Below are 126,804 nucleotides of genomic sequence, written 5' to 3'. Positions count from 1 at the left end.
GATCTGAGAGTAGAGCTTGATGCCGACCTGAGAGCAGAGCTTGATGAGTTGGCTTTTCACCGAGCTGTAGGCTGGGCCGAACTCTTTAGTCATGCCGGACTGATACTCTTTGGTTGTGCCGACTGATACTCTTCTTGGGCTTTACTGCTGTTTGGGCTTGTTTAGTTCGTACTCCATCACTACCCCCCCGAAAAAGCGAAGTGAATCACTTCGGCGAAGCGAGTCACTTCGGCTTCTGGATAAAGGTACGGGGTAAGTGAGGTCTGTCCTCGGTCTTATGAAGTAAACTTCTTTGACCGGACTTAGTCCTTGGTCTTATGAAGTAAACTTCTGACATGAGTTGTCTTTGGTCTGATGAAATAAACATCTTTGACCGGACTCGTCTTTGGTCTGATGAATATAACATCTTTGACCGGACTCCTCGTACTTTGGTCTGATGAAATAAACATCTTTGACCTGGACTCCGTCTTTGGTCTGATGAAATAACATCTTTGACCGGACTCGTCTTTGGTCTGATGAAATAAACATCTTTGACCGGACTCGTCTTTGGTCTGATGAAATAAACATCTTTGACCGGACTCGTCTTTGGTCTGATGAAATAACATCTTTGACCGGACTCGTCTTTGGTCTGATGAAATAAACATCTTTGACCGGACTCGTCTTTGTGTTCTAATTTGGCGATTTTCGTCGCCAGGGAATCGAACTTTCCCTTGTCCTAATTCGGCGAGTTTTATCGCGTGGATCGGACTTTCCCAGTTAACCGAAGTGGTCTTATGCAGTAAACCTTTTTGACTAGACATGGTCGTCCTCGGTCTTATGAGGTAAACTGCTTTGACCGAACTTGGTCGTCCTAATTCGGCGAGTTTTATCGCGTGGATTGGACTTTCCCTTGTCCTAATTCAGGCAAGTTTTATCGCGAGAATCGGACTTTTGTTGCAGTTCGTTTCAGACGAAGTGCTTGATTCTTAAGCAGAATTGTGGTCTTGTATCCTCTTTAGAAGCTTTGACACACAATCGTGGGCTTGTTGCAGCTCGTTTCAGACGAACTGCTTGTTTAAGCTGAATTGTGGTCTTGTATCCTCTTTAGAAGCTTTGACACACAATCGTTGGCTTGTATGTTCTAAAAAGGGGATCAGCCTTTGAAGAACGAGATACCTCAGTTTTATTTGTAAGAGACGACACTCACATAGACAGACACAACGCACGTAGAGACAAGAACAAGTAAAAAACAAAGAAAACACATAAGACTGACTGACCGGACTGTCTCTTACAAATGGAACTTTTTGAGGTTGGAAACGTACCATGTTCGGGGTACTTGTGCTCCTGACGCGTGAGTCAATTTGTAAGACCCTTTGCCGAGGACTTCTGACACCCGATATGGACCTTCCTATGTGGGTTCGAGTTCGCCCAGCTTTTCTGCTCGGCTTACTTCGTTGTTTCTCAAGACGAGATCTCCCACTTGAAATTGCAGCTTCTTCACCCTTTGGTTGTAATACCGGGCTACTTGCTCCTTGTACTTGGCTGCTTTTAGGCAGGCCAATTCTCTTCTTTCTTCGGCAAGATCTAGTTCGGCTCTCAGTCCGTCACCATTCATTTCTGAGGAGAAATTGAGTTCGGGGACTGGATATGCCGATCTCAACCGAATCACGGCTTCAGTGCCGTACACCATCGAGTTCGGCTCCGGTGTGACTTCGGTCATTTCGCCGGCCTCTGATTCCGGCTGCTGTGATTGCTATGCTCGATGGTGCCGAACTGATTGCTCGGCACTTTTAAGCGCAATCTGCGAACACACTTGCTCTTTTTCGATCACCTCGGATGACCGCTATCTCTCCTTTAGTGGAGAAGGTGTTCGGCGAGGATGCCTCTGATCGCTATGACCGGGCTTCTTTTTGTCTTCTCTAGATGAGCTGTCTAAAGACCGTTTTCGACGGTCTGCCTCATCGGCACGAGAAAACTTGTCCGCAATGTCCCACATCTCTTGAGCTGTTTGCGGACCGCACTCCACGAGCTTTCTGTAGAGAGCTCCGGGCAGGATTCCATTTTGGAATGCCGAAATGACAAGTAGATCATTGAGATTATCTACTTGTAGGCATTCCTTGTGGAATCTCGTCATAAAATCGCTGATCTTTTCGTCGCGACCTTGACGTATAGAAAGCAGCTGAGCCGAAGTGCTTCTGGCTTCCGCTTTCTGAAAGAACCTCCTGTGGAAAGCATCCATTAGATCTCGGTAGGATCTAATGCTGCCTTGAGGGAGGCTGTCGAACCACCTTCTGGCGTTCCCGATGAGCAGCTCGGGGAACAGCTTGCACATATGGACCTCATTGAGACCCTGGTTCGCCATGTTATACTGATAGCGTCCCAGGAAGTCATGAGGATTCACCAACCCGTCATAAGTCATCGACGGAGTTCGGTAGTTCTGTGGAAGGGGAGTTCGGGTAATATCGTCCGAGAACGGAGTCCTCAATGCTCCGTACATGGCGAACCCGACATTTCTTCGGTATGGAGGAGATGGAGTTCTCCTGTGATTCCGGTACCGAGGATTCTTTCTTCTGGAAGACATGATACTACTGCGGTAGTGACTGTCTCGTATGGAGGGAGAGGGAGAATCCGCCGTTTTCGCCTCCGGCTGCTTTTGGCTTCTCTGCAGGAAGGTTAAGAATTCCTCCTGCTTTTCAGCCAAAAACAGCTTGACAGCCTCGTTCAAATCGGGCTGCTGGGAAGACTCGGTGTGACGGCTTTTGGAGCGGCTTGTTCCTCCGCCATGAGAACTGGTGGTGGATTTATCCCTAGGCTGTTTTCCAGACCTATGGGATGGATTGGCTTCCTCCTGGTTCTCACGGGCAGGAATACGGGTACTCTGCGATCTGGTATGCATTTTTTGGGTTGAAAAAATGGTCAAAAATTCGCTTTATCACAAATTTGGTTCTCTGTTTCCCACAGACGGCGCCAGTGATGATTCCGCGAATTTTTGATAATGATAAATGCTCGTAAAAATAAATTACGACACAGAGAATTTTACGTGGTTCGATTTACTGAGGTAAATCTACGTCCACGGGGAGAAATGGGGGCAGGTTTGTATTGCTTGATCTGCGAATTACAGCTTACAACACAGACTTGCTATATGATTATTTCTCTAGAGAGATTCTAACCCCTCTCTATCAGATCTAAGTCCTATTTATATATTGAACTAAGATCGTGGCTTGCATCACCACCCTAAGTCGTGGATGTCGTGTAGGTCATGGCCTAAGATCGTGGCCTGAGTTGACGCCACGTGGTAGTGGGTGTGTTGGAAGTTGTGGAAATCCTGCCTGGGTCCACTAACTCCTTGTTCGGTCGAATACTGAGACCGAACTGCTTTGGTTGCCGATCTGAGAGTAGAGCTTGATGCCGACCTGAGAGCAGAGCTTGATTGGTTGGCTTTTACCGAGCTGTAGGCTGAGGCCGAACTCTTTGGTAATGCCGAACTCCTCCGAACTCTTTGGTAATGCCGAACTCATACTCTTCCTTGGGCTTTGGGCTGATGGGCCGTCACTGCTGTTGGGCTTGTTTAGTTCGTACCCCATCAATAATCAAAATACATATTGCCCCTCTTTGAAGGAAAAATTATAGTTTCATTAATGCCGATGGCAACTGGCCATGCAAGTTTCTCCATCATGAAATGTTGCTATAGGATGACAAGTCACAGGGACCATATTGTAATTTTATACGTATAGATTTAAGTGGTTAAATATACGATTGAAGAAGATTATTATAAGTAGTACTCGCTCCGTCGTATTTTCCTTTTCAGTTTGTCTCATAAAAGATGTCACATTTTCTCTTTTGGAAAAAAGTTTCCTCTCATATTAATTATAAAATTATATTTTCTCTTATCACTTAACATACAAAATAACATCTCCTAAAATCTCGTGTCATCTTCCAAGTGTGACATCTACTATGAGACGGATGGAGTAGTATTTATTAAAATGTTGGTGTATGTAGTATGTATTTATGTTTGGTGTGGTGTGGTGTATTAGATATTAGCCACTACTCGACGGTTGGGATTCTGCCATTATTCAATTATTTGGAGCACCTACACCAACTTACGCCCTCACACCTGCTCAATTAAGTAGAGTATTTAAGGAAAACATGTTTACGCTAACTTTTTCCAGTAAAATTCCAAATAAAGGTTCTTATTCATCTACCAACTAAATCATAAATATATACAACTCTAGAATAATTTCTTATTTCTCGCGACAACTCTTAACTCATTCCGCACGACACTTGTCAAATGAAAAAAAAATATAGTAGTAGTAATAGAGATCTCCATACTCAATTATTTATCCTTTTTACTATTATATGAAAAATTATACTACTAGCATCAAATGATGATTACCAACTTCTACGCGCAACAAAACATTATCTTTGTTGTATTTCACACAATACACACACTCCTTATGCACATTTGACATTTACACCCGTATTAATATAGAGTAAAATCAATCGAATTCATATCCTAGCTCAATTAAAAAAGAAACAAAAAACTTGTATAGTAAGAAAATCGATTTTTTCCTTATTCTGTCCTTACGCAATTAATAATTATTAAAATTCCACGGCATTCGGTAGTTGGAGCTGGAGACTTAGTAGTCAAAACAAAGAATCAAACTTTAATTATAAAAACTCGATTTCTTGTTTGTTTCAATTCAATGTGTTCTGTGAAGTGGAAAAACACCTTTGACTTTGACTCCTCCATCATTAAAACTGTCAGGGTGTCAGTGGACCGAATTTTAGTCGATAATTACATAATAAATCATTAATTAAGCAAGCATTTCATCTATTAGAAAATTGAACTAATTATGTGCTTAGTATGCTCTTGATTCGATTTACTACCAATAAATATAAAATAAATTATCTTCGTATAGTGAAATATTTCAAACACGTTAGACAGCTTGACGGATTTTAAAAATTGGGCAAACAATGCTCAGAATTCAGATAGTTGTTAAAGTAATGATATGAATTAATGCGTATGACATGTAATTTTGGGAGAGTTTGGTGCGTGAAGAAATTGTATCTCACATACACAAAACCAAGAGTCTCAATTAAGCCAAGTTAGTATATTCGTTATGAATTATCCCAACCAAAAAGAGTTTGGCATGACTATTAATGCCACCGACTAATAATTTGTTTTTTTTTCAATTAATTTCATCGATCAACAAAAAAACAATTCACCTTTCAATTCTTGGAACATGCTCACAACCGCATCATAAACAACAATTTATTGCATATGTTGCATTGATTGATATCCACCCTTTTCCTACTTTACGATGCATATTAATTTGGATCAATTAATTCCAACTCCAAATTATGAATGTATGTTAGGTAGAACTTACTTACAAGATAGCAATATGATAAGTTCACACAATTTGATTAAGGATAATACTACTATGATATGTTCCAATTACACAAAAGTGTTTTTTATCAACAGTTAATAAATGTAAAGCGAATGGGAAACGAGATTAGAAAACGCAATGCGCCAAAGGCCAAAAACAAAACAATAAAATTCTTAAACATTAGAGCATCCACAATTAGGGATGTCAATTTAGCCCTCACCCAGTGGGCTGGCTCGAATAGCCCGTCAAATTTATAGGGTTAACGCTGAAAATTTTCAGCCCGATATGCCCGCACCCGATTAACCCGCAACCCTTTAGGGCCAGACCCGAAAACACGATGGACTGGCCCGGAAACCCGATAAAATTTATATTGTTTTATTTGTTTGACTCTAATTCAACCATTCATTGATTATTTTATAATATAGATTATTGAAAAAACAACTTTCCATTTTATATATTAAATATATAAATTATATATTAAGTTTTTATTAATATAATAATAGATAAATTAATTAGAAACTTCAAATTCACTAAAATATATATTTAAATTTCTAAACATGCTTTAAAATTTCTTGATATTTATATTTTATTTTGCATTAATCTCTAATATTAGTATTTGATCATATTTATGTTTGAGTTTAAGCATATATCTCAAATTTATCATAATTAAATATTTTATATTTTATAAATATAACTAATTGTCACCATTATTTATTGGATTGATCGCATGTTAATTTATCGGTAGCAACCCGATGGGCTCACTCGAAACCCGAGCTTTTAGGGTTAGGGTTGAACCATTTTAACTCGGAAAAACCACAACCCGATTAGCCTGCACCCGATTGACCCGCAACCCGAATAGGGTTGGCCCGAAACCCGGTGGGCTGACCCGATTGATATCCTTATCCACAATAGCAAGGACTTCCCCACAGACTAGCACTAGGACTTCCCAAAAACACATTCTGCCACGTCATAAGGACTTCCCATCTCACTGTCACATCACTAGGACTTCTCACTGCACAATAGTGGACTAGCACTAGGACATCTCAACAACACAATTTCACATTTTATACGAAATTTAAATACAAAATTAAAATTTCGACACGAATACGGAGTAAATGCGAACATTTTATATAAATAAAAAAACATACATAATTAAAAAAAATACATAGTTCAAAGAGAAAATAAAAAAAAACCATCCCCAAGCTTTGACACACGCGACCCCCCCTCTCGCTCCTCTTCGTCCCCTACGCCAGTCGCGGCGGCGTCGGAGTCCCCAGATGCTCCCCCACCGCTGATGGGTGGAAGCCCAGCATCACGCCTCATCAAGTCGATGACCCCCTGCAACATCTCCTTGTGTATGGGGTCATCGGTCGCTCTCCACTCCTTGATGGTTTCTATCATGTTCGTATGATGTTGAATATGGGCAATATGGGAGAACTCGAGGGTCGGCTGAAATGCTGCAGGGGCTGCCGATTGGACCTCCTGGGACCCGCTGCTGGCGCCTCCCCTAGACGCCCGCATCGCCGTCCTTTGCCCAATCAGGCGACGACGGCGACGGTTAAACGAGGGAGGACTCGGGATATCTTCGGCATCATCGGGGAGGTCGGTGGAGCCGGCGCTGTTGCTGTAGTTGCAGCTGGAGTTGATCTTCTGTTGCTTCGGCCAGCCAACGGCGACACCCGCCCTAAACTTTGCCGACTCCATCAGCACCACATAGGAGTCCCAGTGGTTAAACGTGTCGTGCTTGCCGCGCTCGGGGAACTCCGCCATCGCCATCGCCATCCGCTTCATATCCTCCATGGTCTGGCCGCTGGTAAGCATGCGACCGTTGTTCTCGTATAGGCCGGCAAATCTGGAGATAGCGGTCTTCGGTCGGTCCCATGTCTTCCGGCACTCTTTAGCCGTGTGATACCTTCCATCCGCCGGTTTAAACGAACAGTAGGCTTGGGAGATGCGTTCCCACATGTTGTCGATCCTCTGGTTACTCGAGCAAATGAGATCATCGCAGACATTGATCCAGTCTTTTGACAAAGCCACACACTCCTCCTCACTCCACACGGTCCGCCGTGTCTCATCGTAGTCGTCATCCGCCTCAGCCCCCGCCTCCTCCGCCTCAGCCCTCGACTGCGAGGACTCACCCGCGACCCCCTTGCCCTTTCCTCTACCCTTGCCTTTCTTCGAACCACCCCGACGGCCTGCCGCCGGTGGACTCTCAGTGGGAGGCACCCTAACCGGAGATAGACCCAACTCCTTCAGTGAGAAAGTCTCAGCAGAAGTGTACTGAGACTCCAGTGGAGTACAGGTCTGGGATGCCCCTGTAAAGAAATCAATAGTGGGGCGATATACATTGTCCCCGGGCGACCCAGCAGTGGCCGGCTGCCCCTGCATCATCCCGCTCATCTGGGTCGTGCCGGCACTCATGCCCGCCATTTAGGGCATCATCCCTGCCATCTGGGGCCAAGCGTACATGTTATAGTACTCTGAGCGGGACGCTGGTCTCAATAGTGGATGAGCGCGATGGACGAGCGGCTCGTTGGTCGCTCTTCTGCTGGCTCATCCAATATTGTTGATGCTCTTATAAAAACTCCTTTTTTAAACACCAACACTTTTCCACCAAAATTACATTCTTCTTCTTCTTCCACGGCACCACCACCACCACTACTGACGGCGGCGCTGCAAATTCTCATTACTTCAGAACTCTTCGACCTCAAAACTCTCCTCCATGGGGAATTGCAACGCGTGCATCCGACCTCCCGAAACGGAGCCCCCAAATTCAAAACCCCGCAAAAACCACCGCGGCGAGCACTTCCCCAATCCCTACTCCCGATCCCCGGCTCCGATCCGCGTGCTGAAGGACTTCATGCCGCGCACGCGGATCTCCGACAAGTACGTCCTCGGCCGCGAGCTCGGCCGTGGCGAGTTCGGCGTCACCTACCTCTGCACCGACCGCGAGACGCGCGAGGCGCTCGCGTGCAAGTCGATCTCGAAGAAGAAGCTCCGCACCGCCGTCGACGTCGAGGACGTCCGCCGCGAGGTGGCGATCATGTCCAGCCTGCCGGAGCACGCCAACGTCGTGAAGATGCGCGCCGCCTACGAGGACAGCGAGGCTGTGCACCTCGTGATGGAGCTCTGCGAGGGCGGCGAGCTCTTCGACAGGATCGTGGCGCGGGGCCACTACAGCGAGAGGGCGGCCGCCACAGTCGCCAAGACCGTAGTTCAGGTCGTCCAGATGTGCCACCAGAACGGCGTTATGCATAGGGATTTGAAACCGGAGAATTTCCTCTTCGCTAACAAGAAGGAGAATTCGGCTCTCAAAGTCATCGATTTCGGCTTGTCGGTCTTCTTCAAGCCTGGTGGGTTTGCTATCAAATCCTAATTGTGATGAATAAACTCCAATCGAGGATTGATAAAACTTAACTGAAAATTGGTGATACGTAATGGAGGGGATTCAAATTTTATGTTTGAACTTAAATTTTGCTAAATCACTATTTCTGTAATCAGGTGAAAGGTTTTCTGAAATCGTGGGAAGTCCGTATTATATGGCGCCGGAGGTATTGAAGCGAAACTATGGACCTGAAATTGATATATGGAGTGCTGGAGTGATTCTGTATATTCTATTGTGTGGTGTTCCTCCGTTTTGGGCAGGTATACTCTTCATTTCATTGTCTTTTCTCGTTTTGATTCGAATCTTAGAGCCAATAAGCAGGACACCACATGAGATATTGCTCTGTTTGTTGCTCAATGCAGAAAGCGAGCAAGGTGTAGCGCTTGCGATTTTGAGAGGTGTGATTGATTTCAAGAGGGAGCCATGGCCACAGGTTTCTGAAAGTGCAAAAAACCTTGTTAGGCAAATGCTGGAGCCAGACACCGAAAAGCGTTTGACAGCCGAGCAGGTTCTTGGTGAGTTTGTCTAATATTTTCAAACCACACTTTTGTAGAAAAGTGAGAGAGGTAGTGTTTGTGTTATTCATGGATACTTTGATTGCAAATAATTGTGAGCTTGCATGCTGAGGAGGAAAGATGTGACAGTGAGAAAAGTTATCTGATTCTTTTAAATTCTATTCCATAAAACATCAAAATCAATAAATAGTACTCTCTCATTTTCATTTAGCGAAGCATTTCTTTTACGACACATTGTCTTATGTAGTGTTATTTAGTTCGTTAAGTGGAGAGAGAATGAAGTAGGAGATAGAATAAAGTAGAGAGTATGGTGGCTTCATTTCAGAAATGTGTCACTTTGAGTGGAACAAAAGGAGTAACTCTAAAAAATCTGAAAGTTTTGAGCTAAGGAAGTCATTTTTTGCGCATCTACTTCTTGCACTTCCTAACCGGAACCACTATCCATTCTCCTAAACTGTTTGTTCTAGTGAACATATACTGGAGTCACCCTAAATTTCTACCAAATCCTGGAAAGGTTTACTTGTTCATATCTCACTTGTTTATAGCAGTTTTTTTATAAATGTAGGAACCACAAAAGCCTATGAAAGTATGGATTATTAATTGGTTGAAATCTTGTTATATGAGAATAAAATTTAATGCAAATATGTATGTTGGAGTAAAAAATGAGTATCAGAGCATATCATAGTTTGTTAATCTTGCAAAACAAGAGATGAAATTTATGCAACATCTTGTTTTTGTGCAACAGTTCTAACATGTACTATGTGGTTTTGAGCAGAGCATCCATGGATACAAAATGCGAAAAAGGCTCCAAATGTACCTTTGGGGGATATTGTAAGAGCAAGACTCAAACAATTTTCTGGAATGAACAGATTCAAGAAGAAAGCACTGAGGGTAAGCATCTAGCCTTATGTATTGGTAGACTTAGATATTGCAAACACAAAGTTCTTCCTCAGCACAGTCTACTAAATTTAGGAAAATGATAATTGGTTATCTACAGCCATATATAAACGTAAAACTGAGACTTGATGTTGCTTAGTGACGGATGCATGAGTTACACTCTGCCATGTTTTTTAATCTTTAGTTACTTCACTCTGGTAATGATCATCTGATCGTAACACAACCGTGTAGGTAATCGCGGAACATTTGTCTGTTGAAGAGGTAGAAATAATTAGAGATATGTTTGCATTGATGGATACTGATGATGATGGGAAGGTGACATTTGAGGAACTAAAAGCTGGTTTGAGGAAAGTGGGTTCCCAGCTTGCAGATCCTGAGATAAGGCTGCTAATGGATGTGGTTAGTATCCAAATCTCAGTCTTGAAAGCATCAAATACCCCTCACTGTTAAAAACTAGAAATATTTGTCAATGTTGAACTTTTTCTTTTAGAATCAGATGTGAGTTCAAGATTACCCAGTTCACTCTTATCTAGTGGTATAGAAAGTATTACTCCCTAAAACCCAGATTTTTGCAATATCTTTATCTTTATTCCTAAAACCCAGATTTTTGCAAGTGTCCTAACTCAAGAACTTGTCTCTAAATTTAATAGGCTGATGTTGATGGGAACGGTGTGTTGGACTATGGAGAATTTGTGGCTGTTACAATCCACCTACAGAGGATGGAGAACGATGAGCATTTCCGCAAAGCATTTACGTTCTTCGACAAAGATGGGAGTGGGTACATAGAACTAGAGGAGCTACGAGAAGCTTTAGTGGACGATTCAGGTGAACCCGAACTTGATGTACTTAACAACATCATGAGCGAAGTCGATACTGACAAGGTTGAAGACCCTAAATTCTTGCCATCTTCTTTTATATCGGTAATTAGTAACTGAGTGCTCATTATCACAATTGGGGCTCTTGCAGGACGGGAAAATTAGCTACGATGAGTTTGTGGCAATGATGAAAACAGGGACAGACTGGAGAAAGGCCTCGCGACAGTATTCAAGAGAAAGGTTCAAGAGCTTGAGCTTAAACTTGATGAAAGATAGCTCTCTACAGCTGCAAGATGGTTTTACAGGTCAAACTGTCGTATTTTAACATTTTCAGTTCGTTGTATGTTTTCGATTGCTGCCAACCCCACCCGTCGCTGCAAAGCTGGAAAAAAACCGGTTATTTCTTGAAGACCCGAGGCTTATGAAAGCGGAGGAGCTTTGAGGACGAGAGTTGTTGCGATTCTCAATTATTGGTTCGCGATGCTTCGTTGTTGGGAAATGGGTTCGGTGAGCAGAGGATTTTTCAGGGATGATGCGAGTCTAGTGCTAATCAATTCTTTTGTTCATAAGATTAAGGACGCGTGATAGGTAAAGAGGTTGTGCCCATGTTTGTGCTGTATATTTTAGCAATCTGTATACTCTCTCACATGTGTGTGTATATGTGATTTGAAATGTTAAACGTTGATTCATTTATTCAATGATTTATTGTAATAATCCCAGATCAGAATCTTCGGATGCGCTTTTCCCCTCCGTTTTTTTTCTAAATATTCATATTTAATTATTTAATTTTTAGATTTTAAAAAAGTGTGGGATATTCCAGAATTTGAGTCGTGATTTATTTTATAATTTGCCCTACTTTTTTTAATCATATTATCAGTGTAGGAGAGTAGAAATAAATCAAAATTAAAAGAGGTAAGTGATTTTTATGACTTCCATATATATTCCATTAATAAAAGATTTTAATCTGCATATATCATATATGTATGATGAAAATTCATAGTTTCGTGGGAATCCAGAGCAGATATGGATGATGGCAATTGGCACGTCATACTCCTGTGGGAATTCTGGAGGATATATGTATAAAATATATTTATCTCCATATTTATGTTTATTAAAATTCGGGTGGAGTAAAAAAAAGATATACTTTAGTTTTCCAGATTATGTTCATCTTTTTAAAAGTTTTAATTATAAATATGTGATCTGCATTACATATTTTCGTGCTCTGCAGAGTAAAAGTCTTTTTCTTTTGCAAGGAGGAAAAACCAAACTCGACCAAGTCATCAATCATTGGAGATCATAATTTTATTTTAAAGGTATTTACCACTATTGTTAGCAAAATTGATTTTAGGATTTATCCTTGACTAATTAGCTTTGCAATTTGCGTTAAATTGAATGCATGTAGTAATTGTTTCTGTAATATATTACACCGTATTGATTATTTGTTCTTGGTATTTGGGAGTATTGATTTTTTCTTTCAGAATATCATAACCAAACATAATAAAGTACATACTATTTAACTATGAGATACAAACCGAACAGCCCTAAGTGGGGATGGGATCCCCTGCTGTGCTCTCCACCACAGCAGGGGCTGCTGCCTCACCCATCTTAATTTTTTAATAATATATTTGAATTATAAAAAAAAATAAATTTAATATATAAAATTGGGATGGGAGAGGCAGCAGCCCCTGCTGTGGTGGAGAGCACAGCAGGGGATCCCATCCCCCCTAAGTGAGGAAGAGTCCTTTGGTAAACTCGAATTACTATATGAAATAAAATTTGAAAGTATGACAGGTTGTACGGATGCAGTACATGTTAATGATGTGGACAAATGTCATCTAAATTTATTTTTGTATGCCCTTCCTCTCTCTCTCTCTCTATTTATTTTGCATAAAGTAAACATGTTCATTTAAATTTGTGATAATAATAATATTAGATTTTGATGTTTGTTATTCAAACTCTCTCTAAGTATGATATAGGTGTAACTTCTTTTGGGTTTGAGTTGAATTTATTTCGCTCACCTGATTGAATTAATTCTGTCAAACAGTTAAACATACCAAACTTGAGGAATTACCAAAGCAAAGGCATAATTGAAGGAGGAAGATTTGTAATTGATATGAATTTAATTTGTAGTACATTGCCTTAGAATAGGCTGATTCTTTTCCTAAAATACAGTGTACTCTTCCCTACTAAAGGGAGAGAAATCGATGTAATTCATACACAAGAAATAATACAAACTCTTCACTCCAGATTCTGCACTTTCAATATGCATAGCCATTCCGATTCTCTCGATTACCATCGATAAGATGGTATCAGAGCGGGACGATTCGGGCTTGAGACTCAGAGCAATATCATCACCGTCTCAAGTACCTTTCCCGACCATTTGAACCTGCAAACACCAACCAAAAAAAGAACCATGTCAGAATCCAATAACCCACCAATTACACTCTCAGCCGAACAATTCGCTGAGTTTATGAGATTGAGCATGTCTCAAAAAACCCAAAATCCACAGCCTTCATCAAACGAATCACTAGGCGAAGTACGTCTAGCCGAGAAGCTCAACGGAGATAATTATCCGTTATGGGCTAAACTGATGAGTCGGGGGATCCGAGGGAAGGGTCTGGCATCTCACATTACTGGAGTTACAGACCCTCCCTCTCCGACAGATCCAGACTACAACCGATGGCAGCAGAGAGACGATTGTTGCTTCAATTGGATCATAAGCAATATCGACGCCAGCCTCGTGAATGAGGTTTCCCAATACGAGACGGCTTACGACTTGTGGGATAGTCTAGCCACAACGTATGGAAGCGGCGCCGATCAATTCCAGATATCAGACCTGCACAGACAGGCATACAGTATCAAACAAGGGGACTTAACCCTAGAACAACTATGGCAGAAACTCCAGGATCTCTGGATATCAATCGATACCAGAGACCCAAACCCGATGGATACTCCGGCGAGCATAGAGAAGTACAATCAACACACTCAAAGACACCGATTGTACCAGTTTATGTGGGCACTGGATGATCACAAATACAGCAAAATCAAGAGGGAAATCCTTAACATGGATCCCATTCCAACCGCAAGGAAGGCATACGGATTGGTCAGGAGGGAATCCGTCAATGAAAAACTACTCAATCCAGATACACAGGAGCCTGGAATAGGAGCGGGTCTTGCGGTATTCGATCGGAACAGAGCACAAACATCACAACAATATCAATCACCGAGGAACCCTAGCTACCACAAGGAGGATGATAAAAGTAAACTAACATGCAGCCATTGTGGAGGAAGAAAACACACCAGAGATACGTGTTTCCACATCCACGGGTTCCCCGAGTGGTGGGAAGAAATGAAAAGGGCGAGGCAGGCCCGAAATGGAGGACGAACCGGAGGAGGCAGAGGAGGCGGCAGGGCATCAGCCGCCGTCGCTCATAACCGCGCCACCAACGTCGAGGGCCCGACGGGCGGCAGCGGAGGCACCAGCACCAGCAGTAGCGGTGGCGAGGTCAAAACCGAGGAGAAACCACCCAAAATCGGCTCCGTGTCCGTCGCAAGGACTTGGTTCGAAGGTAAATCGGCAACCAATGGTGACTTCGCCGGGGTTACCGGCGGAGAAAGAGGAGGAGAAGGAGCTAGGGTTCCCACAGGCGACGAAGGGGGAGCGGCTAGGGTTTCCGAAATAAGCCATTTATCTACCCAATTTCCCCAAATCTCAAACCAGCCCCAAAACCCTTCCTTATCCCGGGAAAAACCCCACCCGGAAATTACCTCTCACAACCCACCCCTAAAATCTCCTATATTCCGTAATCTACCCCACCAAAATAATTCACTTCAATTTCAGCCCCACAGAAAACCACAATTCAGAATTAACCACCACAAAACACGAAAATTACACACAGACCCCTCCTTTGCAAAAACTTTGCAGATTACACCCCAGCCTTTGAAACACCTCGAAAACAACCCCACAATACCCTGCCAGAACTCTTTTGATGCCTTAGCCTGTTCCTCCACATCCACTTCCGACCAAAAAGACCCTCACTGGATTTTTGACTGCGGGGCAACCGATACAATTTCATTCGAAGCCTCAGATTTTGTATCCATTGCCAAATCAAAAAAATCGTATGTACAAACCGCCAGTGGGGACCTAGCAAAAGTCATGGGGGCTGGCACCATCAATATTTCGCCGACTCTGTGCCTCTCAAATTGCCTTTTTGTCCCATCTCTGTCACATAAACTGTTATCAATTAGTCACGTGACTAAAGAACTGAACTGCAAGTTACTAATGCAACCTCGCTTTTGCATGTTACAGGATATCAAGACGGGGACGATAGTTGGGCGTGGCACTGAGCGAAACGGACTGTATTATGTGGACGAGATAGCCCAACAGAGTGCTGCATTGATGTTGACTCCCGGACCAACTGACAGACAGGCTTGGCTGTGGCATCGTCGGTTAGGACACCCATCTTTAGGATATTTTCGTCTTCTTTTTCCTAATTTAGCTAGATCTTTAAACTCTTTTCATTGTGATACTTGTGTGCTAGCTAAAAACCATAGACATTCATTCAAGCTAAACAATACAAGAATGAAATCACCTTTTGCTTTAATCCATTCTGATGTTTGGGGTCCGGCACCCATTGCTGGGGGCCAAGGTTTCCGTTATTTTGTTCTCTTTATTGATGACTACTCCCGCATGACCTGGATTTATTTTCTAAAAAATAAACATGACGTGTTTGATAAGTTCGTAGATTTCTATACCCTTATTCAAACTCAATATAAACACACTATCCAGATCCTTAGGTCCGATAATGGGGGGGAATTCATAAATCAGAAAATGCAAGAATTTTTTAGGAGTAAAGGCCTAGTTCACCAAACCTCATGCACCTATAATCCGGAACAGAATGGGGTAGCTGAACGAAAAAACCGTTATATCCTCGAAATTACACGCGCCCTTTTGATTGAGTCCAAAATACCAAAATCCTTCTGGCCCGAAGCTGTCGCCACTGCCGTATACCTCATAAACCGTCTCCCAACTGGCATACTCCAGTTTAAAACTCCCCTAGATATTTTTTCCCAACATTTTGAAATCCCTTCATCCCTCTCTCTCGAACCTAGAGTCTTCGGCTGCTCGGTCTTTGTTCATATTCCTAAACAAGATCGCTCCAAATTCGACCCATGTGCCCTCAAATGTGTATTCCTAGGCTACGGAAAAAATCAGAAAGGTTATCGATGCTATGACCCAAAAACCCGTAGGATACACACCACCATGAATTGCGATTTTGTGGAGGGGGAATATTTTTACACCCAATCTAGTAGTCAGGGGGAGACACAAACCTCGGACAATAGCCCTCACAGTGACTTCCTAGATTGGCTGCCTAGTATTCAAAACCATCACTTAGGGGGAGAGCCTCAGACTGGGGATCCACAGACAGGGGGAGATCCACAGACAAGCCATGTCATAGACGTTGGTCCACCTGAGGCAGCTAGCAACACCGCCGGGCCGTCAAGTCCTGTAATACAAGACGAAGAACAAAGTGACATTGCCCGGCCGTCAACCCCGCCTTCGAATCCCGAGGTAATTAGTTCAGATATTGAGACTAACCTTGATAGGAACAATGAGGACGGTGGAACTAGTGGAGATACACGAGATCCATACGAGCTGCCCCCAAGAAGAACCAGAGGAATACCTCCCAGACGCTACTCACCAGACTGGAAAGGGAGAAAGGCAAAATACGCAGTATCCAATATTGCGCAAGGCCACCTATCAGAGATGGCTCGAGCCTTTGAAGCTGCGTTATATGAAGAAGAAGATATCCCACAGACATTTGAGGAGGCAAATAAACATAAGCACTGGAGAGAAGCCATGAAAAAAGAGATAGATGCCCTTGTGAAGAATGGCACTTGGGAGAAATGCACATTACCAACAGGAAAGAAACCAGTTGGATGCCGATGGATATTCACAATAAAAAGAAGAGCAGATGGTTCAATCGAGAGATACAAAGCAAGACTCGTGGCAAAAGGATACACACAGGTATATGGAGTGGACTATGAAGAGACATTCTCCCCAGTAGCTAAGATGGAGACTGTGCGGGCACTGTTATCTGTGGCAGCTTGCAAAGACTGGACGCTACACCAGTTTGATGTAACTAACGCCTTCCTTCATGGGGAACTAGAAGAAAACAAGGAAGTGTACATGGAAGTTCCACCGGGTTTTTCCGAGGAATTTAGCAAAGGAGAGGGATGCCGACTACGGAGAACTTTGTACGGGTTGAAGCAGTCACCTCGGATCTGGTTCGGAAGATTCTGCCAAGCCATGCTCAAACACGGGTTCCACCAAAGTCACTCCGATCACACACTCTTCACAAAAAGGAGGGATAACAAGGTGACGTGTCTGATTATATACGTTGATGATATGATTATCACCGGAGATGACGTAGAGGAAATCCAGAGATTAAAGGATAACCTATTCAAAGAATTTGAGATGAAAGACCTAGGGGCATTGAAATACTTCTTAGGAATAGAAGTGTTGAGATCCAAACACGGAATATTCCTAAGGCAGAAAAAGTACGTCTTAGACCTATTGACAGAGACCGGACTCCTCGAGTGCAAGCCGGCTAACACTCCAATGATTCCCAACCATGGTTTAAAGATCGAGGAAGGAGCAGAACTCGCAGACAGAGAAAGATACCAACGACTTGTCGGGAAACTCATATACCTTTCACATACGAGACCTGACATTGCATACGCCGTAGGTATTGTGAGTCAGTTCATGCACCAACCCCAAACAACTCATATGGAGGCAGCATTGAGGATCGTGCGGTACTTGAAAGGCACTATAGGATACGGAGTGTTCCTAGCAAAGAGAGAAGACTTGGAGATTGATGGGTACACCGATGCCGACTGGGCAAGCAATCCCGTAGACAGAAAATCTACGGGAGGTTACTTTACCTTCATCGGAGGAAATTTGGTTACGTGGAGGAGCAAGAAACAAAAGGTGGTAGCTCTATCTAGCGCCGAGGCAGAGTTCCGAGGAATGAAAAGTGGACTCATGGAAATCCTTTGGCTAAGAAGGCTACTCACGGAGATTGGTTTCCCACCTACTCGGAAGAGTCAGTTGTTTTGCGACAACAAGGCTGCCATCAGCATCTCGGAAAACCCAGTACAACACGACAGAACCAAGCATGTAGAAGTGGATCGGCACTTTATCAAAGAAAAACTGGAAGGAGGTATTGTTGAATTTCCATTTGTCCGGTCTGAAGAACAACTTGCAGATATACTAACCAAAGCAGTCCATCCGAAGGTCTTCAAGGAAGTCTTGGACAAGTTAAGCATTGGGGATACCATGGCTCAACTTGAGGGGGAGTGTCAAACAGTTAAACATACCAAACTTGAGGAATTACCAAAGCAAAGGCATAATTGAAGGAGGAAGATTTGTAATTGATATGAATTTAATTTGTAGTACATTGCCTTAGAATAGGCTGATTCTTTTCCTAAAATACAGTGTACTCTTCCCTACTAAAGGGAGAGAAATCGATGTAATTCATACACAAGAAATAATACAAACTCTTCACTCCAGATTCTGCACTTTCAATATGCATAGCCATTCCGATTCTCTCGATTACCATCGATAAGAAATTCAATTTGCATTCCTCAGTTAATTGATTATTAAATAAAATATTTATTAGTAATATGAAAGACCTGAAAATCGATATTAATGGGCGAAATAGATATTCTACCCAAAATAATCGTAGTTCCGTTGAAACGAATTGTAACGATTTGGAGAGAGAGATGGCGGTTATTTTTGGTGGCAATCTGGTAGTCAGTTTGCAGCTATTTAGCAGCAACACATGCATATCTTTTCAAATCGCGTAATACAAAACCAAGAAAATCCATTTCATGTTTGGTTATTAGTTGGTAGAGTGGAGTGTGTTTTTAATCACTCACATTTGCGTATTCATAAACAATTATAACGGGATTTGGAGCTGGTGGGCTCCTCTCATTTTTAAACTGTGCTGCGTTTGATTTTGTTGTAAACTGCAGAATTTCTTGTCCATGGCGTTTCTTGAACTAGCTTCTTGATCCACGAAACATTTCGTGTTTGTGAAAAGGAGTTTTTACTGGCTTTTGTGAAGATGGAAGCTCTCGTGAACGAGACAGTGGATTTGGTGATTCGGACTTTTCTTATTATTTTTATTTTATTTTATTTTTTAAGTTGGTTGCTAATGCCTAATGGTATCGTCCGTGTGTGTGTGTGTGCAGGAACACTGCGCCATTGATGATGTGTTTCCACATCTGAAATGTACCAAAGAGGGCCTCACTACTGTGGATGCTGAAGAGAGGTTGACAAAGGTTGGATACAACAGGCTTGAAGAGAAGAAGGTGATCATATTTTAAGTGAAACTTGCATCAGAATTCTTGTTTACTTTTATTAGCTTGTTTAGCATAATGGGATTTTGCTTGCTGTAGGAGAGTAAATTCCTCAAGTTTTTGGGGTTTATGTGGAATCCTCTTTCATGGGTTATGGAAGTCGCGGCTATCATGGCTATCGCCCTTGCTAATGGAGGAGTAAGACATTCTTTCTACGACAAATTCTTTTAATGGTGCTTTGCTTGCTTTCTGATCCTTGATTTTAACATGCCAGGGAAAGGCTCCGGATTGGCAGGACTTTGTGGGTATCATCACCTTGCTTTTCATCAACTCGACTATTAGTTTCATCGAGGAGAATAACGCAGGCAATGCAGCAGCTGCTCTCATGGCTCGCCTTGCTCCAAAAGCAAAAGTTCGATCTCTTGGAAACTCTCGGTTAATAGGAGTAGTTACTAGCACACATTTTTGGTTTTTGTTTGATGCTCTAGTTATTTTGTGAAGGCTCTTAGAAATGGGAGTTGGAGCGAGATAGAGGCTTGCGAATTGGTGCCTGGAGACATTGTTAGCATAAAGCTTGGAGATATAGTTCCTGCTGATGCTCGTCTCTTGGAGGGCGATGCCCTTAAAATTGATCAGGTGTGTGTCGACTGCAGGCACATTTTGTTTGATTGTAGTGACTCATCTCGTGCTTGCAGTCTGCTTTGACAGGGGAGTCCCTTCCTGTGACCAAGGGTCCAGGAGAAGCAGTCTACTCTGGTTCTACGTGCAAACAGGGAGAGCTCGAAGCTGTTGTTTATGCAACGGGTGTTCACACCTTCTTTGGAAAGGCTGCCCACCTTGTCGACAACACTAATCAAGTCGGCCACTTCCAAAAGGCATGTTGCATTATTGAATTTATAGCACTTATGTTATGGAACAAAAGTTCTTGCTAAACTCTTTTTCATACTAATTTTACTGCTTATGCTCAGGTTTTAACTGCGATTGGGAACTTCTGCATATGCTCCATTGCTGTGGGGATGCTTATAGAGTCAATAGTGATGTACACTATTCAACACAGGAAATACCGGGCTGGCATCGACAATCTTCTTGTTCTCCTCATTGGAGGAATTCCAATAGCCATGCCAACTGTCCTCTCTGTTACAATGGCGATTGGCTCTCATCGTTTGGCTCACCAGGTTTTCTTGATTCTTTGGATTTATATATTGGTTTAGTGTTTACTCGACATACACCATAACGCAATGATATGAGTAAATTTCTGCAGGGAGCTATCACAAAGAGAATGACTGCTATAGAAGAGATGGCCGGGATGGATGTGCTTTGCAGCGACAAGACAGGGACCCTCACTCTGAACAAGCTTACCGTTGATAAGAATCTCATCGAGGTAGGCTTGTGCTCCTCTCCTAATGATTTGGATGCGTTTTGTGTTTCTATACTGATTGAACTTCTTTTCCTTAGGTGTTTTCGAAAGATGTTGATGCTGATATTGTTCTTCTGATGGCGGCTAGAGCCTCTCGAACAGAAAACCAGGACGCTATAGATGCTGCTATTGTAGGAATGCTGGCTGATCCGAAAGAGGTAGCTCTGCCTAAAAACTAGAAAGTTTTGCAATTTTTGACTTTAATAAGACTGTGAATAGGCACGTGCTGGAGTTCGAGAAGTGCACTTCCTTCCTTTCAACCCCACTGACAAGCGAACAGCATTGACTTACATAGACAACGAAGGAAAGTGGCACAGGGCTAGCAAAGGTGCACCAGAGCAGGTATTGTTTGTATTTGTATGCCTCTTTTCCTTGTTTCATTAACGGAACTCTTGACATATGGTGCATTCGCAGATTCTAAACCTTGCACACAATAAGTCTCACATAGAGCGAAGAGTTCATGCTGTGATTAATGATTTTGCAGAAAGAGGTCTGAGATCACTTGGTGTGGCATACCAGGTATTATACATTATGCACTACAGTGCTTTTATCTCCCGATACGATGTATTGAACGAACTATCGCACATTATTTGCAGGAACTTCCAGAAGGAACGAAAGATAGTACTGGAGGACCATGGCAATTCATTGGTTTAGTGCCTCTCTTTGATCCACCTAGACACGACAGTGCAGAAACTATAAGAAAGGCTTTAGATCTTGGAGTCAATGTCAAAATGATAACCGGTAACAAGAAATGACAATGTGATATTACAAGCTTGATTGATGATTGTTAACTTGGATGAGAAATCTGTCTGGTGCAACAGGGGATCAGCTTGCAATAGGAAAGGAAACAGGCCGAAGACTAGGAATGGGGACTAACATGTATCCGTCATCAACTTTACTGGGCCAAGATAAGGATGAATCGATTGCTACTCTGCCGATTGATGAGCTCATTGAGAAAGCTGATGGCTTTGCTGGTGTCTTCCCAGGTAGCGACTCTTTCTCTCTCGAATTTCAAGTGGCATCCTAATGAATGCATTCTCGAGTTCAAATTCTTATGTTATATGCTCATCTTGGTCAGAGCATAAATATGAGATTGTAAAGCGCCTGCAAGCTAGAAAACACATATGTGGAATGACCGGCGATGGAGTGAACGATGCTCCTGCTCTGAAGAAGGCTGATATTGGCATTGCTGTAGCCGATGCAACTGATGCAGCACGAAGTGCTTCTGACATCGTCCTCACTGAGCCTGGACTCAGTGTTATCATCAGCGCTGTTCTGAGCAGTCGAGCTATCTTCCAGAGGATGAAGAACTACACGGTACGACACAACTCTTGTTTGATAGTTCAACCATCCACATATACTTATATAGTTCAACCATCTCACCAATGGAAATTTCCATATTTTTGACAGATTTATGCCGTTTCTATTACAATTCGTGTCGTGGTAAGTTACTGTTGATGTTAGTTTTCCTGCATCATGAAAATTCCTTGAGTTATTATTATTTTCACAATGCTGTAGTTTGATGATTTTCCCTTTCCATGTACCAGCTTGGTTTCATGCTTTTAGCGCTGATATGGGAATTCGACTTTCCGCCTTTTATGGTTCTTATCATTGCAATACTCAATGATGGTTAGCTCTTTAACATCTTGGACTATTCAGGCGTGAAGTCTCTTTCACTTTACATGTTGTAACTTATATAATCAAGGTACCATCATGACTATATCAAAAGATAGAGTTAAAGCATCACCTCTGCCAGACAGCTGGAAGCTCTGCGAAATCTTTGCAACTGGTATCGTTCTTGGTAGTTACTTGGCATTGATGACTGTCATCTTCTTTTGGACAGCGTATAAAACAGATTTCTTTCCCGTAAGTTCGTTGTCAAGTTATACATAATGTGATCTATAGTAGTTGCTAATATTCTTTCTCTGGCAGCGCGTGTTTGGGGTGGAAACACTGCAGAGAACTCCCAACGGCGACTTCAGGATGCTTGCTTCAGCAATATATCTGCAAGTGAGCACCATCAGCCAGGCTCTGATATTCGTGACAAGATCAAGAAGCTGGTCGTTTGTTGAACGCCCTGGTCTGTTGCTCGTGGCTGCATTTGCCGTTGCCCAACTGGTTAGCAATTATTTGATCATCATGCAAATCCACTATTACATAAACTTGATCATCTTGTATCGCCCACCCTTTCAGGTTGCTACTCTAATCGCGGTGTATGCAAGCTGGAGCTTTGCAGCAATTGAAGGAATCGGTTGGGGCTGGGCAGGCGTGATCTGGCTATACAACATCATCACGTACATCCCTCTCGACATCATCAAATTCTTCACGAGTTATGCTCTTAGTGGGAAAGCTTGGGATCATGTTCTTGAAAGAAGGGTAACTTTCAATCCATCTCAGCTCTCTTTATAGTTTGTACACATATTTGTTTATGTTAAGAAGATGGTTCGTTTCTCGGGTTGCAGATTGCTTTCACCAGACAAAAGGATTTCGGGAAGGAGCACCGTGAGCTTCAATGGGCCCGCGCGCAGAGAACCCTTCACGGGCTGCAAGTGCCGGACACCCAACTTTTCAACGAGATAAACAATTTCTCCGAGCTCAACCAGCTTGCAGAGGAAGCCAAACGAAGAGCTGAGATAGCAAGGTAACGATACGATTACTACTTAATTTTTCGTCTACTCCAGACATTCTGTTATCTCACATTGTGTCGTTGGGCGTAGGATGCGGGAGCTGTGCACGTTGAAAGGACACGTTGAATCGGTTGTTAGGCTCAAGGGTCTGGATATAGATCAGATTAAGCAAGCATACACTCTATGAGAAGATGAGCCAGTGGATCTGCCTTTTTCTTATATTTGGACAAGTTTATTCTTTTGGATTATGAACATCTAGTCTAGATAGGAGTTTGAGACACATTGGTTATCATGTTACAAGTTGCCTTTTTCAGACTTACTTTTCTCTACTTGCTTCTGTTTTCCGAGCTTGTTTAGATTTTTTTCTTCCAATTTTTTTTCTACTTGCTTCTGTGTTCCAAGTTTATTTAGATTATTTGTTCAAATTTAAAATCATTAGTATTTTATTTTATTTTCTAAATAAACCTATGCTTTAAAATATACTCCTAACTCCATTCCATGACTTAGTTTAAAAGCAAACAGACACTCCAATCACAAAAAATAGAAATAAAATTATACTCCCTCCTAGTCTTGACATATTATTGTACATATTATCGTTGACATATTATTGTTGAAATAGAAATATAATACTAATATAATTCAGTAGTCTTGACATATTATTGTACATATTATTGTTGGGTGTTAAGAGCTTCTTTATATGAATTTAAATTCTGTCTACTTCAATAATTCGAAATGTAACTAAAAAGAGGCGTGTTTAATTGGAACAAGGTATTCCCTGATCCATGAAATAATAGATGGGGGCTACTTCCAAAAAAAAATTAAAGTGGTCTCCCCCACATTCTTTTATCTCAATTATGCCAAATCTTGATACAAAAAACGCCATACAATTTGTTAGATCAATTTTAATCAAAACACAAGTTCTTTCACACCATGTGCCATAATAAATAAATAAATTGGGATGTGGAGCTAAATGGTTCCAGCAATTAATTGGATCATGTTGTATTTCTTTTTTGTAGACATTTGTCGTGGTCACATTTTAAATGTACATGGTTATAATTAGTTAAGTTGAAACTTTTATGATTATATATATCGTTCATCTCATTATCTCTATCACAATTTTAGTGCTATATATTTAAGCCACTGTACTCAAATCTAGTACTACCTACGAACTTGATTTTAGAATACCAAGGAAGGTTTAAATTTTCATGTTAAAGTAAATGCTTGAATACACAAAAAAGAAAATTATGAAAAAAAACATGGATGATTATGAATGCAGTACCAATTCTTATTCAATGCGTATAATATGAAAGATTCATGTCGAAAAATATAAATGTTTGAATGAATAAGAGCATGAATAACGCTCGGGGCCTGGCCGCAAAAAGCAAGTCCCGGCCCGAGCGTGGCATTGGAGGCGAGAGATTTCCAGCCCAGGCCGGTCCCGGGGCCTGGGGACGCTCCCGGGGTCCGGCCTGGCCGGCGTTAACTGTGCCCGAGCCGCATCGTTGGCGTCCCAGCCCGGCGTTGCATGCTCTCCGGGCCGCAAGTCCCCAAATTTTATTTTATTTTTTTTCGATTTTTTATCTATAAATACGGAACATTTGTGCACCATTCTTACACACATTACCCATTTCAATCCTCTTGTATTCCCATATTTTCATTTAAAGTACTTGGGATTTCCATTCGATTCTATTGTCTCAATCAATCTCTCATTGTGATTTTAGTATTCATAAAAGCAAGACTAGTAGTACTATATTTCAAAGAAGAATTAACCACCTTAAATTATACTATTTGAACTCAACTATTGTATTTCCACCATCAAGGAAATTTAATAAACTTGTGAGACCAACACTAATATATTCAAGAACCTGAATCTAACTAAACCGATTTTTGAGCATCAATCTTCTCCATAGGCACCTCCATTTTACCATCACTTGTATCATCACTAGTCTTATACCTATACCACTTAGCACAAACCAAAAAATACACCAAATTCAAGAACTCCAACCCCGCAACAAGGTAGTAAAAATAGTCCAACCTCCCTTTATTCAAATCCTCCGCAAGCCAATTCCCGGACGCGCCAACACGGGTCGTGTTGTGCACGACCGACACGAGAAAGCTCGTGAAGTAGCTTGATATAGCAAACCCGCAGAACAAAAAGGAGCCCGCGAAGCTCCTCATGTTCTCTGGGAACTGCTTGTAGAACAGTTCAATCTGGCCGATCACCGCGAACGCCTCCGACACCCCTGTCAGCGCCAGCTGCGGCGTCAGCCAGTACCCTGACATGGCCGACACCGCGCCGCGCCGGGCCTCCGCGCCCAGTGTGGGGCGCGTGAGGGCCACAGTCCTCCTGTGGGCCTCCACCGCTCCCGACAGCAGCATGGCGAGGCATGCGAGGAATATTCCGAACCCGATCCTCTGCAGCATCGTGATGCCCTCTTGCTTCCCGGTCAGGCGGCGGAGGAGGGGGACGATGAGGCGGTCGTAGACCGCGATCCAGATGGTGAGGCTGATCATGGTGAAGATGTTGTAGGTGGCGGCCGGGATTTTGAAGCCGCCGCGGCCTAGCCGGCGGTCGGTTTGGAGGGCTTGGAAGACTAGATATGTCTGAGTTTGGACTAAAACGACGTAGTATAGCACGCCGGAGACCCAAATGGGGACCACTCTTATCACGCATTTGATCTCCTCCACTTGCTGTACACTGCAAAGATTCCACGGATCTGCTGCTGATCCATCTTCATTGATTTCGTCATTTTCTGTTATTATTGCTGCTTTATTCAACCACCTATAATTTGTGTAATTTCAAAATTTTGGGTTACCAATATTAAACTATTGTTCAGTCGACAGATCCAAACACAGATAAAATAAATACCTGAATTGTTCGGTATAAGGGAGTCTGGAGTTGATGGAATCGGGATTGTGGTAAACGAAGAGAGAATTAAGTGGTTGCGGCGGCAGGTGCAGCTTCCTCTTCTTAAACGCTACGACCAGCGTCTGAACGACGCTGGTGATGGGGCTCCCCAGCGGGAGGATCATGACGTAGATCCTCGTGCCGACGAAGAAGAAGGCGCACGAGAGGAACATGAGGAAGGCGGGGATGGCGAGGCCGATGGCCCAGCTGATGCTGGCCTGCACGTACACGATGACGGTGAGCGACACCATCATCGCAAACGTGAAGGTGAAGTAGTACCAGTTGAAGAAGCTGTTGATGCCCTGCTTGCCCGACTCCGTGTTCGGGTTGAACTGGTCCGCCCCGAACGCCAGGTTGCACGGCCGGATCCCGCTCGCCCCGATCACCAGGAACACAAACGCCGTGAAAAGGAACGCCAGCTGTCCCATCGAAGCCTCCACGCACGCGCCGCTCCCGCATTTTGGCGGGTGCAGGCTCGGGAACGTCGCTGTCATTGTCAGGACCAGCATGCCCTGTCAATGGTAAATCACGGTAAATCTCAGTCTGTTCATATTTTAAGTAGAAAGTGAAATAAATATATGTACCAAGAAGGAGGAGATGGAGGCGAGGCCGAGGGTTTTGTAGCGGCCGAGGTAGGTGTCGGAGAGGAAGGCGCCGAGCAATGTGCCGAAGTTGCAGGTGCCGTTGAAGATGTTGATGACGTTGGTGGCGGTGATGGACTTCATGTTGAAGACGGTGGTGAGGTATACTAGAAGATTTGTAGATGTCCCAATTGTTCCAAGCTTCTCAAATGTCTCGTTACCTACCAATAAATTAAACAACCATGAATTTATTTTCCAAATTCTTGATTTATAGTAATACTGTCTATATTTTGCAAGAGATTTTGTACCTATAACAAAAGGCATGGCTCTCACTCCTCTGTAGTTTGGTTCTTTTTTGGTTTTGGGGGCCTCAACTTTCTCAGGATTCTCCATTGTTGTGGTGATAAAAGCTCAAATTTTGGATCTCTTTTGCAATTTGAGATGGAGATTTTAAGTGTGAGGATGTATGTATATAAAGAGATTGGAAGATTTGTGTCACGTAAGATATGTTCAAACTTTCTATGTATTCTTCTTTGATTGGAGGTCGTTTTTGGTATATTCTTCTAACATGTAGTGTGGAAACTATGTATAGTAAGGTTTAAGATAGAGATTGGTTGGCTATACATCATGTGTATGTAACTCATATTCACATAATACTACATGCATAAGCTGCAAGTTGTGGAGGATGACAAATTTAGTAGAGCACAGAGTTTGAACACATTTCATTTGACTCGTTTTTGTTGTTTTATGGAATAAATAGTGCTAATGATAATGGTTTGGTGTTCTAAGTGCTTACTTAAATAGTATCGCGGTTATGTTAAAAAGAGGAAAAATCATTATTTTTTAATTAGTCGCTCATCTGTAACCATAAAAATGCAACTCAGTTAGTAAAATGCTTACCTTCCGACTAATACATCGGGGTCTACTCAAATGCGTAAAGATTAAGAAATATAAAAGCCTTTCAATAAAATAACCTTATATTAGTGTAAAAAAGTCTATTAAATAAATATAAACGGGGTTTAGTTTTAATGGAAGTGCAATTTCTTAATCAATCTGCGAGCTTATTGCTCAAGATCTTTAAAGAGTTCCAAAAAAATCACACAAATTTAATGTGACCGTCAATTAAAAATAAGTGGTGGTTTACTTTTAATTGAAGTACAATTTCTTAATTAATCCACGAGCTGGTGTGCGCCGGATCCTAACGAGTCTTCCATAAAAGTCACCCAAAATTAATGTGAAAAATCAAATAAAAATATACTATTTATACGCAAGTAATAAAATAATTGAAAAATGATGAGAAAATTTACATAAATAAAAATAAGATTAATTTTTGGTGCATTACTCAAGAGCTGCCACGTGTCACTGTAAGGAGCTTTGTTTTTTACTTGGGATAAAATGATGAATCTCACACTACTTTGAACCATGCAAATCCATAAAGATAAGTGATAAATCTAATGTATACCAATATAAAGAGATAGACATTATAATCATTAATTAAACGCTTTGACTATCACAGTATTATCTCTCTAGAAATGTGTGCTGTGAGCCAGATTTGCATATATCCAATTTAACATGAAGATGTACACGACTACTCAAATTTACAACACCTCATTCTAACTGGGGCGACCAAATGCAATTTAGACTCTGATACCATTAGTCAGCGTCGTCGATTGCTTATTAATGTCATATTATTTACTTTGAATCAAGCTCGCACTAATTTATTTTGTGCTCACAGAGATCTCACATTTTCATTTTTCAAAAAAATTCTCTCTCATATCAATATAAAAATTATATTTTCTCTTTATTTAACAAACAAAATAAAACATTCTAAAATCCTGTGTCGTCCCACAAGTGTGACATCTTTTGTAGGACGGAGGGAGTATAATTAAACAAATTATCACATTAATGCCATGCCCTCCCATATCGTCACATTCAAATTATTGGAGGTAAAATTAAAGATGCAACCCATTAATTTTATTTTTCTAAAAAGACAAGGAAATAACCAACTCAGCTCCTCTATTTACGAATATAAGTCGAATGTTCACTCCTCTATTTTTAAATTATAGGGCTGATTCATTTTATTTTTAGTATAGCTTCACGTGATAATGACTGAAGTCACAATTTTGAGTTCACATTACAGAACTCTATTGGCCAACCACGTTAAAAACGTAAATGTTTTTCTACTAGTGGAATTTTCGTATATTTTACGTATCATTCGTATGTATTATTTTTTTGAAAAATATTCTATTTTGGTTACTCTGTTGAAATTAAATGGGGATGATTGATATTTTGAACTACGGCGGGCCACAAATTAAGGCTCTGTTTATTATTTTGGCAACTTCGATCACAACGACGTTGACCAGAAAATCATAAATTGAGATAAAAAAAAGTAAAGAAATACTCCACAATCCACATAAAATATTATCCATTACTATTATTTTATTGAGTGTTCTATTTTTTATGTCCACAAAAAAAAGAGAAAATAGTGATAAAAAGGTTCCTGCGGGATCGAGATATCAATTCAGACTCATATTTCTATTAGTGAATACATAAAAATAAGAGTAAAATCTTTTATAGTAGGAGTATATTTTATTCAAACGAAGAACATAAAATTAAAAGGCTATTTATTTTGAGTTGAAAACTTTTTAATTTATTTTCGGAATTGGCTTGTATTTAACGAGATAACTTGAGCTTAAAAGAGTAATACAAAAAAAAGAAAAAAAAAGAATGAGTACATCGAACTCAAACCCATTTAATATGAATTCAATTTGTCATTTGTACGCTTTGTAGTCCTGATAATAATTATTAACCACTATTTTAATGATTAAGTAAGGATATAGCTAGGATATCAATTAATTAAGTATTGTTTTTTTTTTCCATTAAATATCCCATGGTCCAAGTCCCCGCACCAGCTGTCTATCGGACTCTGTGTGATCATAGACAACGTCATATATATGATAGTATCACGTTTACTAAATTCACTAATTAAATCAATTAATTATTGGTTTTATTCTATCTAATAATTTTGTCGCAACGGTCGATAAAATATTTAGTGTTATTACTTCATTGTTTAAATTTTTCCTATTATATACGCACTTTATATAATGAAAATAGCAATATCTAATACTATAACTAAAAAGGAATACTATCAAACTTGAATAATAAGACAATACTATGAGTATTTTAAGAGCAATTTGCACGTCACGAGTCGCGAGGGTGGCCGCATTGGCGGACACACAGCCAAGGGAGGAAGGGCTTAAGCCCTCCCCCAATTAATTTTTTTAATATTTTATACTTTAAAAACTTTTGAAATTTTTTAAAAATGTCTTCAGCCCTCACTAAATTACTGTACGTGAAGTCTAAAATGTGAAAAACTAAATAAGGAGGGGCTGAAATTTGAAATTACAGAAGAAAGTTTAGAAAAAAATGGTTGTCGTTGATATTTAAGGAAGAAGATGAGATAACAATAAATAATTAAATTAATATAGTAATAATTAAATTGGCGAATGTCAAGTCCTCTGCCTTATAGGCTACGCCTATATCACGTGTTCTACTTATGTTAGTAATTTTAGTGTATTAAACATAGTTTAATTATTTTACTTCAATTTAAGTTCAAATGTTTATAGCTTTACGATGCCCTTATTAATTCAGCTTTATTAGTAGTATTTACTTCTTGGTATATTTTAAAAGAGTTGATCACAAAATTATAGTAATATTATTATTGGGTAGAGATTTTTCTATAAAGCAGTACTCCTTTAGTCCACAATTAATTGGCGTAAATTTTCTTTTTCATTCCTCCAGTCTCCACAATTAATTAGCGTAAATTTTCTTTTTCACACTTCCGCAATTAATTGTCTCATTTACTCCGCTCGTCCCATAAAAATATACATTACTTTTCTTTTTAGTCCATAACACAAGAATATGCACTTTCTAATTTTGGAAACTTTTTCTCTCTAATGAGGTGTGACTCATTCTCTTATAACAATACTTTAATTAATTTTCTTTATCTCTCTATCTTATTTTACCAATTGTACATTAAAACTCGTGCCCAACTAAAAATACATATTTTTGTAGGACGAAAGAAGTACTTTTTATTACTGTTGATAATGATTTTCATGTTCCACTAGCTCATTCCATTAAAATTTTATTATAATAGGACTTACATTTCACTAACTGTATCCACCTATTTTTTACTATATTTCTTAAAATTTGAGTAGAGTAAAATATGCCAATTAGTCGTGTACGGAGGGAGTTCTATACTTAAATTTTACATGTCACGCTATACCAATTTCACTTTAAAACTCGTGCCGCTGCAGAAATCTCTATTTTAAAAGACGAAGGGGGTGTATGTTAACTACAAAAAATTTACTGTACAGCCCCTACCACGAAATATTCCTGCGTCCGCCACTGGGTGGCCGCATAGCATTATTCTATTATAAAATTCATAGGCTCATATATTATCCTAAGGGTCCTACCTCATAGATATTTACAAAACTTCACCGAATTACATGTTTTATTTTAGTAAACATATCATTTGTAATTAAGAGTCACGGGTTCAATATATATTTATATAGTCTCACGTGTACTAATGATTGAGCACTCAAATTCAATCTTGTATTCAATGCATATATTTACATGATAGTATGAATTTAATATATATGATTTTGATCAAAACAAGAATGAGTTTAAAGAAAGAAATAGAAGCTAAAGTTGGTTCTTAGGATTACTCGAGATCATTTAAGATTAAAATATCTAATGACTATATTAATTTCTGAAATATTATTATTTTAATTATTATTAATCCTATAAGGTTACTTATGTCATATCATGTAATCAGTCTGTTATGGAAAATCCTATAATATTACCTCTCACTAACAAATCATCTGCATGAGTGATGGATTAACATTCCATAACTTCAACTCCTTCATATCTTCCATATTCATCAGACGATCTTCCATTATACTTATTTCCATGGAGATTTATTATTCTTGAGCAATTAGTTTCCAGATTTCATTGTTGCATCAATCTGTTCCATTTGCGTTTCATTTTCAATCCTATACCATCGTTCATCATATACTTTTGTATCAATCTGTTCCATCGTCGTCGTTGCCAGATCCATCCCATATATATAGTTTGATATGAACATTTCGATCAGATTTGTATGACGCATTCTGGTACTCCGTAGTTTTATATAATGACTCAATTATTTGATTATTATGACCCAATTTACCCAGAAGATGACATGACCCAAATATTCATTTAGTATGACCCAAACGACTGGAAGATGTTTAGGTTATCTTTTATTTTACTTCCGTTTGTTTGATACGAACATTTCGATCAGATTTGTATGATGCATTCTGGTACTCCGTAGTGTTATATAATGACTTGAATATTGGATTATTATGACACAAATTACTCATACTTTGTCATGACCCAAATATTCATTTATTATGACCCAATGTATGAAGTAATTATCATCATATGGTATTTCGACTACAAGAAACAAGAGGATTGTAGTACCCTTAACTGATTCTATTTTTACTCAAATGACTAATGTATTATTCAATATAACAACTTTAGGTCATTGTAAGTGCAGTTTTCAGTCATATTAATATTGTTGGATGAAAAAAATAGGTGTTGTTTGGGTCATTTTTATTGTATTTTTCGGTCATATTAATATGACCTATTTTTAAATTTGTCAATACCAACAGAATAATTTGACAGACGAAGAGCTTTGATTGCTCTGTATTTTTACTAATTGGTAAATTAAAATGGATTACTAGTGCATAGAGACTCCAAAATAAATACAGATGAAATAATATATATAGTGAAGTAACAATAACATCCAGCTGACATTTATAAAACATGGTTCAAAAATCGAGAAGTACAAGGTCTAAACATCGTTTACTTAAAATAGTGGTAAACTATAAAGAAATGAACAAAAGTATCAGTAGTTTTAGGTATGACATAACCATTGATTAAGATCCATAGTTTGCCATCATCTTTTCTACGTTGATCTTTGTTTTCTTGCTCTCTTTTGCATAATGTTTGGATGTCGCCGCTTTATTCAATAATGCGCTATGATTATTTCTTGCAACCATCAACACACGATTGTATTTAGCTCTTAAATACTCAAATTCCCCTATCAATGCATTTGTGCATAAGAACGAGGTTAATACAGAGACATAAGCGTCATAAAACAACAATTGTGTAATAGTGATATTATCACAATCATATCAAGTTATGATTTCTGTTTAATGTAAGGACCTTTTCTAGAAATGGGAACATCTTCAGCAGTTCCTTTCCCTCTTTCACCTTCTGCACTAATATATTTATGTGGTGCTGTATCTGAACGATCATTAAATTAGTGTATAACATTAACACAAACAAATCATAAAAAATATGAGTTTTTTCCATTGCATGTTTCCCATATGTCTCCTATTATAAAAACATATCTCATCTCAATTCATGAGCACTTCAAAAGCAGAGGTTCAGAAGGTAAATACATATAACTTTAACCTTGTTTTGGGTCATCGATACCATGTCTCAGTTCAGTCGAGTTTTGAGTGGAACTTTGACCTATTGCTGATGAAAAAACCACAATTAAATACCAGAGTGCCTAAAAAGAACCAAAACTACAATCCTTCAAATAATAACCTAGAAAATGTAGTCGACATACCTTTCTGTGCTTTGGGTTTTGGCGGTACCTTCTTCTTCACAATCATTCTTTGATAGACTAGGTTACATCCAACCAATTGAAGTGAAAATTGGGTCAAATTTGAGTTAAGTTTCAGACAATCGGTATACAAAATCTTACTAACCTTTTCCGTCATGCGTCGCGGTTCCAGAAGATCGTGTGTCGACCATTGCTGAAGAAGGCGCTAGCTTTATCATTCTCGTTGATTTCAGAAGCGTCAACTGTGATTTGTTCTTTGTTGATTTGATAGATTAGGGTTTTTGTCAAAGCCGATTTTGAGGTTTTTTGATGAAAAATTAGATGAATTTTTGGTAAAATAGAGTTAAATTGAACGGCGTCAGAACCCAAGCACCAACTTGGCTGTGGAGTAATGACTCCCATTTAATCCGATCTTAAAAAACGGAACGACGGTTCATGAATTTTTCTATTCCTAATTTACCCTTCACATGACATAAATCGTTCTTATTATGCCCCAAAAGATTCAGTTTGCAATCCAAATTATGGCCATTCATCTACATATCTAACGGCCCATATATGGCCTGCATTTCTATACTTAAAGACTTGTTTTGATAGATTAAAACCCTCGGCATATATCACCAAAACTACGAAACAAATTTAAGTACTCAATGACGCGCGTAATTAGTAAATAAAATACTAGTACTGTATTAAGTAGTAGTACTTATTATATTACTCCATATTGCAAAGATTCTGAGTGCTGAGTTTTTCTTGCGCATTTTCTAAAATCCCGATTCTTTGTAAAATCATGTTGATGTATCAAAAGTCATGAGATGAGATAACATTGTTTAGGTGTAGCAATTATTTTTCGAATCACACTAATTAAAAATCATGTCGGTGTATCAAATATTACAGTATCACGTTTTTCCTTATCTTATTATGATACTAGTTCTTTCTGGGCAGTAGTACTGTTCTTTTCCATTTTTATCGTATTTTGAGTTTTGCTGTTTTATTAGTATGTTAATATAAATTACATGTATAAAGTTAATATTAACGTAGTTAAAAACTTAATTAATTTGAATTGGTGATAAAAGATGAAGGCGAATCTAGACACCTACCTGATTAGAATTTATAATACGACAGATACACGGTGAAGATAACTATAATTGGCAATTTTTACTTAAACATAAGTTACTACTTAACATTAACATTAACATTAACATTAAGATTTCACTAATCTAATTTGTCGTCCTACAATATTCCAATTCAGAAGTAATAAATGGCTTTACCGAATTCCCTAGCTATACATTCAGTCAAATGCGGTAGTGTTTAATCATTTCACTTAAAATCTTATGGTGGTCCAATATCTTGTCGATTAAGCATGAGGTCAAGGACTGGATCTTTGTTTATGTGAATGGAGCAAACTATTAAGCCAATGTTGCTTTATGCGCACTGTCAACAGGGAATATTTTAGTAAATGAAAATCTTATGATCAATATAGGTGAGCCGAGAGCAAGTTGATTATTCTAGACGTAGTTAAAATTATAGTGTCACTAGTTCAAATCGTATCGTATTTCTCTTTTATAATTTGCTTTTATTTGGATCAGTCATTCTCCTCCACTAGTCGGTATATATGGTGATTCATTCTATGATAGTAACATTGAAACGAAATTAAAGAAGGTTGTTTTCAAATTTGTTACTTCTTTGAGAGATAATTCTTACTAATTATAGCACCAACTGGTTTTTAAAAGTCCAACCCTATAAGCTAGATTCCATGTAATTAAGATATCATATCCAAATAATAATGAGGACGCCCACTCAATTAGCGAAATTAAAACATCATGAGACTGTCCTTTAGTTAATGATTTTGGATTCAAATAACATATTTTTCATGTTAGTATTTGTTTTAAATGACCGATGATTCTCCATTTATCTTTTATTTTTCACATTAGAGTTTATCATCAAATAAAATACAACTAAATAATACCCCAGGAGTATTTAAATAGAAAAAGGTACTATCACCGTCCCATAATATATAGACGTCACACGGGGGAAAATAAATGATTTTAGGAGATGTGTTGTGTATTAAGTGGAGAAAAGAAATATATTTGTATATATTTATGTGAGAGACAACTTTTTAAAAATACATGTAAATGTGAATCTTTTGTGTAACAAACTAAAAATAAAAGTGTGACATCTATTATGGAATATAGAGAGTACAAATCAAGATTTGAAGAAAAATAACCTAAAAGGCACCAACCTTTCAATATGTAAAGCTTATAGTAAAGGTTGGGAAATGAGAATTTGACCTTAAAAAACATAAATTTTGAATGAATTATGAAATTTTTTATGAACTTTTGCAAGTGATTTTAAAAATCACTGAACTTTAGACTGATATTAATATTCCATGAAAAGTCATTCTTCAAATCCGATTAATCTAGAAAATATATTTTATGCTATTAAGAACATATTCAATATCGAATTCAATTCAAGAATTAAGACATCAAAATGACTTCATTTCATATACTCGCAACTCAGACTAAATCATATAGATTTTTATTTGAAACGAGTTGGAAAAATTACGCACTTGAAAATTTTTATTTTAAAACTAATTTCTAGTTCATGCGAAATATTAAAATTGACTCAAACTTATGACTGATATTATTAAAAGTTCAACAAATTTTGGCATAGTAAAATATTTGGGTTCAACTGATTTATGTGTTGGTTCGAATAGTTCATTTACTTTTAATGTGAGAGTTAGAAAACAAAATGGGCTCAATCTTATTGAGCCTTTAGTTAATTTGCTTCCAGCCCATTTATAATCCAAATTCTAGACAGGCCGGCCCAGTACAAAGTCCTAATTTTTTACTGAATTCAACTACACAGTAATAGCTTTAACTGCACTGCTGCTGCAGAACCCACAAAACAAAACATTATACTCCTATTTGGTGCAATTCTCTTATTCATAAATATATATGCTCGTCCAAAAAGTAGTTCAATTTTGAATCATATGAGAGACTTTTTTTTCTTAGGGAAATTTATAAAGTTTGATACACTTAACTACCATTTACTTTATGCTTTTAATTAGTTCACCAATTACAGATTAGTGTATTATCTAATTTTTTTAAAAAAATCATACAAACTCGACAAGAAGTGTAGTCGCCGGATGTTGATTAGAAGATTGATTTAGTTAATTCAGCATTACATTTCGAGTACTCATATTAAGTCAGTAAATTTTTATTGTGTATGCAAATTGATGTAATGATAGAGTGGTATTCGAATCCATTTTGAGCGAAGTCTTTAAATTTATATTCTTAAAAAATAAATTTTCTATTATTATATGAAGAAATTATTGATTTGTCATGTATTCGATTCAGCAGTTGACTCAACTTGGCCATCAAGTTGAATTTTGTTCAGCTATTAAAGCAAGTCTACATAGGATATAATAAAACAAAGGCGATAAAGTTGGAATTACTTAAAAAATTAAGTAGTGCTGTGACCTCGCCTATATGTTATGCAGCCAGGCTAATCACATAAAATAGACCTAATCCTCCTAACTTTTCATTTTTGGTGATCTATAATTAATTCACATCTTTATTTTTTTACACTCCACTACTTTAACTCATCAAATTCAGTATTTTATTATAAAATAAATATATAAAAATAGAACTAATAAGTCGATTAATTGCAAAAACCCGATGAGACGATAGTAGAGACTAATAAGTCGATTAATTGTAAATATTAATAAAACAATTGCATGAATAGAATAGGATAAAATAAAATAAATGGAAAAACCCAAAAAATGAAAGAGCCGTCGCACTCGCACAGCGCTATCTATGATTGATTACCCTTTGGACATCTCCAAGAGACCTCCATCACCCACATGCCTTTCAACCTCTCTCAACGGTCTCTCACACTAGTTATTTATTTGGGATTTTTAAAAATAATCTGTCCGGAATCAAGATCAAGATCAACCAATGATGGCTGCTGCGCAGGTCTTTAATCAGGTTTTAGCGCCGCAAACGCAGCTTCCATCTCTCCATTTATTTCCTCTCCGCACCCAAAAATGTGATTTCCACAACCACAAAAGAGCTTTTACATCTCTCACACCCCAAAATTCCACAAAAAGGAGGTTTTACATCGCTTCATCGAGTAATGCGGGCGCTGCTCCACTCTGGGAGAATTGGGCTCCCGAAAAGACCTCCAAAGCTCCTTCCCTCAGTGACATTATTTGGCCTTCTGCTGGTTAGTCCCCTCTCTCTCTCTCTCTACCAGATTGCAGACATGCAGATTTTGAAGCATAATTCGGTTGAGTGGCGATTTTGTTTAGGGGCTTTTGCTGCAATGGCGTTGTTGGGAAAGATTGATCAGATTTTGGCACCAAAAGGGGTTTCCATTACAATTGCGCCGCTCGGAGCCGTCTGCGCCGTTCTCTTCGCCACGCCGGCTTCTCCCGGCGCTAGGGTATATTCTCTTTCTTCAAAGTATATTCTTTTTCTTCAACCAAAATGATGCTTTGATTGTATCATACTTCTATCTTTGCTCACCTAAGATATGGCTTTTTGGTGCTTACAATTTATTCCAATCTTATTTTACTACTCCATTTCATATCCAAAATAAAATAAAGAGAAGTTGCCTTTCGTAGTTATTATCATGATCATGTTTTGAAGCCTCAATTTTGGGGTTACTTGACAAATAAAGCATGAAGCAATTGTATATTTGCAGGTAATATATGTTTTAAATTGCCAAGTTGTGGAATCTGCTGAGTTGGATGCAATAATGCAGCAAGACTTCCAAAAATAGTTATTTGGACACATTATACTCTACTTGATCACACACAGTGGATTTTCCTTGTTTTATACTTTATAGTGTTTGAGAAATATGCAAAGCACAAACTCTTGTTGCTAGAGGGGAAAAGGGGTGGCCTAATGTAATACAGTAATTCCAATCTATTTGTCACTTTGTTTCCGTTTATTTGCTTCGTTGAGATCGATATCCATATGTTTCATCAGTAGGGTTTTGGTCATTTGTCATTACATATGAGCAAGCTCATTACCAAAATAAAGAAGGTGGACTCAAGAGCATAGATTAAGCATCACCATATCAGCCCTCTATATTAACTTCCAATTATATTTTGCATCAAATTTCACTTGGCAAGTATCAAAAAACTAGCAATTGAAGTGTGACATTTGCTTGGACTGCAGAAGTACAATATGTTTGTGGCGCAGATCGGGTGTGCAGCAATAGGCGCCTTGGCCTTTTCAATATTAGGCCCGGGCTGGCTAGCTAGGAGCACCGCCCTCGCTGCTGCCATGGCCTTCATGATCTTCACCCGCTCCGTCCATCCACCAGGCAATTACTTTTTCTTCTTCACATAAGTCTTATCTACAATTACAAACCAGCCTTGGCTCTTTGATGTACTAATAGTTATTTTGACATAAAAATGCAGCTGCAAGCTTGCCATTGCTCTTCATCGATGGAGTTAAGCTGCACCATTTGAATTTTTGGTACGCCTTGTTCCCTGGCGCTGCTGGATGTATTGTCCTATGTTTGATCGTAAGTCTCTCTTTCTTCTGCGACAACTCATTTTAATTCTTGATCATATTTGTTGATATGTGTAATGTTTGATGCAGCAAGAGGTGGTGTGTTACTTGAAAGAAAACTTGAAATTTTGAGTGGATTTTGCTCTCTCTCTCTCTCTCTCTACTCTTATTTATGTACGTTGTTCCCATACGAAAGAGGCGGAGAAGAAGGTGATCAAACCAGTGGTAGGTGTACCATAAGACGAAGTTTGTGTAATTGATCTCTCTAGCTGTAAATACTGTCATCACTCCAAAACCTATTTTTTTCCTTATCGCAAATGCGATCAGAGTGTATAACAAAAGTGCATTTGGGGGTGGTTAGAACATCTCCAATAGCAATAGGTCAGTCATAGCCTAGCCACAAACTCCTTCTGCCACATCATCAGGACAAGCAACTGGACAAGCAATAGGCTAGTCATAATAAACAAAATTATAAAAAATAAATAATTAACACTCACACAAAATACGGAATTAAATTTACGACACAAATACGGGCAAATTCAATAATAATATTTAATTTTAAAAAAAGTACATTAATTAAAAAAAATTACATAATTAAAAAAAGGTAGATTAAAAAAAATACATAATTAAAAAAAAAAAAACTAACGCAGTGCAGTCCTCCGCCCCACAACTCTTCAATTAAATCCTTTTGGAGTCGAATATGAGCATCCACTCGGCGCATGTCGGCATGTGCTTGGAGGCGGCCGGCTTCATCGTGAGGTACCCCGCTTCGTACATTGGAGGTGGCCACACCGTGGCTTGGACCGACTTCATTATCGTCGTTGGCCCAACTAGTCAGTTGTATACCTTCATCTTCGACAATCATTTTGTGCATGATAATACAGGCGTACATTATATCAGCATTGCAGTCGACATGCCACAAACGCGTTGGACCCCTAATTGCCGCTCATCGAGACTGGAGCACACCAAATGCGCGTTCCACGTCCTTGCGCGCCGACTCCTGCCGTTCCGCAAAGTAGGCCTTCCTCTCATCTGATGCGCATCTGATCGTCTTCACAAAGACGGGCCACCTAGGGTATATCCCATCCGCCAAATAGTAGCCCATATCATGTCGGTTGTCGTTGGCGACAAAACTGATGGCCGGACCGACGCCCTGACACTGCTCGTTGAAAAGGGGCGACGAGTTGAGGACGTTGAGGTCGTTGTTCGACCCGGCTATCCCAAAATACGCATGCCAAATCCACTGCCGGTAATCAGCTACGGCCTTGAGGATCATCGTGGGATTCTTTCCCTTGTAGCCGGTCGTGTAGAACCCCTTCCAGGCAGCGGGACAGTTCTTCCACTCCCAATGCATACAATCTATGCTGCCTAACATACCCGGGAACCCATGCTTCTCCCCGTGCATCTGCATCAGCTCCTGGCAGTCTTCGGGGGTAGGGCTTCGAAGGTACTGATCACGGAATATTTCAACCACGCCCTGACAGAAATACTTCATACATTCAAGGGCAATCGTCTCACCGATGTGGAGGTACTCGTCCCACATGTCTGCCGCGCCTCCGTAGGCCAACTGCCTGATTGCCGCAGTGCACTTTTGAATAGGTGTGTGGCCGAGTCTGCCAGCCGCATCGTGCCTGAAGCGGAAACACATATATCGATGCTCCAAAGCTTCAACAATACACATAAACATGGTCTTGCTCACCCTAAAACGCCGCATGAAAAGGTTGGCGTTAAACCGCGGCTCTTGTGCGAAGTAGTCTTCATATAGCCGCTGATGTGCAGCTGCGTGATCCCGTTCAATCACAGCTCGGCGGTGGACAACGGGTCGAGGTCGAGGTACCGCCGGCTGCAAGGCCCTTTGTATCAGCCGGTTTATCTCACTGGACGTATAGGCCTCCAACTCTTCGTTCATTTGCCGTTCGTACTCCTCAGCATTCCCACCACTACCACCACTACTACCACCCGCGTTACTCATTTCGCGTTGTTGATTTTGTACAGAAATTAAGATAGAGAGAAAACTCGTTAAAACAAGTGGTGCGAATGAAAATGACGTGCAAATCGCGTATATATAGTGTTTCGAAAATTAAATAAATAAATAAAAAATGGGTTGGCCGATCGCTCGCCGATCGGGAGCCCGCAATGGCGGCCAGCCGACCGGCGAGCGGATCGGTCAGCGCCCGAAAATCAGCGTGCGCTGCCGATTTTCTCGCCGAATTGCCCCTCGCCACTTGCAATGGTTCGGCGAGCGAACCGGCCAGCGTCGGGAATCGGCTAGCCGATCCGCTCGCCGCCATTGTGGATGCTTTATGGCGGGAAATAAATTCAAAAGTTGTATTGAATCTATAGATTGGGGAAGGAAGTGTTGTTTTGCTCTTAATATTTTATTTGAAAATTGTTAATTAAGAGTAATTTATTATTCTATCAACATATTTAGAAAAACAACTTCCTCACACTGTCACAACTACATCAGAAGATAAATCCATAAGCCTTTGTTGCAAAATAATGTTTGAGCTTGGAAATTTGCTCATGCAGGTAAACGTTTGAGGTTCTTCTTGATATGATGAAATGAAATGTGCTTCTTATTTTTATTCTGTTAATATTATGCTTGGTACGATAGAATGAATGAGTGAATAAAATGAAAATGTAAAGGAAATGCATCCATGCACATCTTCTATTTACTTTATTATCTGAGTTTTTAGAATAAATACTTGTAACAGTAAGGATTCCACATCTTCTATTTACTTTATTGCCAGAGTTTTTAGAATAAATAAATACTTGTAGCTGTAATTTCAACAATTACTACTACTACTACAAAGGTCTGATGTGGTAGTTGTTTGGCTTCATCGTTCAAACAATATTTTAGCATATATTCTGAAACAAATCGCTACATACTTTTAATCAATCCACCGTTATTCCTTAAATAAAAAAAGATAAAAACTATTCAAATAAAATACCACTATTAGTACTATATTGTTTGTTTAAAACAGAGAAAATGCGATGACCATAATGGTCTAATCACGACTAATAACTAGTTTCACTGATTTGGCCCAATACAAACAGGCCCAAATTTTATTTTCTGTCGGCAAACCCTAGTTACATATCCCCGGACTACTCTCAAACTCTTCCTCTCCTCTCTAGTTCTCGCGCCTCTCGAGTCTCGCCCAGTTTCAGCAAATATGGTAAATTTTCACGTTCCTTGCTAATTCCTCTATCGGATTTCGATTGAATTTTCGCTTATTTGATATAATTTCTGCTTATCGTATCGATAGGTTCTATCTAATGATGTCGATTTGCTAAACCCTCCGGCTGAGCTTGAGAAAAGGAAGCACAAGCTTAAGCGTCTCGTGCAATCCCCCAACTCTTTCTTCATGGTATGCGTTTTCGCTGATATGAGTTTTAATTTTCTTTTAAATGTTGTTTTATGTCATTATTTTTGATTGGATGTTTGTAATTGTTGTAGGATGTCAAGTGCCAGGGTTGCTTCAATATGTAAGTTGCTTTTCTGACCACAATATACATTGATTTTTCAAAATTGTGAATCAATTGTTGCTTGATTTGAATTGAATTGTTGATGCCTGTGTGAATTTATTTGCTTGTGAGAGTGTGATTGATTGCTGCCTTTTGTTGATCTCTGTGTGTATGTTCAGAACAACCGTGTTCAGCCACTCCCAGACAGTTGTAGTGTGCGGCAATTGCCAGACCGTGCTGTGCCAACCGACTGGTGGTCGTGCCAGGCTTACCGAGGGCTGCTCCTTCCGGAAAAAGGGCGAATGAAGAACATATACTCTCTTCTTGATAGAATGTGAGACCAAGGGATTTTTGTTTTTGGTGTTTTCATTTTGACGTATTGTGCTTTTCCGAGGCATGCTATTTTTCTCTATGTAGTAACCTTTTAAGTTAATTCAATCTAGATTTGGATTATGTTTTATTATCATTGACCAATATTAAAGATTTGGTACTCTTTATTTAGTTGATTGAATCAAGTTTTGAACTTGAACTTTGATACAAATATTTTATTGTGTCTGCCTAAATCTTGATGCATATTGTCATTATGTATCTTTGTGCACTCTTGTATCGTTGTTGTCAATGCTTTATTGCTACATTTGGTATGTTTTTAGAAGGGTTTGTATTTTTCTGTCTACGTCAAATTTCATTGCATTTTTTGTCATACTGGAAATCTTATGCTTCCAATTATGTGCGTTCTCATTAGGTCCTATGTGATTTTTATTTCCAATATAAACCAAAGATATTTATTCTCATTTGGTCCGGTTATATTTGTACTTTTTCTGTGTCCTTGTCTCACAACTCTCTATTAGGATAAAAAGTACGGAGTAGTATTTGATTGGATTAAGGTTATCAATTTCAGTACTCGGTAGAAGTAAAAATTTGTTGAATGTCTTTATTCTAATCCATATAATTGTTTTACAAATCATTCGGTTTCCGGTTATACGTTTTTGGTAATTATTCTTAGAGCTTTATAAAGTCTTGTATGTTGAGTGGATAATGTGACTGCTTAAAACAGTATTCATAAAAGACAACACCCTAATCGCTTGACGTTTTGTTTAAAATTTTTGTTTACTCATCAATTAAAAAAAGACTAACACACTAATCCTTAAGCATAAGTTTGCCATAATATTAAAAAACTAGGATGAATACATAAACGATCATTTTATTAGTCTTCTGTCTCGTAGTTTGTCTTAAGAGCAATCATCGCATCAACAATCAATAATTAACTGACACAGTAAAATTCCGACCAATATATGTAAAACATGAATAATAGCAACAAAGATGTTTCAACCGTGCAACTGTCTAATTTACAATACATCTCCTTATCTTATTGCTTTCTAAATTAAGACTTTCAGATAACAAAGATCAAAACAGTTGAGCAAACATAGTTTTGCAATAATAGTAAAACGATTAAAACGAAAAACAAGTAATTGTAGTGAAAAATGTGGCCCGCGAAGATCAATATTCACCAGAAGTTGAAGGCACGATCTTCAACTGGAAATTCATAGTAAAAGGAATTCAGAGGAAAGACATAATCGGGCTCTTCATGTAGGTTGTCTTCTCCAATCTGTGATGAATCTGAGTAGTCGCGATCAAAGGCATGAGACGAAACACCAGATTCTAACAGAGGAGAGTTAATCCCATCAGTCAACCTCGGACTGCCCGCATTACTCACTTCACCCTTCGATGAGCTCTGTTGTTCATTCTTGAAATCCAAGGCTGACACATTGGACTCTTCATCGTCAGAAATCATGCGCACATTGGCTTCTGTAGGCATCACTTCAGGGAGCCCTTTGCAGTCGAGCAATTGTAAGTCTACTTTCTTCGGATCTCCACCAAGATCGTTTTGTTTGAGACGAAGGACCTGGTACAAGATAGTAAGATGCCGGTGAGAAAATTCCAGAGTTTAAGAAAATTTAAACCAAATTCAAGATTTTGCTTTAGCACCTCTGCCTTTAACTTATGGTTCTCCTTCAAAAGATTATTATAGTTGGTTTTCAGGGTCTCATATCTCGCATGAAATGTTTCATAATCTGTTTCTAGCTGCTTTGTGTTCCATCGCGCCCTGCGATTTTGGAACCACACAGCAATCTGCCGAGGCTGCAACCTGAGCTCTTTAGCAAGCTGAATCTTCCTGTCTGGCTCTAGTTTATTGTCTGCCTCAAAACTCCTTTCGAGAAACTGGACTTGGTCGACAGTAAGGCGCCTCTTCTTTTCTTGCTGATTAAAATACTCATCCAAGTATTCCTCTCCAAACTCTTCTTGATCAAAAGACGAGTAAACCATGTTTCTGGATCTTTTGGCACTGCCAACAGCTTCGAAGTTGAGCATTGTGTTCAAGCCTGAAGAGATACAAGACCATTATAACAGATGGGTTCTTTTCATTCCTGTCTAAAGAGTAAAACATACCAAACCAAACGATCATAATAAACATCAAACAAGCACAAATCCTTTTACATGGGATGAAATCAAAAAGCTCGGCTCTTCCTCAATAAGATAAAATGAAAAAAAAGTATCCAAGCTAGAGCTACCAAGCTCTACTTATGCTATGTTTAGTAAAAGCTCATTCAAGCTTGAGTCACTTGATAATCAAACAGCAGACTTTAAAAAGAAAGGCATAACCTAGAAGACTTGATAATCAAACAACAGACTTTAAAAAGAAAGGCATAACCTAGAAGACTTGATCATCAAACAAGAATTACAGATAAGAATGTACACAAAATTCACACAGTTGATCCATAATCTTACAAACCTAAGATGAATGAATTCCACTGACAGAAAAGCCAACTTCAATTCAATGAATACAGAATTTAAATGAAGAGGACATATTATGACTAAAAGTCAACGCAACAGAAATCTATATTTGGGGATTCTCATACCAAGACCAGATTCTGCAGCGATTGAATCAAGAGAGCGATCAAAGTTGGATCAGCAGTGTAAAGAGAGCTAACTAAATGAGTAAAATATAAAGTTTATGGCGGAAGAAGCTGGTTATGATGATCTCGGTGATGAGTGAAGTGTGGGAGCATCGGCTGCTGATCACGACTATCATCTCTCTAGAATTTTATCAGATGACCGAGAAATGAGTATGGGAGGGTTTCAGTGCGTGTTTTCTGGGAAGAAATTGGGGTAGAGAGAGGAAATTCAACGATGGTAGAATGGAAAGAGGGGGTGGGGTGATTCTGTTAATTGGAAACAGAGGAAATTTGCAGGGTTGAGAATTGAGATTCGAATACGGGATGGAGACGTATCAAATGCCAATCTTTTAATTCTATTGTTATAAAATTTGTCACTGTTTTTTTTTCTTTTTTTTTGGGGGGAGTAATGTCCAATCGAGCATGGAGCACATACGAATGCATGGCGCAATCAAAACCTGAAAATAGCCTCTCTCAAACACCCGAATTCAAAATATTTCGAGTATTCAATTATCCGATTGAATGTTCGGTCCCAGTAAATTGGATACTCAAAGTCAAAACACCTGATTCCATGAAAGACCAAGAGGCAAGTTCATTGGATTGATCACATGAACATATATTTACCTTATTTTGCATTTGATATGGCGTACTCTCTCAGTCCCTAAAATTTTGTTTTAGAAAAATGATAATTAATAGCTAAAGTGGAGAAACAGAAAGAGATAGAGTAAAGTAAGAGAGATTAACTAAAATGAGAGTCTTCTCAACTTTATTATCTCTCTTACTTTATATTTTCTCTATTTTAACTATTTATTATCATTTTTCTAAAACGAGTGCAGAAAATGAAATGTGACAAATTTTCAGGAACGGATGGAGTATTATACATCTGATATATCATATATGCAGTGAAAATCATCCAATCCTAAGGTAACAAACCTAAAATGGTAAATTATAAAAATGTAACTACTCTGTGTAGTAACATGATTATACGAATACAAATATGTTGGATATTACTGTGTCATCGATCTATCATATACGTGTCAAATAAATGGAGCATATACTCTCTCCGTCCCGCACTACTTGCACCTTTCCTTTTGGGCACGGAGATTAAGGAATGAGTGATAGACAAAGTCAACAATTACGGCTGTAGGTATAAATTGTTACTAAAAATGGAAAGAGTGCAAATAACTTGGGACGCCCAGAAAGAAAATAAGTGCAAGTAGTGCGGGACGGAGGGAGTATTATTTTATTGGTTTATGAGGAGCATTAGGGAGGGGCTGCATTCGCCGTGGATAATGATGAATTTGGATTTGGATAACAAATCATTTAGCAAAATGATAATGTGTACATTAGTATTATCTTGGGTAAGGGTAAGGGTAAGGGTAAGGGTAAGGGTAAGGGTAAGGGTAAGGGTAAGGGGTAGTCACTAGTGTAGACCTAACCTCTATTACATAGGGAATGTTCATTTTTTGTTATCCAAAATAGAAATTTTATTCATTCAAAGAAAAAAGAAGAGCCTCTCAGAAAAAAAGAATAAAGAATAAAAAATTAAAAATAGGAGATATTCAGTTATCTGGGCTCAGGCCAGGCCAGGCCGTAATGATAAGGTTAATGGGCTAGTATATCGCTCACATGACAAGTTGGCCCATTAGGAAACTTATCAAATGATGTTTATAGTAGTTGTTATACCATTGCAGTTTGCAGAATAGTTCTCACTGGTTTTGGACTTTGAATAAAAAATGAAAATAAATTAAATAATTTGGGTGGATAAATATTCTCCTACAAATCACTTTCATTCCCGTAAATAATGTACAAACGATACCCCAACAATGATACCCATATTTTATTCCCTTTCTTTTAATTTTAATAATATAAAGATATTTTACAATCGTTGTTCAAGATCGACTGAGTAAATTTTGAGTTCTTATAAAATAGCATACAACCTATATAGAAAAGATAAATCACACTTCAAAATCAAAATTACAGATTCAATCAAAATAAAGCCAGTGGAATTCGAGAAGAATCGGAGGAGTAGGATGGGTTGAAGGGAAGTCATCAATATTTTTACTAAGTTAAGCACTTGATCACCAATATATGAAACTTATGTGGGATCTTGGTATTATGTTAAATGGTAGCAATCATATAGTAACTTTTAATTTTTTTTCAATTGAATATAGTTGTATATTATTTTTATACCCTTAGGTGGCGTTCGGTTGTAAAGATAAAATAATAATGAGATTCCATATAGAATAAGATAAGATGGGCTTTGTCTTGGACTAAATTAGTATTACTAAATTTTATATTGATATTTGGTTGACAATATTAATAACAACACTAATATTCCCACACCAACGCCCCCAACGGCCCAACCAACCCATCTCCTCCTCATTCCCAATTTTTGTTCATGAACTCATCATATTAATTCTTCGAATCTGCTCCTCCAAATTTTGTATTCATGAACAAAATTCTCCCCAAATTGATCACTAATCTAAATTTAACAAAAAAGCGATATCATAACAATTACCATATCCAAAAAACCTGCATCAATCAATCTCTCCAACAAAATTGCAGAAAATCAACTAACTTCGGTAAATCATGAAGAGTGATGGAGAGGGTGAAAGTCACGAGGGGTGGAAGTGGAGGCTGTGGAGCAAAGGATGGGAGAGGAAGTGAGACATAGAAGAGAGAGGCGTAAGATAGAAATAATCGTAGGGTATGTGGTGCGATTAAATAATCGGACCTGAACACTACAATGTGAGATTATCTATGTCAGCTGCGACGGGCTTGAAGCGGGCCTTACGGGCCGAGATTATCTATGTCTCGGCAACCGAACAGTAGATTGAGGCATCATGAAATAGAATCTTGGGCTAATCGGGCAAACCGAACGGCTCCTTAGATGTCACCCTGATTGTGTGCGATTTAGATTATAATGCAAAATGCCTCAAATTTATTAATACAATATAGAAATTTTAATAACGCGTAGTGGTAGAAAAATTCTAATGTGTACATATAGAATTGTGATCCCTAAGAACCATCCATAAAATATGAATCAAAAATTTTGATCTAAAATTAGGATGTTGTTAGATTTCTCGTAAAATTATATTTAATTTGATAAAAACAATTGATTTAAATCAAGAAAATTATATAGATTTAAAATTTTGAAATATTTTTAGCAGAGATAAAGTGATTAGTTTTAATTAACTGTCACCTATATTTCTTGTCTCATTATTTAATTCTTCGACTGATATGTTAGTATCAAATGTGCATCATCTATGTTATAATCAAATCATCCAAGGTCCAAGTTCTCACTTTAATTATAGTTCTCCAAAGAAACATTCTTATGCATCATCTATATAATCCAAAGCGTGTAGAATCTAAGTCCACGGACATGGATGTGATCCTCACATTACATAGTTAAGTCACTACACTCTAGTCCAAATCATTAACTTTTAAGCCATTATTATTACTAAAAAAAGTTAATTTTCTTCTCATTTTTATATTTACAAATTACAACAAACTTATAATATTAGATTCGACTTTAAAAACCACATATACTAATACCATAACTAGCTCGTCCTGAGTTAACTTATCAAGCCACAAACACCGCAACTCGCTCGCACGAACTCAGCTGACTAACCAACCACACATTCTGCTTATAGATCTGAATTTGTGCAAGTCCTCTTAATTTCATTTAAAAAAAAAAGAATTGGTGAAACATATTAAGATGACGAACAATATAGTTTTGGGTGTGATAGAGTGCAACAGTACGATCTTATCTTTGGTAATGAGTGGTCTTTTTATAGTTTGTACAAACTGATTTTTGACTAATGCTCAAAGGGGCCATAGGCAGTAAATTTTAAAACAAAAATGCTTTCGTGAGTAGGTTGAAGAATTTTGCTTCACATATTTGATGAATTATACCAATATAAGTTTAATGTTTGTGGGCCTAAGACATGACAAATGTTGTCGGTCAGCCATATTTATAAAAATACCTATCCAAGTAACATATCTGTTTAATAACTTTGTGGCAGGTTTCTCTCATAAGTATGTTGCAAATTGCAATCGATTAATAATGTTGCTAACAATTTAGTTAGATATACTAAATCTGAGATACCAAAGTTTAGTATAACCACTTGATCACTTGATTGCTTAAGTCATATTCATATACAACTCATTCTCCACATACACTATCACATCGTCATTTCCCCTCAATTTATGCATTACACCACAACTCCTGCAAGCACATACATCATCACATACCTCTACTCATGGCACAATAATTATTATTATTTTTAATTATCATCTAATTTTATATTTAGTTTTGATTTCATCATACATAAAATTAAAATAACTTACTAAAAATGGCATTAATAAACTTATAACAACAATACAGAATTAAAATACCTAAAATTACATAATTAAATTTCCTAAAAATTACATTAATTATATATAAAAAAATTATATGGACTAATTTAAATTACTACTCCATTTCTTAATTAAAATCAATTAATTTTCAACATCAAAGTTATAAAAATAAATAATTTAAAATATAATTTTCAAATTAAAAAAATAAAAATACCTTGCAGTCAGACAACACGGATCACACCTAGTATTACACTGCAATCCAATTGCAGGGCGAGTCTCCCACCCCTCTAGCGGCCCATACCTTGCCGGTGCCGGGCTGCACAGGGCACCCCTTCTCCTCTTTTAAGTGTTGAAGATGCCCTTGTCTTGGACAAATTATTTTATCGAACATTGTTTATATAGTAGACTGATAATTAACCCAACCGACTGTACCTCATGACAAATCATGCAGAAATGAAACAAATTAATATATAAAATATTTTGTTTCCAGTAATAAATTTAACTGTAGGAATTTGGGGGTAGTCCTAATACTACTATATACACAACACAGACGCAGCCATATGATATCAACCACATTCACATATGACATATCCAAAAATGAGTAGAAGCAAAATAGGAATTGTTGTGGTGGATATAATCCAATATACTCCTAGTAGCTAAAATGAACAGTACATGATTGTTTTTTTGTTTTTTTGTCACTTGATCCTTGTTTAGTGGATGATTAAGAATACTTTTCTTGTTTTAAAGTGGATGGAAACTTAAGGTCCTTGATTACTTGTTTTAAAGTGGATGGAAAGTTATAGGTCCTTAATTATTTTGATTTGTAAGGGAGCAAATATGTTAGGTGTGTAGCCCACATTCCTAATGATGTGAGATAGATACTACTATGATCTATCCATCTCTTTCACCTTTTAAGGCCTCTAGATATACGCGTTATATTTATTAATCTTATCACATCTCCAACATTCTTCCAACTAAATCACAACTTCAAATGTTTTCTTAATCATTCTTATCATAATATCCTTAGTTAGAGCACCCACCTCCTTATCACAAATACCCACCCATTCCTTGGGTTATACCTACTATTTATACTAGTGTGAATTTTGCTCACAATTTCAACTATACACGAGATGTGAAAATACACAGCATTTACAAGCTTACACAGTGTTTTGAGCACTAAGTATTGCAAAGGGACATAGAAGTTGTGATTTTTAAGACAATTATCCTTAAAAATACAAGCCAAATAGATTAATAGAACTAAAACATTCACTCAAAATACGTTTAATTCTTAGTGTTCATGTCTTTTAGGTGGCTTTAGCATACACCACAATTATTTAAGTGGCTTTAGAAAAAGGATATCGTTGTCCTATTTGGCTAACCATATCGACTTCCACTAACTGTAAATCGTAATCACACATATATTCACATTGCAATCAAGTAGACATCATTGCAATTTGTAAACGGGTTGATGAATGAAGAATCTATACCTACAAAAGTGTTTTTTTATTAAAGAAATTAGCTTGCCTATTATATCCCTCTCATACATATTCAAACTTAAGAACAATAGTGTGTTATGGAGTAAGTATTGTTATTATATATATTCTTACAAATTTTGATTATACCTATAATACCATGATTCAAATATAGTTTAGTAAGTTAAAAAATTTGATAAAATATTTAAATTTTTAACTTTTCATGTGATCCTGCTAGTGATCCTACTCCTATTCCTATAAGCAACGTATGTTCATGAAAAAGCATAAACTTAAAGTGAAATAGCACTAGTCATTCTTTACCTTGCCATGTATTGATGGCTGGGTCCTCCACTCCACTTTGAGACTAGCAAGCCTTAGTGGGGGTGGCACGTCCTGCCCCTGGACCAGCACGAACAATGCCCTGTGGCCGGTTCTCACAGTCAAGCACTCAGGCGAACAGGGATTGGAGATCTCAAGTGTGGGGGCACCATTTTTGAACGCACAGAATTTGACACGAAACCTCATCCCCATAGTTTCTGCAGTCATAAAAGTGATCCATCAAAGTTGAACCATAACCATACATAATGGAGAGATATCACACACATTTATTTTATATGGATGACCTAGAATCTCGTCCTCAGTCATTACAGAAGAGGCGTATCGTCTTCATCTACATAGAATCACCAGATGTTTTTCTGAGGTTAGTCCAATAGCTGTTCTGAAAACAGGATGTGATCCCAAAATCTTTCAAACTAAGTAATCTGGAAAACAGTTTATGTTAAGCAAGTCAGTAAACAGTAATTAACTAAGCAGCTAATTGAATTATTACTAAACTGCGGCTAGGATTTAGTTGTTTAAATATGAAAGAGGCGGTCCAGCAAATCCGGCCCCATCACGAAATGGGCAATTGTACTTCAGAAAATGACTTCAAGAGTGCCCTCTGTCTGAAGCAAGAGGATTCCAGGGTACTGGGACCAGCATAGTAGATCATTTTCTTGTAGCTTAACTTTACAACTCTAAATGTAATTATGCTATCATTCAGAAAAATTGGACATAAGACCTAGTGACAGAAGTTATTAGTAAAAACAGACATTTTTACAAGTAGTTTACTTCAGAAATTTCCAGAATAAAAACTATTGAGAGGACAGGAGACAGGAATAGGTTTGATTATGACAAAGTTGGATACATCATTCTCTCACGAGCTTCCACTATGATCAGTCATCCAAGTTTCCAGTAGAGCACATTGTGAAGTTGTGTCAGTTTCTGTTATGAATGAGGGGTTATCACTAACCTAACAACAATGTTGTCTCATGATAAGACCTACAACTACCAGACCTAAACAGTGGTCAATTATGGCCAACCAAACTCAACTCGAACTTATACATTTTGTCATGGGTTAGTACTTAGTAGTTTATACAATGAAAAAAGTAGTGAAAGAAGCAGCTGTGACAGAGATGTATAGCTAAAAGTATAACGTAGACAAAATGTATGATGATTTAAAGCGTTCAACTCTCAAGCTTTTAATTCCTATGGTATCAAAATTCAGATTGAGAGGGACTATGTCTATACAGTTTCAGTAGGGTTCACATAAATACTGCACCTTATGACCTTATGATGATATTGATTATATTTTAGGTTTATAATATCATTGGGAGAAAGATTTGCATTTTTTGTATTTTTATCATAACAATTCATTGGAACATGGTGACTGAAAGCTGGGATTCACTGAGCATATGTAAACATGTCTGAGCTCTGTGCAGGATAACCAAGGCCCCACCATATATCATGAAATTTTCCTTAGTTCATTCATACAACAGACTATTAACAAAATGCCAGCTTGTGCAGGATAACCAAGGCCCCACCATATAGATGACTTTCTCACCTCAAATTTACTTGTGTTGATCAAGAACCTAACTGTATATATTCTGGTCATATCTAATCCTCCTCACCAGAAAATTAAAGATCAATCCAATTTGCACATGTCATTATCATAATTACCTTTTAAATAAAAATAGAAGAGAGAGAGAGAGAGAGAGAGAGAAGCCATCACTAGCAGAATTAATTGCCTACGATTCCACATCAAAGAGTAAAGTCGGCTAGATCACAAGGCATGAAAAAGGCACGTGCATGAGTACGTATGGTCATATCAATGAGTTCCAGATTTTTCTAACCAGATTGCACAAGCCGGAAACTCCAGTATTTAAAGGCCACTCCTGCTTACATGCTGTGTATGGTGACACACTCTGATAAGGTTTCAGAAAACCACATCATAGCAGATACTGAGAAAAGAGATGGTATGGTCCAACCTTAGAATATTAATGAATTTCGTTTCATCGTTTCAACATTTTCCTTTCATTATCCTTATCGTTACTGAGTAATTTTCAATTACCCTGCTGTAGGATAAGGAGAATGGATCAAACAGGTGGGAAGGCTATGCAAACTGGAGAAACGGACCAGCCATTAGAGGCCGTCATGGTGGTGCAGTTGCAGCTTCTTTTGTCCTCGGTTAGTATGTCCCAAAATCTAGTAACCGTCTTAAAAGTAGCATGTTGAATTAACTCCCTGTTCAATATTTTAGCTGTCGAAGTCCTGGAGAACCTAGCATATCTGGCCAATGCAAGCAACTTGGTTCTCTACCTGACAAAGTTCATGAACTTTTCTCCATCTACCTCAGCAAATACAGTTACGACCTTCATGGGGACTGCTTTCCTCCTTGCTCTATCTGGTGGCTTCTTGTCTGACTCCTACTTCACTACCTACTCAATCTATCTGATAAGTGCAACAACAGAGCTTCTAGTAAGATTTCAAGACTCCTTTTTTTTGTAAACATCCTGCTTGCTCAATACTGTCATTAACAAAGACAAAACTCAACAGGATCCTCTAAAGCACAAAAGACAGAAATAAATAGTGTACTTAATTACAAATGAGGTAAACGTAGGTCCACCTACTAACAAACAATACCAATTTAAGAATAGGCGACAATGTACTAACTTCTAGAATTTGGAATAACTGTATTCACATATAATAGGTAGAAATAAATACATGCACTCATACCATACTTTACTTATATAGTGGCAAGGAAAAAATTGCATAATTTATGGTGGAAATATATGAACCATATGGACCACAATATAAAAATATTAATATGTAAACAATAACACAAACAAATAATGCATGGACCACTAGCAAATTCTTCATAAATGACACCCAAGAGCAAAGTCAAATAACATATATTTGCCTGATTGTTGTTAGCCAATCAGATTTCTGGATTTCAATGTTGTGTCCCACTGGAGAGTTAATTCGAATCTTGACAAGATTTCATTTTCAACGTCAACACCTATTATTACTAAATCTTGATGATTTAAAGTAAAAAAACAGCCCAAGTATCTAAGAACATAAAATTAGATGTTATAGTACTTGCTTTCTAATAAGCAAAATTCAGAGTTAGAACAATTATGGCAACAAGACACCAGTCAACATGCATTCAGATAACAACATACTTATGTGACTTCAGAGTATAAGACACTTAAATACCAAACATGAGCAATACATTTACTGAAAGTACAAGTGTATGCAACAGGGTTTAGTGATTCTCACAGTGCAAGCTCATATTCCGTCCCTGAAACCACCCATCTGCAAGTCATTCAACAGAAACGTCTTGTGTCAGGAAGTTGACGAGGGTAAGGAAGCACTTTTATATGTAGGCCTCTACTTGGTTGCACTAGGTGTTGGTGGAATAAAAGGCTCACTTCCTCCTCACGGAGCCGAGCAGTTTGATGAGCATACTGCAGAAGGAAGGAAACAGAGATCATCATTCTTCAATTACTATGTATTCTGCCTCTCCTGTGGAGCATTAGTTGCTGTAACATTTGTGGTGTGGATTGAAGATAACAAGGGCTGGCAGTGGGGTTATGGAATTGCCACTGCAGCCATATTGATCTCTATACCCGTTTTCCTCCTCGGATCAGCTAGATATAGGATAAAAATTCCCACAGGAAGTCCTATCACAACCATGATTACGGTATAGTCCAAACCTTGTTCAAGAATCTCAACAGGCTAGCAGTCAGTAACTGTTTTATTTTTCTTGGACAGGTTTTGATAGCTGCAACATACAAGTCATGGATTTCAAGGAAAACAAAGAATGCAATTGATAATGTGAGCAGAACTCCATCAAGTTCAGCAGAGGTGACAGAGGATGAAGAGCATGGCGCAGGAAAGGGCGAAATTCAAACCGTCACAGAAGATCTCAGGTTCCTCAACCGAGCATTAGATGCCGCACCAGCCCAACCAAGACTTCACTGCACCACAAAACAAATAGAAGATGTTAAATCAGTCCTTAAGATCCTTCCCATATTCATGTCAACAATTATTCTTAACTGCTGCCTTGCTCAGCTTTCCACCTTTTCGGTCCAACAAGCAGCCACTATGAACACCAAAATTGGATCTTTAAAAGTCCCACCAGCTTCCTTGCCAGTATTCCCTGTACTCTTCATAATGATACTTACCCCACTCTACAACCATATCATAGTTCCCTTCTTTAGAAAGCTGACCAACACCGAAATGGGAATCACACATCTACAACGAATAGGGACCGGCTTAGTCCTCTCTATCCTGGCCATGGCCGTAGCAGCACTAGTGGAGGTCAAGAGGAAGCAGGTTGCGACACGATCAGGCCTAATAAACTCGAAGGAGCCTCTACCAATCACATTCCTTTGGGTGTCTTTGCAATACTTATTCCTTGGCTCAGCTGATCTTTTCAGCTTGGCTGGCCTGATGGATTTCTTCTTCACAGAGGCCCCATTCAGCATGAGGTCACTAGCAACCTCCCTATCATGGGCCTCACTAGCAATGGGATATTATCTCAGCTCAGTGCTAGTAAATGTGATCAACTGCATCACAGGCGCATTCCATCATAAACCATGGCTCCATGGCAGCAATTTGAACCACTATCACTTGGAAAGATTCTACTGGTTCATGTGCATCCTAAGTGGCTTGAACTTCCTGCACTATCTATTTTGGGCACAGCGCTACAGCTACAAAACATCGGAGCCTAGCAATCATACGGAGATTCAAAATCAGCATCTGTCATCTGAGGCTTGAGACCTCTACTGGCAGAATAGTCGTTTCCAAGATCTAAATCTAGCTACTAATAGAATTGAGAAACTAAACTATGCAATGATATATAACTATCAACATTATTTTCATATAGCATTCTAGTGTGCTGCATATGAGTATTGTATTGTGTTGTATTTGTATTGAAAGCATAGCAAATTAATGTTACTATTTGTGTTAAGTTATTAAACAATGAAAGCAGTAGAAATCACATAAAATTACACATCAACACCAATTGACGGATTCTAGAAAAGGACGAAACATCAAAACGGCTAATTAGTCCTTATCAACTAAGACGACATAAACCTGAATCTCTCGCAGTCTAGCTTAAGCCTTAATCGCAGTAACTATCCGCAATTCCACACATTCTGGAGTAAGTAGTAGGAGTAAATTCATTGGCAAAAAATTGTATAATGTCAGCGTCGGGGAGTTATGTTCATAGTATTATCAACATTAAATTGGTAACCAATTCAAGCAATTATAGCAGGGAGGCGTGCCGACGTCGCCAATTTGAACTACCTTCAACAATCATCTTTGTAAATAGACGAATTATCGAACATAAGGGGATGTAGCTCAGATGGTAGAGCGCTCGCTTAGCATGCGAGAGGTACGGGGATCGATACCCCGCATCTCCATTTTATGTTTTTTCATAACAATTGGAGGAGGACAACGATTTATTACCGAATGTTCTTAAATCTTAATGAATACTGAGTGGTCTACCAAATTAGAAAGATTACTTGTAAGACAATTGTTGACAACAAACAAACTAGCTCTCTAATTTAATTACTGCCCAATATATTTCACTAAACAACTTTATTGATTCATTCACCCCAACATTTTAAATAAAACCTTGAATAAAATCAATCGTCAAACAAACGTAAAAGAAAGCTATACTAATATACATTCCAAAAAACAAAAAAACAATCCCATTTAATCAGCCTCTTGCAACCCTTCCACAAGAAGCGAGCCCACAAACAACCCCACACCCCCAACCGCCAGCAGCCCTCCAATGAGGGCCTGCACCGCCACCAGTGCCGTCGAGTCGTCCGGGATCACGACAACGACGAGCACAGCCGCCACTAGGAGGGGCAGGGCGGTGGAGGCCAATGCGGCAGGTGAAGTGTCCACAGCCTTCTCGAGCAGACTGAGCAGGCCGAGGTCTTCCGCTTTGGAGAGAAGGCCGAGCTTCTCTATGGATGATAGAGTCACGCCAAATTCCTCGGCTTTGGAGAGTAAGCCGGCTTTTTCGACGCTGCTCAGCACCTTCCGCTTCTCCAGCTTCTTGAACACGTCCACTTCTACCTCTTCGCGGCCCTCGTAGAATAGTCCCGCGCCGAACCACTCCTTTTTCCACTTCGAATCGTACTTATTCACCTGCAAATTAATTGCAATATCGAGATTAAATTGACCCGAAATTATTCTTATCTTATTAACGCAACACTTTGCTATAACAACAAACAAATACTCCCCTCTGTCACCCAATATGTGTCCCACTTTGACTCGACCGGGTTTTAAGAAACGTAATAGAAAGTGGGTTGAAAAAGTTAGTGGAATGTGAGTCATACTTTTTTATATAGTTTTATAATAAAATGTTAGTGACATTGTGTTAGTAGAATGTGAAGTTCATTACCCAAAATAGTAAAAATAAAATGAGACAATTAATATGGGAAGAATCAAAAAAAAAAAATGGAACACGTAATGGGGAACAGAGGGAGTATTCATTCGTCTCTTTCTAAGTGACACGTTTTTCCTTTTTTAAATGTTTGACTCTAATTGACATGATTTTCTGAAATTGGAACATCAATATCTTTACTTCGAATCTCACTTATTCGCCTAAAATAATACTACTAAATAAAATATCGAGATTAAATTGACCATGGATTATTCTTATTCTTATAACAAATTAGTAATTACTTTTAATAACTAATGTGTAAGCGATTAAAATCAGTAGTAATTAATTAGAGCACTCAACTTTACACATAGACAGGATAAATCCAAAAAGTACTCTCTCCGTTCTTGAAATTTTGTTACATTTTTTCATTTCCGTTCGTCCCACAAAATTTGTTACATTTCACTTTTTACCATTTTTGGTAGTGCACTTTATATTCCATTAATTTATTTTTAATCACATTTTATTATAAAACTAATACGCTAAAAGTAGGACCCACATCCTACCAACTTTTTCACACTATTTTCCATTACATTTTTTAAAACTTGTGCCCGATCAAACTATGACAAAATTTGAGGGACAAATGAAGTAGTAATTAATTAGAATACTCAACCTTGCACATAGCATTAGACTATTAAGAAGATAAATCCATACCGATGAAAAGTACATCTAATCATTTTAAATCTTAACAATCATAAGCAAGTAAGAAAACATAGTTCAAATAGATAGTTTCAGTTTCCTACCAAAATATCTATCTAGGATGGAGTCCTGAATTCAATCTCATAAATTGAACATACTACATATATAATCTTGCAAACTGAAGAATGAGAATGACATTACTAAAAATACCTTCTTTTGTGGTGCCATGGCTAGGAAACGAGGGGCATAATTGGAAGGAAAAAGACGAGGGCGGGAATTGGAGGGAAATAAACCGTTTCCGGCGACTTTCGTTGCTGCTGCCATTAGAGTTTCAAACTCTCAGCAGCCGGATTTTGCCAACCGGCGGAGTGATTTGGCTTTAGGGATTGTTTGATAGTTTTCCAGCTAGCAAAATGTAATTCGATATTTGGGGGAGGAAATCTAGAGGTCCACCAATCAGGGCGCTGCTTATCCAAACAGGATTAATTGAGTGGATGTTATATTGACCTTTATCCACTGAATAAATGATTGGGTCGGATTAAATCACTTGAGATTTGGGCCAACTCCTAAACTTAATTGGCCTGTGAAAATAACCTAAATTTTGGGTCCAATAAACCTTATCCCATTATAAACAATTTATGAAGATAATTAAATAGTTAATCTCTCGATTAATTATTTCCTTAAACGAATGAGTCTTCTGATTCCTTAATAACTCCGCCATCGGATTAATATAATATATTTTGTTTCTAGAGTTTTTTATGGTATGTAGAATAAAATTAATTGGGTCATCTTCTTATTATTAGCTACTTTATAGTTAATGTGCAATGGTAATAATTATTCGTAATTTTATACCGTTCATGTAATGCAAGTAAATTTTATTTATGATTATGCTTTTCATCTATGATTTTTCGCATATATAAATAAAAATATATGTTTGGTTATGATGCAATTTATATAGTGTCTGAAAAGCTGGAGACACTGAAATGAATGAAAATGAAGATCATTCCTATATACATGCGATCCAATAATTTTATGTACACATAAAAAATTTATGAAAGTGTAAGGATATTTATATTCTTATATGACCTATGTGTCTATCGGTTTAATTATAAGGATCAAGTTTATATTAAATGATAAGAATTCTAATATAAAAGACGATCCCGTGATGGATTGATTTCGATTAAAGAATTAGAATTCGGGTGTATTGACAACCCTCTTCTCTTACCTCTAATTATATAATATAATAGTGTATATTTATATGTATGCGAAGAGTTTCATTACCATATATATATATTTATATTTATTATACTTATAAAATTATATATGTATGAAAGGTAATGATTATGTATGAAAGGAAATCTTGATCCTGCTTCCATCCATGAGGTGGAGTTATCTCTGTAAAAATCATGCTCAATTCTATCTTGACCAAACCTCTCTCTATCCTTGCCATTGCTAATTAATCTCTCTCTCTCTCTCTCTATGTGGTGTGTGTATTGATGTTGAGAAAAACAAGATATACATATAGAATATGCTGTTTGTAGTTTGGCTTGGAAGTTAGTTTATGGGGATTCTATCCAACTAAATTAGTACATTGCTTGAGCTTGGAAGAGAGAATAGCCAAGGGGAAGAGATGTGGTTCTTTTCTTTGTAGATGTGATTGCTCAAAACTCACCTTTTTCAAGCCGTTTCGAATCTTCACATCTATAATTCTCACACAAAATAATGACATCATTTCTAGTTAGATAATTAAATAGTTATAATAAGCATCATGATTATAATGTATATATCTTGGCATCCAAATGACATAATCATCTTTGTTAATTAAATAAAGTTTATCATTATAATATTACTTTATGATATAAAAAATTATGCCCTCAGATGCCGACCAAATATTTTTTGTCATGAGAATTAAAAAATTTAGTGACAATATAACATGTCGATTTGTCACAGTAATTATTTCATAATATTGTTTTACTTATATAGTATAATTAATAATTTAATACATTTGACCATCCTCCACATTTCTCTCTCAAGTCATACACTAATCTTTCCCACTTTTCCCTCTTGACTTCTCATTCTTATTATCCATTTCTTCCACAAATATTGGTTGATTCAACATTTTAGTTGGGATGCACTATTGCAGAGGTATCATACCTATCTCACACTTCAAACACCACCATTACACACCACATATGCTTAACTTCTTTTTAATTATGTGGGTTTATATTCCGCATGATGATGCTAAAACTTCCCATAGATTATGTAGGTCAAATAACTTAGTAGGAAAAACCAAAAAAAAGAAGAAAAAACAGTAGGAAAAGAATAAAATATTTTTCCATTCATTTTCAAGAATGGATCCTATTAGGTTTATGTTGGTTTTCTTGATTTCTGTCGTGGCCTTGGTCACAACAAAGGCAAACAATACTGAGACAGACGACGTCGTATGGCGGGAACGTGCATTACAAGCGAGGCAAGCTAATCAACAGGCGTATGAACCAAATCCTCACATTATCCTAAATCATTTTAACAGACATGTTCACAAGTAAGTTTATTTAATTATGTTTTGAAAACCCTAAACTTTTCAAACATAATAGTAACATTCCATTTTGGGCTAATTAATTTGTGAAGGGCATTTGAAGGTTACAACTCGACAAGAAGAGGTCTAAGTAAGCACCATAGTGGGCCATGCGAGGCCACAAACCCTATTGACCAATGTTGGAGGTGTGACCCACATTGGGAAAAAAACCGCAAAAAGCTAGCCGATTGTGTCCTAGGGTTCGGGCGCCACACCACCGGGGGCAAGGCGGGAAAGATCTACATGGTGACGGACCCCTCAGACAACGACCTAGTCAACCCAAAGCCGGGAACCCTAAGGCACGCGGTGATCCAGACAGAGCCACTCTGGATCATATTCGCGCACCACATGGTGATCCGGCTCTCTCAGGAGCTGATCTTCACGTGCAACAAGACCATCGATGGGCGCGGGGCCCAGATCCACATCACAAAGGGAGCGGGATTCATGATCCAATACGTGAGCAACGTGATCATACACAACATCAAGATCTACGACATCAAAGTGGGCAGCGGAGGCCTCGTGCGAGACTCCATCACCCACTACGGGCAGCGTGGGCAGAGCGACGGCGATGCTGTCTCCGTGTTCGGATCCAGCAACATTTGGCTTGACCACTTGTCCCTATCTAGTTGCTATGATGGCCTAATCGATGTGGTCAAAGGGTCGACGGCTGTCACCATCTCAAATTGTCATTTCGCTCGCCATAATGATGTATGTAATGTAATATCAAAACAAAGTAGGAGTTGGGAGTATTTCATAATGAGAGAATTGAAACCACTTTATAAATCGATTTATAGGTTCCTTTCTCTTATTACTAATTGGTTTTAGGATGAAAATTTTCTATCAATGCTTTATGATGGAATCTTATTGATTTCTATCAAGGGTAAAACAAATAATAATAATTGAATATATGCAGGTTTTGCTATTTGGAGCAAGCGATAGCTACTCAGATGACAAGATAATGCAAGTAACGGTGGCGTTTAACCATTTTGGGAAAGGTTTGATTCAAAGAATGCCGCGAGTGAGGTATGGGTTCGTGCACATTGTAAACAACGACTACACAAAGTGGGAAATGTACGCGATAGGAGGAAGCCAAGGCCCCACCTTACTTAGCCAGGGCAACCGCTTCTTTGCCCCAGATAATAGGAACGCCAAAGAGGTATCTATCAATAAATTCTATTTATTTTGTAATGATTGATGATTCTGATGTTGTTTGTAACAATGCAGGTGACTAAGAGAGAGTATACGACGGAGAGTGTGTGGAAGAATTGGGTGTGGAAATCGGAGGGAGATGTGTTGCAAAATGGCGCGTTTTTCATCCAATCGGGAGATCCGCATCACAAGTTTGTACATGGCCCCGACTATATTCCACCTAAACCGGGCCAATTTGCTAGCACGCTGTCGCGACACTCCGGACATTTGAAATGCATTCCCGGTCTACCTTGTTAACAATGCACATGTAACTGTCCTAAATTCCACTTGGATCTTATTAGAACTGATGATCAACATAAATCAATCGTACTATTTGAAAAACACATGTTAGTTAGTTTATGTATATATTCTGCATTTCTAGTGTATAATTGGTGGAGCTTTTAAATTTTATCGCCATAGTGGGACTCATTGTATTAGTGTAACTCTATTATTTACTACACATCTTATTTTAGCATTTTGGTTGGCTTCCTATTATTTCTCTTATTTCACTAATTCATTCTCTTTATAATTCAAAAACTAATATGTACAAATTAGATGATTATATTTCATTAGTTTTTTTATCCAAATCTTTTATATTTCTTAAAATTTGAACTGCTAAAGTAGGATGTGTTATCGTGGATAGAGGAAGTATGACCATCGTGATAGAATTGGTTTTATATTAATAGATTTGGTCGAGTTGGAAAAAGTGATTAATCGGAGAGATGATTTGTAACAAATCCGTGATCCTGGAAGTGAACAAAGGAAATAATTAATTATTACAAATAATCAACCTTATTCCATAATGAAACACATTTAATTATGAGAACAGTGAATTTTGTTTATCGAATCCGCAAGTTTATTTTTGTAACAAATACACATATATGCGAAATTATTCTGGAAGCGATCCAGGAGAATCATTAATTCTTACAAATAATCAGCCCTATCCCATGTGTAATCATATTTAATTTGTAAAAAAGAAGTGAAAACAAGATTAATCGCGGCAGTGTTAAAGTGGGACACCAATCCCCAAATGAAGTCATACTAAACGCAATACCAATATAAAGATTCGATTTTTCCTCTTTCCCTTCCATTTCTCCACTCGAGCTCCGTCCCTGCTCTCTGCCAAGACTTCACTCAAAAAGGTAAGCCCATACCCTTTTCTGAATTTAATGAATCAATTGCTAATTAGATCTTTTATTCTAGAAATGCCTCGAGATTTTGATTTTGTTGGGGAAACCCTTGAATTCGTGCTTCCCGTTTAATTGCTCCTCTTTTTTAAGCTGTTGGATCTTCATAGTTGTGGCTGATTTACCCTAATCGGCCTATGTGGAAAATATAGGTGGATTATTACCTGTTGTTGGCAGGAATGATTATTATTGATGTGAGGAGCTGGGATATTGGTGCCCTAATTGTTCTACTCTTATTTTATAGTACTAAATTGCCTAAGTACATGTCAATATCCCTTGTCTTTGGTTTATGTTCTGATGAATTATTGCAATGGTGTGCTCAATTCATGTTTATGATCGAGTCAATTTTGGATTATGAACTGCTACAGGTTAGGGGTGTCTAAAAAAGGATTGCTTTTGAGGTTGGGGTACTTGTTAAGTTGTTTTGATTGTTTGTATCTCCTTCCCTTTGGGTTGGTAAATATATCTCAGTGCTTCTGCAGGCAATAATATGTCGACTCCATCTCGGAAGAGACTGATGAGGGACTTCAAGAGATTGCAACATGACCCACCTGCCGGTATCAGTGGGGCACCGCAAGACAACAACATTATGCTCTGGAATGCTGTTATATTTGGGTTAGTTCGTTGTCTACATCTAGTCAAGCAGGATTTCATTTCTAAAGGATTGTGTTACTTTAATGTGTCTTTATAACTTAGTACTCTACTATTAAGCAGGTGATTATTTTGTTTCTCTTTTGTAGTTCGTAAAGTGTGGTTAGTCATGCTAATTGTGGTGTATTTGTTGTGTGATTGCAGTCCGGATGATACACCGTGGGACGGAGGTCAGTATATATACTGGAACTTAACTGTCTATCTTTATTTGCGTGGTTCACTTGTGTATTTCTGCCTTTTTTATGTGAATCCCTAAATCCCTTTCTATTTGCTATAAACGAGCATGTTTGCTCTCTGTGGTCTTGGAATGTTATGGTCTGTCTTGTGCCTTTATAATGGAGTATTATAGAAGCATCAGGATAAAGATGAGTAGATGCAATAGATAGTACAGAAAAATGCGTAGCTTTATAGATCTCATTGTTAAGATCATTTGCCTTTTAATAGACATGAATGATATATGACCGGATTCTTCGGGCCCTAAGTTCACCAAACAATAAGTTCATGCTAACTTAAAGTTTTGCTAGATACCTCATTTAGTGGAACTATCTTTGATGTTGTCGAAATATTAACATCCACCTTGTTTATTTATGAACTAGTTTTCATGCAATGCAGAGATGATGACAGTAATGGGGTCCATCCTGCGGGATCTTGTAGATAAAGTTAGATAACTCATTGTAGCAAAGCGTTTGATCATCATCGTTACAATGCATATTCTTATGTAATAAAGAATATTATTGTCCAATAAGTTTGCATGCTTTATTATGCTTGTGCTTGCATCCTACTCATTATTCATGATATTTGTGTGGTGTATATGCATTGGCCAATTTGACAGGTACGTTCAAGTTGACCCTGCAGTTCACAGAAGATTATCCAAACAAGCCACCAACAGTTCGATTTGTTTCTAGAATGTTCCACCCAAACAGTATGTCACTGCATGAGGGTTCAATAATATCATATATTTGTTTATCATGTGCTTAAATTTGTCGGTTGGGTTCAGTTTATGCAGATGGAAGTATATGTTTGGACATTCTTCAAAATCAGTGGAGCCCTATTTATGATGTTGCAGCTATACTAACTTCAATCCAGGTAAATATGCCGCTATTTGTTGCTTTGAACATTTTATAATAATAGCTAAAATATCTGATGGCTGAATAATATCCTGTTGCTTGTATTCTTAATGAAACGAATTTTTTTTTGCTTCTGTATATACTCAGGAAACAAATGTCTACCAATCCGGGTTAGATAAATGGTTAATAATATTCAAATACTTGTATGTAAACATATCTGTTAAGGCCATCATTATCCGAGAAAGATGCTTTTGAGTTGAACATGCTAATGAAAGTTGTTATGACATCAGTTATTGATACTTTTCCTTTTGACTTCTTTGCTGGATGGTTTGGCATCTTAGCATCACCACATTGCTTCAATTTTTGTTTACTCAGTCGCATATTGTTTATGCAAGCACCTCTCTCTCTCTGTCTCTCACTCACGCGCACACACAGAGTGTGATAATGGTTCATGCTAAATACCGGATCCCACTAACTCCTCTTGACGATCTGCTGGGCTGCATTTGATTAAGAAGCCTCATAAGTAGTCCCATTCTGCTTATCTAAAGAAAATCGTCCACGTAAATAGATTGAGTGAGTCCTCATTTTAAGACGCGTGGTTAGATTGCTATATTCTGATGTCTACAACCAACCACAGCTTGCGATTGTTTAAAATTGAAGTATGGCAATCCCACAAGAAACAAGGAGAGGCTTTTGGAGATCTATTGCTATAATAAAGTCTTATTTTCATTTTCCACATACATGAAAGACCTGCTTGGTTTCATATATATGAACGAATATGATGATGTATCTGTCTCGATAGAAAAGGTTGACATCCATTTTTAATTATGCAGTCTTTGCTGTGTGACCCCAATCCGAATTCCCCTGCAAATTCTGAAGCTGCGCGGATGTTCAGCGAGAATAAGAGAGAATACAATCGCAGAGTGAGGGAGATCGTGGAGCAGAGCTGGACGGCTGATTAAAATCGAGGGTCAGGCGTTTTGGAGGCGTAAGTTTACTTATGGTATGTATTGGGATATTTCTCTGTTTGAATTGGATCAAGTCATTTAGCTTATAAATCATGCCAAGACTGCTGCATTATATCGTGTAAATTTGTGACTGGGAATTGTAATGAATGTATTACTCGGGACATCGTTCTTATTTTGCAACTCTTTCGGTCCTCCTTATATCATTGAAAACGCTGAAGAGCCACCAAAACCCGATGCCCAACAACGTTACGATATGTTGAATGGTGTTGATAATGGTAATGAGTTGTGGCTTGGCGTGTTCTAATTACAAAAATCAAAATAAAAATTTTTATTATCTAATTGCAAAAGTTACTAGGATTCACAAGATTTAGATTGTTTATTCTGTATTTGTTACTGTTTTGAGTAGAGAGTATTATTATTTGTATAGCAATAGCTTTTATCTCCTAGAATTAGAATTTGGGGTTAGCAGTCTTTATTTAGTTTGGAGTTTCATTTTCCTATTAAGAGTCTGATTATAATTATAAATAGCTACTAATTTAAAGGTTAGGATGGAAGATCTGCAATAATAATACTAACAAAAAATAACATGAATTATTAATACTGCTAGTAACGAAATTTGACTATTTGAGGTGCGATCAACTTCCCCGGGCCTACAATGATAAATAAAAAATAAATGCAAATGTTTTCTCTGTAATAAGATTGTGACGTCATAAATAAATATGGAGATATGCATCAACGTTTCATCATGATTTATGGGAAATTGATGAGGTTTTTATGATCCAAGTTTAGAGAGCGTTACCTGCCATAATTTTCGTGCTTCCGTAAGCGAAAATTCTACACAAATGATAAAGCATGGCCAAAACTTTAAATTTTGTTAGCATGCGTATTAATTGATTAATTTTAGATTTAATTTTTTTTAATAAAAATAGCGTGTCAATAGATCAAGAAAATAAAAAATTAAAGGTGGAATGTGCATAGTATGTTATTATAACAGAATAGTGATAGCTAGAAGAATATATTTTCCCATTTAATTTGGCAGATTGTCAAAGTTAGTAGTAGGATTAATTTGGTTGATAAATGATAATGATGAGCTGGTTTGAGATCCGATGCAAGATTATTAACTTAACAATCCATTCCATACTTCAATCTTAACTTTGGAAGTTATTTATTTAGTTATATCATAGTAATTAATATTCACATAAAAACATACTCCCTCCGTCCCGCACTACTCGCACATTTCCTTTTGGGCACGAAGATTAAGGAATGAGTGATAGACAAAGTCAACAATTACGGCTGTAGGTATAAATTGTTACTAAAAATGGAAAGAGTGCAAATAATTTGGGACGCCCAAAAAGGAAATAAGTGCAAGTAGTGCGGGACGGAGGGAGTATAATATTCACATACTACTATAATACATGCGATCTAGCAAGCTAGCTACCACGCTTCTAGTAGTCTATTTCTTGTTTTATTTCACCATTGCACGTTACATGAATAATTTATATGCAATGTTAAAATATAAAGGTAGTAACTAATAATAAGAAGATGATCTGAAATTTAATTTTATTACATTAAATCCTCATCCACGTAGCATGAAACAACTCTAGAAATAAATTACAGGAGATGAATGGCGAAGAAAATAGCAATTAAAATTCATAGTCGAAAAAATATAGTCCGTATTAAAACTAGCTAGTGCATTAATAAGCTTCTAATAAGATCAGCTTGAGTTGTGTCTGCGTTTTCAAGCAATTCAGACAACCTATCACTCAACTCATCAACTTCTCTGTTCAAGCTTCTAATGTAGTTGCATGTCTCCTGCAACACTTTGGTTGCCGACTTCTGCAAAATACCATAAATATTAAATTCATAAGAAATTAATTAGTATTAAAGTATATATAGTTGCAGTTTGGTATAGATTGAAAGTATCATGATATTTTAAAAGTAGTAGTTATATTTTATTTTTCCTTGCACATGCATTGAGCTTGGTCTGACATCTAATATTATAAACAAGACATAAACAAATGGCAGGGTGGGAACTTTTCATGTTCAAGAATATGGCACAATTTTTTAAATTTATTTATACTAGCATCACACTGTTCCAAGGTTATCTTCTATACCATGAAAACTTAAAACTTTGGGCCTTGTGATGATTTTGAAATTAATTACATCAATATTAACCTTATAGGTTGTTAGACAAAAATTAATTCAATTGATTGTAACTTATGTAATGAAAAAGTGTACCTTGTCAGAGCGCCTATTGTGCATCTCGGGAAGAAGTTGCTGAAGCCTGGAGACGAGATCGTTGATTTGATCTTCTGTGACCCTTGAAGATCCAGAGTGCCTTGATCTTGATCTTCGGCTCGACATTTTATGTATACGTGAGATTAATGTGAAATGTAAGAGGATATATTAGTAGAGACTAAGGCTGTATATATAGTATGGTGAGAAGTGAATGAAGTTGAGAAAGAAGTGGAAAGGAAGAGATATATGTAGGTAGGCAGAGAGTAGGAAAGTAGTGTAAAAACACAGTACAAGGTTTGTAGTAGAGTAGAAAGAAACAGTTGGTGTCTGGGAGTGAAGAAGACAATTGCATGAGAGGTCTTGCATTTAAATAGGGTTTCTATTTTGTTTATATTTTTTACATGTTAATCAACTGTATATAGCATCTCCATCTGGATTAATACATGAAAAACTGAAATACTACTATCATATCATAAAAATATTATACTCCCTCCGTCCCATTAAATATGAAACATTTGGTTTTCGACACGGGATGTAGTATTGTATTGTGAGTTAATGAAGAGAGAAGAAAAAGTATAGAGTGTTATTTCCATTTTTAGCAACGTTTCATTTTTAATGGGATAACCCAAAAAGGAAAACGTTTCATTTCTAATGGGACAGGAGTATATATTGTTTTATTATGTTAATAACATCACATCATATGATCTAGTTTTGGTTATGCAAAATATCTCAATTTTTTCATGTCATTAATTTTATAAAAGTGAAATTGATGATTGTATTTTTTCTAAAAAAAATTATAGTTATTTAAAAGTGCAGCTGTAAATATAATAGGAGGTAAAGGACTCAAAGAGACAATTTGTTTTTATTTGTTCACTAGAGGATATGTGATTATATTCTGTGTGTCCCATATAAATTACTTAATAAATACTAGTATTGTAAAATATATCCGGGCACGGTAATATTGAGGAAAAATCTTTTGGGAAAATGAATGGAAACAAATAAAAAAAATAGTAGAAAGAAGAGAAATAATTGAAAGTTAAGTTGGAGACAATCTCCGCAAGATAATATTCGTGCTTACATATTGCTGCAATTGGCTCCACACGAATCTGCTTCATACTCGAGCCTGAATATGTGCTTCTTCGACTCATCTAATATGTTGATGTATGTTTGTATATATGATCATCAAATCTTGTATTCCAATGGATCTAATTGAATAATTTCAGCATTTTGTAAATGCATGCCTATTTATAGTTTGCGAGTGGTTGTTCAGATTTACAAAATGTTAGGATACTACTATACTAGGTGAAAATTAAGTGTACATGAAAATGGAACAATATAATTAATATGAGACTACACACACAACTTCCAATTGTATTTTTTTTTTCTCTTTTCCATAATTAACTTAGATCCATTTGGCGAAAACAGAGAGAGTCTGGTCAAACCTTTAATCATGGTATAGTTTCCATAAATGGAAAGCACAAATTGACACGTAGAAGCTTCAAACCGACCATAATTTAATTAATATAGAACATAAAAAGAGATTAGATGACAATGTAGCATGAACTCTACATTAATATTGTTGGTGTGAGGTCATTGATGAGCAGTTACGATGGAAATGAATCTTCATCTTATCTCTGTGTCACTCAATTTTATTTGCCAGATCTTTTATTAAATTATTCTTGGATCTTCACTACTTACGTGTTAATCACTTTGACAATTTTAGAGTATTATGATCGTAGACAAAAAATCAATAAAAAAAACTTGCAATAAGCTTTTCCCTGTCCACAAACAAGTAAATACTTTGAATTAGCTCAACGTGCGCGGCTAATATGCTGTACTATAGAATAGAATAGTTTTTTTATATATGACAAAAGCTCAAGCCGAAAAAATGACGAGATATCGCATCTGTACAAAAGAAATTCAAAATAGAAACGAATTAACACATCGACAAATATCAAAAGCTCTATTCACAATTATTATAGAAGATCTACGAACGAACATGAAATCAGAAGCAAATGAGCAATACACATCCTAACATTATCTGTCAACTTCATTCATTAGAAATGAATGATCTCAAAACAACTCCAAGTTGTAGGAGTATTTCTAAACATCCATCACAGAACATACAACAAAGAACTCACTACTCAAGTGAACTAAAAAGAAGAAAAGGTCATGAAGGCAGGACACACAAACACAAGCAAGAGAAAAACACAAATGCAATAAGAAACAGTCACTACAATATGCCACAACCCTAAATTGCATCATTCGGTCTTTTTCGATAAATTACATGTGGCTTAATTATGTTGCACGTGTTGATAGCTATTAGGAAATTCAAATGTGAAGATGGTTAGCCAATTTATCGGAACAATGTCTAAAATTGAGGCATCGTCATATCTAGTGACAACAAAACTAAACAAGACTCTAAAACTACAATTGGGGTATCGTCTTACCGTCACTCCATCGCCTTGGTTCGTTTACCAAAATTAGTCTTATTAATTTTTGTATGAACTTTATCACTATTTTTTTCCTTTCTCCTAATTTATAGTACTATTTTTCCCTTTCTTATTTTATCAGTTATACATGAAAAACTATGTTGTTATCCACAAACGTCTATTTTCATGGACGGATGAGGAGTACAGATTTTTTTTCTGAGTATTTTTTATGTTAATTGATCACTTCTGTTTTGGCAGAATTATGATCATAAACACGTGCATAGAAGGCGCCGAATGGCTGGAGGCTATTAGATTCCAAAACTGAATGATAAATTGATTATTAGTAATTTATTTAAATATCTTTCTGATTGGTGAAATATATAGGCATTGATTTTTTAACCCAAAATAATAATTGCTTTTTAAATTAATAGGGTTGTAGCTCAGTGATATTCTACAATTTCAACTGGGGTAATAAAGTAATTCAGTCCAAAGTAATGGCCAAATTAGTAAAGTTGAATAAAAGATTCAACTTATTGTTCAAATTGTGCATTGCAGTCCGATTAACCCGAGGCTTTGCTCGATTCATTATCCATTGGATTTAATTAAGAGCAGGCCTAATCATCAAATCAAAATATACCCAACAAATTTTAATTTTTTAAAGGCCCAATTCGATTCCACTAGTCGTATGTGGGTCGCTCGACATGGGTACTCTGTTCACTTTCCAATTACAGGTGGTATTATTTTAATTTAACTATATAAGTTATATAAAAATAAAGAATTAATATCGGGGTAAAAAACGGCGCGCCGCTCTCAGAGAGAGAGAAGAGCGAGAGAGAGAGGAGAGAAAGAAGAGAAGAGAGAGAGAGAGAGAGCAGAGAGAGAGAGGAGAGAGAGAGATCGCGCGAGAGAGAGAGAGAGAGAGAAGAGAGAGAGAGCGATCGAGAGCCGAGAGATAGCGATCGAGGGAAGAGAGGAGAGAGAGATGAGCGGAGCTAGCGAGAGAGAGAGAGAGGAGAGCGAGCGCGAGAGAGAGAGAGTGAGAGAGGAAGAGAGAGAGAGATCGCATAGAGATCTATTTCTATATATCTCGCCTCGAGCTCTCTCTCTCGTCTATCGATTACTCAGTTCTCTCTCTCATCTCTACTCTTCTTCTTCTCTCTCTCTCTCTCTCTCTCCTCTCTCTCTCTCTCTCTCTTCTCTCTCTCTCAATGTAAATGTAATGGCCATTTTTGATAAACTTTTATTGGCCTCAATCACCGCTCTTTCACGATACTCACGGTTCTTTTCAATTTAATTTTATTATATGTACTCAATGTATTTTCAAATTGATTTTGTTTTGATTAATATTTAATATCTACTACTATTATTTAATTTTTGGGTAATAAATGTTTATATAGCTATCAATTAATTTTATAATATCTTTATTTTTATTTTCATTCTTTTTTAATTTGTCTTGTTTTTACTAGATACTACTCCATGTAGCTAATATTCCAATAAATAGAAAAATTTTATGTGATTTCAATACTTATAAAATAAAATATTAAATATAGAATCTATTATATGTAATGGATGAATTTTAAATCCAATTGTATTCTTAAAGTTTTCCCGTCGAAGACAAAAGATGATTTTTTTAGTAAAGATAACCTACTTTGCAAAAGTTTAAAACAAAATTTGCATATTATAAAAATCTAAAAATATCATTTTAAATAGAATAAAGATAACAGACCTTTTAAAGGTTGAAATAAATTATATATAATACCGTAGTAAAAATCTAAAAACTTTGTTACATGAGATAGAAATCATTCAACTAAAAAATACCCCCTCCGTTTCTTCATAGTTGAGGTAAAACTTTTCGGTATAGAGTTTAAGAAAGAGATGTTGAAAGTGTGAAATAAATAGATAAAAAAGTAAGTGAGTGAAAAAAGTAGAGAGAATAAAGTAAGAGAGAGTAAAAAGTTACTATATAGGGAAATGAATCAACTATAAAGGAACTTTCCAAAATGGAAAAATGACTCAACCATGGAAAAACGGAGGGAGTAGTAACTTATTAGTATTATTTATAATGAAGGATTTTTGATATAAAAAATAAAGACAAAGATTATAATCGTGAAAATATAAGAAATATAATAAAAAGGATTAGTCGATTATATAAACTGCAAGTATAGTTTTATTTCGCACCCCCATATCCAAAATCCTGGATTCGCCACTGTCACTGACATAAATATTTCTAGGTATAATCCGAATAACTTTAGTATTTCTGTCTAAAATCTGATCTGTAGCTCCATGGCCACACACACTTTTTTCTCTCTTCTTCCTCCTAATATTCTTGATTTCTGCTAACGGTAAACATATATAGCTAGTTTATTATTTACGTACATTAATTTTATGTGTATTTGAGTTCATGCTATACATGGGAAATTCAGGTAGGTCGTTGCAGAAGAGTGAAATCGTCAATCTCTCGCGTTTTACATCAACTGCAAATGCCAAAATCAAATCAGTTTCCCACGCAACTAGCGATTCTTACACCACTAATTACAACGATGGTTAGTTTTTCTCTATTTATTGTTTCATTCATATGCATGCATGCTATCCTCAATTCCATAATTTGTATCTTCACATTCAAATTATCACCAAGAACTTGAAATAAAGTTTGATTATTGTTAACAATAATGTTGCAATGGTTTATTGATGTAGTATTGGGGTTGGGTGTATTAGTCTCACAATTTCCAACACTGCTACAAACCACTCTGGATCCTTGCGTTTCTCCCATTTGGGATTGGATTGAATGCAATTCTGATCCCACACCTCTGTAAGAAATTTCAATAATCAAATCTCTATTTTATTTTTAAATCTAATTGAAATTATGAATTTTCATCTCTGGAAATTTCAGGAATCTCAATAACAGAATGTTGTATGGCCAGCTATATGACTTCAGTTCTATGGATGCTCTTCAGAGAATGTAAATATACACCATTTTATTTTATTTTTAAGTTTTAGCCTTCTCTATTTGAATAATTTTACACATCCTTCAATTACAGTGACATGTCTCAAAACTATATTTTTGGAAACATCCCCTCCTTCCTTGGCACACTTCCAGATCTTCAAGAACTGTAAGTCAATTAAACCATCATCACTACAATATATTCTTAACTATTTATAACAAATCTCCATCTTCATCAGCAAACGTAGGAGGCGGGTTCCAAGTTCCGTCAGGCTCAAGAAAAACAAAAAAAGAAGAGTAATAGGGGCGGCACGATCTCAGCAGCATTCGTAGTTTTCTGGGCTGCTGTTGGAGGTTATGCTATGTATCGTCACAAAGCCAGGCAGCAGCTGCTGTTGCTGATGCCAACAAAGGTACTCATCTTTTTTAGTTTCACTAGTTTATCTAATTTCATAAACATATTTATATATGTGGTTGTTTTATAATGCTGCAGATGTGCCCATGCAAGAGTTGCCCAAGAATGCTCATCCAACTGAAATCAACCCAACATATTCATAAACCCCTTCTTTTTATTTCTTTTTCTTTTTTGGTTAAGAAAATCAACAACTTTTCCTTTTTACATGTGGATTTCTTTCTATTTAAATTTCAATTTCTTGTATTCTAGTTTAATTTATTAATCAGGATTTATATATTAGTCAAACTAAAGAACCCACGAATCTTAATTGCGTGATATGTAATATTTATAAATTAATTTAATTATTATAAATGACTGCACAAACTACCATCATTAGATCATCAACAATAAATAATTAATGCTACTAAAATTACCTTAAATTATTACTCACATCTATAACAAATAACAGTTTAAACATATAAAGATAAATGAACATATATATATGATTAGGGGTGTGTTAAAGGTCCTTCGCAACTTTTCAGTCCAATGTTCTTTTTAATCAACCCTTGGATCATTGAATTGGATGGTTGTGATGATTTGCATTATTTGACGAAAAATTTGCATTATTAGTCGGTGTGCATTATTCAACTGAAAATCTGCATTATTACACGATAATGATGCATTATTAGTCGGTGTGCATTATTCAACTGAAAATCTGCATTATTAAATGACACGTGGCATCAATCTAACCGTCGGATGATAAAATCGTGGGGCTGAGATTAAAAAGAACTATAGAACAAAAGATAAAAAAATGAAAGGAATACACCCCTATAAATAATACCCACCATCCCACTTTTAAGTGCGTTTTTTAAAGTTTGACATCAAAAATATGCATCACTTCAAATGTATTAGAGTAGTTAATTAGCCGAATATTTCGTTCGCATAACTTTTCTCAAATCAAAGATATGAAACAATAGAAAAAAATGACAAAATTATGATACAATTGACCATTATGAAAAGTTAGAATAGACAAAAATTTGACCATACTTTATGGTATATATTTTTTAATTATTTATAGATCTCTCATAACCTAATTATAAAAATTATTACTATAAGACTAAAGAAAACTCCTATTATTTCCCCATATAAATTAAACAAAGCCAAAAACCCAGAGCAAACAGCAAACCCAAAAACCTGATAAAGAGCGAAGGAAAAGAAAAATGGCGACACCTTCTTCAAAGAGATGGCTTCCTCTTGAAGCAAACCCTGAAGTTATGAACCAGGTATTCGTGTTCACTTTTTTTTGGTAGAAATTTTCATTTTAATTTTGTTGTAGGCACTAAGCTATATAGTTGTAGATTTTTTTATTCGTTTTTATTCCTTAACAATTTGATATGTTCTGGAAGTTTGAATTTGGGTGTTTGGAGCAAAATAGATCTTGATAGTGGATCATCTATGTATTAAAATTACCAAAACACGATGGGATGAATTGTGGAAAGATGGAAAAACTACAAAAGAAAATAGAAAAAAAAAGATTGAGAAACGGTGTTACGGAGATTTAGTATTTTCTGATGAGTTATTGAAAAATGTTAATTGCGATGAGCAGTTTATTTGGGGACTTGGTGTTTCCCCGGATGAGGCAGAGTGCTTTGATGTTTATGGACTTGATGAAGATCTCTTGGCAATGGTTCCACAACCTGTACTCGCGGTGTTGTTCCTCTACCCCATTACGAAAAAGGTAAATTTACACATTGAGAATTTTCTAATTAAATTGGGATTCACTAATGGCATTATATTGCAAGCTCAAACACTTGCTTAAAATCCATTTTTTTTGTTTAAATGTGATACTTGTATTTCTGCATATATATGACAATGCTGTGTTTGTACAGAGTGAGGAAGAGAGAATTCAACAAGATAGTACGACAAAGGTAATGACTACTACCTCAATGTCATATCGAGAGCTTATTATTTTGGACTAGTTTTTTTTTTCCTCAGTTACCTATGATTGCTGTGAGTCATAGTTTTTGAAAAAGAATTGGAAGTTGAGTAGTTGCTGAGATATCATGCTTACAATTACATTTACTATTTCCTGATCTGCTGATTTTTTTAACCTAATAATATCATGTCTCTGCAGTCTGTTTCTTAATTATAAGCATGTGTTAATAATTAGTTTCCCTAGTCCTCTAGACCATTCCTGGACTGCAATCTTGGAAAATATATCTGTAATATAAAAGTGCCAAGCATCTGTGTCTCTGGAACTCAGACTGCAATGTTGAGCATAAACTTTTTATATATCGTTTGCTGGATGCTGGACGTATAAATAATTTAAAGCTAGTTAGGGTGATTGGGTTTCAGGTGAAAAAAACATCTGATAAAGACATCTACTGGTTGATGGAACTCACTGTAGACTCTAGAGCTGCAATCTCAAGGACTTCGAGTAGGCTAGTAGCATTGCCCGCATCCCATTTGTTATCTTTCTAACAGTACTTGCAGTTTTTCACTCTACACCATAACAAACTTAGTTTTATGAATGGTGCTACTACAGAGTACAGATTTGAATGAATCACAAGTTTTAGATCATTTACTTAACGGGGCTCTAATTTGTAATCTCACATTCAATAATTAGTTTCCTGAAAATTCTTTGTTTGTGTTGGTAATATGCACCCGTATTCTTGTTATGTAAGTATATATGTCCTGGTTGCTTGCTGATAGTGGTATCTACAATTTATTTGGGCTCTTACAGGAATCTAGTGGTGGACCTTACTTTATGAAGCAAACTGTAGGAAATGCCTGTGGAACTGTTGGACTTCTTCATGCTGTCGGCAATGTAACTTCTGAGATAAAACTTGGTAAGCTCTAGGGTTCCAAATGGCCTTCTTTGTGATTATTTTCATGTTACGAGGAGTTCTATGAACCTTGTGTGGACTCTAACCTAATAATCGTTCTTTGCCTGAAAAGTCGTCTGCTTTGATTGAGCTTTTGAGCCTTGACTCTTGATGCTGTTTGCACAGTGTAAAATGTGGGTAATGCTACTTTCAGATCATATCTGCTAATAAGTATTGCTCAATAGACCCATTTTAAGCTTCTAAATGGTCAAGTGACTTCAGTTAGGAAATCTATTGGGTGGTTCCTGACCCCTTTTCTTCATATGTGTCCTTGATTACATAGCCTGATTATAAACAACTCCGGGAGAGTTGACATATTTATGATCCATTTCAGCATTTCTTGTCTGAAAACCAAGGAAAACAAGAATCAAAGGATTGAACAGACGACCTATCCAATAGATAACTATATCATAATGAGATATGGGAGGTGGTATTCTGTAGGGGCGTCCATTCAGCTTTAAACCAACTGATTAGAACCAAAAGGTTGTAGCCCAAAATGGATTTGAGCCTTTTGGCCTGAGGAGGCAGTCTGCTTGGCCTAATTGGGTTCCGTACTGGCAGCTTTTAATGTTTGGTGATAACTTTCTTTGGAAAAATCTGATTCATGAATAGTCAGAGGCATTGGAGAGAATCAACAATAAGAGATGGTGATAATTTCAGTGGGTGTCAATAGGCAATTTATATATGCTGACATTTATTGTAACTCGTCAGCCCAACCGGCAAGTTCGAAAAGGGAAGTTGTAGGGTTAGGTCCAATTATTTTCTCTAGCTCAAACCCAATTGAACCGAACAGCATAATGCCATAGACTCAGTGCCCTAATTGCTGGATAGAAATCGAGTAGGTTGCCCAATTGATATCCCTAGTATGGTGACTACTGACTAGTTGTCGAGTTTATGGTGAGGTTAAGAATATTCACGCTTCACTTTAATTTCCTCTCTCTCAGGGCTCAGTTATGTGTAATATCTTCAAGAAATGTATTAAAATATTTGTAAACGTGCATGCTTTAAGTTTCTTCCATGAACTGTGTTATGCCATGTTTAGGTTGTCAGTTGTCTGTTTTGATTGTGTTGTTTTCCAGTTGAGGGGTCTTACCTGGACAAATTCTTCAAGGCGACTGCAAATATGGACGCGTCACAGGTCAGTGTGCTCCTTGCCACCTCTGTCTTCATTTCCGTCTAATATTTCTAAACTAAATGAATCTGCAGCGTGCAACATTCCTTGAAAATGATAGAGAAATGGAAGACGCACATTCAGTTGCAGCAACTGCTGGTGAAACTGAGGTTAGAGTTGAACATTTGCATGAAATTTAAAGACATCTTCTTTTTTTGTTTCTATTATTATTTCTGTTTCTGTTTTTGTTTCCTTTTTTTTCGTAATCAACAATTTCACCTTCAGTTAACGATGTGACTTGTGAATTGAATTGATGAACCATCTTCTTTTTTATTACTCTGTTTTCTATTTAACTCATAATGTACTGTCCATAAGGTATTATAGTTTCCATTCTAGCATGATCTAATATTGTGCATTTAGTGGAATATCTTTCAAATATCGATGAATTCCCTTTCCACTATAGTTTCATTAAATGGGTTGTTCAGTCTTTGACTCTTAAACCGGCGCAATTTCTCCATTTCCCTTAGAAGTTGGGAGCTCACAATCACTTCAAGAATGTCATGTAGTGGTGGTAAAGGAATGCCTGTTAGTTATATCGCATATTATATGTGTGTGCATGACCAACATGTATGAACAATAAAATATACTACTACTTGTTAGAGAGATAATGTGGCTGCTACTCGAAAGGGACAGAATATATCGAGCAAGACAGAAAATGAACATAGAACACAGGAAATATTTTAGATAGAAACTGAACGACAGAAACTAAAAGAACAGTATAATCATCTTACGAGGCCATACGGAAACTATTGTCCTATACTACTTTTTCCAAGACCCATAGATCTAACGAGGAGCTATTTATATTACCATTGAAGAAAACTCATTACTCATAACAAACAAAGACTCTTAAACCTATAAAACTCTAGGAGATGAACTTATCTCTAACAAACTCAAACTCTAACAGATAAACTTATCTCTAACAACCTAATAACTTGACTCCTAAAACAATAAACAACTAAAAGATAAAGCAGAACAGGGTACAGATCAATGAATATTGCAGGAAATTGATCGGTATCACTTTTGTTTTCTGTGCTCACTCTAGATCTGTTTAAATGCGTCTTGAGATGTTGCATAAATTATATTTATCACTTGAAGACAATAATTTACAAGATATAGTTTGCATAGTACTCAATAGCAAAACTGAGTCAGAATTTTCTCAGGAAGCATTTGAATCTTGACCCCAGTTTTGTTTATGTTTAAGTTTAATTATGAGTTTGTATTATAATATGCATCAAGAAACTAAGAATCTTTTTATCCCTTCGATTTGACAGGCATCAGATGATGTTGACACACATTTTATCTGCTTTACATGTGCAGATGGTAAACTCTCTCTCTCTCTCTCTCTGTGTGAGTGTGTGATATGTCTCACTTTCTGTTCAATTACTATGAATTTAATTAGTGAAATTGTATTGTTGCGATTTTAGTCCACACCAGCAAGTTTATGTAGGGAAGAGGAAGACTGAAGTACTGGCTCACTTATATGTGCTGTGCATGTATATGTATGGATATTTATTAATTTCATTGAGCTGATAACTATGTTCCTTGGGATTAACCTAGATATTGAGTAGCACCAGCTCCTAGAAAAACTACTGGTTATTTTCACGATGTACAGAATTGCCAATCGACAAGGTTCAATGTCTGCATGCTGTATGGTAGTTTGAGTGGGAGCAGTGTCAAATTGAACGTCTCCAGAATAGCATAGTGCACACTTACTGCTATAATCTTGGATTGGTTAATCAACAAATCTGGATAGGCCTTCCTTCTCGCTATTGATTTTTTTCACTTGAGCCTGCAATGAGTGAGAACAAATCAACCATATTTGATATGCATACAATACTTAATTTTATAGGACAACTGTATGAGCTCGATGGAAGGAGGGCTGGGCCTATTTCACATGGCGCATCTTCGAGTAACACCATATTACAGGTAATGTTATTCATTTCTTCCATTCCTCTATGATCTCCGCTCTCTTGTTGGAACTAAATGGAAACTCATCGCTTTGCTTGTGGTAATAATGGAAAGCTGACCACAATCAGCTTCTTCTGTAGTTTAACCTTTCTAAACACTATCATGGGGTCTTGCGGTTTCGCGACATATGCTGCTTGTATTCCTCTTTGTTTGATGCTCCTATTTCACTGTCCTTTGTCATGTTGGTTATTGATATACACTTTTGAATACAGGATGCTGCTAAAGTAATTCAAAAGTTTATCCAGAAAAACCCTGATTCAATCAACTTCAATGTTATTGCTATTTCGAAGAAAACTGGAGCATAGAGATGTTTCAAAGAGTATGTGTTGGTAGGAACAGCAGCAACTTTTACTTGCATATGGTTATGAACCCTGAGCTTCTATTACTATATCTATATGAATGCGGTAGTTTGCATTTTCCATTGATATGTTCCTCTTTCCATTCTTAATAAAGCAATCATGCCGTGATTACTAGCAATCTAAAATGTTGTGCTATGTTTTTTTATTTATTTTTTAATTCTTGTTTTATCTATTTCCTGAGGTTTGGATTTAAATGTACCGCTTGGGTTTAGGGTATTTATTCTGTGTAAATTTAGGAAAATTTTAAAATAATAGCAATAATAGTTTTATTGTATTAGTGCACTAATATATAAAATAAAATAAGCAATGCTAAACGTGCATAAAATGATAATTCTCAAATACCATCATTAATTCACATCATGAAACTCAATGACTAAGTAAGACATGTAGTAAAACTCAAACTAAAAAAATGTACTAATGAAAGTATGATGGCCAAATGAGCTTATTAGATATTTTATCATAGAGTAAAGGCACAATTTGGTCCTTAACATATTGCGATTTATTGATTTTGGTACAAAGCATTATATTTTGAATTATTCGGTCCCTCACAAATAAAAACGGGTCATATTTGGTCCGAATTTGACGGAACCGTTAAAAGTTAACGGTCAACGAATCTTAATTCGATTTTGACAGGATTAAGTTAATAATTATATTTTTTATTAATGTCTAATACTTAATTAACCTAAAACTAAAAAATTATAATTCGCCCTGGCCCTCGCTGCCTGCAGCCTCCCCCTCTTCACCCACAGCTTCGGCAATACCTACAATCTCCCTCCAGTCGCCGCTAACTACTCTTCCCCCCTTGACTGCACCTGGTCCAACGCCGTCCTCCAATTCTCCGGCGCCTCCAATGGCTCACAATACGATCGCATCTCCGCCGTCTGGCTCGCCGGCCCTGAGCTCCTCCGCACCAGCACCCCTGAGTCCACCCCTCACGGAATCTCCTGGACCTTCCGTAAAGACATCACCCGCTACTCCTTCCTCCTCCGCCGCTCCAACCTCACCCTCTCCATCATGCTCGAGAACATCGTCGACGACACATCCACCGGCATCTTCCACGTCAACATCACCTTCCTCTTCTACAACATCAGAAAATCCTCAATCTCAAGCCCTAGAAAACTCATACACAATTTTCCCACTAAGTCGCTCGAATTGGACCAAATCCCTGCCGATTTGATCATCCTGGTGTCGGCCGCAGGGGAGGAAGGGTTCTGGTTCAGAATCCAGAGCGAGAACGACGACGTTTCCAGGGAGATTCAAATCCCTAGCCACACGTACAGAGCAGTGATCGAGGTCTACGTCTCTGCCCACGGCGACGACGAATTCTGGTACTCAAACCCACCGGATTACTACATCGAGAAGAACGGAGTAGGCTCTTATTAAGATATATCTCGGCGTAAATATATCTTAAAATCTGTGTCAAACCCGCCGGATTACTACATCGAGAGGAATGAAGTAGGTCCATTTTGGTCCAATTATGGTTGATAATGAAAACTGCAATATCTCGGCGTCTACCGCGAGGTTCTCGTCAAGCTTAAAATATTAACTTAACATTTTTAATTTTTTAGTTTTTAGTTAATTAAATATTAGACATTAATAAAACATAATTATTAACTTAATCCGGTCAAAATCGAATTAAGATTCGTTGACCGTTAACTTTTAACGGTTCCGTCAAATTCGGACCAAATGTGACTCGTTTTTATTTGTGAGGGACCGAATAATTCAAAAGATAATGTTTTAGACCAAAATCAATAAATCACAATATGGTAAGGACCAAATTTGGCCAGAGTCTTTATCATATTGAAACATGTAATTTAGAAAAAAATGTTTTGATGAATTGTTGGTTAATTAAACTTTGATTTATCTTGAAGTATTAAATATGATTTGAAAAATTACACGATACCTCAAAACCAAACTTAAAAATTTAGTATGGATTCAAATCGGTTCATAGATATAGCCCAAATAACTCGATCCTTCATCCACAATTTGTTTGGTATTCCAATTTAGAAAATAATTTATGTATGCCATTCAATAGTGGTCATTCAGTTTGAATTAAAAATACCAACGGACGTATCTTTAAAAATTTGAAATAAAAATAGCAACAAATCCTACTTACTCACGTGTTTTTTTGAATTACAAACCAAGTTAGGTTTCTTCATTGGAATCATATTTGTTAATCTGAATTAGAAAGATACCAAGGCTTCATTCCCCTCTCTTCCTGTTCTCTCTCTAAACGAGGTCACTATAACCAAATTATATACTGGATACCTGCATTTGCATGTAGAAATCTGGAATTAGCTTTGGAGAATTTCGAGAGGGGCTGTTCCTTTGCTTTCTGATACTTCTATTCCCTTTTCAACTAGAAAAAAATGGCAGCAAATATAGGGATTATGGACAGTGCATACTTCGTTGGGAGAAATGAGATTCTTGGCTGGATCAATGACAGACTTCAGCTCAATCTAACTCGTATTGAAGAGGTAAAATGAAATATATTGGCAATGTGTGAAGAAAACCTATTTTGAGATTTGCTTTTTTCGCAAACTATTTTGTAAAGCAATTTCTATGCTCCTATGTAATTCTTCATTTGATTATGCGTGTGCTGGCTGATATTGTTTGTTTACTGTGGTTTGGTTGAAATTATCGCAGTCGAGTTTTCTCCTAGTGTCCAATTCTGAAATAATTTGGTTTAATTCATAAATTAGGTGACGGAAATATGTAGATTTAGTCGAATTTCTTGTCATAATTTTACCATTTCGTTAGTGTATTGTTTTGGAGGCCGTTGTTGAAGCTGTTGGTTAAAAATATGATTGAGAAATATACTGTAGAACTTTTTGAGGATTTTATTCTATTTGAAAATGCATAGTCAAACAAAGAAGCGCCTGTGTGTGTAGGTCCAAGTTACATAGATTATCAGCACTAACCAAGCTTCTTTCATGCTTCGAATCAACCTCTATATTTTCATCATATCATGTAAATGTTAGGAAGCATTTGCAGGTTGAACTAGATGTGGTGAAATACTAGATATCATTCTGATCAGCCACGTGTTGAGGCAATACTTTCGATTCAGAGACATTTAGTTGTGCAAAATCATCTAATAAGCTAGCATTCTGTATAGACTGTGGTACACTCTTGCCATTTCATTGTTGCTTTGCGAGGACTGCTATCTGGATTTACATTGTTGAATCATGTGACACACTGTACCAAATAAATTGTGAATGGTGCTTTAATTATGAGTATTTTGTTTATGCATACAAGCAACATGTGCTTGATTGGTAGTATTATTCTTTGTTTTAATCTATCTCTGACTGTGATATACAAAGATGATTTTGTTTTACAATTGATCTTTCTAGATGTTTACGCACTAAATCAATAACCTTCAACTGCTTTCGAAAATGTGTTGCTTGGTTCATTTTTCAGTGCATGACACAAAATGAACTGCAAATTTGTAGGCAGATAAAATACAGATGATTTAGTATTTGGATACTGGAAACTAGTATCCTGCATTTACCACAATCTATCAAAGTATGGCTGTTAGTTGACCGAACAATCAGCATTGCATATATATCAACCTACCATTAGAAGTTCTCCCTGTTCATGTTGTAGAGGATAGCCTGTTAGCAGCGGAAACTTTGATAAATCTTCCTATCAGTGGCTAGGATGCTATCACTGACGTTTGTAATGAAGCTCATTTAAAGCATATTTTACAGAAGTAACTGAATCGAAGATTTGGATAATGTATATCTATTATCTATACATGTAGAAATATGTATATAGGAACACAAATATATATTAACACCACGTTTTTCTATCATCTTGTGTAAGATTATCTGTGAATGCTATATGTCCTTTTCGTTGACTGAAGAGTTACGCTTGTGCTATATTCTCACTATATGTATCCATACAGGCTGCATCTGGGGCTGTGCAATGTCAGATGATGGACATGACTCACCCAGGAATTGTTCCTATGCACAAGGTGATGACTTCATTGTCCCACTTTCTCCTGTTTTTGCTCATGTCCCAAAATGTTGAGGCATTTCTGACATCATTCTGTTGTAGGTGAACTTTGATGGTAAGACTGAATATGATTTCATCCAGAATTACAAAGTGCTGCAGGATGTTTTTACAAAACTCAAAATTGATAAGGTACTGCTTTGCGTTGTGCACTTATTCTGTTTAGTTTTGTTTTCCATCTAATTAGGATTACTACTATGAGATTGAGAACACATATCCCAACACACATTCCAATCATTAATAAGCTTCATTTAACATTTCTTGCCATGTTTTATTGGAGTGTAAAGTCTTTGGCATATATTTGTCCTACCACAATTCCAGCATATTCTACATGAAAATCACATTACTTTTTTTTATTTCACTTTTTAATTGTTGCAGCATATTGAGGTCAACAGACTCGTCAAAGCGAGAACATTGGACAACTTGGAGTTCCTGCAATGGCTGAAACGCTATTGTGATTCTGTAAACGGGGGCCTAATGAATGAGTAACCACCTCCTTTAACTGCTGATTTTAGATTCCACCTAACTGAAATTAGTCAACGAATCACACATTCTTTTTCTTGAGTTTCCAGGAATTACAATCCTGTAGAGCGCAGAACTAAAGGTGGTAATAGAAGTGTCAGGGGTCCCCTGAAGAACTCTAAGTCATTACAAACGAACAACTCTGTGAACTCCAGCTCATGCGATGCAGATCAAGTGGCTCTTAGAAGTAGTACAAGTAATAGCTCTAATTCTTTTTCCCATTTTCATTATAACTTAAGCGTTCATGCTCAACAAATTCTGACCTTCAGGCACTGGCACGAAGCATATGAAGCCAGTGGCCAATGATACCTCGTCCAAGGTCCAATCAATGAACAAGGAGGTAATACTAGTGGACTTTTTTTCATGCACTATTTTCTAAAATGTTGCTATTGGCCTTAACAATTTCAGTTTGTGTATCAATAGAAAACATCTTCACGTGACATTTTCCTGTCAGTCTCATGTTCTGGAGATAGATATCCTTGCTCTGTAAAATGATCTACCATTACTTTTGTTTTTCTTGGCCATCCCTTTGCAATTTTTCTGCTATTTATGTTTGACAAACAACCTTGTAAATCCAGTTTTTACATCATTGCTTTCTTAAACTTTGATGTTTGGCTTTGTTTGATGATGTTATGTAATTTCAGATAACTGATCTCAAAGTTTCAGTCGATCTCTTGGAAAAGGAAAGGGACTTCTACTTTGCCAAATTACGTGATGTGGAAGTGCTTTGTCAGGCTCCCGAGTTAGAAAATCTTCCGGTAAGCATTCCTTAGCACAATCACATTTCCTGGTACTAGTGTATGATTGTTACACGACACAAACCCAGTAGTTATTTCTGAACTTTCAGATTGTGCTGTATATGTTTAGTTAACACGACCTCATAATCACAAACACCCTTCTACCTGTCAAATACCGTCATCGTGACTGTGATGCTCATTTGAGTCGAGAAGCTTAAAAAGTTTGTGTAACAACATAGTTACCTTGAAGTCATCTATCCTTGTTCTCTTTTCTAAACCAATACCTAACTCATTGGTATTTGAATGTTGCAGATGGCTGTAGCAATAAGGAAGATTCTATATGCTGCAGACGAGAACAAGGACGCACTTGCAGAGGCTCAAGAAATAGTGTCTGAGTTGATGAATGCAGAGCAAACTGGGTTATCCGATGATGATAGCGTGAAAACTAACTCAGAGTAGTTTTAAAGGCTCATGGAAGAAAGGATGCCAATTTCTTAATTGCATCATTCTAGTTCAGTACATCTGCTGAATTTGGAAAGCATTTGTAGGAAATTTGTGTGGCATTTTGTTTTACAATTTCTGGAATTCTTGTTTCTTATTAATGAACTTTTATCTTTGACCAATTTGATATCCAAAGTATATGAAACATCTGAATCTATTTCTCGATGATAAAAATACTTTTGCATGCCACTTAAGTTCAAATTTCCATTTTTTTTTAAAAATGGAACTATATTGTTTAGGATAAATGTTGGAAATTTTGAAATTTTGTCTTAGTGTAATGTTGCGGTATTAATTGACACGATAGAATTTTGATTCTGTAGTTATAGTAAACTATATAACCTTTTGTATTTGAACCTTAGTTGTGAGTCACATTGGTCAGAATTTCAACGTCTTGTAAAACTCTCTTACAATTTATAATGTAATTGATAATTCTGAATGATGAATTTTAAAGTTTCAATAACAGGTGACAAACGAATTAATAGGTGCAATATTTAGTTTTTGTAGGGTTAAAAATTGCGAATTCGAATAAAAATAGAAGAATAATATAATATCAATACTCTGCGAGACTACAAGTGTCAAAATCAAATCGACTCCAAGAACTCCCGAGTCCCGACATCTTAAATTGATAAATCCGACCATCAACCAGAGGCATTGAGGTTCAATTGAGGAAAAGATATGGACAGAATGATGTTGATGAGATCGTTGAGCCGGTTAATCGTGCGCAGATCTCAAGTGTTTTCATCTTCCGCCGCCGCCAACCAAAAAATCCGCCACCTCCACTTCTCGTCTCCGTCAATCCCCGCTTCTTCTCCGAACCAAAGTAATTCTCTTTTTATTTGATTTTTTTTTCTGGATTATCTGTGTTGAAATTGAGGCCTGTAATTGTTCTATCTCGATATGGGCAATTCTCTTGGTAATCTGTTGTTTTTCATTTCTGTGTTGCTTTTAGTAATATTCTGCGTTTTTTGGTGGCGATTATAATGAGATATCGTTTTGCGATTGCTATGTTTCGAGTAACGGACGCAATAGGGTTTTCTGTATTTTTTAATCGAAAAGAGATGGGCTTATTTTAGCTATAGCCGGATTCCTTCCCATTGTTTAAGTGCATAATCAGTTTATCATTAGTGAAGGGTGCAAATTGTTAATTTTCTATTCATATTGCTCGTGAGTTTTGTAAGAAGCAAAAAGAAATAGTATGAAATTTCTGCATTTCGTTCCAAAATCTGTATGTGAACTGAAACCTTTATGAGCTCTCTGGTCTGATTCTTTGTATGTGTTTTTAATCAATGATTTATCTCGACACTCCAAGAAAGAAGGCGAAGGAAGGGAGTGTTTCCATTCCCATGCTTAGTTCCCTACAACTTGTTATTTTTTGCTTCTGTTTTCATTCTGCAACATTGACCCCACTGTTATTAGTGATGCATATCTTCTATTTATAGATATTAGTGGACGTGATGCACATGGATATAGTTTTACAGAACATGGTCTAGGGTGGTGAAATCAGGATAATTTTCGGGTGGACACTGATCGTACTATGGCATACTTGCATCTCTCCCTAATAGAAAGGATGCGCAGGAAAAATTAATTCATGTGTCATGATTGTAGTACATAGTGTTTAATTAGATCCTGTTATGCCTATTCCTTTTATGCTATGTTTTTATAAGCTGTTTCCAGAGCTATCTTGACCTAGATTAACAGATTCTTTTTGGGTGCATGCCACTTATGTACTTTTGGTATTTCTCACACATAGATTTCCAGCATCCTTTTGCACAACACCTAGGCGGTATTCGCACTTTCAGTCACGATATTTCCAATTTCCCTACAATTGAGGACCCGCAGATTAAACGTGCCTTTAAAGACTTGATGGCTACAAACTGGGATGACCTCTCACCAGCAGTCATCCACGACGTGAAGAAGGCATTATCCAAGAGTACTGAAGATAAATCTGCTCAAGATGCCCTGAAAGATGTTTTCCGAGCAGCAGAGGCTGTTGAGGAATTTACAGGGATTGTCATGTCTCTGAAAATGGAATTAGATGATGCTATTGGACTTAGTGGCGAGGTAATATGAATTATGATGGTTTTGATTATATAGTATGTTTCCTGGTTGTGTCTGATAATCAGGTTTTTGGCAGAACGTGAGACCACTGCCAGAAGACTATCAGAAGGCAATCAAGACACTCTTCAGCAGATACAATGATTATTTGGCTGCATTTGAGCCAAAAGAGACCTATTTGAAGAAGAAAGTCGAGACAGAGTTGGGATCAAAGATGATATACTTGAAAATGAGGTGTGGTGGCCTTGAAGCTGACTGGGCGAAGGTATAATTCCTCTTCATAATTATTGATGCAAAGACTTAGGTTTTTTTCCCAAATAGATGACATATATTTCAGAATGTGTTCAGTTAACATTTCACCCCTTGGAGTTTTTGATGAGCCTTGTAAAGTTATAAACAACCAAAATTACTTCCGAAATTAAAAGGGAAAATATAAAAACATGTTGCTGATGATAGTGGAGCATACGCTCAATCACTATCACATAGGTATGATATCATTTCGATGATTGTCCTCCAGCACAGATATGCACACATATGCTTCTTATCTTTGGGACGTAAAACAGTTTGTAAGTCTGAATGATTAGGTAAATCTGAAATCAGGAAACTCGCCACTTGCAGGAATTTTAGCTTCCACCATTCTTGTCAATTAGCTCGAGGTTAAGGATTGAGTTTCTGACACAAAATATTTGTTTCCAGCCTAAATTCTTACTGATCTCACAATTATCGGAAACCCACCACTGCTTAAAAACGTGAACTATACTGGCACTCAGGGGCGTAGCCACATGGGCGTTTGGTGGGGCATTTTCCCCTCCTAAAAAATTTGTATATATACTAATATTTCTTCAAATTTGTATATTTGTTTGAATTCCTTCTTAAATGCCCCTGCTCAATTATTTAATTATTTGCTTATACATAATTTTGCCCCTCTTGATTTTAATTCTTGCCTTTGCCCCTGCTGACACTCAATGATCTTATATTTGCTTTTCTTTCCATCAAATTGCAGGTTACAGTCCTCGGAACTTCTGGACTCTCTGGTTCTTATGTTGAGCAACGAGCATGAACTTCAGAAGACAGGTCACGAAAGATCTGCTTTGTGTTTATATGCAATTTTTAAACAGTTGCTGTTAAAAAAAGGTTTCTTCTGCCATTTTTCGGTTTCTTGTAACTTGTATGCTGAAACTTGCCGTACCCTCGAGTTAGTCGAATAAAAATTACGGCAAACTTCTGTGCTCTCTGATGATGTTTTGATTATTCCGAGTTTGTGTGTGATTGGATTATCAAGTTTTTTTAGTTACATCTTCATATTAGTGTTGCATTTGAATGTTCTAGTCTCCCAGAGTGAAGTTGTTCTTGATGATTCTTCCCCTCGTTAATATATGGCTCACTTGTAATATTAAAATGGCCATCTTTTATCCATTTGGATTAGTTATAAATCAAATTTTGAACTAAATACTAAGGTAGTACTCCCTCCGTCCCATGCTACTCGCACTTTTCATTTTAGGCCGTAAATTAAGGGACCCATGCGATGGGGGCAAAGGCCAAGAAATGGTCCCATTTATTTTGAAAATTTCGACCGCTCTTTAAGTTAAATGTTAGTCCTACAAATTATTGATTATGATGTTCTATACATAGTTGGCTTCTCGAATTAATATACACTACCAGCTTTGTAATGTTTCACGAAATAATAAATAAATACGGACATACTCATAATTTCGCCTTTTCCTGTCTGGCAAAATGACATTTCTAAAATTTGAATTGATAGAAGTGGACATACTCTCACTATACTAACTACTCATTTTAGCTATATTATGGAATAGAATATGGTTGGACAATGTAATTATTTTGATACCCATTTTTATATTACAATAGTTATTTATTGATATTAAATACAGTAACATGATGATATCGAGTGATGGTCCCAAAATACATGGGACAATCATATTTTCTAGCTAAGTCTTCGTGAAATTGATCACACAGAAAAGTTCCTTTAGGTAAATGTTCGAATAATAATTTTGGCATATAAGTAGTAGTAGTACTTAGTGTCAATCCATTATCATTCGCATAATACTATCCCAATTTTTGTATAGTAATTTACTTAACCATCCTTTAAATATGAAATAAATAAGGGTATTTTATATTATTATAATTTTATAATAAAATATAAATATAGTGTGATCAATTGCTAATTTATCAACGCAATGTATTAAAAATGTCATCACGACGACATTAATATGTCAACACAAATTCAGTTGGCATACTTATGTCTTTGGGTTGACGTCCTAAGTATAATACTATAATATTATACGGAGTAGTACATAATAGGAAAATGAAATACTTTAAGTAAAGATTTTTATATAGGTATAATGATTTTTGAAATATATTATGGTGTATACATTTCTTAATTACCAGCAAAATACAATTTTCAAACTAAACAAACTATCAAATGATTAATCACGACCCGAAGTTTATACTTGAAGATTTATGTCATTAGAGAGCAAGACCCACAAACACAATCATATGTGGACCAAACAAATAGAAAGTGAATCAAATAAACGCCAACTAATGGAAAATCATTAGGAAAAAGAAGTGGGATTAGTGGACGATTTATTAGAAAGCCAAATTTAGCAAAAAAAAAATATTGACGTGCTAACGACTTAAGACGTTTCAATTTGGCCCCAAAAATATTTGACGTAGATAGTTAATAAGGGTTAGTTTCCTAAGAGAAGACAAAAAATCACATAAATACTAATTTTGAGGTTACAAGATCTCAAGAAATGGGACCTAATTAGTTGTACAAAAATTGGTCCCAACCCCATGTGACATTTTGGTACGGCCATATGACATATTGTATGTCAAAATATTATGATGTTATGACACCAAACATCAATCCCAATTAAAAATTGCACAATAAAAAGGCTGGTGAAATAGATGGTGTTTAATGGATCCCAAAGCCAAGTTGCATGGAAATGCCCAACTGCTTTTCTTGGATGTTGCACCACTTGATTATGGATTTATTTTTATATCCTGTTTTGAAATAAAACAAACTGGGGGAGGACTTCTTTTTATGTCGATGTATTAGGTTCATTCATACTTTATGGAATTATATAAAGAAGAAGAAATATATCGCTTATTAATTTGCTATATATAGCTAATGAAGAAAGTGACCACTTTTATAAAAATATGAAGTGGAACATTCTTCTTGATTTTGATTTGAGTATAAGTTTGTATGCTGAATAAGAATATTAATTATATTATGTTATATACTGAACATGAGCTTGAGTCGATGTCCTTAATATTGTAACCGTTTAATTTGAACGGTCACTCGTCACACACTCAAATCTTCATGTAATTAATAGGTGAATTCACAAAGTTTTAATGAATTCGTGTAACTTGCATAAACGCTACGAGCTAGGTAGGGATGATTAGATGTTCGTGACATGTCATCACACATTAGACAATTTTGTCGAAAAACTACCTTACTTAGCAAGCATCATCACATGTACCCTGCAAACCTTTGTAGACTAATATTGTGACAATGATGAGTTACCAAATTAGTATATTAAAAAAAATGAGAAGAAATTAAAAATAGAGGAGTCATGAATTGGAAGGAGACCATGTATTTATTATCCAACAGTGAAGTTTTGGAGATGCCAGCAAATGGTTGCACTTTAGTGTTGGAATATAGTTAGATTTACGACAAGGATGATTGATTTACATAAAAGTAGAAATAGATAAGTCGAAGCTAGCTAGGCTTGGGTGTGACATGTTACAAAGAAAACGTACGTGAAGCTAGTTTGAGTTTACTTAACTATGCATATATAAATATGGTGGTCCATTTATGACTTTTCTTTTGCATCATCTATGTTTCTGTTTTTTTCTCCTTCTTGATATGGACGGCTATTATTTTGCTCAAATAAAGTATTCGGATATTATTGTTCGACTTGTATGTATATTGTATAGGCTATAGCTAGGGCAATACAATAATATGATATGTGCATATTTTGAAAATTTATAAAGTTAGACGCCAAAGCATGTTTAATTTTGAACTTGCCATTTCAGTACTCTCTCCTAACTACCCAAAAATGTGTGAGACTGACTTATTAAAATAGGGATCCAATTGCGGAACCCTTGGGACGAGACGAGAACGGGACACGTTGCAAGCATTCCGCCCCTGATCATGTGATATAAATGTGGCAAATTTAATTGAAGAAACCCTAAAACATCTATCTATACACATTTTAGATAACTTAGACTACTCTTTCAATAGAGCTAATTGTCATGGGCCCACGAGAAAATCAAATGGTCTAGATCATACCCAAGTGGGCCAGTCTTCGTGGGCCTAACTCAAACCCACCACCGATCTCCTTGGCGCCAGCTATGCCTCCTCTTTTTCTTCCATTATTATTGTTATACAAAATTATAAAAGAAAAGAAAAGAAAAGATATTTTAATTTGGCCAAATTTCCAGCATGTGGGACCCACCACCTGAACCAACACCTGGAAGCTGATAAGGTATGGGCCCCCACTCAGCCCAATTACCCTGGCCCATTCCTCCCCAACACTTTAAAATATGGAAAAAGAAATTTCTTTTAATCATAGACTGCATTCAAAAATAAAAATAAATCTTGTAACAAAAAATAAAAAGGACACTGAGATTTCATCACTTTGTGATAGGTTTCCTATGCAAATGTCACTGTTTCATTTCCCCCAAACTAGTACACAACTATTTTCTACAACTGTTTCGATCTCGATTTACATATTGTATGCACTAGTAGATAGAGTAAATAGAAATTACATATGGTGGTAAAGATAAGACCCATACTATATAACGTGGGAAATGTTAGCAATTTTACTACTAGGTCAAACTTTGACCTTTACCCTGGTTATATAAGAGTTGTATGGATCGATAGATGCTAGAATTAAATATCAAAAGTACAGATTGAACATGCATTTTAGCTTGTTATTGTGAAGCAAACCTACAACAATTGATAAAAGATACTTGGAGGTAGCTGGTGAAATTTAATAAAGTTTTAAGTATATTTGGGGATCACTAGCGAGATCGAATTCTTCACCACTTATAGGAAAGTTATAAGTTTATTCAAGAAATTTAATTCTTCCATTGCTCACAATTGATGATCAAATGCATAGTAGTCTAGTTAAGCTAGAATGACAATGTGTAGGGTGTGGGAGACTCTATTTTTGCACTTAAGGGAATGAATAGAGAATAGATATAGGTATGTAGAGGTGACATGCAAATAATCAAATCATACAATTACATTTATCTCATTGTAAAGATCATCAAATTAACCATATATAGTGATGAAATATTGTGTAGACAGGAAGGAAAGAAAAGGAGCAAAATCAAATTGTGACTACAGCTCAATAATCCCAACTGTTAAAAACATGGCCTTCCCCAAACCCTAAAAATCATCTATATTTATCACACACCACTTGAAAAAAATTGAAAAAAAAACAAACCCAAAAGAAAAAAAAAAAAGAGTCCATGAATTTTTAAGAGAGAAATAAATTAATCAAACCTCACTTGTGTGTTTTACACATCCAAACTACACAAAACACCCCTCACGAGTGGTGGCTGGTGTCTTCGTGCCGATCATCTCCCCCGCCGTGGGACCCACTTGCCTGAGAATCCGACATTCCTCCGCCTCCTCCTCCTCCTCCTCCTCCTCCCCGGTACTGATTCAGTCCCGCCAGCATACCTAATTGCCCTTCCCCCATCCCATTTCCCCCTCCTCCGCCGCCTAATTGTTGGCTCGGCAGCAGCGCCACCGGCGCCGGAAAGTTCATGAAATGCAAGCCGCTGGAGACGCTCCCTCTATACAAAGCGGCCGCGGCGTTGCTATTATTAATGCTCGGAAACGTCCAAATCGGATCGCCTCCGATGACCTGATTGTTATTCGAATTCGCCACCATCCAGAAATTCGCCGGAATGGAGGCGTGGCTGGCCGGCATCGCTCCGGTGCTCGATTGCAGCAGGTAGCTCCCCATCTGGTGTTGCTGCGGGTGAATCTCCTGCTCCGCCCTCCTCTTCCGCCCCATGCCGTCGTCCAGCTCCGTCAAATCAATCGAATTTTCCCGCGCTTCCTGCTTCGCCTGCATCAAGCTAGGGTTTAGGTTTGCCTGAAAATTGAGGAGCGTGGCGCCGGGGGAGGCGTCGGAGGAGAGGGGGAAGAGCCCCCTGCGCTGCGACATGGCGTAGCTGGGGCTAAAGTAGGTGGATCTCAGCTGCGACGGCACCGACATGCTCGACCCGGAGCTGCGGAGGGATATGTTGAGCGAGGTGAAGTTCGCCGGGATTGTCCCCGTCCCCGTGGCCGCGATCACGGCCGGCTCCGCCTGCTGGAGGAGCCACTCGATGGTCTCTCCGTCCGATTTGTGGCCCAGCTCCCGCGTCAGCTGGAAAACCCTAGCCGCGCACACGGCCGGCATGCGGATGCGCCGCCCCCTCCCGTCCACCTTCGTGTGCCGGTCTTTTGTGGATGTGCGCTTCGGAGGCGGCTTTTTTGAAGCCTCTGTGGAGGCAGAGGCCGAGGCGAAGCGATTAGGGTTTGAGGGTGGGGCGGGGTCGGAGGCGGAGATGGATTCATCTTCTTTCTTTTCTAGTAATTGGAAAGGGAAATTAGGGCGGTTGTTGTTGTGGTTGTGGTTGTGGTGGTGGTGGAGGTGGAGATGATCATCACCTCCTTCCATGATCACATTTAGATATAGTAGTAACAAGAAATGGGATTTTTTGTGATACTATAAGTATAACCCCACTTCTTAAAATTAAAAGCCTTTCTTTTCTTTTTTTTGCAAAATAAAAGAGTGTATATATATGGAGGAGTAGAGGTTGATTAAGTTTAATGCTTGTGTGTGTGTGATATAAGGAGAAAATGAAATAAAAAAGAGGAGAATGCTTGATTCTATTTTCTTCTCTCTTTTGGGATGGTGGCCTGTAATTCCTCTCACATTCTAAGTGCTTCTTGCTTCAACAATGGAAGAGAGAAAGAGAGAGAAAGAGGGGATAAGAGAGGAGGACAAGCTTTAAGCAACAAAGATAATGAGTGGGAATTATATGGGGTGAGCTTTAAAAAGCAAGAAAAAGAAAGGAAAAAAAGAAAACTAAATTGCAAATGGGAAAAAGAAAATACTTGCATTTGTTAGGGCTTGTCTTTTTGACAAAAAAACCCTTTGTTCATAACGATATTCTGCGATCATTCTTAATTTTTATCTATTTATTCGTTCTCCCTTTTTTTTTGGCTTTGGTGATAATTATGGTAGTTAAATGGGATTATATTATATCCATTTCTCTTTCATCTTTTATCTCTTGCCAACTCAAATATCTGACTCTAACAATTAATGATATTCTTACACCATTCAATGGATCAACCAGTTCACTTAAACTTGATTTATAGACATTTACTAGTACTTTATGTCCAATATTAAAAAGGATAAATTAATTTCTTGAAAATATTTAGTATTTATGGTTTTTATATTATTGTGGTTGGACAGAAGCTTTGGTTCAGAGTCCACGTGAGGTGCTCTTTTTATCATTCAATCCGTAAAGACAATGGTGTCCAAAATGGGACCCATTCTCAAGTCAAAAAATTTGAGAGAGACTTAGCAAAAAGAAAATGATTTAAATGAGAGACCTAATTCATGTAATCATTTCATTTTGCCTTTGGCTCTTTGCCTTTGCTCTGCACCTTTGAGCCTACTTCGGGATTCCTGCTGGAATTTGCTTTTTGGGCACTTGTTAATTAATTACCCTTAATCAATGTTTTCTATAAACTAAACATTCTTTGCTTGCTACATCAACCACTTTTAATTTTCATTGTGATGCTGGCACACCAATCTTTTTGGGAAGCAAAATGATGTTTTTCAATTTTTATATCTTATCCGATATTATTGTATATTTGTGACACTGCAGAGAACATTGATTTTTTATGAAAACATCATGTAGAAGTTGGGTGAATGCAGAAAAAGATTTTCTGGGAAATTATTTATTTCTGGGACAGGAATTCAATGCAGGTTTGCAGGAGATAATTGAATAGTAATTTTTATAGATATAAATAGCAATATGTTCATGTTTTGTTTTTGTGGTAGCTTATTTAAAATATAGTATGGCATGCATGTAATGTTTTAATCAATATCTGCTAATATTTTATTCAAGAATTGCATGTATAAATTTATTTGATGATGATGATGATGAAGCAACTGGAGCACTAACAAATTGAGTGCTCTCCATGTATATAATTCAAAAAAAAACCTCTCAATTCAAAAAACATTTGATTCTTTATCTAGGAATAAAAAGTATTTCAAATTAGATCTTATAGAGAAAAAGTTGATTAAATGATTAAAGTTTGATGAGAAATTAATTTGCTGTCCTCATTCTATAGTAGTTAATCATCTTTACATTACCCATGAAAATATCTGGTGGTTAAAAACTTGATATAATTAGCTGATTAGTGACTGCTGATTGCCGATAGGATAGCGATTTATAAATGCAATCGCATATAGTTGTATTAATATTGATATTTAATTCAATTTAAAACACTTTCTCAAAATGAAATTAAAAATTAATTATTCTTAATATTTTGTAATGACTTGGAAAAAGCAACACGCTTTTTTAATTTGTAGGTTATAAAATAAACGGAATAGGAGAAAAAAAATTGAGAGAATAGAGGATAAAACTCGATTATATTCTTTGTATAGTAAATATACATATAAAGAATATATATAGCTAGGAAGATGATCAAAATATAATTAATATTAAATGCATAACTAGAGAATAAATATCAGCCATTAGATCAAAATGATCTAGTTTACTATATGGGCAATTTAGTTCACTATAAAAGTGATTTAGTTCACTGAAGGAGTGAACCAAAACACCATTATAGTGAAGTATTTACTTCGTGAATGATTTAATTCACTGTAAAGGTGTTTTGGTTCACTCATTCCTGTACTGAACTAAATCGCTCTTATAGTGAGCTAAATCGCTCTTATAGTAAACTAAATTCGTGTTCTCTAGTTATGCATTTAAACAGTGGTTTCTCTATATCACTACTCTATATAGCTAATCATAAAATTAGTTTTTATTTTATCCAATTTCTAGTTTTAAATTACTATACCGTTCGAATCTCTAATATTTCAAGGAAACAATTAGTGCATACTAGAATATGCAATATTTCAAAATCGGTCGGCATGTATAATATATAAAATTGATGGATATTTAACATCATAATTACACATTGTGGGGGAAATCTTAAATAGGTTGGATCATGCCACATTTTTTATTTGCACACACCTTTTTGGGTGACTTGGAATTATTGGTAATTAATATTGTGGCTGCAAGACTGTCACCTCTTCAATTTTAAAAATATACTGCACCTTCAAATACTTTTATATCACAGAAAAGAATGTTGATAGTAGCCCAACTGATTTTTTTATATCACTGAAATATAAACATGTTTAGTTATAGCATGACTATTATTAGTTGTATTTAAGTGTGCACAAAAACATAATTGGGCCAACACAACACATCCAATCTGGGTATCAAACTAAAATTGGAGTAGTATGACTTATTTGGACAACTTCATTTAAGAGAATATTTTGTTAAAGTATTACTTAATTTAATTTGAGTATCAAGTTCAAATTGTATGGCTTATTTAGGTGAACATATTTAGGACAATGTACTACGTATAAATCGAGTCAATAAATACAGTCGGATATGAGATTAATAAAATAAATTATTAAAATTGACGTGAAATTAATGTTTAGTAAAGTATTGCTATTTTAACTTAAATATTGGAGTAATGGTAGATTTGAAATTTCGAAAATGTTAAGTTAGTGTATTTAATTGTTCAAGTAGCATATGTACACATGTATAGTAAAACCATATTATTAAAGAAAATGGTTGTGAGTTTAGGATTGGATCAATGAAAATGATGTGTGAAAAACGAAGATGACAGCTGAAATTGGTGATGGGGTATTATTGAATGTGTTGCGTCAACTGCATTATTCAAGGTTCGCACAAACGCCGACACATTATATATCTCCGTAGACTACATTAACCAAATGGGATTATTTTTTTTATTTTTTTTTATTATTAGAATACATTTGATTAAGTCATTTAGATATCCTTCGAATATTAATGGTCAGATTCTACGTATAGATTAATGAGATATTGGAAAAAGGATCCTTATATAAGGATTGATGTAATTCCAACGTGCGTTGGAAATAAAGGTGAATCACGAAGCACATTTTAACTTTATTAGTAGTATTTTTATTTATTTATTTATAGTCTAATATTCGTTTTTCCAAAGGGACGAGTATTACTATTAAGAGTGCTAGAAGAAAGAGATGCTCCGGGGGAAGAGAACCTCAATATCGATGGATTAATTTTGTTAGAGGTAAACGGGAAGCAAAATTCGATATGGATATAATATCGAAAAAATGAAGCTTTTTATATTTTGCAAAGAAGAAACACGCCAATGTTGATGTCATGTTAAAGGTGAAGACACTTTCAAGTTTCAACTCCGGTATTTTAAACACACCAATTTTAATGGCGTGTTTGTATACGCCATTCTTATTAGTGTGTCATTAAAGAATAAAATCGGCTTTCTTCTTCGTATTCTGCATTTCAAACACCCTCGTTCCTTCTTTTATATTACAAAATGTACATAGATATTATTGGGTTTTGGTCAATTAAGCATATGTGAGGTAATTTTTATTGGTTATGACACAATCTTTACAAATTATGTGTATTGTGATGAATGTTTGGTTGTTTTGTTTTTGAATACGTTGAAATTTTGGGTAATTATAGATCTGGGATTTATAAATTAATTAGATAAGAAAAGAACCACGAAAAGATAATTTTATAATTGTTTATTTTATAACGCGGTGTATGTGAATTTATATTGGGGTGTTAAAATAGTTTTGGGAAAGTTATATTGCATACAATCCATCTTTTCCAAATTGATTTATTAAAAGGTGAACTACTCTAATAGTCTATGATCTTGTCGAAAAATGCATAAATAGTCCTTAAATTTTTTTTCGACAAGATCAGATACTACTATGGTAGTTCACTCTTTATTAAATTGAGAAAAGTGTTTCCTATGATAAGCCCGTGGCTTTGATTTGTGAAAGGACTAGTAAAAGTATGTATGAGCATACAATTACAATTATATGAAAACGTACTGTATAGATTTATATGCACTCGATTTGAAGAAGTATGCATGGCCTTTATGTTTAGTGAATGAATTAATATATGCCAATTGAATTGTTCGTTAAGTGGAAAACCATGATTTCGAAAATCTACAGCTTCAAATGGAACTAATGAGATTCAAATCCAATATGCATGACACTAATACACTAATCCAAACAAACCTAATAATTAAATTAATCATTGATAATTAATTTCAAATTCATATTCATATTCCGCACGCCCAACTTTTATAAAGACAAACTCAACCTACGAATTTCGAAAAAAATTATCCAGTCACACTTTTTATTTGCAATGCAACTTGCAATTTGTTCATCTCACCACTATGCCCCATCATTGTAATAAATATATTATATACATATCTTGCTGCCTATAGCTATATCAATCCCAGCATGTAATGTATCGACATGGAGTATAAAGTTTCTCTTTGTCGAACGTATAATTAAAAAGTAAAAAACAAGCAACCCTATTTAATTAAATGAAATTATTAGGTTATGGGCTTCGTTCAGCCGAAAATCTGGATTTAAATTATTTAATTTGATGACCTATATCTGGAATTAGTATAGTGAAGTTTTTTGGTTGTTGTTTTCTATCCAAAAATGTACTTGTATAATTATGTTTAGGGCAGGAAAATTAAGTATATATAGTTCTTTATGTTAATATAAATGTAAAATGTACTAACGATAAGTGGCCACTAAGGCTTTGTTTTTAAGTTGAACACACGCATATATACTCAAATTATTTTGCTTGACATTTGATCTTCTTCAGTAGATATAATTAAATTAAATATGATCCAATTCTACTTTAAGTAACTTCTGTGTAATTTGGAAGATCATCAACGAAATAATTAATTTGCACATGTACGTAATTTATTTACTTTTACTTTTTATATGAAAAAAGACATTAAATTATACAATTTGATTTGCTGAGAAATGCGAAACAAATGAATAATGATTTGGAAAAAATAAGACCTTTTTATCTTGTTATTTCATAAGCTAGTACCAATATTGTTTAGACAAAGATGATAATCCATTATCTATATTTGAACCTTTACAACCAGAGATTCTATCAAAAGGTGTATCACATAATAAGATGATTAATAAATGTGTTAAGTTTGAAATTAATATATTTGGTGCGACTCGACTTAGTTATACTAGTACTTGTTATAAAAACATAGTTTTAAAAGAGTGTCAATTTATTTAGCTTTTAAAACATAGCTTTATTGTTTAAAATGTGCATGTGCTTGAAAATTAATGGACCGAAAAATCTAGGAATCCGACGCAATAAAAGGATGGTCCAATTACCTAATTAATTGACATATTCACACAACTAAAGTTTACCATTTTTCTTATTCAATCATCAGTTTCAAACTATATATATCATAGTATTAAATGAAATGGTTTGTTTTTAGTTAGAGTCAAGATCCATCAAATTATATATTTTTACTTTAAAATCGAAGCTCAATTTGCATCACAACAAGATTCGCCAATATTATCATTTTTTCACCACAACAACCCAATCATGAAATGAGGCTGTAAATGTGTATTTTATAGAAACTGTCTCTGAAGTGTTGTACAAATAAATAGTGTAACATCTAAATTCCAGCCTTGAAAAATTAAAAGAAATTAACTATGGCTATTCATTCATTCATAAAAGCCATGTCGGTATTTATTGCTACCAATCGAAAAAAAATTAATCGAAGCAATAATACATCATTGACAGCACCATATACGACTACGACAACTCATGATGAAACACACACCTACAATTCAAGTCTAATAATTAACAGTGTTGGTGATTTTTTTTTACCGAAATTTAGTATTTTTCATGTGTATAGATAGTGACCCATGTATTTGTATAGGTATAATGAACAGACTTTAAATGGAATTATGAAATGCGAATGAAATTACATTGAAGAATAAATCAGTAAAATTGGGCCTTAAGTTTCTAATTTGACTTTTATATTATTATAGAAACTTTATCCAATAACATTAGTATTTGAAAATTGGCATACTATATATCGATCGTATAAAAAATGTCATAGTACCCCAAATTTGGAACAATAAATCAAAATACTGTTTTATATCGGAAATATCGTTTCATATAAAATATATAGAAAATGTCATTTTCGAATATTAAGATAACACCCAAATGAATAAAAGTATAAAACTCCAATACCTTAATAATTGAAAAATAATACTAATGTCCCAATAAATATAAGAAACTTGCATCCTGCTGGCAAATCCATAAATAAATTAAATTAACTTGAAATCTGCAAATATTTGAATTAGTTTAATTACAACTAACGAATATTTAAGTTGAGATAAATACAAACTAATTTAATCTTAATTATCAAAGTAGATATAGTCGATAAAGAGAATTAAGCGGGAAATAAAATTTGAGTATCTTTATGACTTATGTTTGCATAAGCAAGAGACACAAACATAATCAACATAAATAATAAATAAATTTAATAAAGTAAAGAAACAATGACTGTATTGAAATCTTATCTTAGGGTATCAAATTAGTCAGACCAATTGAACCATAAAACAATAGCTTCATCAATTTACTTATCAGTACGATTTTTAAAACATTTCCAAAGTAATGAGTATATTTCTGCTATCAAAAACACCATTTATGATCAATATCCACATATGGGTAATTCTTTACATATGTTTAGAAATAACAATAAAAAGGGGTCGAATCTTACTTGGTCGTAATTCCATCAAACCTTAAACTCTGGGCCCAACCTAGATCAGAAAATTGGGCTATCTCGTGCTTATTCTTTCCAATTCTGTAATTCTGTTTGTTGTTTGACAGAATTTACCATAAAAAGTTTTAATTCCTGATTTTTGAATTTCTCTATTTGTTAGATTTTTTTATCTAATGAGGAATATAATAAAAATCCTTAAGACAAGAACATTCCCGTCACATGCAGATAAAAATTTCACATTCTACATTACCCTCAAGTTTAAAGAAATTTTAAACTACTTTTCATAAACACCACATATAAAAAAAAGCATAAACAATAAATCACCCTCACAATCTCCTCGTATGATCAAATATCATTTTCACATCTCCACATGAAATATCGTTTTCACATCTCCACATTATCTCAACTTTTCAATGTGTGTCATAAACACCACATATAAAAAAAATTGGAATTGAAATACTACTAACTAATTATATATAGTTGGCAATGTTGAAATAAGAAAATAGTGGAAGTAAAAATGAGACAAAATAATATAGAAATATAAATGATGTTGGAAGAGCATATAACACATGATAAGTTGTTTGTCTAATCAACCAACCAAGGCTAAGCAGTGAGGAAATCGAAGGTGGGTGTTGCCATGTGATTGGCTTTGTGGACCAGTTCCTTTTGCTTCTCCTTTTCGGACCACTTCCCCTCACATTTATTTTACTTTCATTTCTCTCTCCATTCCTTTTTCATTCCATCTATTTTTGTTTCTTGATTTTGAGTGAGGGCTCTCAATTTAGTAAAATACTCTACTAGTTTGTACAAAGAGATTTCCCAAGTAGAATAAACGCATAAAAGTGTAATGTAAACGTGTGTGTAGTTGTGATGTAAAAGTGTGTGGTTGGACCATCCAAATTTTGAAATAGACAAATGTAATTCGGCATTTTGAAAAATGAAAATACACAAACCACTTAATGAAATTAGACAAAGAGAGTTAGATATAGTACTAATTGAATTAGCATGAGCTAATTAAGTAGGTAGATTATATCGATTAGATGTGGATTATGGGATATATATGAACCATGTATTATGTATAGAGTGAAACATAAACAGTTGGGTGAAGATGTGAAAAGGGAGACAGTTGGAATATATCTTTGGGCGTTGAGTGGAAGAGAAAAAGAGCTGACGCCATCTCAACTATACAATACAACTGTTGCCTCCACACACACAAAGACATACATACATGTATTGTGTAGAGAGACATGAAGCATCAATAATTTGAAGTCACATCCATCAATTAACTGAATTAGCTCCACAAACAGTACAAGGCACCCAAATAATTGTCTACTTTAGCCTCTGTTTTGGAAGTACGACGTCGCTTCATGTCCATTTTACGTCGGTGTGGGTGTGCCCATTATTTTGTATTGATTTCCCAATCCAACAGAATATAACTCCAATACAGTTTCAGGCTGGCCTCACAGTCCTCATTGCTAAGTAGGAGAGATAGAGATGACAAAATATGATATAAAAAGATATAACAAATCTCACGTCATTTTATGTTCGATAACTCCAAGATAACAATACAAGGGTTATCTACCTTAACAAACAGACCCTTAATAGATTCTCAGTATTTTTAATTAATCATAGGCAGACATAAGGGCTGGGGCTTAAGGGTATACAACCAGTCACCTTCCATTATATTTGGCAGCTTTGAATTCCAAGAAAAACCTCATTCCAAAAGGGCTTGGGTTGTAACGGATGATTGGAGCATTGTGCCATGGAACACGATGATTGGGAACTTGACTTGGAATGGGCTTGCAATGGATGCTTTAAAGAGATGCAAGCTCATGGTGAAGTTCCTAATTCCATAACTCTGAACAATTGCTCCCTGCTTGTGGGAGAAGGCGCTCTAGATTGTACGAATTGCACACTAGATATGTCCGTTTCGGGCCAGTGTTTGAGCTGTCTCCAATGCTTTGACTGACATGTATGCCAAGTGTGGTCAGCTCAATCTTGCTTTAACATATCGCCCAGGGGTGAGATGTCTTACATAGCAGGGCTGTCGGCCTGCAGCCTAGTGTGGGGAAGGGGAGGGAACTTTTGATGATATGTTGGCTCAAGGTGTGGTACCTCGGATAAAATATTTGCAGATATCACACATATAACAGAGCTTTTAACTATTGACACAAAAAAACCCTAAAAAATTGGATATCTTGGGAGAAAAATATAATCCATCTCATCACTAGATAAGAGGATGAACGCATGGCATGGAGACGGGTTATATCAGTAGATAGCACGAGTTAGAAGTGTGAATACCCGACACACGACTTCAAGCAGAGACAATTAGGTTCAAAACCTCTCTTGCAGAAACCTATAAACGAATTTACCGACACTCGATAGTTAATGAAAACCAGTAAACTGAACTTTCTGGAGACGCCTTAGTAGCCTATCTTTTTTAACCTTCATTTTCGTCATCATCTTGGTCATCATCATCTTCAGAGCCATCACTTTCCTTGTCCTGCACAGATGTTAACATGACTAACTTGTCCGGAACGATTAGCTGATTTTTTCAGCAATGTGTGATGACATGCTTAAATAATTTTCATAAATAGTTGAAGTCTAATTTGAGAAGGGATAAAGAAATCCCACGCCTGATATAGAATCTAATGAAAATAAAGCAGCCACAGAAAATAGCCAATCCACCATGTAAAGTTGGAGACTCAATAAAATCAATAGCATTCTGGGCATCTGGCCTTTGGATCATTTAACCAATTGTAGAAGTTATAACGGCTGAACCTAAAGCAAGTCATTTAAGAAAATTACTTTGAGTGCAGGCGAAAGCTTTGCATTTTAGGACACAGTACACACAGGACTCAGCACTACAAGGCCCGTATTATCAGGAGACTAACCTTCTACTGACAAGACAATATTTAGTTTCGTGTATATCTTTCACTACATAAAATTTATCTTTCTTAACTATGTGAATAGATTTGGGGGAAATGACTTACTCCAGAAGAGGCAAGTTGTATAGGGTATTTTCTTACCTCATCATCATCCATTTCAGATCCCTCTTCATCAGCAGCCTCCTAAATAAAGATCATATAGGAAAAAGTGAAGAGTTAGAAAGGTGGACTAGAAGTATTTGGAAGATGGATGAGTTTGTAAAACCTAAAAAGAAGAAATCAGGGAGCAATGAATACGTTGTTAAAATATGTAAGGGGATTGGGCCATAGATCATCCTTGATAATTTCAGCAACCTGCTGTACGAGGCAAGACACAAAATACATAAAAATGTATTCTTAGTTTAAAAAGGTATGTAAATAGCTTAGGCTCATTCAACAATATGCTTGAGAAGTTAACCTCATCATGTATCTCTTCCAAATTACTACTATGCTGGATGTTGTTGAACCAGGAAAAGAAGCTGCAATTTCACAGTATATTTAATGTAAGAAATAAATGACACAGTGAAAAACTGAGGACAATCACACAATTTTTAAAAATAAGCTGTATTTTACAGTGTATTTATTTTATTTATTATTATTATTTTAGAGGATCGTCAATGGTTCCCCATCTACCCCCATGTTGAGTTCGAGAAATGGCAAGTAAACTAGCCCCCCCAGATGGGTACAGGCCCGTAAACTGCCAAGCCAGCAAGGAAACTAAACTGCCAAGCCAGCAAGGAAACTAAACTGCCAAGCCAACAAGGAAACTAGCCACCCCCGGATGGGTACATGCCCATAACCTTGTTAGGCCCACATAGGAAATTAATCCCAGATTGCGCCTCCCAGGGGTCGAACTCGTGACCTCCAGGATGGACGCGGTATCCAGCGCCCTTTGCCACTAGGCCAAGGGGCTTGGATTATTTTACAGTGTATTTAAAGTACTAAATAATTGTTACAGTGAAAAAAGGGGACACTCATTCAGTACAATCACACAATTTTAATTTTCACTGTCTCCCACAGAACTAATGCTGATATACTTTTTTCTTTTGCCTCTTTCCACATTTTCCTATCTCGTCCTTCTTTCTTCTCTATATATCATCTCTTTCCACATTTTCCATCTCTTGATCACCAATGGTGATCAAGAGAGGACTGATTGTTTAAAATATGAGGGGTTCCTGCTACTATCACAAGGGAATACCAGGTTGATGGTAAATACCGAGGACAGTGTTTACTCTACAGGCTTATGTTTTTCATGCTTATAAAAAAGCCAAAAGGGTCCATATGAAGCTACAAGAATATGGTATTATAACTTTCTTATACAAAGACTTAGAAGTTATACCAGTATCTATCTCAAACAATCCATTTTTTTTAAGTTATATAGGAATCATATGAAGTGAATAATACTTTAGATGAGCATATGACAATTTCTACCAGCTCCCATAAGCATTGTAGAAAAAATGAATAATAGAAGAGGAAAATAGAAGGTACCAACCTCTCCTCAGCTTTAGGCCGCTTGTTTCCTTTCTTCTCTTCAGCAGCAACACCAATAGGAATGCCCTTCAAATGCCAGAGTTTCACAATGAAGTTAATCTGTATGCAAAGAAGAGGGGCATAATATTCAAACTATTAATGGAATCTTACCATGCCTTCTTTCCATGTTATTGCTTTTGCTGAGATTTCGGTTGTTCCTTCCTCAAAGAACGTAAAGGTCTTTGTGAGCATAGCATCTTCAGAGTAAGGATTGGACTCGAAGTGCTGACATAAAAAAAAAACAAGGGATTGACCAACGAATTTATATAAATCATACTTTTCAACATCAGATCATCCAGATCTGGCAAAGATGAAAACACACAAATGTAATGGAGTAACCAGATTTCACATCTTTGCAATCCTCAACTTCAAGCTTACTCAAATACTTGAATATCTGGCACAAGAAAAAAGGAAATAACTTAAATTGATCATACAAAAAAAATGATTAAATGTAGTCCATTCTTAATAAATGAATGAAAAATATGAAAACCTTTTGGTCCTCATCAGTCAAAAGTTCACTAAGTGCAGGATGACTCATAAACTGCAAAAGAAAAGGGAATGTTAGTAAGAAAAGAACAAATTTCAAGCAATGGAAGGATTTGCAAGCTTAGAAGCCACACTTAATTAATCCATTAAATATGATAAACCACGCCACACTTAATTAATCCATTAAATATGATAAACCACTCACAGCAGTCAACCAGAAATTAGGAATGGATTTAATGATTTCATTTCGCTATATCATAGACAAGCTTCCGTATTTCGTTGTACTTCTGTTCAAGTTCCAAGACCTTTTCACTTGCTTCTTCATTGACCTGATCACCTGAAAGCATATAGAAAACAGAAAATCATGTTATTGTATCCCTTTGGGCTGTATCTCCGTCCACAGCAGATCAACAAGTTCAAGTGAATGAATATGAAATAAAATGAAAGAACGAATTCAGTAATCCCAAGAAAAATATTTCATGCACCACATCAAAATAAATGGGATAAAGGTACAAACATTACCATCTTCAATTCATACGAAAAAAAGTAGCTTTGCAGCTGCTGACAAGAACGAGCATAATCCGCATACACAAGAAAATTCTATATTCTTGAACCAGGATTTAAAACAGGTTTTAGATAGTCAAAAGTACAACTGAAAAGTGAGTCAAACACAAGGAATCTCCCGTAAACCTAATATCATATCAAGATCATCATAAATAAAGGCTCTAGGTACATGGCCTCTCAATTATTCAATAGGTGACATTCTAAAAAACTGAAACTAGAACCCTCACTGTTATGAAAGTATGCAAAAGTTCGATGATGACAACCATGCGAAAAAAGAACACTAGAGTTTTACGTGGTTCGATCGTAAGATCTACGTCCACGGCCAAAGGCAATATGATTCAGTATATTGAGAAATATGCAGAGATTTACAATCACTCAAGAACTCTCTCCAAGAACTCAACACCTCTAATCTAATTCTAAACCAAGAACTAATCAAGTGATAGTTTGGAGACTCTTTTCTTGAATATCGAAGTAGCTGATTAACTATTTCAGATGCAGCCTTCGTCTGCTTTATATCAGTCCCTTCATCCTCCAACGGCTCTCTTGAGATGTTAGTTATCAAATCAGTTATAACTGTTCCAACGGCTACTTCCCGTTTCTTGGTTTGCATCAACATGCCGAAGTGCTGCATGATGCCGAAGTGCTGCATGATGCCGAAGTGCTGCATGATGCCGAGCTCAATGAAATGCCGAGCTCAATGAAATGCCGAGCTCACCGAGCTCAATAAAACACCGAGCTCACCGAGCTCAATAAAACGCCGAGCTCAATAAAACGCCGTGCTCAATAATATGCCGAGCTCAATAATATCTTGAACGAGCTCAACCTCTAACAAATCTGCAGCTGTTGAGAATGACATTGATTTTTAGCTTGCTGCATCCAACGGTGATTGTGAGATTATACTCCAACAAACTCCACCTTAATCTCAGAATCAATAATGAATCATAATCCTCTGACAAAACCTCAAACTCATCACTCCACAAGTCCCACCAGCCCCAAGCAGTATTTAAACTTCATGGCTGGCAACGGCTTTGTCAACATATCAGCCGCATTATGCTCAGTAGATATTTTCACCATCTTGACTTCACCTCTCTGTATTTCATCCCTTATGAAGTGCATCCGCACATCTATGTGCTTACTTCTTTCGTGAAACACCTGGTGTTTGGCAAGGCATAAGGCGCTGCTGCTGTCACAGTTTATCTCCACTGTGTCTTGCTTCTCCCCAAAATCTTCTAGGATTCCCTTCAGCCATATTGCTTCTTTCACAGCCTCTGTCATTGCCATGTACTCAGCTTCCGTAGTAGATAAAGCAACCACATGTTGTAATCCAGATTTCCAGCTTATAGCAGTGCCATTTAGGGTGAACACATATCCAGTTTGAGATCTCCTATTATCTCTATTTGATGCATAATCAGAATCGCAAAACCCCACCAGTGCTCCACCTTGATCCTTACAATCTGCCTTGTACAACAGACCATAATCTGAAGCACCCTTCAAGTATCTGAGCAACCACTTCAATGCTATCCAATGCTCTCTCCCATGGTCTGACATAAATCGGCTAGTAACACTTATAGCCTGAGCCAAATCTGGTCTTGTGCATAGCATTGTGTACATTATGCTTCCTATGATGTTTGCATAAGGTATCTTGCTCAGCTCTCTCCTCTCTGAGTCATTCTTTGGTTTCTGATCCATGCTCAACTTAAAGTGAGCAGCCAATGGTGTAGAGACAGGTTTGAAGTCATCAGCCTGAAATTTCTTCAAAACTCTCTGGATGTAATTCCTCTGCAACAACCTGAGCTCTCTCTTTGGCCTATCCCTCAGTATATCCATGCCAAGGATTCTCCTTGCATTTCCAAGATCCTTCATTTCAAACTTGGATTCCAGTTCAGCCTTGATTCTCTCAATCACTCCCAGATCTGCTCCTGCCACAAGCATATCATCAACATACAAAAGTAGAAAAGCAATTGGTACACCATTCCTTTCTCTGATGTAAACACAGCTATCATACTGCGATTTTCTGAAACCAATACTCATCATATGCTCATCAAACTTGAGATACCACTGCCTACTACTTTGCTTCAACCCATACAAACTTCTCTTGAGCAAACACACTTTGTCTTCATTCCCAGCCTCCATGAACCCCTCGGGTTGATGCATATATATTGTTTCTTCAAGTTCACCATGCAAGAAGGCTGTCTTGACATCGAGTTGGTGTAACTCCCAATCATACTTTGCAACAAGAGCAAGCAATATCCTGATGGAACTGTGTTTTACAACCGGAGAGAACACATCATTATAATCAATCCCCTCTTCTTGAGTGAATCCTCTAGCAACAAGCCGTGCCTTAAACCTGACACTTTCAACTTCACCAACTTCAATCTTCATCTTGAAGATCCATTTGCAGCTAATAAGCTTTTGGGTCCCTGGATTCTTCACCAAAATCCAAGTATGGTTTTTGAGTAGTGACTGGATCTCTTCTCTCATAGCTGCAAGCCATTTCTCCTTTTCCTTACTCGACATAGCTTCAGCATAGGTGGATGGCTCTAAGCACTCCAATACCTCAGCAACACAGAGAGCAAAAAAACTCATCTCATAATCACTGAACCTGGCTGGCTTTCTGATCTCTCTTCTGTTTCTGTCCCTGGCTATAATATGTGATCTCTGATCATCATCAATCTGATCTTGTTGCTGGGGTTGCTGTGGACTTGAAGCTTTATGGGAGCTTGAAGCTCCACCTCCATTCTGATCATCTGGATCACTAGGTGGTGGCTGGCCATGCTGAACTTCTTGATCAATAGATATTCTTTCACCCATCTGATCCTCAGTTTTCAAGAATGGCATATGATGCTCATGGAAGACCACATCTCGGCTCACAATTATCTTCTTGTTCCCCTCTTCAGTGCACCACAACCTGTACCCTTTTACTCCATGTTGGTAACCAACCATCACACATTTCTGAGCCCTTGCATCAAGCTTTCCCTGCTTGCAGTGGGCATATGCTCTACAACCGAACACCTTGAACTGATTGTACTCTCTATCTCCACCATACCATCTGACATCTGGGATTTCATTTCCTATAGCTGATGATGGAGAATTGTTAATTAGCACTGCAGCAGTACACACTGCCTCCCCCCAGAACATCTTTGGCAAGCCTGATGACAAAAGCATGCATCTGACTCTATCGAGGAGTGTTCGGTTCATTCTTTCAGCAACTCCGTTTTGTTGCGGATTGGCCGGGACTGTCCTATGCCTTTGTATCCCATTTGATTTGCAGAAAGACTCAAAATCTTCAGATAAGAACTCCAGCCCGTTATCAGTCCTCAAGCACTTGAGAGTGGTGGATTTCTTCAGCTTCATCTCTGTGCACCATTCTCTGAATTTTTCAAATGCTTGTGACTTCTGCTTTAGGATGTATATCCAGACTTTTCTGCTATAATCATCTATTATCGACATGAAATACCTGCCTCCTCCCATAGAAGCAGGCTGAGCTGGACCCCATAAATCACAATGCGCATAGTCAAGAGGTAATTTGGAGGTGTGTTTACCAGCCTTGTATGGTAGCTTCTTGCTCTTTCCCAGAGCACAGTGTTCACATTCCTTGAACCTCTGATCACTTCCAGCCGGAATGACCCCTTTCTTGATCAGTTCTCTCATCCCACTTTCTCCAAGATGGCCGAGCCTCTTGTGCCACAGACTCATATCAGAGTCCTCTGCAAGATTCACTGAAGCAACAACAGTTTCTGCTACTAGATAGTATAAACTGTTTCTTCTCTCAGCAATCAGCAAGATTTTTCCATTAAGTGAGACATTCATATAGCCTTTCTCAGAAGAAAACCTGAAACCTCTAGATTCAAGCATGCCAAGTGAAATCAAATTCCTCTTAATCTCAGGAATGTACCTGACTTGAGTAAGCAGTTTTGTTGATCCATCATGAGCTCTCAATCTGATATCTCCAATGCCTTTGATGTAGCACATCTGATCATTCCCCAACATTACTGACCCGGTTGCCTCAGAAAGGTTTTCAAACCAAGCTTTGTTGGAACAAATATGGAAGCTGCACCCGGAGTCCATTATCCAAGAACTCTCTATCCCACCACTCACCACATTCATGATCTGGGGTGGATCTGTGTCTTCTGCAAGATCAGCCTGATTTTGGGTAGCCTTTTCTTCGTTTTGCTTCCTTTTCCACGAGTAGCAATCCCTTTTGAGATGCCCAGGTTTCTTGCAGTAATGACAGCTTCGCTTCTCCTCATTCTGCTTCTGATACTTAGGCTTTTGATTCTGATTGAGTTTCTTTTTCTTGCCTTTGAAAGCCTTTACATTCAAGGCTTGACTGCCACTTCCTTCATTTGTCGTCGAAGAGTTCTTTTCCAGCTCCTTTGATCGAAGAGCACACTGAACTTCTTCATATGTGATGCCAGATTCTGCATTCCGGCCAAACAGCATTGCATCTTTAAGATGCTGGAATGTTTTGGGAAGAGCGTTCAAGAGCAAGATGGCCTTGTCTTCATTCTTCATGGGGCCATCTACATTCTCCAAATCATCCAGATTCTTGCTGAAATCATCAATCTGCTCTGCGAAGGGTCGGTCTTCAAGAATCTTGTATGAAAAGAGGCGCTGCTTCATGTATAGGCGATTAGCAAGCGACTTGGTCATGTACAGCGCTTCGAGCTTCGTCCATACCCCATGCGCTGTGGTTTCCTTCGCAACCTCGCGCAACACCTTGTCCGTGAGATTGAGAATAATGGCGCTATGGGCTTTCTTGGCAATCTCAGCCTTCTTCCTCACGCTCTTCTCATCGAGATCTTCTTTTTCTTTCCCCTTCGGATCAATTGGCTCGATTGCTTCATCGAGCCCTTGCTGGATCAACAGAGCCTTCATCTTGATCTGCCACAGACCAAAGTCATTCTTCCCCGAGAATTTCTCCGCTTCGAACCTCGTCGTCGCCATCGATATCAACTCCGATTGCGATTCCCACAGACGGCGCCACTTGTTATGAAAGTATGCAAAAGTTCGATGATGACAACCATGCGAAAAAAGAACACTAGAGTTTTACGTGGTTCGATCGTAAGATCTACGTCCACGGCCAAAGGCAATATGATTCAGTATATTGAGAAATATGCAGAGATTTACAATCACTCAAGAACTCTCTCCAAGAACTCAACACCTCTAATCTAATTCTAAACCAAGAACTAATCAAGTGATAGTTTGGAGACTCTTTTCTTGAATATCGAAGTAGCTGATTAACTATTTCAGATGCAGCCTTCGTCTGCTTTATATCAGTCCCTTCATCCTCCAACGGCTCTCTTGAGATGTTAGTTATCAAATCAGTTATAACTGTTCCAACGGCTACTTCCCGTTTCTTGGTTTGCATCAACATGCCGAAGTGCTGCATGATGCCGAAGTGCTGCATGATGCCGAAGTGCTGCATGATGCCGAGCTCAATGAAATGCCGAGCTCAATGAAATGCCGAGCTCACCGAGCTCAATAAAACACCGAGCTCACCGAGCTCAATAAAACGCCGAGCTCAATAAAACGCCGTGCTCAATAATATGCCGAGCTCAATAATATCTTGAACGAGCTCAACCTCTAACAAATCTGCAGCTGTTGAGAATGACATTGATTTTTAGCTTGCTGCATCCAACGGTGATTGTGAGATTATACTCCAACACTCACTTATCCTTTCAAGTTCGAGATATGTTCCATTTTCTTGCAGAAAACCAAAAGAGGAACATAATTGAAAGTCTCTCTTCACAACTTTTTCACTTGATAATCGGCTACGAATTACCAAAGATGAATGTAATTGTAAATAGAAGTTTTGGCTTTCTGAAGCATAATGCAGAAGGCACATGAAGATCTGTAATACTGGCGCTAGTACATCTTATGTGTGTTTAGTTTCTCTTGTTACTGGCCTATTTAATTCTACAGTATAGTTTCTCTTTAACCTCACTTTGGAATGATATGTTCTATTCTATGCACTACACCTTGCTCCAGGCTCCGAAGACCTTAATGCACCTTGCACGTTTAATAACCACGCCTCAAAAGCAAGTAACAAGCCAAAGTCGGAACAACTGAGTCACCAGCCTCTAGAATGCCAAATATATTAAAAAATCAATTACGAAACCAGCTTAAGAAGGATAATTTATCTGCAAAGTCATTTCCGGTTTCACAGAGCGATTTACGAATTTTTAAATTCACAAACAAAAGATGAAGACGTGTACGTATAATTAACATATAGACACACAGAATATCGCAATTCTCGTATGATTTAATAGATTCCAAGTGACCAACGATTCAAATCCCCCTAAAGCTAAAACATTTCAAATAACACAGCCATTGAAACATTTCAAATAACACACCGATTCATCACATAAAATCATAAATAAAAACAGATGCATTCACAAGAGGAGAATTGTACCTGAAATCAACATGAGAAATTAGACTCACCTTTTCAAGCTCGTCCTGAAATTCCTGAAGCTTTTCGATTGAGAGAACGAGCTCCGGAGTCAATCTGCTCGATTCCATTGTTCTCATCGTCGGCACCTCCCAGTTTTGGCTTCTTCCCCTTGTCCGCTCCCATTTTCTCTCTGAAGGCCTAAAAATTTACGGTTAAACAGTAAAAGATGAAATATAGGAGTGTGGCTGTATGGGTATAGGGTTTGCCAAATAGAATTATCATCAATTTTATAAAAGCCAAATTAAATCATCCCAATTGAATCTCATCATGTTACTACCATTTTGTTTGAATTGCATTTTATGCCCTTAATTTCTCATCATTGTCATGAATAGTACTAGCTAGGAGTATTATTTAAACTCAGAAAAATAACCATGTGTAGACGGGACTAAAATTCAGTGCATCTAGCCACTCGAAAATAACTCATCAGTATTTAGAAATGATTTTTGGTGGATTTCATAACTTATAATAGTACTATTTAATTGAACTAACTAATAAAGAAGCGCTAACAGTTTAATTGAGCTATTTTGAGTATTAGATTTATGCAAACAACCACAATATTACCGACACACTATCAAGAATTCTAGCCATTGAGATTTAGTTCTGACGTGGTCCTAGTTTTTAGTGTGTGTTTTTACTATATATATACCTTCACTATGAGATTGATGTTCCACCTAAAATTGGTCCCTTGAGAAACATTCCATTCCGGGACCTCCTCTTTGAGTTATTACTTTCTATATCCAAATAAAAAATAAGACCGTATATCTAAGTATCAATTTCAAATCTCCAAAATTCAATATTGATCGAGTTTGTTTCAAAAAGTTTTTACTATTTCGTGGTGTTTGGACTCTAAGACCAAAATTTACTTCTCAGTTGGTTTTGTGTATCACGAGTATGTTCACCATACAATAATAAGATCTTATCTAATTGGCCGGGGTTAGAGTTGTTAGAAACATGGGGAAATCTCGACTGTTTACAAACAATACCTCTTGCTATTAACACTCCTCATAAAGTCAATGACAACTACGACAATCAGAAGGCCAAAGGTAGTGGCATATGAAAAGCGAAAATTATGCATCAATCTCATCATCAACATGTCTCATAAACACGATGACAATTATGATAATCAAAAAAATCAAAGGCTTCATAAAAAACGAAAGGCCAACAATTTCTTTTAATAGCCCATTTCCAACTAGAGCATCAACAACAATAACAATTAGGTTTGGGTCCCTACAACAAATTAATTATTCCATAGATTTATCTTTATATAAAAAGTAAATGTATTGCTTACCATATTGTAAGATTAAAGCTAGCTATACAAATGTAAAAAGATAAATATGGATATTTTTTACAATATATAACTGTCGTTACTTTATGTACTAGTATATATTAATAATTATTTATATGCATTCCAATCTTTTTACGTATACTAGAACAATCATTTTAACAAGATTAATTTCTTGTAAATACGTACACTATCCATATTCAAATTTTGTTTTTTCTAATATAGTCATTTTCTTGATCAACAAATGCATTAACTTTCAATATTCTCTCCAAAATGCAATAGAATATCCGAAATTACCATTAGAAAGCTCTAAGTAATACTAATAGTACTATCTGTCTATAACATTTTGTGATCACAACTTTGAGATCAAATTTTTTTTCGATCACTAAATTAACCCATATAACATTAGAAAGAGTATGGTAGACAGAGTCGCATTCACGTATTGGTCATGCACAGTTTTCTTGTTCAATCAGCAAATGGTTTATAGTAGTAGTACTATAAAATACTCCCTCCGTCCCATGCTACTCGCACTTTTCATTTTAGGCCGTAAATTTGAGATTGATTTTTTTGTGTAATTTAAAAATAAATTTAGGTGTAATGAGACATTACTTAATAAAAGAGCTCTTAACTTAAACTAACATATTAATTAAATGCATTAATTCTAACTTAAATTATAAATAGTGTAAGGACTTTGTGACGAGCCGAAAAGCAAACGTGCGAGTAGCACGGGACGGAGGGAGTATATTATATATATATAAAATGTAATAAAACAAATATATCTGTTGAGATGGCCGAGTTGGTCTAAGGCGCCAGATTAAGGTTCTGGTCCGAAAGGGCGTGGGTTCAAATCCCACTCTCAACAATTGCTTTTAATTTTCTTTTTATGTTTTTACATATGAGTAATATTTCATTTTTAGTTTTCTTTTCTCTTTCTATTTTTACATATGATTAATATTTCATTTTTAGTTTTCTTTTCACTTTGCATATGACTAATATCAACAGTTTTATGTTCTATCACGGATTACTATAGACTAATCAATGTAACACAATCTACGAAAATAGAGATATTAAAATTAGAACAGAATTTAAAATTTGGAGAAGAATGAGTAAGCATTTATAAATACATAAAATCGATATTACATGATGGAAGTTAGAATTTATAAATGTTTATTCATCTTAGTTCGTTGTATAAATATCATTACATTAATAATTATGGATATATTTAGAACAGTAATCTTATTCTATGATGCTCAATTAAAAATCAATGGACAATTATAACGAAAAAAAAATTGAACAATTGAGTCACTTTTGAAAGAAAATAACATTGTTATAAATGTTGTCGACATTTGACTATTATATAGCTAGGGAATTAAAAATACTACTACTATGAATTAAAACCAATATCTACTGGCAACATCATTATATATGGTTCCCACATTCCATGTCAGTACAGTTACGGTATTCAATGATGCACACCAACTTTATCCACAACCCATGCAGTTGTAATTCTTCGGTTTTTCAGAACTACAAGAAATATGTGTAAATTCACAATATTAGTATTACTAATATTTAATACACGAATATGCTAAATAAGTATTTTCTCACTAAAGAATTAACTTTCTCCTCATGATAAATTATATAGTAGAGTATGATTCATGAATCATCTTATTATTGCTCCCATGTATTTTATTTTACCTAAATTCAAGTATTTTCTTGAACATGAATTTATCAATCTTAATAGGAGTATTAAACTAGGACCTTCAACTATTGAGACTTTTCAACAAGCAAATATTGGAATTGTTGGTTTCAAAATAAACAAAATTCTATTTATGGCACAAAAGCAAACATCTTTGGTGAGATCTCCACAGTATTGTAGTTATAACAGAAAAAAAAAACAGACAAAGCTCAAAGCATCAAATCAACGAACTCAGATTTGTTTTTTTATCAATTTCCTCGTACAAGAAACGCCCTCAACATATATACACATGAATCTTTTCAGGCCCAAAAAAACACACAAATTAATCAAATGAAACTCTCCAATAATGGCAATCACATACATACACACTGCACCGTTGATAATTAATTAATTAGGGTTTTTAACCTTAACACACACATTCTGATCAGCAACATCCACAGCCTCAATGCTCTTGCACCCGAGCAATCCCGCCGGCCTACTTTTCTGCACTTGACCAACAACCCTCGTCTTCACAACCTTGGCGCTGACGCTGTCGTCGTTGAACTCCGACAAGGCGGAGAAGTCCGCGGCGCTGGCCGTCACCACGCTCCACTGTATGCTGGCCTCGCTCGGCGCGTACAGCGACGTGGCTGGGCTCATCATACAGCTCGGCTCGTCGTCGTTGTCCGCACCTCGCATGAGCGGGTAGATGCTTCCAGAAACTTCCTCGATCTCGAATAAATCCGAGCTGGCCACGCTCGCCACGTCACCAACTTCGCTAGTGCTCCCGGTCGTTGAAGTCGGGAGATTTTTATTCCCCCCCTTCGGAATCGCGTCCCATGTCAGCATCGACAGCTTCCTCTCCATGTTTGTTGCTACTTCGCTTCCTTTTGCGTCCTTAATTTTCCTGGATCCGAATACCTCGATGGATTTCCGCGACTCTTCTATGTCTTGGATCATCTTGATTGGGTGATTTTGATGGCGATCTTTAATTTCGTCGATTTGGACGGATTTGTTGCCGAAGCAGGGGGTTCTGCAGCCGAATCCGGTGAAGATTCGGGATGAGGTTTTTTTATGCTTGGATGATTGGTTAGAAGGGAGGAGAGTGGTTTGGCTGTGGCAAGTGGTGGGGGCGGAGGATTCTGAGCAGAGGCTCGGGGTGGGAGGGCGGCGGGGGTGGGTTTTGGTGGCGGCGGTTTGGTACTCGAGCTTCATGTTGAAGTAGCGGTCGGCGCCGAAGACGCTGATCTCACCGGCGGCGTGTTTGGGGGTGAGGTGGGAGAAGGAGAAGGCGGAGTTGGGGTTGGGGTTGGGGTCGGAGGAGCGGGAGGAGAAGGAGTCGACGCGGGTGGGATTGGCCGCCTTGTGGGATAGTTTGATGGTCATGTCGGTGTGGTCTTGGGCGGAGACGCGGTGGACTAGGCTCTCTTTGCCTTTGTCGATGTAGGACGAGAACGAGGCGACGCGAAGGCTGCTGGCGTCTTGAGTCTCCATGGCAGGGACTGGATGAGAGAAATGGGGGAAGTGAATTGAAATTGAGGAAGTGGAGTGAAGTTAAATTGTGGAAGTTTTGGTTTGAGGTGTTTGATGAAAATGTGGGGTTTAAGTAGGCATGGGGAGGGGTAGATAACAGCAAGGCAGTGGATCCTACATTCATGCTTCTGAGTTTTGGCTACTTTACTTATTAATTCATTTTGTTTCTTATGATATTAGGGTTTAAAATTTTGATTTTATCATCTTGTAATATAGATATGTTTCATGTGAAGTTGTGAATTAGTGGTTGGTTGAGTTGAGCTACTAGCACTAGCAGTTTGAAAAACATTTACAACTAGTAATAGTAATTGATTATAGTAACACAGCGTAATGACGAATTAAACAAAATGCGTGTCTACACATACATTCTTTGCACATTTTAAAGTTTCAATTATAAAGAAAATAAATTCACTTATGCATAAGATCGTGTTTACTTTCCAATATTGATAATAAGATAGTAGATGATTGCCTAATTTGTATAGTACTAGTACTTACTAGTTCTACTTTTTTTTACTGGAATTTCTTCAATATAATTAGCTGTTTTAACGGGACATGAATCAAATAACTTTAGTTTATAATTGAAACTATCACTTTCATTGGGGTATCACAAAATTCAGTTCATCTAAATAAATGTATTTTACTCATTGATGCTAATTCTGAAAAATAATTGTTGTACTTGCTTGTATAGAAGATAGGACTCTTCTTTAAAATTGTGATTGAGCAAGAGTAAATACTTCTGATATTTTAAAAAATCCAATTTTTTGGCAAAAATGATATGTACCATTTGATTTTAATATCACAGCTTGCATATACCTGGTCTCTCTTGTGCAAGTTGTGAAAATATCGAAATCAATTAATGCAAAAGTGAAGAAAACTGGATTAATTGCAAGAATAAAAAAAGAATGCAGGCATGCATAAGAGTCGCTATAGTTGTTAGAAATGAATATGATATCTGCATGAGTATTTATAACATTCTATTGAGTGTAGAAGGAATCATTTAATAGGAGGGCTGAAAATTCTGAGGGAGGCTTCAGTGAAGTGGTGGCTGAAAAACAAGGTTGAAGGGACTCCATTCATTTAACAAAGTGTAGGGACGAATCTCACAATTATATATTTCTTCATTTAAACCTCCACATACTTTATTCTCTGAGTATGTCTTGCACAAAATTTGGTGGATGGTGTGTGATCATCATACCATTAATTGGAAAAGAACATACATTAATTTCGAGTTATATATTATATATGTGTGTGGTCGAACAAATTAATAAGTATTGTATTTGTTTATTGATAAATGAATCGAAATGAAAGATTGCATGTATGTTGTTGCATAAATTAATACTATTGTGTTTTTGTTATAGATAAATGAACAGGGGTGGATTTGAACCAAGACTTTTAATCTCAAATGTTAATTATTTTAAACCAGGTCAACACACGCACACAAATATCATGTCTATTATATCATAGAATTGTGAGTGCAGATTAGGATCTTCACTAGTTGGGCCACACAATTTTGTCAATTAATAAGAGAAAAAGGATAGATAGATAGATAGTATAAATGAAATGAGAACAAAATGATGAGTTTTTGTTACGCTTGCTAATATCGTTGGTTATTACATATTGAGTAGCAATTTACAAAAATGCATCCATGAAGTTGATGTATTGACACAAAAAGAAAAAGAAAGAAAGGAGCAGGATACAAGTAATTTATAAATGAATATAACAAAATGGTAAATATTTTTTACAATAGTGTGACTTTTGTCAAAACTGGGTAAAACTTTTCTTGCATAAATAGATAGAATGTTTAAATTATGTGTAAATAATTAAAAATAGTACTCCCTCCGTCCTACAAAGATTGTTCCATTTTTCCATTTACGTCTGTCCTATAAAATGTGTCTCATTTCACTTTTTTACCAATTTTGATAGTGAGCCTTATATTCCACTAACTCATTCTTACTTATCTTTTACTATAAAACTAATACTCCTCCGTCCCATCACAAGTGATGAGTTTCTTTTAGGCACGAGAATTAAGAAAACTATATTTATTGAGTTAAAGTGAAGTGAATAAAGTAGTACTATAAGAGAGGAAAAAGTATGAAAGATAAAGACAGAATAAAGTCAGAAATATGAAAAAAAGTAAGAAAAATGGAATAAAGTAAGAGAGAGAAAATATTTTATTTTTTGTTAAAAGAGAAAATCAATCACTTATAATGGAATAATCCAAAATGAAAAGTTGACCACTTGCGGTGGGACGGAGGGAGTATATAAAAGTAGGAATGAGCTCACTTTTATTACATTTATTAAAACTTATATTGGTCAAAATAAGACGATTGTTCTGGGACTGAGAGAGTAACAGAGTTAGAGTTGAGCTTATTCTTTCTCACAGTTTTGAACTTCCCATTCAACAGAAAATCTCTAAATAAACCCCAAAATTCATGAGTTACCATCCTCCCCAACTTCGATTAGCTCGATTGCTTCTTCACCAAAGCCCTTCCAATCTCCTTTCCCCTCTGCAACTCTTTCAGCTCCACTCTCTAGCAATAACCACGGGTCTCCAACTCCAGCATCCCTCAATTCTCCTCTCTCTCTTCAAGCTCTCTCTCACTAACCCCTCGACACTCACTCACGCAGAGATACTTTTGTGATGATGTGGCGAATTTTTGATGGGAATAAATGCAAGTAATAAACGATCACAACACGGAAAATTACGTGGTTCGATTTACTGAGGTAAATCTACGTCCACGGGAAGAAGAGAGGGCAAATTTGTATTGCTTGGTCTCGCTTACAGATTACAATACTGATTTGCTGTAAGATTCAGGATCTAGAGAGCTTAACCTTGGTCTATCTGATCTAAGTTCTATTTATACATTCGAACTAAGATCGTGGTTTGCAGCCCTGGTAGTGGGGTTGATAACTGCTTAATACCACTAAATAGATCGTGGGTGTAATGGAGGTCGTGGAGATCCTGCATGGGTCCACTATCTCCTTGTTCGGTCGAATACTGAGACCGAACTGCTGAACTTTGCCGATCAGCTTTTGCCGATCTGAGAGTTGAGCTCGATTGGTCGGCTTTTACCGAGCTATAGGCTGTGACCGAACTCTTTGGTTGTGCCGAACTGAGAGTTGAGCTCGATTGGTCGGCTTTTACCGAGCTATAGGCTGTGACCGAACTCTTTGGTTGTGCCGAACTGATACTCTTTCTTGGGTTTTGGGCTGATGGGCCGTCACTGCTATTGGGCTCGCAATTAGGGTTTAGTTGTTTAGTTCGTATCCCATCACCACCCCCCCCGAAAAGCGAAGTAAATCACTTCGGCATTTTGTAAGGGGGTCAGGAGGCGTGCTCTGCACGTGTCTGCATTAAATGTGACAGCAAATCCGGCCAGAGAATCCAGAAAAAGTGGGATTTGAAACGGTGCGACGAATTTGAAATGCCTTTGCGAATCTGATAAATATTTCCTCTCTTCATCATTGGAATACTTTTGCGATTATTTCTTCTGTATTCTCTCTCTTTTTCGTAAAATTTTCTTCCGCTTCTTCAAGAATTTCTTCAGAGACTTTCGACCATCAAAGAGTAAGAATCATGTCTTCTTCTTCTGAATCTGTTTCTGAATCAGGTAGTGGTAGGAAGGGGGGTGAGGGGTCTTCTGGCCGGAAAAGGTCCGGGGAGAAGACGGTAGAATATTTTCACAGCATTTTGAGTAAGGATACTGTGATATCCTTACACGGAAAATATTTTCTTCCTGGGGGGTTAGTGGTGATTCCCGACGACATTCATAGGGCTAACTCGCCGCCGGAGGGTTATGCCACCGTTTACGAAGCCTGCTTAGAATGCGGGCTTCGTTTCCCTCTTCCCCCTGCCTTTGTAGAGCTTCTTGATTTTTTTCAACTTCCTTTAGGTCTGGTGACTCCAAATTCTTGGAGGCACTTATCGGCCTTTGCTGCCGAGCTGCGTAGACTAGAAAAGGATCTGTCTCTGAGGGCAATCCTTAATTTCTTTCAGTTTAAGAGAAAGGGATCCTGGTTTTACTTGATCCCTTTACAGCCCTTCAGAGCATTCTGTAAAACCAAATGGCCGAAGTGGCAAAATCATTTCTTTTTTTACAATAGGACAGCGGCTCCGGACTTTTCCTGGAGAGGGCCGAAGTCCGTAATTCCTCATCCTCGGGTAGAACCGTTGGACGAGCTCGAGGGCGAGCTCAATAAGATTCCCATGATTAGGAAACAGTATTCGGAATCTGAGCTCGTCAAGGGTGACTTCGTGTTCGATTCCTCGTCTTCGGACGAAGAGACTGAGGGTGAGGATTTCTTTTTTATGCTTTACTGCTTTAGCGGCGAAAACTAACTTTGTTTTCTCGCTTTTTGGCAGTGAACATGCTAAGCAGGCTAGGTCGCAAATCCTCCGAATCCAAGGAGCCGGAGAAACAGAGAGCCACCAGCTCGGCGTCTGATGCCGAGAAGAATCCGAAGAGGCAGAAGACCTCTTCGAGTCAGTCTTCGGATCCAAAAAAGCCGGAATCGACTTCGGCAAAGGGGAAGGCGAAGACTCAGAAACCCCCAAAAGCGCCACAGAGAGACATTGTCCTGGGGGGTTGTGGATCCGGAGCGGTTGCGGCCACTTCGGAACATATCTCTGAGCCCTTTTTATGGCCAAAGGACTTTGTGGAGGTGAATTTCCTTCTTGATTTTCTGGTTTTGCTTCTTTCCTATATTTTTTGTGGCTCCTCTGTTGACTTTTTTCCTTTTTCCATTTTCAGAGGAACAATATGCTCTGCAAGCTCGTCACAGTTGAACTCTCTAAAGCGTCCAGCGATTATGATGAGATGCAGAGGAATTTGAATGCTGCTCGTCACCATGCCGAACAGGCTCGGGCAGACTTTGAGGAGGCAAGGGCCGCTAGGATCTCGGCTCAGGATGAAGCCCAGCGTGCCAAAAACCAGCTCATCATCCAGAGGGAGCAGTCGAAACAGAGGGAGGCTGCTGCCGTGGTTGCTCAGGGGGGGGCTCTCCGTGTTTACACGGAGAAACTCTTTTTGAGCAATCAATTTTCGGCTCTTATCGGCGATCTGCTGAAATTGATGACCGATAACGCTGAGCAGGAACCCGAAGTCGTTTTGCCGCTGTACGGCCGAGAGATTGCAGCGCGCCTCCAGAGTCTGCCGCTCCTTGAGGAGCTTGCGTCTTCATCGGTCCTGCTTTCTGCTGAACGAGTCCGTAATTGCCGTGCTGACCGTGACGAGAACATGGAGGCCATCTTTGCCTCCTTGGGACCTGTTTCACCCGCTTCAATTTTCAAAGAGGGTGAGCAGGAAAATGAGGCCGGCCGGGAGACCGAGCAGGAGGATCAGCAGACCGGCGATGGGGGCGCCGAGCAGGAGCGAGGGAATAGGGAGGCCGAGGCTGAGACCGAGGTAGACAAGGAGAAAGAAGCTGAAACCCACAAAGAAGCCGGAGACGAAACTGGCGGAGTATGATTTCGTCTCCCTTCTCTTAGTTTAGTTTCTTTCTATTTGTAAAATGGCCTTGAAGCCCTCCTTGTGTAAATTTTTTCTTTGAATGAAAAAATTCTCCTTTCTACACTCGTGTCTTCTTTATAGCTTTTCTTAATCTCTTTTACTCCTATTGTGGTTTACTGCCTGCTCGGTAAACTGAAATGCCGAACTGACATAGCTGCTTCGTATTCTTTACTCTAAGGAGCTGGAGGTACTTCACTGGAAGCGGCTATACTCTTCGGCTTTAAATGAAGCTGAGAAAAAAGCTATAGATGACCAGATGAAGTATGATGAACTCTTGGCTCGTTTAGTGGAGCTGGAGTCCAACAATAAGGACTTAGAGTCCATAAAGAGAGATCTAGAGGCCGAGCTGAATACTGTCATCGCTGAGAGGACTGCATATGAAGACTTCATCAGCGGGCGCGGGGGAATGACTATATCCGAAGTTCAGAATCAAGTTGATGAACTGTGGGAGAAGCTTCATGTACTCCGGAAGAATAATGTGCTGGAGAGCTCGGCTTGCCAACAAGTTGTGAAATCATTGCCGCGCTTGGCTTCTCTGTACGACATCATTCTTTCCCGGCGTCCCGCGATCGAGAGATTCCTTAGCCGTTTCCCGCTAACAGACGCTCATGCTCCAACTCAAACCTCGGATCCACTTACTCAAACTTCTACTCCAAATCAGCACCGGACTCAGGAGCAACCGGAAACGTCAAGACAAGAACCTACTCCAAGTCAGCAACGGACTCAGGAGCAACCGGAAACGTCAAGACAAGAACGCCCTGAAGTTCGTAGAGGAGTGGTGAATATGAGTGAGCAAGATCAGCGAATGCTTCGTGAAGAGACTCTTCGCCGCCGAGGTGCTAGAACTTCCCGGACTCAGAGAAGAGGCGGTAGGTCGATCAGAGCATCTCTTCCACCTACTGATTCTTCAACTGCTCGGAACGCCCGAACTCAGCATCATGAGGACTTTTTGGATAGGTGGCTCAACTTTAGCAACCGTACAGTAGAGTAGTCCTTTGTAATGGCGTAACGCATTCTCGTAGGGCAGCGGAATTGTATGCCCAACAAGACTTAGTAAATGAAATTTTTTCATTTCGCTTCTATCACTGCGTATTTACAGTTCAGCGATTTTTTATTTCATTTATTGTACTCGTCCTCGGTCTTATGAAGTAAACTCTTCTTTGACCGGACTGAGTTAGTGTCCTTATTTGGCGAGTTTTATCGCTTGGATTGGACTTTCCTTGTACTCGTCCTCGGTCTTATGAAGTAAACTCTTCTTTGACCGGACTTAGTTAGTGTCCTTATTTGGTGAGTTTTATCGCTTGGATTGGACTTTCCCTAGTTAGCCGGAGTGGTTTTCGGCTTATTGCAGTTCGTTTCAGACGAATTGCTTGTTTCTTAAGCTGAATTGTGGAGTCTTGTATCTTCCTTAGAAGCTTGGACTCACAATTGTCTTTAATACATGATCTAAAAAAAGGGGATCAGCCTTTAAGGATCAATATACCTCAGTAACATTTATAAGAGACAAAACGCACATAGAGAGACAAATAAAAAGGACGAAAAAGATTTTAACCTTTTAAAAAACGAACAACAACCCTAGGACCGAACTAGACACAATAAAAATATGAAAGCACATAACCCTAGGACCGAACTAGACACAAGACTGACTGGAACTTGTCTCTTACAAATAGAACTTCTTGAGGTTGGAAATATGCCATGTTCGGGGTACTTGTTCTCCTGACATGTGGGTTAATTTATAAGACCCTTTTCCCAGGACTTCTGACACCCGATACGGACCTTCCCATGTGGGTTCAAGTTTGCCCAGCTTTTCTGCTCGGCTTACTTCATTGTTTCTCAATACGAGATCTCCCACTTGAAACTGCAGCTTTTTCACCCTTTGGTTATAATACCGGGTTACTTGCTCCTTGTACTTGGCTTCTTTTATGAAGGCCAATTCTCTTCTTTCTTCGGCAAGATCTAGTTCGGCTCTCAGTCCGTCGTCATTCAGTTCTGGTGAGAAATGAAGGGTTCGGGGGCTGGGTATGCCGATCTCAACCGGAATTACGGCTTCAGTGCCGTACACTAGACTGTACGGAGTTTCACCGTTGGAGGTTTTTGGTGTAGTTCGGTAAGACCATAGGACTTGAGGAAGATTTTCTACCCATTGTCCTTTGGCTTGTTCTAACCGAGCTTTTAATCCTTTCACCAAAGTACGGTTTGTTACTTCCGTTTGTCCGTTTGCTTGTGGGTGAGAGACTGAAGTGAACCGCTGTTGAATATTCAACTCTTGGCACCAATTCTTGAATGTTTTGTCAGTAAACTGAGTCCCATTATCTGA

The 126,804-nt window shown here is 37.3% G+C and overlaps 18 protein-coding genes, 1 long non-coding RNA gene and 2 other non-coding genes across 32 annotated transcripts; 13 read left to right on the top strand and 8 right to left on the bottom strand.

The window, feature by feature from the left end:
- The first annotated feature begins 7,975 nt into the window (after nucleotides 1-7,975).
- On the top strand, nucleotides 7,976-11,692 carry LOC121750171 (calcium-dependent protein kinase 10-like). Its single transcript, XM_042144650.1, has 7 exons — nucleotides 7,976-8,719; nucleotides 8,868-9,011; nucleotides 9,114-9,266; nucleotides 10,042-10,157; nucleotides 10,395-10,562; nucleotides 10,814-11,044; nucleotides 11,130-11,692. The coding sequence occupies exons 1-7, from the start codon at nucleotides 8,089-8,091 to the stop codon at nucleotides 11,301-11,303; spliced, it is 1,617 nt and encodes a 538-aa protein (XP_042000584.1). The 5' UTR covers nucleotides 7,976-8,088; the 3' UTR covers nucleotides 11,304-11,692.
- Nucleotides 11,693-18,742: 7,050 nt separating this feature from the next.
- LOC121752101 (plasma membrane ATPase 2-like) lies at nucleotides 18,743-23,715 on the top strand. Its single transcript, XM_042146988.1, has 21 exons — nucleotides 18,743-19,140; nucleotides 19,235-19,354; nucleotides 19,442-19,540; nucleotides 19,617-19,754; nucleotides 19,844-19,978; nucleotides 20,038-20,217; nucleotides 20,311-20,517; nucleotides 20,604-20,723; nucleotides 20,798-20,917; nucleotides 20,979-21,101; nucleotides 21,174-21,278; nucleotides 21,356-21,500; nucleotides 21,581-21,745; nucleotides 21,838-22,076; nucleotides 22,170-22,202; nucleotides 22,307-22,388; nucleotides 22,465-22,625; nucleotides 22,692-22,877; nucleotides 22,953-23,135; nucleotides 23,222-23,400; nucleotides 23,477-23,715. The coding sequence occupies exons 1-21, from the start codon at nucleotides 19,108-19,110 to the stop codon at nucleotides 23,571-23,573; spliced, it is 2,850 nt and encodes a 949-aa protein (XP_042002922.1). The 5' UTR covers nucleotides 18,743-19,107; the 3' UTR covers nucleotides 23,574-23,715.
- Nucleotides 23,716-25,138: 1,423 nt separating this feature from the next.
- On the bottom strand, nucleotides 25,139-27,424 carry LOC121753194 (protein NRT1/ PTR FAMILY 2.11-like). The gene is made up of 4 exons (XM_042148398.1): nucleotides 27,184-27,424; nucleotides 26,879-27,096; nucleotides 26,256-26,806; nucleotides 25,139-26,168 (listed from the first exon to the last, which is right to left on the bottom strand). The coding sequence occupies exons 1-4, from the start codon at nucleotides 27,266-27,268 to the stop codon at nucleotides 25,262-25,264; spliced, it is 1,761 nt and encodes a 586-aa protein (XP_042004332.1). The 5' UTR covers nucleotides 27,269-27,424; the 3' UTR covers nucleotides 25,139-25,261.
- A 9,966-nt stretch (nucleotides 27,425-37,390) lies between these two features.
- LOC121750126 lies at nucleotides 37,391-39,388 on the top strand. Its single transcript, XM_042144587.1, has 5 exons — nucleotides 37,391-37,772; nucleotides 37,858-37,991; nucleotides 38,732-38,879; nucleotides 38,977-39,083; nucleotides 39,161-39,388. The coding sequence occupies exons 1-5, from the start codon at nucleotides 37,505-37,507 to the stop codon at nucleotides 39,200-39,202; spliced, it is 699 nt and encodes a 232-aa protein (XP_042000521.1). The 5' UTR covers nucleotides 37,391-37,504; the 3' UTR covers nucleotides 39,203-39,388.
- Nucleotides 39,389-42,110: 2,722 nt separating this feature from the next.
- Nucleotides 42,111-43,036, top strand: LOC121750556 (40S ribosomal protein S27-2-like). Its single transcript, XM_042145114.1, has 4 exons — nucleotides 42,111-42,246; nucleotides 42,337-42,438; nucleotides 42,528-42,556; nucleotides 42,715-43,036. Exons 1-4 carry the CDS (start codon nucleotides 42,244-42,246, stop codon nucleotides 42,839-42,841), a joined length of 261 nt encoding a protein of 86 aa, XP_042001048.1. The 5' UTR covers nucleotides 42,111-42,243; the 3' UTR covers nucleotides 42,842-43,036.
- A 778-nt stretch (nucleotides 43,037-43,814) lies between these two features.
- On the bottom strand, nucleotides 43,815-45,836 carry LOC121750104 (homeobox-leucine zipper protein HOX16-like). Its single transcript, XM_042144561.1, has 3 exons — nucleotides 45,454-45,836; nucleotides 44,522-44,916; nucleotides 43,815-44,438 (listed from the first exon to the last, which is right to left on the bottom strand). The coding sequence occupies exons 2-3, from the start codon at nucleotides 44,903-44,905 to the stop codon at nucleotides 44,040-44,042; spliced, it is 783 nt and encodes a 260-aa protein (XP_042000495.1). The 5' UTR covers nucleotides 44,906-44,916; nucleotides 45,454-45,836; the 3' UTR covers nucleotides 43,815-44,039.
- Nucleotides 45,837-49,592: 3,756 nt separating this feature from the next.
- LOC121751921 lies at nucleotides 49,593-55,055 on the bottom strand. Of its 7 annotated transcripts, none has more exons than XR_006040208.1 (5): nucleotides 53,495-53,593; nucleotides 51,927-51,993; nucleotides 51,645-51,859; nucleotides 50,066-50,277; nucleotides 49,593-49,720 (listed from the first exon to the last, which is right to left on the bottom strand). It is a non-coding gene; the product is annotated as an uncharacterized LOC121751921 (long non-coding RNA). The 7 variants fall into 7 exon arrangements; XR_006040207.1 differs by lacking the exon at nucleotides 49,593-49,720 and adding an exon at nucleotides 53,630-53,768 and having other exon boundaries at nucleotides 49,975-50,277; nucleotides 51,947-52,084; nucleotides 53,495-53,547; XR_006040211.1 differs by lacking the exon at nucleotides 49,593-49,720 and adding an exon at nucleotides 53,630-53,768 and having other exon boundaries at nucleotides 49,975-50,277; nucleotides 51,947-51,993; nucleotides 53,495-53,547.
- LOC121751920 (protein NRT1/ PTR FAMILY 4.6-like) lies at nucleotides 53,477-56,625 on the top strand. The gene is made up of 5 exons (XM_042146744.1): nucleotides 53,477-53,617; nucleotides 53,723-53,828; nucleotides 53,902-54,119; nucleotides 54,904-55,344; nucleotides 55,416-56,625. The coding sequence occupies exons 1-5, from the start codon at nucleotides 53,615-53,617 to the stop codon at nucleotides 56,421-56,423; spliced, it is 1,776 nt and encodes a 591-aa protein (XP_042002678.1). The 5' UTR covers nucleotides 53,477-53,614; the 3' UTR covers nucleotides 56,424-56,625.
- Nucleotides 56,626-56,997: 372 nt separating this feature from the next.
- TRNAA-AGC lies at nucleotides 56,998-57,070 on the top strand. Its single transcript has one exon. It is a non-coding gene; the product is annotated as a tRNA-Ala (tRNA).
- A 163-nt stretch (nucleotides 57,071-57,233) lies between these two features.
- LOC121750233 lies at nucleotides 57,234-59,216 on the bottom strand. The gene is made up of 2 exons (XM_042144727.1): nucleotides 58,954-59,216; nucleotides 57,234-57,809 (listed from the first exon to the last, which is right to left on the bottom strand). Exons 1-2 carry the CDS (start codon nucleotides 59,065-59,067, stop codon nucleotides 57,366-57,368), a joined length of 558 nt encoding a protein of 185 aa, XP_042000661.1. The 5' UTR covers nucleotides 59,068-59,216; the 3' UTR covers nucleotides 57,234-57,365.
- Nucleotides 59,217-61,044: 1,828 nt separating this feature from the next.
- Nucleotides 61,045-62,909, top strand: LOC121751279 (pectate lyase-like). Its single transcript, XM_042145995.1, has 4 exons — nucleotides 61,045-61,285; nucleotides 61,372-62,026; nucleotides 62,232-62,474; nucleotides 62,543-62,909. Exons 1-4 carry the CDS (start codon nucleotides 61,095-61,097, stop codon nucleotides 62,762-62,764), a joined length of 1,311 nt encoding a protein of 436 aa, XP_042001929.1. The 5' UTR covers nucleotides 61,045-61,094; the 3' UTR covers nucleotides 62,765-62,909.
- Nucleotides 62,910-63,479: 570 nt separating this feature from the next.
- On the top strand, nucleotides 63,480-66,559 carry LOC121751249 (ubiquitin-conjugating enzyme E2 2). Of its 2 annotated transcripts, none has more exons than XM_042145963.1 (6): nucleotides 63,480-63,648; nucleotides 64,165-64,308; nucleotides 64,489-64,514; nucleotides 65,177-65,266; nucleotides 65,342-65,430; nucleotides 66,245-66,559. In XM_042145963.1, the coding sequence occupies exons 2-6, from the start codon at nucleotides 64,184-64,186 to the stop codon at nucleotides 66,371-66,373; spliced, it is 459 nt and encodes a 152-aa protein (XP_042001897.1). In that variant the 5' UTR covers nucleotides 63,480-63,648; nucleotides 64,165-64,183; the 3' UTR covers nucleotides 66,374-66,559. The 2 variants fall into 2 exon arrangements, with proteins under 2 accessions (XP_042001897.1, XP_042001895.1); XM_042145961.1 differs by having other exon boundaries at nucleotides 63,486-63,648; nucleotides 64,176-64,308.
- A 1,363-nt stretch (nucleotides 66,560-67,922) lies between these two features.
- On the bottom strand, nucleotides 67,923-68,800 carry LOC121751368 (transcription factor PRE3-like). The gene is made up of 2 exons (XM_042146098.1): nucleotides 68,618-68,800; nucleotides 67,923-68,215 (listed from the first exon to the last, which is right to left on the bottom strand). Exons 1-2 carry the CDS (start codon nucleotides 68,741-68,743, stop codon nucleotides 68,066-68,068), a joined length of 276 nt encoding a protein of 91 aa, XP_042002032.1. The 5' UTR covers nucleotides 68,744-68,800; the 3' UTR covers nucleotides 67,923-68,065.
- Nucleotides 68,801-75,530: 6,730 nt separating this feature from the next.
- LOC121753075 (ubiquitin carboxyl-terminal hydrolase 3-like) lies at nucleotides 75,531-80,939 on the top strand. Its single transcript, XM_042148235.1, has 9 exons — nucleotides 75,531-75,667; nucleotides 75,991-76,122; nucleotides 76,274-76,312; nucleotides 77,128-77,233; nucleotides 78,349-78,407; nucleotides 78,476-78,550; nucleotides 79,712-79,760; nucleotides 80,290-80,366; nucleotides 80,621-80,939. Exons 1-9 carry the CDS (start codon nucleotides 75,605-75,607, stop codon nucleotides 80,711-80,713), a joined length of 693 nt encoding a protein of 230 aa, XP_042004169.1. The 5' UTR covers nucleotides 75,531-75,604; the 3' UTR covers nucleotides 80,714-80,939.
- A 197-nt stretch (nucleotides 80,940-81,136) lies between these two features.
- Nucleotides 81,137-82,150, top strand: LOC121752569 (peptide-N4-(N-acetyl-beta-glucosaminyl)asparagine amidase A-like). The gene is made up of 2 exons (XM_042147696.1): nucleotides 81,137-81,144; nucleotides 81,496-82,150. The coding sequence occupies exons 1-2, from the start codon at nucleotides 81,137-81,139 to the stop codon at nucleotides 82,148-82,150; spliced, it is 663 nt and encodes a 220-aa protein (XP_042003630.1).
- A 755-nt stretch (nucleotides 82,151-82,905) lies between these two features.
- Nucleotides 82,906-86,727, top strand: LOC121750530 (microtubule-associated protein RP/EB family member 1A-like). Its single transcript, XM_042145081.1, has 8 exons — nucleotides 82,906-83,244; nucleotides 84,672-84,740; nucleotides 84,824-84,910; nucleotides 85,157-85,263; nucleotides 85,351-85,496; nucleotides 85,570-85,640; nucleotides 85,945-86,058; nucleotides 86,350-86,727. The coding sequence occupies exons 1-8, from the start codon at nucleotides 83,137-83,139 to the stop codon at nucleotides 86,494-86,496; spliced, it is 849 nt and encodes a 282-aa protein (XP_042001015.1). The 5' UTR covers nucleotides 82,906-83,136; the 3' UTR covers nucleotides 86,497-86,727.
- A 360-nt stretch (nucleotides 86,728-87,087) lies between these two features.
- On the top strand, nucleotides 87,088-89,914 carry LOC121750099 (succinate dehydrogenase subunit 5, mitochondrial-like). The gene is made up of 4 exons (XM_042144556.1): nucleotides 87,088-87,358; nucleotides 88,289-88,599; nucleotides 88,673-88,858; nucleotides 89,597-89,914. The coding sequence occupies exons 1-4, from the start codon at nucleotides 87,214-87,216 to the stop codon at nucleotides 89,651-89,653; spliced, it is 699 nt and encodes a 232-aa protein (XP_042000490.1). The 5' UTR covers nucleotides 87,088-87,213; the 3' UTR covers nucleotides 89,654-89,914.
- A 3,753-nt stretch (nucleotides 89,915-93,667) lies between these two features.
- LOC121753300 (transcription factor TCP14-like) lies at nucleotides 93,668-95,641 on the bottom strand. The gene has a single exon (XM_042148553.1). It carries the CDS (start codon nucleotides 95,298-95,300, stop codon nucleotides 94,173-94,175), a length of 1,128 nt encoding a protein of 375 aa, XP_042004487.1. The 5' UTR covers nucleotides 95,301-95,641; the 3' UTR covers nucleotides 93,668-94,172.
- An 8,390-nt stretch (nucleotides 95,642-104,031) lies between these two features.
- LOC121752262 (NAP1-related protein 1-like) lies at nucleotides 104,032-114,949 on the bottom strand. 5 transcript variants are annotated; one of them, XM_042147243.1, is made up of 11 exons: nucleotides 114,478-114,943; nucleotides 114,015-114,116; nucleotides 107,675-107,806; nucleotides 107,474-107,524; nucleotides 107,306-107,377; nucleotides 107,095-107,208; nucleotides 106,946-107,010; nucleotides 105,872-105,932; nucleotides 105,712-105,771; nucleotides 105,556-105,597; nucleotides 104,032-105,029 (listed from the first exon to the last, which is right to left on the bottom strand). In XM_042147243.1, the coding sequence occupies exons 4-11, from the start codon at nucleotides 107,519-107,521 to the stop codon at nucleotides 104,967-104,969; spliced, it is 525 nt and encodes a 174-aa protein (XP_042003177.1). In that variant the 5' UTR covers nucleotides 107,522-107,524; nucleotides 107,675-107,806; nucleotides 114,015-114,116; nucleotides 114,478-114,943; the 3' UTR covers nucleotides 104,032-104,966. The 5 variants fall into 5 exon arrangements, with proteins under 5 accessions (XP_042003177.1, XP_042003179.1, XP_042003180.1 ...); XM_042147245.1 differs by lacking the exon at nucleotides 114,015-114,116 and having other exon boundaries at nucleotides 105,712-105,768; nucleotides 114,478-114,949; XM_042147246.1 differs by lacking the exon at nucleotides 114,015-114,116 and having other exon boundaries at nucleotides 107,333-107,377; nucleotides 114,478-114,944.
- Nucleotides 114,482-118,938, bottom strand: LOC121752568 (protein PHYTOCHROME KINASE SUBSTRATE 3-like). Its single transcript, XM_042147695.1, has 2 exons — nucleotides 117,871-118,938; nucleotides 114,482-114,625 (listed from the first exon to the last, which is right to left on the bottom strand). Exons 1-2 carry the CDS (start codon nucleotides 118,936-118,938, stop codon nucleotides 114,482-114,484), a joined length of 1,212 nt encoding a protein of 403 aa, XP_042003629.1.
- On the top strand, nucleotides 116,551-116,631 carry TRNAL-AAG. Its single transcript has one exon. It is a non-coding gene; the product is annotated as a tRNA-Leu (tRNA).
- Nucleotides 118,939-126,804: the final 7,866 nt, after the last annotated feature.

Source organism: Salvia splendens, chromosome 10, assembly GCF_004379255.2.
Source record: "Salvia splendens isolate huo1 chromosome 10, SspV2, whole genome shotgun sequence".
Taxonomy (NCBI): domain Eukaryota; kingdom Viridiplantae; phylum Streptophyta; class Magnoliopsida; order Lamiales; family Lamiaceae; genus Salvia; species Salvia splendens.
Note: the sequence above shows the minus strand (reverse complement) of the source record. Positions and strands in the feature narration are given on the sequence as shown.

What these genes read in the sequence shown, in the direction of transcription:
- LOC121750171 (XM_042144650.1), top strand. Translation starts at nt 8,089, where the DNA reads ATGGGGAATTGCAACGCGTGCATCCGACCTCCCGAAACGGAGCCCCCA. An exon ending in TGTTCCTCCGTTTTGGGCAG is followed by an intron (nt 9,012 to 9,113) that starts GTATACTCTTCA and finishes TGCTCAATGCAG; the next exon opens with AAAGCGAGCAAGGTGTAGCG. An exon ending in TCAAGAAGAAAGCACTGAGG is followed by an intron (nt 10,158 to 10,394) that starts GTAAGCATCTAG and finishes ACAACCGTGTAG; the next exon opens with GTAATCGCGGAACATTTGTC.
- LOC121752101 (XM_042146988.1), top strand. Translation starts at nt 19,108, where the DNA reads ATGGAAGCTCTCGTGAACGAGACAGTGGATTTG. An exon ending in TCGCCCTTGCTAATGGAGGA is followed by an intron (nt 19,541 to 19,616) that starts GTAAGACATTCT and finishes TTAACATGCCAG; the next exon opens with GGAAAGGCTCCGGATTGGCA. An exon ending in GCCTTGCTCCAAAAGCAAAA is followed by an intron (nt 19,755 to 19,843) that starts GTTCGATCTCTT and finishes TATTTTGTGAAG; the next exon opens with GCTCTTAGAAATGGGAGTTG.
- LOC121753194 (XM_042148398.1), bottom strand. Translation starts at nt 27,268, where the DNA reads ATGGAGAATCCTGAGAAAGTTGAGGCCCCCAAAACCAAAAAAGAACCA. An exon ending in AGCCATGCCTTTTGTTATAG is followed by an intron (nt 27,097 to 27,183) that starts GTACAAAATCTC and finishes ATTTATTGGTAG; the next exon opens with GTAACGAGACATTTGAGAAG. An exon ending in CCTTATACCGAACAATTCAG is followed by an intron (nt 26,169 to 26,255) that starts GTATTTATTTTA and finishes CACAAATTATAG; the next exon opens with GTGGTTGAATAAAGCAGCAA.
- LOC121750126 (XM_042144587.1), top strand. Translation starts at nt 37,505, where the DNA reads ATGATGGCTGCTGCGCAGGTCTTTAATCAGGTTTTAGCGCCGCAAACG. An exon ending in CATTATTTGGCCTTCTGCTG is followed by an intron (nt 37,773 to 37,857) that starts GTTAGTCCCCTC and finishes GATTTTGTTTAG; the next exon opens with GGGCTTTTGCTGCAATGGCG. An exon ending in GTATTGTCCTATGTTTGATC is followed by an intron (nt 39,084 to 39,160) that starts GTAAGTCTCTCT and finishes TGTTTGATGCAG; the next exon opens with CAAGAGGTGGTGTGTTACTT.
- LOC121750556 (XM_042145114.1), top strand. An exon ending in CCCCCAACTCTTTCTTCATG is followed by an intron (nt 42,439 to 42,527) that starts GTATGCGTTTTC and finishes TAATTGTTGTAG; the next exon opens with GATGTCAAGTGCCAGGGTTG. An exon ending in TGCCAGGGTTGCTTCAATAT is followed by an intron (nt 42,557 to 42,714) that starts GTAAGTTGCTTT and finishes GTGTATGTTCAG; the next exon opens with AACAACCGTGTTCAGCCACT.
- LOC121750104 (XM_042144561.1), bottom strand. Translation starts at nt 44,905, where the DNA reads ATGCTCAACTTCGAAGCTGTTGGCAGTGCCAAAAGATCCAGAAACATG. An exon ending in ACCATAAGTTAAAGGCAGAG is followed by an intron (nt 44,439 to 44,521) that starts GTGCTAAAGCAA and finishes ATCTTGTACCAG; the next exon opens with GTCCTTCGTCTCAAACAAAA.
- LOC121751920 (XM_042146744.1), top strand. An exon ending in TGCAGCTTCTTTTGTCCTCG is followed by an intron (nt 53,829 to 53,901) that starts GTTAGTATGTCC and finishes TCAATATTTTAG; the next exon opens with CTGTCGAAGTCCTGGAGAAC. An exon ending in GTGCAACAACAGAGCTTCTA is followed by an intron (nt 54,120 to 54,903) that starts GTAAGATTTCAA and finishes TGTATGCAACAG; the next exon opens with GGTTTAGTGATTCTCACAGT.
- LOC121750233 (XM_042144727.1), bottom strand. Translation starts at nt 59,067, where the DNA reads ATGGCAGCAGCAACGAAAGTCGCCGGAAACGGTTTATTTCCCTCCAAT. An exon ending in CCATGGCACCACAAAAGAAG is followed by an intron (nt 57,810 to 58,953) that starts GTATTTTTAGTA and finishes ATTAATTTGCAG; the next exon opens with GTGAATAAGTACGATTCGAA.
- LOC121751279 (XM_042145995.1), top strand. Translation starts at nt 61,095, where the DNA reads ATGGATCCTATTAGGTTTATGTTGGTTTTCTTGATTTCTGTCGTGGCC. An exon ending in TTTAACAGACATGTTCACAA is followed by an intron (nt 61,286 to 61,371) that starts GTAAGTTTATTT and finishes TAATTTGTGAAG; the next exon opens with GGCATTTGAAGGTTACAACT. An exon ending in ATAATAGGAACGCCAAAGAG is followed by an intron (nt 62,475 to 62,542) that starts GTATCTATCAAT and finishes GTAACAATGCAG; the next exon opens with GTGACTAAGAGAGAGTATAC.
- LOC121751249 (XM_042145963.1), top strand. Translation starts at nt 64,184, where the DNA reads ATGTCGACTCCATCTCGGAAGAGACTGATGAGGGACTTCAAGAGATTG. An exon ending in TGATACACCGTGGGACGGAG is followed by an intron (nt 64,515 to 65,176) that starts GTCAGTATATAT and finishes CCAATTTGACAG; the next exon opens with GTACGTTCAAGTTGACCCTG. An exon ending in TAGAATGTTCCACCCAAACA is followed by an intron (nt 65,267 to 65,341) that starts GTATGTCACTGC and finishes GGTTGGGTTCAG; the next exon opens with TTTATGCAGATGGAAGTATA.
- LOC121751368 (XM_042146098.1), bottom strand. Translation starts at nt 68,743, where the DNA reads ATGTCGAGCCGAAGATCAAGATCAAGGCACTCTGGATCTTCAAGGGTC. An exon ending in ACAATAGGCGCTCTGACAAG is followed by an intron (nt 68,216 to 68,617) that starts GTACACTTTTTC and finishes GGTATTTTGCAG; the next exon opens with AAGTCGGCAACCAAAGTGTT.
- LOC121753075 (XM_042148235.1), top strand. Translation starts at nt 75,605, where the DNA reads ATGGCGACACCTTCTTCAAAGAGATGGCTTCCTCTTGAAGCAAACCCT. An exon ending in ACCCTGAAGTTATGAACCAG is followed by an intron (nt 75,668 to 75,990) that starts GTATTCGTGTTC and finishes TGCGATGAGCAG; the next exon opens with TTTATTTGGGGACTTGGTGT. An exon ending in CTGCTTTACATGTGCAGATG is followed by an intron (nt 79,761 to 80,289) that starts GTAAACTCTCTC and finishes TTAATTTTATAG; the next exon opens with GACAACTGTATGAGCTCGAT.
- LOC121750530 (XM_042145081.1), top strand. Translation starts at nt 83,137, where the DNA reads ATGGCAGCAAATATAGGGATTATGGACAGTGCATACTTCGTTGGGAGA. An exon ending in ATCTAACTCGTATTGAAGAG is followed by an intron (nt 83,245 to 84,671) that starts GTAAAATGAAAT and finishes GTATCCATACAG; the next exon opens with GCTGCATCTGGGGCTGTGCA. An exon ending in AACGGGGGCCTAATGAATGA is followed by an intron (nt 85,264 to 85,350) that starts GTAACCACCTCC and finishes TTGAGTTTCCAG; the next exon opens with GAATTACAATCCTGTAGAGC.
- LOC121750099 (XM_042144556.1), top strand. Translation starts at nt 87,214, where the DNA reads ATGGACAGAATGATGTTGATGAGATCGTTGAGCCGGTTAATCGTGCGC. An exon ending in CTATTGGACTTAGTGGCGAG is followed by an intron (nt 88,600 to 88,672) that starts GTAATATGAATT and finishes GGTTTTTGGCAG; the next exon opens with AACGTGAGACCACTGCCAGA. An exon ending in TTGAAGCTGACTGGGCGAAG is followed by an intron (nt 88,859 to 89,596) that starts GTATAATTCCTC and finishes ATCAAATTGCAG; the next exon opens with GTTACAGTCCTCGGAACTTC.
- LOC121753300 (XM_042148553.1), bottom strand. Translation starts at nt 95,300, where the DNA reads ATGGAAGGAGGTGATGATCATCTCCACCTCCACCACCACCACAACCAC.
- LOC121752262 (XM_042147244.1), bottom strand. Translation starts at nt 107,521, where the DNA reads ATGAGTCATCCTGCACTTAGTGAACTTTTGACTGATGAGGACCAAAAG. An exon ending in CTGGTTACTCCATTACATTT is followed by an intron (nt 107,209 to 107,305) that starts GTGTGTTTTCAT and finishes TTTTTATGTCAG; the next exon opens with CACTTCGAGTCCAATCCTTA. An exon ending in TAACATGGAAAGAAGGCATG is followed by an intron (nt 107,011 to 107,094) that starts GTAAGATTCCAT and finishes TGGCATTTGAAG; the next exon opens with GGCATTCCTATTGGTGTTGC.
- LOC121752568 (XM_042147695.1), bottom strand. Translation starts at nt 118,938, where the DNA reads ATGGAGACTCAAGACGCCAGCAGCCTTCGCGTCGCCTCGTTCTCGTCC. An exon ending in ATCAGAATGTGTGTGTTAAG is followed by an intron (nt 114,626 to 117,870) that starts GTTAAAAACCCT and finishes GTAAATTTTTAG; the next exon opens with GCCTTCAGAGAGAAAATGGG.